Consider the following 144,179-nt stretch of genomic DNA (forward strand, 5'->3'; position numbering starts at 1 on the left):
AGGTTGGGGGGTCAGAGCATGAAAGGGGAGCATCTGGGATTGTGGTCCTTTCTGTTGTTGCTTAATGTCTCAAGTGGCCTTGGAGTAAGGGGCTGCACATGAGGGCACTAAAGGACATCTCTTTGTAATTGGGAGCAGGCTGGAGCTGTGTGGCCAATGCTACCCATGGAGCTGCTGCCTGCAAGCAGCTGGACTGCTGCTTTACTGCGAGGCAGGAGAGGCCCATTAGAAACATGGAGGGGTGGTTGAATTCTGCCACGAGATGTGTACAAATGTGTGCCTCCTATTGAAACCCATGCAACAGCTTCCAAAATTAATTAAAAGCTAATTTTCTAATGAGGTGGCAACACTGGCAACAACATGCTATCAGTATGAGAGCTGCAGCCAGCAACCAGTGAGGGAACAGGCAACCTCCCTCTTACAGGATGGAACATCCTACATGTACCCATTAATTAGCCTCCAGCAGTATTGCTTTAATACTAGACACCAGTATAGACTGTCATAAAATCATAAATTGCTTTGGCATTGCCAAGATATTGTTGATATTTATTTTACAGTAGGACTCCTTCCAGCAGTAAGGTCACAAGCAATGAAATCCATTCCTGGAAATATTAAATCCAGGGGTCAGTGCCACAAACACTTTATTATGTCACATGACATGGACATTTTAATCCTTTGGGCAATTGTTAATTGTAAACCAGACTTGAAATTAACTTTAACAAATAGAAAGTATCTTAAATTAACTGTACTTATGTTGGTTTTGCCTCACATTTTGATTTCAGACACATAGCCAAGCAGGATGACTTGTGGTCATTATCCTAATGATATGGGTCTCTTGGCCATAGTCAGAATGTGCCAGACACCTGTGGCCATTCCTTGGCATTCTTCACAAGGAGTGTATAATGACATCATGCAAATAGATGCTGAGAACAACCAAAGAAAGTTTCTATAGAAACTCCAGGATATTGGATATTTAAGGTGTAAATGTTGGTTAAATTCTATCAATAAATAATTTGAAGACATACTTAGGGTCTCTAAGATAATCTAATAAATTGAATAAAATTTATTATATATTCATTCAATGCTAAGCAGCAGGTACAAAAATCTACTTCAGATATATTGCTTCTACAGGAAGCTTCTTGCTGCCAACTCAACGGAGAGTAATTTTTTATTATTTGTTTATCCTCTTGGAAAATAGTATAGAGACAAGTCTTTTCAGTTAACTAGTCTTTATGTACACACTTCTTTTCCTTATTGCTGGACTCATTTTTTCTCTCTCATAGTCTCTCTTTTAGCTTCAGTCTCATTCTCTCATTAATTTCTTATTTTCTTTGTCTCTTATATTTCCATTGTTTCTCTTTCTCTTACATTCTTAGCAGATAGTATGTCCTTAGTAATGATTTTTTAATTTCAGAATTAAATCATCAGGCAAGTCAAATATTATATACTTTATTGATTCTTTCAATAAATATTCATTAAGCAACAACTATGTGCCCGGTGCTGTTCTGGACCAGTGCTGAGGAACCACAATTAACAAAACCAATGACATTTCTTCTGTTGGGGAGCTGACATCCCCATCTAATTCTCACCCATTAAAAAGCAAACAATCAATGAAATAAATCATAATCATATTTAGCACAGGGAAATACTGTAACAGAGATATTAAATACCTTGATTAATGTTATATACCAAAACCTTGTATTTTTCTATTATACACACTGCCTTAGTTGAATCAATAATACAAAATAGCTGTGGTGGAAAATGAAGGTGGTAAGCAAATCTTATGAAGACAGTCTTCAAAATATTCAGAGTAAAGACATGTATAAACCTGTGGTGTGAGACCCTAAAATAAATATTTTTATAATTAAATTATCTAAAAAGGACAAGTTACATCTGACACCACAGAAATACAAAGGACCATATGAGACTAATATGAACAGTTAAATACCAATAAAACAGACAACCTAGGAAAAATGACTGATTCCTAGATATGTACAATCTCCTAAGACTGAATCAGGAAGAAATAGAAAATATGAACAGACTGATTACCAGTAATGAAATTGAATCAATAATTTTTAAAACTCCCAACAAACAAAAGTCCAGGACCAGACAGTTTCACAGGTGAATTCTACCAAATATTTAGAGAAGAGTTAAAATCTATCCTTCTCAAACCATACCAAAAAATTGCAGAGGAAGGAACACTTCCTAATTCATTCTACAAGACCAGCATCACCCTGATACCCAAACCAGACAAAGATATTGCAAAAAAAGAAAAATTATAGGCCAATATCACTGATGAACATAGATGCAAAAATCCTCAAGAAAACATTAGCAGACCAAATTCAACAATACATTAAAAGGATCATACACCATAAACAAGTGGTATTTATCCCAGGGATGCAAGGATGGTTCAATATCTGCAAATCAATCAATGTGATACACCACATTAAAAAAGTGAAGAATAAAAATTATATGAGTATCTCAATAGATTTGGAAAAAGATTTTGACAAAATTCAACATCTATTTGTGATAAAAACTCTCAACTAAATGAATATAGAGGGAACATACATCAACATAATAAAGGCCATATATGACAGATCCACAGCTAACATCATACTCAATGGTAAAAAGGTGAAAGAATTTCCTCTAAGATCAGGAACAAGACAATGATGCCTACTCTTGCCACTTTTATTTAATATACTATTGGAAGTCCTAGCAACAACAAGCAGACAAAGAAAAGAAATAAAAGTGTCAACTACAAATTGACACTTGCCATCTACCATCTAAGGATCAAATCACAAGCTGCTGTGACCGCTGGCCTTCAACACACCCTGAAAGGAGTCCAGGGTGGAGATCAGGAATGAGGCACTCTGTGCTCTGAAAAAACTAGCAGAACAGGCCTTCAGTTAGTTAGATATTTTTAGGAGAAGATTTTATGAGCCCAATTCTTGTATATTCTCATATCTAGAAAAGAACTAAAAACTTTCATGATGACATCTGCTCCTTGTGACTAGCAGTAACCTTCACAAGACTAGCAGAAACCTTCTGCAAAAAATATGTGCCTGATTGCCTGTACTCCCCCTTCACCAAAATCACATATATACTGACCTTCCCGCCTCCCTCTTTGGAGCAGTTTCTCAGAGCTATCTGGAATGCTGTCTCCTGGGCTATAGTCCTCATTTTGCCTCAAATAAAATTTAACTCACAACTATTATCTTGTGCATTTTTTTCAGTCAAAAAAAGAAATCCAAATTGGAAAGGAAGAAGTAAAACTGTCATTGTTTGCAGGTGACATGATACTTTATATAGAAAATCCTAATGAAGCTGTCAAAAAACAGAACTCATCAATGAATTCAGAAAAGGTTGCAGGATACAAAATTTATATACATAAATCTGTTGCATTTCTATACACTGGCAACAAAAGGAAAGAGAAATTAAGAAAATAATTCTATTTACAACTGCATCAAAAAGTACACAGGAATAAATCTAACTGAGGAGGAGGAGAACTGTATTTGGAAAACTATTAAGACACTGATGAAAGATGTTGAAGATGACACAAACAAATAGAACAATATACCCTGCTCATGAATTGGAAGAATTAATATTGTTTAAATGACCATATTCCCCAAGGCAATCTACAGATTCAGTGTAATCTCTATCAAAATACCAAGGGCATTTTCCACAGGACCTGAACAAATAATTCTAAAATTTGTATGGAAACACAAAAGACCCTCAACAACCAAAACAATCTTTAGTAAGAAGGATAAAGCTGAATGTATCATGCTCCCTGATTTCAAACTATACTACAAAGCTACAGTAATCAAAACATTATGGTACTAGCACAAAAATAGACACATAGATCAATGGAACAGAATACAGAGCCCAGAAGAAAATCTAAAATTTTATGGTCAATTAACCTAAAACAAAGGATGCAAAAATATACAGTGGGGAGAAGACAGTCGCTTCAATAATGGTGCTGGGTAAACTGGACAGCTACATGCAAAAGATCAAACTGGATTACTTTTTCACACCATATACAAACATAAAATCAAAGTGGATGAAAAACTCAAATGTAAGTCCTGAAACCTTAAAACTCCTAGAAGAAAACACAGGCAGTATACTCTTTGACATTTCTTCAGCAATATTATTTTTGTATCTGTCTCCTCAGGCACGAGAAATAAAAGCAAAAATAAACAAATGAGACTACATCAAACTAAAAATATTCTGAAGAGCAAAGGAAACTACTGACAGAACCAAAAGGCCATCTACTGAATGGGGAAAGATATACGTAAATGATTTATCTGATAAAGGGTTAATATCCAGTTATACAAAGAATGTGTACAATTCAATATCAAACAAAAACCTGATTAAAAAATGGGCAGAGGGCCTGAATAGACATTTTTCCTGAAGGCATACAGATGACAACAGGCACAGGAAAAGATGCTCAACATCGCAAATCAAAACCACCATAAGATATCACCTCACACCTATCAGAAGGGCTATTATCAAAAAGATAAATAGCAAGTGTTGGTAAGGATGTGAAGAAAAGGGGACACTGGTGCACTCTTGGTGGGTATAAAAACTGGTGCAGCCACTATGGAAAACAGTATGGAGGTTCCTCAGAAAATTAAAAATAGACCTACCATATGATTCAGCAATGCTACTCCTGGGCATTGATCTGAAGAAAACAAAAAACATTAATTTGAAAAGATACATGCATCCCTATGTTTATAGCACTATTTACAATAGGCAAGATATGGAAGCAACCAAAGTGCCAACTGATAGATAAATGGATAAAGAAGATGTGGCATATGGATAAAGAAGATGTGTCATATATATATATATATATATATATATGTATGTATATTATGCACACATACATACACATGCACAGATATACAGACAGACACAATGGGATATTTCTCAGGCATAAAAAAATAATGAAATCTTGCTATTTGTGACAACATGCATGGACCTAGAGGATGTTATGCTAAGTAAAGTAAGTCAGACAGAGAAAGACAAATACTGAATAATTTCACTTGTATGTGGGATCTAAAAAATAAAACAAATGAACAAACCCCTGGATACAGAGAACAGGTGGTTGCCAGGTGGGGAGGGGCTGAAGGAGATGAGAGAAATAAGTGAGGGAGATTAAGAGGTACAAACTTCCAGTTACAAAATAAATAAGTCAGGGGTAGGAAATATACAGTGTGGGAAATATAGCCAATAATAAAGTAATATCTTTGTATGGTAACAGATGGTAACTAGACTTAACATGGTTATCATTTGTAATGTATAGAAATATTGAATCACTATGTTATGTACCAGGAACTAACATAGTGTTGTAGGCCAATTATATTTCAAAATCAAACAAACTCTTATAAAAAAAGATCAGATTTGGGGTAACTGGAGGTGGGGTGGGGGAAGGGGGAATTGGAATAAGATGGTCAAAAGGTACAAACTTCTAGTTATAAGATAAATAAGTACTAGAGGTGTAATGTACAACATGATTAATATAATTTACACTGCTGTATGTTATTTGTGAAAGTTGTTAAGAGAGAAAACCCTGGGTTCTCATCACTAGAAAAAAATTTTTTCTTTTTCTTTAATTTTGTATCTATCTGGGATGATAGGTGTTCACTAAACTTACTGTGATAATTATTTCATGATGTATGTAAGTTAAATCATTATGCTGTACACCTTAAACTTATACAGTGTTGTATGTCAATTAGAAGGAAAAACGTGAAAAAAGAAAAAAATTAAATTATTTATATTAAAATTTTAATTGCCTCAATACAACTGTGATAATACTAATGAAAGTAAGAATGAGAAAGTCTTTAATAATGGTGGCTCTAATCAGAATTTTTTCTATAAGGGTCCATAGATGAAAGCCATTGGTTTATAAATTCCCTGAACTTATAAGAAATTTGAATCTGTAGGTGCATTATTCAGGGGAGGGGTGCCCCGAGCTTTCATCAGATTCCCAAAGCTTGTTCAGTCAAATGGTCTAGAACCATCAACTTTAGAAGTTACATATACCCCTAAAGGGAGCTTTCTAATGGATTTCAATGTGTAAAAGGTGTATTAAAGAAGAACAAATACCAAAAATGTAGCAGAGATTTTAAAGAATTCCATCAGGAAGTCTTAGCCCCTAAATGAATTGAAGTGAGAGAAAATGATAAGGAAAAATACAAAAAAAGTTTCACTTACTTATATTCCAGATAAGAGCAGGGAAGTTCCAGGTTGCCTATTGCTCAGGTCTAACTGTACCGTACTGACAGATGACAAGTAGAGAACAGATCTGGTAAGGGCTGATGATTTTTCTGTCTTGGTTGTCAAAGGAGAGTGATCCTCAGATAGGAAAGCCAGGACAAATGCTGGTAAGAGGAAATCGAAGCCTGAAATCCATAAGAAGACTGGAAGAATTTCTGTCTCAACTACATTTGTCTCTTAGCTTTCAAACACCACTTATTTAGAACATTAAGGAAACAGTATCATTTCATCAATTTAATTGGATGTCCTAGGGAATCATGAAGATTTGAAATTTTGGAGGCTGGATTGGGCAAACTTAGCTCTGCTCTTCCAAAGCAGGTCAGAGAACTTGACTCTAGTCAACAGTCTAGAAAGGGTTGTTTAAAAATACATTTTGTGAGCACTTAAAATGAAGCCAACATTGTATAATAAGAACCTGTTTCAGGTTCATTTTCTTTTCAGTTAATGTTTCTCAAAAAATTATGGAAATGCAGTAACCATACCTCATACCATAATGTGTTTAACAAGTTCCCTATCTGGGAACATTTGGTTTTTCCTAGAGCAAAGTACAGCATGACCTTACAGATGTTGAACACGAAAACTGGCAAACTCAGTAGAAGTGGTATTGTTTATACAATTATATGTCTTACTGAGAGCAAAGAGATTTAGAAGGTAAATAAGCTTGGGTTAAAGACTGGCTCTTAAATCAGACACTTTTATTATGAAAACTTAGATCCATTACTTCCAGTTAATGACCTCGAAAGTCACTTCACTTTCCTAAGCTTCAGTTTCAATGTAAAATGGGGATAACAATACGGTTTCCCTCTGAGGTTCCGTCAGGATCAAAGAAAATGATGCACATAAAGTGCTTACCAGTAGGCCTACACTGGCACAGTGCTCAGTAAATGGTAGCTTTTGTTGCTATTATTATTACTAGCTAATAAATGTCATAGTTTTGGGGCTTCCCTGGTGGTGCAGTGGTTGAGAGTCCGCCTGTCAATGCAGGGAAAATGGATTTGTGCCCCGGTCCGGGAAGATACCACATGCCGTGGAGCGGCTGGGCCCGTGAGCCATGGCCGCTGAGCCTGCGCGTCCGGAGCCTGTGCTCCGCATGGGAGAGGCCACAATAGTAAGCGGCCCGCGTACCGCAAAAAAAAAAAAAAAAAATGTCATAGTTTTGGTAGTTGTAAGCCCAAGCAATGCTTAAGGAAAAGGGGCCAATATAATGACATGACAAATTTTAAAACTGTTAAAGAAATTATCATATGAGGAATATTAATAATAAGTTGTAATAAGCCCTAATCTTCGTACATGTTAATATAATGCCCCATTAAATTGTTATTAATAATCATTACTGTTAATTTTATTTCAGAGTGAGCTCTGCCAAGGTACTCAGAGAACTGTGAAGTCATACATAATAAATGTCTAAAACATTATAAAAACATGAAATAGCAGTATTGATGTACATATAAATGATTCACTGAAAGTAAATGAAGAAAAGATAACCACTGTAATTTGCATATTTGTAAATGTGTTTCTATATTTTAATGTCCAGTTATTCAGAACTATGAAAAAGTTATCTACTGCTCAGTGAATCTGTGCCAAACCCACCGCTCATTGAGATGCTTTGTCAAGCACAGTAATTTCAACAGGACAGGAATTAGTTTGCTCACTTCTTAATTCACAGTGTGCTAGGTAATTCAGGAAGTTGCTAACTAAATGGCCTTTTCCTGGATACCATTATCATGTCATTGTAATATCAGCCCATTTATTGAGTTTCAGCTGTCTAAGGCCAATGTAGGAAAGGATGAATTAGACATGTAGCCAGCCTGCAGGGGGATGATAGGATACATGAATAATGCTAATGCTTGTTGGGCTGTGGAAAGCGCCTTATTAAAGGTACAGCTGAGGTGCTCTGGGGAGGAAAGGACAAGGTTATTTCAGTTAAGTCGTGAAGGATCAGTACTACAGATCTGATAGTGGGTTGATGGTGAAAGTAGGAAGAAAAATCTAGGAAGTAGGGACAGTGTGACCAAAGAGCAGAGAAGAAAAACGTAGGTGAGCATTGGGGAATGAATGAATTTAGTTCAATTTAATTAGATTGGAACAAGGGACTCATGTAGATTAAAGGCAGAGGTGTGCTGAGAGGACCACAGATTGACTTCTGAGGAACACTGACATTTTAAGGCTAGAGAGAGAAAAGGGAGGCTGCAGAGGAGGCTGCAAAGAATCAGAAGTGAAAAAGTAGGATATAATGTAGTATGACAGAAGCCATGAGAAGAAAAGGTGTCAAGTGGAAGAAAGCTTCCAACAATGTCTAGTGCCACAAATAGGCAAAGTAAGAACTGAAAAAGTTCACTTAAGTGGATAGTTAGGTGGTTGTTAGTAATACCAGCTGAAGCAGATGTGACAGAGATGTGAGAACAGTACAGTTAAAGTACAGTAGGTGAGGAATGAAAGGGGGTGACAAGGGGAGTTAGTGAATGCAGATGAACCTTAAGAGAGACAGCTTTGATGACACTTGGTTATGAAGAGAAGACAGAAACTGTAGTGTTAAGGGCCTGAAAGAAGATGCCCTTAGTAAGGAAGGAGCAAACAGGATGCAGTGAGAGCAACAGAGGCAACATAGGCAGGATACAAAACCAACACAGCTGGTCCCTTGGCTGGAAGGGAGGGAAGAGGAATCATGTAGAACAGTGAAGCTTTTACAGAAAGATGTGCCACATATGGGAGAAGAAATCATTAGAGGAGGAAGGGAACTGAGAAAGCAGGTGATGAGCCTCATTTGAATAAGCTCAACCTTAGGTCCCTTGGAGTGTTATTTTGCAGATGAATGGATTTCTAAAGGGAAGCCTGTGCATCTTAAGAGATTCAGGATACTTGCTGTTCATTTACTGGGCCACCCTGCAGTTTATGTGCACGTATTGCCAGCAGCTAATTTTATAAAAACCAGAATATTTATAATACTTTGTAATGAAATTGAAGTGACAAAAAATTGTTTTTACTACTCAGAAATACAGAGCTTATCTTGCAGTGTAGTAGTTAAAAGAGTGGTAAAGATTAAGGTATATTGCATATATATCTTTTACAAAAAGACAAATATTCTAAATTTGTTGACGTTTTCTTTATTGAAGCATTTTCTTCCCTCATATGACAGGAGGCCAAGCACAAGTGGTTTTCCCCCTGCCTTACTACCCTCTTTTCTCAGCCTTCCTCCCTGGAGTGCCCCCATCTTGTTGATTCCTTAACATTTCTAAGGGCCTCTTCTCTATCGTTACTTATTCCCTAGGAGGTCTCATACAATGTTATGACTTAAAATGTCACCCTATATGACTCCCAAATTTGTATTTCTAGGCTGGATTTCTCTCCCCAGAATTGAGTCTTAGATATTCAACTGCTTATTCAACATCTCCACTTTAATCATCCAACAAATTTTTTTTTTTTTTGCAGTACGTGGGCCTCTTACTGGTGTGGCCTCTCCCGTTGCGGAGCACAGGCTCCGGACGCGCAGGCTCAGCGGCCATGGCTCACAGGCCCAGCCGCTCCGCGGCATGTGGGATCTTCCCGGACCGGGGCATGAACCCGTGTTCCCCCGCATCGGCAGGCGGACTCTCAACCACTGCGCCACCAGGGAAGCCCCAACAAATATTTTTTGAACATTTATTTTGTACCAGATGCTAGTTTCAGCACCTGGAATACATTAGTGATAGGCAAAAATCTCTACTCTTATGGACCTTCCATTCCAGTGGAGAGAGACTGAAAATAGACAATATGCTTAATAACTAAGTAAACTATGCAGAATGTTCATAAGTGATAAACCTTAGGTAGTGACAAAATACGATGATGGCTTAGGAGTGCTGGTGAGGGCAGATGGCATCAGGTTGCAATTTTAAGTAGACTAGTTAGGGTTGGCCTCATTGAGAATGTATCATTTGAGCAAAGATTAGAAAGAGATGAAAGAGTGAGTCCAATAGAAAAAACAGTCAGTGCAAAGGCCCTCAGGTCAAAGCATGTCTGGTCAAATCAAGAACAGTCTGGGACTTCCCTGGTGGCACAGTGGTTCAGAATCCACCTGCCAATGCAGGGGACACAGGTTCAAGCCCTGGTCCACGAAGATCCCACATGGCACGGAGCAACTAAGCCTGAGCGCCACAACTACTGAGCCCATGTGCCACAATTACTGAAGCCCAGGCACCTAGAGCCTGTGCTCTATAACAAGAGACCCATGCACCGCAACAAAGAGTGGCCCCCACTCACCACAATTAGAGAAAGTCCGTGCGCAGCAACGAAGACCCAACACAGCCATAAATAAATAAATTAATTAATTAATTTTAAAAAATAGTCTGAATTGTCTGGTAGAGCAAGTGGGGTGAAGAGACATTCATTTTACACCTCCCTTACCTTCTTTTTCTCCATAGCACTTCTCATCACCTGGCATATTATGTTTATATATTTGTATTTTTTCATTTGTTTATTTTATATCTCTGCTCAGCTATTCTTCCAGAATACGAGCTCTGTGTGGACAGATTTCATTATTTTTGGTTCACTGATATATTTCTAGTTGCTAAAAAGTGCCTTGCTTCTAGTGGAAATACAGTAAATATTTGTTGAGTGAATAAATAAATAAGAATATGACAATGTGGTAGGCCTATATATGCCTACATTTGTGCATTTTTTGATTAAAGACAGCAAAAATTTGGGTATTACAGTAGTCACAGGCTATTGAGGCCTGGGAACAAATAAATTGCATACTTTTATAATAACATGAAAGTATAAAGTCTAGAAGGCTGAAAGCAAAATAATTAATGTATAAACATTATTAGGGAATATTTCTGGATAATATGATTTTGGTTATTTTTAATTCATTTTTGTATTTATTCTATAATTTTTTTCCTCTCTCTCTCTATATATATATCCTAAAGCTGTGGTATTTGCTGAATTAACTTGAACTTTTGAAATAGAGAGAGGAGGTCTGTGTATATTAAAGCTTTGCTTTGGGATCTTATTATAATTTTTGGTTCAATGGACTATAATTGTAGTATACCTCCAAAAGCTACAGTTTAATGAAACTGGGGCTTCATTTCTAGGACCAAAGAGAATTGGGAAACCTGGAGCTCGATAATGCTGTTTTGTTTCATTAAATGTTCTCACTGTCTGTGTGGAAATAAATGTGACTCGTCCCTGACAGATGATAAAAGGCAGCAGACATCATTAGTGTCCATCATATGACTCCTGACACCTTCTGGAGAGAGGGCTTCTGTTCGTTCATGATCAGAGGTAAAATCTTTCTACAGATTGATTTGAAATTACTTCTTAACTTTGGTGTTCAGATCTAGCCATGAAGCCAAGAGTAGCTTCCTATTCCAACATTCGAAACCTTCTTCTGAGGTTTTAAATCATTTTAGCTCTGTATTTCAGGATGTTTCAAGGGGCAACCATGCTCACAAAGAATGAGGGCTCTGTGGAATGCTTTATTAGAATTTCAAAAAAGTGCCATCTCTTGAACTGCTCATTACTAGGAACAACCTGGTACCAAGCAATTTATGATTAAAACATATAATTTGCATTTAAATTAAATGAATTAATAAATAGCAGAGATTACAATAATGTATTATATTTTCTTATTGTTTGCTGATTTAATTTTTACACATGTTAAAATGAACAAAGTTTATGGGTTTCCATTTTTTTTTGCAGAGAAATTACTGAGAAAAATATGAATTGGAGAAACTACTTAGTCTATTATTTCCAGTTTTATCATGAGAACATGTTCTCATATTGGTGCTTCTCTTAAAATGTGGATTCTTTTTAAGAAACTGGACTACATTTTAATGGTTTTAGGAGATATTTCTCAATATTTATCTAAGTATGAAATCTTTTTAAAAAGATATATAAAGAACCCAAATATTTTGCTTACAATTTCTTACATAAAAAGTTTTAATAACTAAATAATTAATATGTATTGAGAAGCTATTCTGTGTATGTTAGTATACCAGGTACTATGGTGAATATCAAAATTACAAGATCTCTCCCATCAAAGTGTGGAGTCCATTTAGGGATATACAAGTTAAAGACAAAAAACATTTTAAAGTTCAAAATATAATAAGGTTTATAGAAGGCAAATCCAAAGCAGCTTTATACATTTAACCTAGAAAATAAGCAATTTCAAAATCTATTTTAAAATTGTGGGACTGGAGATAACGATATCCTCCTGAACTTGAATCTCTCAAGTCCTCCACCCAATGATAATATCAAAATAAGAATGCAAATATAATCACAAATGGCTCAAGTGTTTAGCCTCATTAGGAAGTAGAAAACACCAAAATCAAGTTACCTGTAAATAGAGATATAAACACCACATTCCAACAAACATCTTAAGCCTGTAGGTGCCAAAATTAGGAAAGGGGACACTTAAGACACACCATTAAAAAGTGGAACACATCAACAAGTCAAAGACCCCAGAAAAAGGAAGTACAATACTAAGTGGCAAAACTTGAGGTCTGGTATTTGGCACTTCACAGTACCAGCTATAGGAAAAATATTTGAAAATGATTAATACTGAGGAAGTCAGCAGCCTCAAAGAGCATTGCTTCTTAGTGAGAATCATAAAAGTAGAGAAAAGAGTATGCTCTTGAGAATGTAGCAGAAATGAGAAAGAAGGTAAGGGAAAAACTGAGGATCTTTCAGAAATGAAAGAGACAAGGCATGCAATCCTTTGTGTCTCCCCTACCACTGAAAGCATTCATTAAAGAAACTGGCTTCACTAAGCTTTTATAAGGGAGTAATCCTGAACTAGAGACTCAACCCCCAAAATGACTAGGAATAGAAAAAAAAAAAAAATCAAACCAACTACATACAAAGTTAATGGAAGAAGAAAACAGAAAATTCAAATCAAAATACTTCAGCTGATGAAATGGTCCGTACCAAAAAGCAACAACAAAAACAAACAAACAAAAAAACCAAAAACCACAAACCAGAAGAATATGCTTACACAATTTTTAACTGAATTAAAAATCCTCAAATGAGCATTTGAAAATTAGATATAGGTACATAGAGACACAGATATAGATACAGATATAAACTAGAAACAGAAATTTTAAAACTAAGGCCACAATGGGAAAAAAAAAAGGGGGAGTGATGGAGTAAAAGTTGATTGATCTCAGCAAAGAAACTGTTGAAAAAAACTAGCCCATCTCAGAAATAAAGAATAAATTGAGAGGTACCCAAGGTATAATAGATTCTAGTGAAATTTACTAAGGAACTTTGAAGGAAAGCATGATAAAAGGATAAAATGAGATAAAGTAGTAAGTAAAAGGGTCAAAGAGAAAATGGTTGAAATTGAAGACATGAAAAGAAAATTCAAAATACATATAATTGAAGTCTCTAAAGAAGGAAAACAAAATGTGCTATAACTGATATGTAAAAGTATAATCAAAGAAAACTTCAGAAGTAAGAAAAACCTTTTTTCACATATTCAAAGGGCCCACTGTGTGCCTAGAAAACTCAAAAATAATCAACTTAGAGACATGTTCTAGAAAAACAATTAGAATTCAGGGTATACTGGCAATAACATCAAGTTGCTTATGCAGAGAGGGGGTCTAGGAAAGACTGGCCATCAAGCTTTTCAAAGGCAACACAAAAACAAAAAAATTGCAGGCCAAGTATTCTGTAATCACCCAACTGTCCCTCAAGTGTCAAGGCAATAGAAAAATTATTTTAAAGGTTCATGAATCAAGGGAATAGTTTACACATGAGCTCTTCCTTGGTTGGATGACCTTCATTCAACTAGGAGATAACCTGGAAAATTTTGGCAAAATAAATGATGATAAGCATTTTATATATTTTTAATTTTTGAGTTTAATTTAAGTTTAATTTTTGAGAATTTTAAGAGTTAAATACCTAAAAGAAGGGTAGTGGCATGAGTAGAAGAATATACTCTAGAAAAGTAGAAAGAAAACAACTAGAAATGGAAGAAGGGAAAGACAAAGGAGAAAGCAGACTAAGATCATTGACTGTTTTATAGGTAATAGACGAAAGTCAAGGATATCATGTAAGACTGACAGTCTACTGAATAAAAGGTTATTTAAGAAAAGGTATATTAAGTGCACAAAAAAGGTATAAGTGAAATCTCTAAATAAAGATACCAATGTTCAAAAATACCAAAATAATTTTTTAGAAGCAAAGCCACATCAAATACAGAAACATAGTATATATAACTAAATATATTTGGTGACTGTAAAATAAAATTATAAAATTATATGCAGAGTTGATACCAATATATCAGCCACATTGGAAAATGTGAATAGGCTTAACTCATCTATTACAAAAAAAATCCAAATTGGCTCATAAAGCAAATCTGAACTCTGTGATTCTATGTAAGGGACACACCTAACATACAGTGTTTCAAAATGTTGAAATCATAGGTATGGGAAAGGACATATCAAAAAAGTGAAACTGGGCTTCCCTGGTGGCGCAGCAGTTGAGAGTCTGCCTGCCAATGCAAGGGACCCGGGTTCGTGCCTCGGACAGGAAAGATCTCACATGCCGCTTAGCGGCTGGGCCCGTGAGCCATGGTCACTGAGCCTGCGCATCCGGAGCCTGTGCTCCGCAACGGGAGAGGCCACAACAGTGAGAGCCCTGTGTACAGCCAAAAAAAAAAAAAGTGAAACTATAAGACAGCAGGAATTGTGATATTGATATAAAAAAGGTAGAATTCAGGCCTAAAAGCATCAAGGACACTCTATAATGCTAAAATCCAAAACTTATAATCAAGATATAATAACTATGAATATCAATACACCAAATAACAAGATACCAGATAACAAAGCAGCCATGTTCAAAATGCAAAAACCACAGAAGATATGAAAAAAAAAATACTAATAAAAGACTTTAACACACCAATCTCAGTAAAAGGCAAGTCAAATGAATGAAAAATTAGTAAGAGATGAGTAGATCTCTGCACCTGCTGTCAGAATCATAACATTTATATAGAGGCCTTAACAGTCACGTACACAGTCCAAATGATTTCCACAACACATTGCCTTCCAAAGGCTGTGTCCTTGAAAACGGTTCCCACTGTGGAAACAGTGGGCAGAATATACATCCCAGGGAAGGGGCAAGGAGCCTCCCATTGCCCTGGTCCAACTCATGGGTCAACCAGTTGTCACATCCTCTTGATGACCTCCTCCAACAATAACTGGGGCAGGAGGAGGTTCTACTGGCATCTAGTTGCATACTAGCATCTAAGTATGCTGCTAAGCATCCTCCAATGCACAGGACAGGGCCCCACAACAGAATTATCTAGCCCAAGGTGTCAATAGTGCCAATGTTGAGAAACCCTGTTCTAGGGAATGAGGTGTAATATTTATTCACGCAAAAACATTTACTGTGGCAAATGCCATGGGTCTAGAGGAGTGCTTGACATTTGAGTTACGGCAATGAAACCCAGAGTTCTTTCCTGAAGGACCTCAGAGTCCAGTTGAAGAATTATATAAATGAATAATTGTCATGGAATAAATTCTAGTCTTGGGTTGGAGGTGTTGGTGGCTGGAGTGGGGGAAGTCCAGGAAAATCTGAGAACAGATGGGTCTTAAAGGATAGATATGTAGGCATTTTCCAGATTAAATATAAGGAAATGGTTTTAGGCAAAGGAAAGAAAGGTGACAATAAGTACAAAGGGACATTAACAAACAACCTTCTCACTCCACTTTACCACATACACTCTGTGTTCCAGCCACTCTTGGCTGCAACAGGCCAAGCACTCAAGCACTAATATGTATTTGTACTCTTGTATTGGTTTTCTCTCACTTCAGAATACGCTTTTCATGCTTTTTTTCTGTTTGATGAAACCATCACCATCTCCATCTCTCAAGATCATATGTCATGAGAGCAAGGGTATTGTTTTTGTTTTTTAATGTTTATGGATATGTTGCAAGCACAAAAACAGTTCTGGCATGTAGTAAATGTTCAATTAAGTTATTTTTGAATGAACAAATGAATAAACCCAAATACTGTTACTGAGTCTAAGCTTATACCACTCGACATGTGACAGGCCAATAATTGAGCGATGAGTTGTTGGGACAAGGAATAATGATTTTATTTGGAAAGCTGGCAAACTAAAAAGATGGTGGGCATGCCCCAAAGAACCACATTGCCTGAGTTAGAATTCAGGCTTCTTTTATACTAAAAGGGGAGGGAGTAAAGTCAAACATTTTCTGATTCCCATCAGCCTCCAGAAGGGATGTGTTAATTTCTTCCTCCCTGCAGTCATTCACATGTGGGCCTGGTCAGGATGTTTCCTGTGAGCTGAACAAAGGTATTTTAGCTTAATGCTCATTACCTGGGAGTCAGGGTTCCCAGAGATGAGCCATTATGTATAATTTAAGCTCATAGGCAACATGCCTTGAGTTATTAGCTTGTAATAGGATACAAAAGTTCTTCCCTATTACAATATCAGTTCTTTTCTGAAGGATTCTTCAATTTCTCACTGTAAAACAAACAAAAAACCCAGAACTGCCTTTTCCCATACTTCTTACATTGAATATAGATGGGTAAATGTAAAAGATGACATTATAATACCTAATAGGTGCTTAATATTTATTAACTGAATGAAAAATGAAGAACATAATGGGAAAAAAAAAAACAAAACCCAAAACAGATAGATCTGCCAGGTGTCTGGACCCATGATGTAGCTCAGTAAAACATTTCCTTTCTAGTCTTTCCTGAAGAGCAGAGACTGAAGAATTCTCTCAATATAGAGAAGTAAAAATCACTTATAACTTAATATCCAAAGATAAATACTCTTTAATTCTTGCTAAATATTCTTCCAACACACTCATATAAACACACACATATACAACACATAGACATGTATATACATTCGAACAAAAGAGAACTGCATTACATGTAATCCTTTATGACTGATTTTTCACCTCTCTCCATGTCAGTTAAGTATAAATATGTTATTTTTATAAATACATCACATTTTACTTTATAGATGTAACATGACTCATTTAAAAAGACTCCTACATTGGGCATTTACATTGCTTTCATTTTGTTTGCTTGCTTGTTTGTTTTGATGTTACGAAGAATGCTGTGGTTAACTTTGTGTATTTACACACTATAGGCATTATTATCTTGAGATAAATTTCTAAAGTATATATGAAATTTAAGACTTTTATAGTACAGTGCAAAAGTCCCTTCCATAAAGTGTGTAAGATTACCATTCCCCCAAGCAGTATATGAAAGAGACTGTTTTCTCACATCTTTAATTAACACTGGGTACCGGGTTATGTGTTAGATTTTAATTTAATGTGTTATAAACCAACAGTATTTCCTTTATGGTTTCTGACTCATGAATCAATGCCTAGAAATAATTTCCCTACTACAATTTTCTTAAAATGTCTACAATTTCTTCTAATACTTTTTATGGTTTCATTTATTTTCATACAGAAATCAAATTCCATCAGAAATTAATCTTGTTTTCCGTCATGGTAGGCATCTTTTAATTTCAAAATGGACACTCAGTTGTTTCAATACATTTAATAAATAACCTATCTTTCCATCTTCATGACTTATAGGATACATTAAATGAATATCTACATTTGAATATATTTCTGGACATTGCACTTTTTCTATTTGTTTGTCTACTTTTCCTTGACAATGATATTATTTTCTGTATTATAACTTTATAATACACTTTAATATCTGATAAAGGTTCTATTTCCAGATTAGAAGAAAATTTATATTTGTACAATACTGAATCATCTCATTCAGGGAAATAGTTGGTCCCTTTTTATTAAAGTTTTATTACGTTCCTCTGTAAAGTTCTTTTTCCAATGAAGACTCTTCATATTTCTTGCTGATTTTTTCTAGATAATTCTATAGTTTTGATTGCAATTGTAAAAATATTTTTATGTTATGATATTTAGCTAATTATTGTATAGGTAGATAGATATTGATTTTCACAGATATTTTTCTAAAAGAGCATGTTATATAAAACTTACTCAGTATTTTCTTAGTTTTCTAGTCGATCATATAATATGAAAATATTATACATTTTCCCATATTTACTACTTATTTCTGTTGTTTTTAAAATCTGATAGGACTGGCTGTCACTTTCAGAATAACTTAAAATAGTGTAAAAGCATAAAATTTTCACAATTTTAATAATGTAAAGCATGATAATGGAATTCTCCTTTCAGTACTGAAAAGAACAAAGATTACAAAGGATTGAGCCACACCACATAGGTAAAATCTATGTCTTTATAATGATAATAAAAGAAACAACAGGAACAACAATGACACATCTTTATTGGCCACAGTTAGAGAGTGCTAAGCCATTACTCTGAAATTTGGATTTCAAGTATTTATGCTTCCTTCTTGTTATGAGCTGTGTAAGCTAACCAAATAGTTGATAAAATTGTTTTTAATAATTTCACTTAATATATGGTAAAGGAATGATGGAAAATCACGTTTGAAATGTCTAATGAGATAATGAACCGAGGACACAATTATGGATGGATGCTAAAAGCTTTAGGTAAAATGTTGATGTAAAACCTTATTTTGGAGGGAATCAGGTTACTAGCACATGAATCCACTATTAAATTTCAGCACCACCATAAGTGAGACAACCAGATATCATGTGTCTCACTATGAAATACTCTTGCCTTAAAAACAAACAAATGACAACAACAAAACTGTCTGGATCTAATCTAACTTAAAAGTTAACTCCTAGTTTACAGAAAATAGGAAAAATAGAGGAATAAAATGAATAACAAAATGAAAAAGCCAAATCTAGAATGTTGAACATCCAAAAGGACAAACAACTTGGTTTCTTCAACAATCAATGGCATGAAAGAAAAAGGTTTGTTGCAGAATACAGTTGACTCCTGAACAACATGGGTTTGAACTGCACGGGTCCACTCATACGCAGATATCTTTCGATAGTAAATACTACAGTACTACTACATGATCGTGGTTGGTTGCATCTGCGGATGTGGAGCAACCAGGGATATGGAGGGCTGACTGAGTTATAAGGAGATTAATTCCCACATTGTTCAAGGGTCAACTTTAAAAGAAATTTAAGAGACATACAACCAAATGCAGTACAGATCTTGATTCAAAACTTATCTTAGGGCTTCCCTGGTGGCGCAGTGGTTGAGAGTCCACCTGCCAATGCAGGGGACGCGGATTCGTGCCCCCGTCCGGGAAGATCCCACGTGCCGCGGAGCGGCTGGGCCCGTGAGCCATGGCCGCTGAGCCTGTGCGTCCGGAGTCTGTGCTCCGCGACGGGAGAGGCCACAACAGTGAGAGGCCCGCGTACCGCAAAAAAAAAAAAAAAAAAAAAAAAAAAAAAAAAAAAAAACTTATCTTAAATAGGTATCTTGGAGGCAGTTAAGGACATCTGAATATTGACTTGGTATTAAGTGATAACAAGAAATAATTAATTCTATTAGCTGTAATAGTAGCTTCCTAGTAACTCAAAAAATAATACCTAACAAATAACAAACAAACAAATATGAAAGTTCCTTCAGGGATGCATAATGAGATATTTACAGGTAAAATGTCAGCATATTTGAGTTTTGCTTTAAAATACCTCAGGTTACAGAAAATGCATGGAGTATATAAAGCAGTGGCAACATATTGGTAATTGTTGAAACTAGGTGGTGGGTAGATTGAGGTTCATTGCACTATTCTCTCTAGTTTTGCGTAATGCCTGTGGTTAGTGACAGATTAAAAAGAAAGCAGGTAAGAAGTAAGAGACAGTAGAAAAAATAGGTGAGGATCAATGATGATTCTAAGTAAAACAGTAGATAGAGGCAGTTAATATAGTAAGCACAAAGTTAAGTATTACAAAGTACAAGTGAGGTTCACACAAACAGAGAAGGAATGTTCGAGATTGCTGAGAATTTAGAATTGAGGCACGTGGGTGAAGAGCAGAAGTGAGCAAGAGAACTCAAATAAGATGCCTAGAAGGGCACTCAACATCTGCATCACAAATGTTTAGGAACTAGTGTAATAAATGAGTTTTTAATGTCTGGATTATTTCTCTTTGGTTCACCAACTTCTTCCACACGTTTGTTTTATGTAAAGCATACTGATAAGGGCTAAGACTATGACCTCCATCTCATGGTCATTATAGCAAGAGTTATATTTGGCCATGTTTATCTATAAAATCTTCTTTTAAAAAACTGCAATTAAAGAGACTTTTAAAAATGTTTTTAACCTCACTTTATAAATATGAGAACAACAACAAAAAAACCCTCTGAATTTTGTATTATCCTAGGATGTACAGAGAAGGCAATCCAATAAGACCTGCCTTGTCACATTCAATAGAGCAACTGCAGTAGCAATTTGTTACAAGCAGATGGATAGTTGAACACTGAAAAGGATGATAAACTAGAACAAAATTAGATATTGAAATCAATTTCTTTTAGGCTCACCATGAAACTTCAGATTTACACAAACAATTGTATTTGAAGAAGTCAGAAAAAAATGCCATACTAAGATGGGTGCCCGTGAAAACAGAACTTTACACATGCTATAGCCTTTATAGCCATCATTTACTTGGTTGGTCCAAATATTTATAGTTCATTGTTATGACTGCCAAAACTGGCAACCACAAGGATTGTTGTCTCAATTAGGACAGTAAACAGATTGTCTCTTTTTTTAATGAAAAAATCTAAAATGTAATACTTCACAGTTTAACATGTTTATTCATCTAAACGAGCTAAAAAATAATGGTGCGACATCTGTTCGAGAGGCATTGGTACCTCAAATTTTGGCTGCCTCCCCACCATTTTGGTTGTTGTTTTAAAAAATGAAGAATAGGAGGGGGTACTGTCATCAAAAAATCTTCTGGCATGTAAAGTATCTTATTTTTCTTGAAATAAGGATCTCATGTCTGTTGCTAGGGATAAAAAAAAAATTGTCTAACAAAGAGGCACAATGCTGAACACGACAGCAGTTCAATTGTTTTAAATACATTTACTGACCCACTATAGATATTTCCACACGGATATAGTTCTTGAAGCGACTCTCCCAGTTCCCTCTATACTTACCTGTATAGCTAAAACCTATACAGAATAGTAAAGGGTTTCTGTAGGCACTGAATTCATCTGCTACAATTTTTACTGTAGGTTACACTGATTTTAGATATGGTGTCAGTGGAACAAAATCTAGCAAACATTCTATCCAGGCTGCATTGGAGCAATTCTAATAAAAGAAGGCAGTGCTGCTAAGGGAAAAGTGGTGAGAATCTCCCCAGAGAAGCCTCAGGTAAGTGTCTTCACCTAATTGTTGGTAAGAAAAAAATAAAAGTTTATCTTAGATAGTCTCTGACACAATAACCTTATGTTATGGATGAAATACATTAAAATTTAAGTTTAATTTCTAGAAGTTTATTTCTGAAGCTTATCTAAAGCATAACTTGATCTACTGAATTATCAATGACTATATAATTTAGATTCTGGAAAATATAACACTTTAGTTTTCACATAAATATAGCATTATAATGAAAATTTAGTTTTATTAACAATGGGAGTGAAGATTTAGACTAAGTTAAATTTAAAACAATGAGTCTGATTTTTAACAATACTAAGGTGAAAATAGCATATTTGATTTCCTAGAAAAGAGCAACGTTTCTGTTGTGTAGCAAATTTAATGCTAGTTGTCTTGATCTTAAAGAGAACCAGGATTAAATATATATGTGTCCCAATACAACCAAAGACCATAAATGCTAAATGCTGAGTTGATCAATATTGTGATTTTTAAGTTTTATTTATTAAATGCAAATAATTTTTGATCATCTGTTACATGCAAGAACTGTGCCAGGCTCTGAGAGGACTGAAAGAGATTAACTTAAATTCTAACATGCATTTATTAAAAATGTGCAGACCACTACACTACTGCAATTACAGAAATGAATAAGAACATATTCTCAGGATTTTGTAATCCTTGGTTGGAGTGGGAGTATTTCACCTACATTTACAAAAAATTGAAAAAGATTGGAAAATCTTCAAGTATTTTGCCACCTTAAAACAACAACAAAACCTCATTCTGGTACTAAAATAGGATTTTAGCACATTTGTTTTAAAAGAAATTATAGATGAGGTTATATTTTTACAACATCGCCTCTCAAATGAATTTACATATTCTGTATTTTTCATGCAATATAAGAACCAGCAACCATTCAAGCTTCATTCAAAGTGTTCTATAGGCTGTACGTTAAGTCCAGCTGCATTAGTTGAAATTTCTTCTGCAGAAAAAGTATGTTAACAGATAGATTCTAACATTCTGAAAAGTCATTAATTTTTTTTTTTTTTTTTTTTTTTTTGTCTTCTGAATTACTCTGAGCAGTGAATTATTGGAGGGGAAAAACCCATGCCTAAAATTTGTATGGTGCCAGTCTCAGATTTATGCCAAATACCACTCACTATTTAAAAGTGTAGTCCCCTGAAACTGCAGACCGGATATCACCTCTCTGTCTTCAAAGATTCAAACCAGACTTCAACTTGGGATTTCTCTACAGAGGATTGGCTGCTTCCCAGTTAATGTGAGTTTGAAAAATGTGCATTTCACGAAAACATTATTTTGTAAACATACATTGTCTCAATTTACCTGCTATTTATTAAAATCAGAGTTTAGCCTTTGGGACTTACCATAAGTTAATCAGCTAAGTTAGTTATGCTGTGTCTAGGCTAATATTCATTACTATCAGAAACAACAGTTTTCCTCCAAAGAATACCTCAAGAGTAGAACAGGATAATAAAGTTGATTTTCTCCTTTTTTTCAGGGTAATGAATTTTCAAACATTTCTAAGAGTACAATCATCTATTTTAAATACTGTAAATTCTGTAATATCTCACTTGGATAGGTATCTAATAGACAATTATTACATATCCTTGCATTTAAATTACCACTGAAATTAGAAATAATCTTTATTTTATATGACTGTATTTAACACCAGATGGGAGGGGAAATAACTAAATGAAGATTGTTCACATAAATGTGATAGGAGTGGGGGAAAGCAGTATTTCTTGACATGTGGCATGTCACTCAGGAAAGTAAAAGACCCATCATATCCAAAATGCCAGCTTGGATATTCTCTTGCCACCCACTTCACAAACAGACATACCACATGGCATTAAATGCTGCAACCTTTCCTAAAAATGCCACTTGGATTTGTCCACTGTGGTGAATGTATAGGAACTCTTGGTCTGTCTCTTAAGTTTGTGATTTCAATGGGAAGAATCCAGGAAACAGCACTGGCTAAATTTTGCCCTCAGATGTTTGGCATAAATGATCTGTGAGGATACTGGAACTTTTGGCTGTTTTCACACTGATGAAATAAGTTATGCTACTTGAAAAAATTCTACAGAACATAATGCTACACAACCACATTCAACTATCTGCAAAAGTCTCAAAGACTATCTAGGATATTTACCAATACTTTCTTCTCTTGGAGAGTATGGAAACAATCTTAACATTTTATTTACTCTTTATAAATACAATGTATTTACTATGAAACACCTTATGCACATGTTGCAAGCTATTCATTTTCTATACATATTTATGTAAGGTAGTAACTAACAACTCTGCTGTGGACACATATTTTTCCATTTTCTAATCTTTATGTATTCATGTGTTATAAAATTATTTTAAAATTCCATTACCAGTAAAAAATACTGACTACATTAGTCATTATACTCCAACAAATGTAAAATACCTTGAAAAATCATATAAACAAAAAACTCCATATGTGAGTAATATAAGACATATATTTTCTTCTATTACTTTTCATGAAAGGGTTCTAATTGATTTAATTCCCAAGAGACAAAATACAATTTTGTAAAACAAGTTTGTATTGTTCAGATATAAGAGACAACCCAAGAAAATGACTCTGAGTAGGTAGGACTTCTGCTATTACCGTTGTGTGAAAAACACTGCACAATTAGGCAACAGGTTGCTACATATCTCCTTAACAAGAGGGGCAAACTGATACTGCAAGCAGCCAGGACAACATAATTAAAATAGAATTCCAAGTTTATATTAATAGAGTAATAAGTTAATTAAAATCAAGATCAACTGAACTTTCTATTTACACCAGTTCAGACAGCCCAAGAGGAAAGCAACTCTATTTTAGAGACATATGTGACTCTTTGAGCTTCTGTCATCCAGGTGCCATTTCTGATGGAGCACATGTGCACTGAACAGTTGGCAAAGAAGGAAAAAGATTACTGTAGATGTATGTGCAGATTGTCTCTCTAATGATATAAACTACGTCTGGAAAGAAAGCAGGGCTTCTCTGTAAAATGAAAAATTTCCCATGAGTTTTCATTCCTTCTTAGGCTCTGAATGTGACTAGAGAATGTTTCTGTAAATGAGGATATATACTTTTACTTAGAATGTATATGGAACAAAAATAGATTTAGTAATCTGTAAGTGATGGAGTTATACACATAAATTGCCTAAGACATCTGAAGAATTTAGGATCTGTTTTTCACTTTATCTAAATGCACCATGAATAGGTTGCCTGTCAAAGTAGAAAGATTTATAAAAGTATCTGGTAGCACACATACTACATTACTAGGTAAGGTTCTTTTCTTGATATCCTATGCAACATTTTAAAAGATATTTTTGCAAACTGAAAATACCAGCAGAAAAAATTCAAGATCTTGCTGTCTCAGTACTTCAGAAAGTATTGGTCCCTAGAGGTGCTTTTATAAAATTATATCCTTTTCATGCATTGATTGCTGCTCAACTAATCTTCATCTGGTTCCAGATCAGGGTCAACATCTGTGGACAGTCTGAGATAAAAGAAAGCATAGAAAGCCAGTAGGAGGGCCAATATAGCTGCAAGTAGAAGGCCAACTTCCTGAGGAAGGAAAAAAAAAGTAGATTTGAAATTCATGAAATGAGGTTGGTTAACGTTATCAGCTTCATGAGATAAAAAAAACACAGTCTAGAATTAATAATCACATTCTTTTTGTTTAACACTTTCTGTCATTAAGCAAAGAAACTTTTGTGCTTGACAATACCTAATATAATGGCAGGTACATCAGTGGGTATAATAATAGATGTGTATTATTATTTTTATTTAAATTTATGTTTTTCTAATAGTAAAATTAACATTTATAATTTTAATATATTTTCGTAGTTTGGATATCAAACTGTTGGATGTAAGCAATGTAGTTTGTGCCTACACAGTTTATCTTTCTCTATCTGAGAAAGAAATAACATTTGAGAAAGAAATAACATTATTTCTTGCTTCAATACGTTTATTATTAGCTATAGCATTTGGACACAGATTCTTTTTTAAATTATCATTCCTTTTCTAATAGGAAGAAACTATTATAACCAGTTTCTACATTATGTCTCTGTAAACATCCTTATTAAATATTATTTTTTAAAACTCATTTTTAAATTCTAAATTCTATAGTTTACAATGTGGCAGAACAAAACTAAGTACTCTTGGCTCATAAAGCATGATATGATATAATTAACACAACTATGAAGGATGGTCCTGGATACTTCATTTGGTGATTTGATATGGATTATATTAATCAATTATGCTGAAATAATAGCCAAAAAATTACCATATATACAATGGCAAAAATCATATTATTTTTCAAAAAGTCTATAAACTTATATATATATATATATATATATACACACACACACACACACACACACACACACACATACCATGAAGGAATTTTCTCAATATTAACATATCATTTGGCTAAACAGAAAGAAGAATAAATAGTGCTAGTACAGTATCCTAAGGGGCTTAAATATTCCCTTGTAATTCTCACTTGCATATCACACCCCTTCCTGACATTATTTTATGGAGAAGCAATTTATTTGCACTTACACAAATGTAGTTTACATTTCAAAAGAATGCAAAATTAATAATTCAACATATGCCACCTAATAAACTTTAAAAACATTAAAATAAATTTGGTTTATAATCAACATGTAATTTTTACCTGGATGTTGCAATTACAAATGGACATTTTATACAGATTTTTAGCTTTATTATTAGATTTTTTTAGATTTGCAAACTATAAAAATAAATATTAATAAAATACATGGGGTTGAAAGATTTAGTGTCAACTATTTTTGTAAGATTTGATTTCTCAATCTACTCTATCAATATAATGTCAAATTAAAGTGAATTTTTCTCTGCTGCAGTTGGAATACTTTGGCATCTCAAAAGGGCATGGCAGCATCAGACAGGTTTCATTTATTTTCTTGTATCCACAGCTGTGCTCCCAGACCCATCTGGTTACACAGCTACTAATTTTAAGAGGATGTAATAAACAAGTGACACACAACTGCAAACTCCATGTGTTCTGTACAGTGGACAAAAAACTGTTCAACAGCAGTCACCATTCCCATAAGTTTAACACAAGACTAAAGTTTTTACTCTTGATTAGAGTCTGTGATTCTCATCTCATTGATAATCACCTCTAATTGCTGTTTTTCAACTCCTTCTTATCCTTTCAAACAGCTCTGTAACATCTTCATTGTACATTTTCAGAATATCCAGAGGCATGAAAAAGGGGTTTAAGGGTAGGAAGCAGAGAACATTCATAGAATACAACTTCAGAAGATCCATTAATTCAATTAAGTCTATTCAACATACTATGGTGTAGGGGGTGAGGCTTCCGAAGTATTGGACGAGGAGGTACAGCAAATCATTTGTTTCAGAATGTCCCTATTCTGCTAAGGAGATAAGTATTGTGGGGACTGCATGCTTGGAGGGTTAAAACTATGGTAAAATTTGAAAATACTGCTTTCAGAATTCTGGTCACACTAACCATAACTTAGAGACCTACAGGCATTTATGACTCTCCCCACCCTTGGCCATTTTTAGTTTTAGATCAGGAATAACAAAGAGAACAAAAATAATGCTTCCAGCTGGCTCATCCCAAGGGGTTGTTAGCAGGATCTGGTTGCCATTTGAGTATTTTATTTATGTAACAGATAAATCAAATTTCTGATCCTTATTTTTTATTATAATTACTTGTTTCAAATAAACTACTTAATAAACAAATACAGATTATCTTTTTCCTTCTAAATACTAGGAAACACAGGTTATTTGCATTCTAAAAAAATTTTCCCTGATGTTGCAACTCTTGAAAAATAATCTTAAAATTGAACAGCAACCAAATAACAAATATTAGTTGTGCAAATAATTTTTAGGTGGTACTCATTACTGGGTCATAAATTATGACATTTGTTTATATTGGTAAAATACACAAACTAAAAATAGCTTCTCAATAGAAATAATTCCACATTTTGAAGAAGTGATATTCATATCTTATTCTGAATCATTACTGTTCCCTGAAATTTTCTATCACTAAACATACATTTATAAAAAAGCACTAGAAGCCCCTGAGGGTAAGTACCCTATTGTGTAATTTTTATATCTCTAATCCATGATTTCTCAATCATGTGATTTCTTGTAGAAATTCCTCCAAGATAATTGTGTCTTATTCATCTTTTTTTCCACAGGTTCTACAACATTGTAATGCTCATAACAATTTCTAAATAAATGAAGGATTAAGTCAGATTTATATAATTTATGTACAAGGTATATTAAAATTATGTAATGTTTTGAAAACTTTACAGCAATAATATCTATAATACTATCTTCACAGCAAAACTGAAAACATTTTGTAATATGTAGTATAGTAACACAAAGCAGACTTAGTTGAGTAGGGGATCTTTAGGCCAATGACAAACATCCAAGGACAGTCTTATTTATGCAAACCAGTAATAGCTAATTCAAAGAAATATTTATGTTAAGTGTATTATTTAACTCTTCTGACTATACTGTGAAGTAAATGGCATAAAATCCATTTTACAAATGTGCCAGTTTAGACTCAGCTAGATCATTTTAACAGTAAGAGGAGTCATGTGATTCTAGGCCTCTTTCGTGTTCAGTTTTATCATTGCTGTTATTTTTCTATTCCTTGCAGCTGTTCATATTTTCTGTAGATTTAAATTATTTTAAAAGCATAGCAATGATTCATTCTAAAAACTAAGTAGTAAAGTGATAAAATATTATAACATTATGGTCATCCTGTATTAACTAGATAAGAGTCAAACATGTTTGATGTTCATTAATCCTTAGTTGCTTCTCTGACATTATCAACATGGATAAAATCACTCACTGGGGAAATTAAATAGCATTAAATGGCAATTGCTGAAAGAAATTTCGTTATTTAAAATACTATGCTAAAATGACAAGGCAATCAAAGTTTGACAGGGCAAACTAATTAGTATGCCAGATTTGAAATGTAAAACACCTCCACGGTTCTGATTCTAAAAAGTTTCCTATTATTTTAATGGGCTCTTTACATAAATTTTCAAGCAAAGTAAACAGTGTTTAAAGATAAGGTTTTTGTTTTTCACAGGTTTACAAATCAAAATGATATGCTAGTTTATTAAAAAGGAGCTGTTTTTGATGTCAGAAACTTTTCTGTACATACTTTAAATCATAAATGAAACCTAAGAACAATTTTTTTCTCATAAAAGATAAACAAATTCTATATTGTTTTTAAAAAGACATTCGATTGCACTATAAGGTAGACTTATACTAGGAATATGGTTATTTCCTCAAGTTAAAACCATAGCAAAATGATAAGAGCAAATGAAATAGAGGATATATACAGGAAAGTGGTATATATCAATAAATGCATGGCTGCACTATTTTTCAAATTCTAATTTGCAGCTGCTCATTATACTGTGCCACAAGTGGATTGTGCTACCCCAATATTCTTCTAACAAGACAAAAACAAAGCCCTGTATTGTGAAAGATAAAAATAAGTGACATATTGCTTTCCTGGAAAATGACAGACAGTGCTCTCATTACAAGAGACAATCATCAGGTAACTAACTGCAAAATAAGAAACTAACCACTGGTTTTAGAAAGTTTGTGTCATGGAAATAATTTTAAAGATGAATGAAACTTCACATGAAATTAGAAGAAAACTTCAAAAGATTAATCATCTCTCTTTCAAACAAAAAGGCAATTCACTTTTTTTTTTTTTTCTTCCGTTAAAAACTGACACACAGCACTAACTGAGGAGATTGTGCTGTGAAAACATACTGCAGCACACAGCAATGCTTGATCAAAATCAGTATCAGGAGTAAAAAGAAGGCAGTGTTTCGTGATCATAATAGCAAATTCTGGAAGACAACCAAATATATCATCTGGCAGTTCAACAGCTGTTACAGCTTGGTAGTAATACCTTGGCATTTGCTATAAGTTATAACTTAGAAAAATTGATTTTTCATCTGCCAGATAAAACCCAAAATCTCCTTTTAACATTTTAATATTTAAATAAAATATAGTTACTAGTCACTTTACTTTTGCACATTTGACAGTAGAGCCGTCAAATTAATTTTTCTATTTATAGTTTAATTTTACTCTAAACACTTGGCAGAGTTGACATGGGTAATAATGTAAATGTAATTTTGTTGAACTTCATTGTGCTAGCACATTGGATTAGCATCTGTTAACATCATTCTCAGCTGCTTTTATCCCTCTTAAGCAGTTAAAACACTGGTTTTCTAAAAGAACAAGTTTGGGAACATCATTAGAATTTCATCATAGAGAGTACTGACAACAAAAATAATACACGTGTAAAATTACATATATTAACGATCTAAGTATATACATTTATAATTAAAAGTTAAACAACCATAAAATGAAACTTATTGCAAGTGAGAAAAGTTTTTGATCCAGGCCACGTATATCGCTGAAGTGTTTGAACAATAAATACAGTAGCTAGAGAAAAAGTAAATTGCAACTTTAAGTGTAACTGTCTCTCTTAAGTGACATTAGGTCTTATTCTAAGACCTAATAAAATCTTAGAATGGGAAGGATGTTTCTCATTAAGTAAATTCTCTTTAAAAGCCTTTAATCCTGGCATTTGACTTATATTTTGAAATGTCATAAAACATTTAGAATTCAACATTTATGAAATCCAGTTTTAGAAAATGAGATGGCATGCAATATATCAAATTTTAAAGTTATCAAATACAGGTACCTTTATGCCTATTGCTGTTTTCTTTGCTTCTGCTTTTAATTTGGTTGCTCGTAAAATAGGTTTGGTTTTTTTATAATCCTGTTTACCTAGAAAGAGATAATTTCAGACAATGAGCTATAATTTAAGTTTAACGGCCATCTGAAATGTCAGAGAACCTTTAAATAGAGTAAAACTGGGAGACAAAGTTGCAAAGTAATTCTCAGTTATGGAAACCATAAACTGGTCACCCTAAGGTCAATTTTTCCTTCTCTCTTACTTTTTCAGGAAGAAGATTTGACAGACATCTTTCATTTGGTGTGAGGTGAATATCAACAAAGATAAAAAATTCTTTTAGAGAATAAGATGTTTAAAGCAAAGAGAGTAAACTTTTAGAAGCATTTGGAGACAAATGCGGAAATAAATGAAATTACATAAGATCCCTTTAAACAAGTAAGGTTAACTCTGTCTTCATAATTGAAGAATAACAGTTCATTAGAAATTTATTTTATTATCGATATATTAAGTATTCAATAATCAATCTGAGAAGTATCTTCAAAGTAAGAAACTAAAGACTGATCTGTAAATATCTTTCAGTTGCTGAATTCTTTAGAAAAAAGTATTTAACTTTTGTTTGCTCTCTGTGGAGGACAGAATAAATATGGCTAGATAAATGATGAAGGATAGCTATATTTAGACATTAGTTTCAATGTTCTTTACCACATTTAACAACCAAAAATGAACAAAACTGAGCTAGTGTCACCAAATTTGTTTTTTTTGTGTGTGTATACCACCTGGTGACCCCACTAATGGGTAACAAAAGAGCTATTACACACTCTGTGAGGAAAACAGATTTAACAATAACAACAACAAAAGCACTGACTAGAATAATATACTCTTTTTGTTAACCAACCTGTTAGCTAAGAATTGGGTCCAATTAGTCTCAAATATAATCATATGTCATTCTGAGTGGGAGTTAACATTTGACCATATAATCTCTTCAACTATTTTATATTCTTCTATTTGGCCTTGTTGTTTCCATTTTATTCCCTTTCCTTTCAAAGATCAATTACTTTCCAAAACTTACCCCTGTAGTCTATCAAAATAATACAACTGCTAACTTTAATTTCCACATCTTCCTCACACTGAAATAAATCTGAAAGCAGTTTATCTAAAGTATACCATCAAAATTTAATGTGCAATATACTTTTTAATGTGTTTGCTAATGATTCAAAAGTACCTTTAAAATTCTATATAGATTTTTAGAATTAGAAATGCCAGGGAGAAGTGAGACAAATGAATGGGAGGATGAAGAAATGCTATATCTGTGTTCATTAGACACATAAAAGTATTTATTTGGCTGAAGATCTTTTTTTTTTTTAAGAAGTCTGTATGCTATTTCCTTAACTGCAATGGTATAGCAGTCATTCTGGATCTATGAGCATGCAGCAGCTTAATAAATATTATTTGATGATGGGGTTTAATGATCCAGAAATGAGCCAATTGTAAAAATGTATATCAAATGATCTAAATTTAAATTATGGAATGAACAAATACAGAAAAATATTACTCTGACCCATTTTAAATTAGCAACATTTAATTTTGCTGAAAAAATCTTGACAAGTGTTCACTCTGATTTCACATGTCAACAAACTATTCATGTCATTATTCCTGCTGAGATATAAACAGTTCAGAACAATGAAACTGGTGACACATCAAATGTTTCCACTCAGGGTTACAAAGCAAGTTTCTAATGAGAACCTAAAAAGAAATTTCAATATTATAGATTTGAAGCCAAGAAGTCATTTCTTATGTTATATATGCCCTATAATAAACTCTGGGCAACGGGGACAAAATAAACAAAAAAAAAAGATTATCTTAACCAATCTGCTTTTTGTAGACATATGCAGTATTCTGGATGATGTGTCTGTCATAAAGCAGATTCAAATATGCTTAAAAGAGTCAATGTTAAAGTGAGATTTTATCATTCTACTTCACTTGCCATTGGTTAAGTAATGTGTTCTATTTCAATTCAAGTCCTATAATCTCTTAAAAATAATACTTCGAAATTTATATTAAAGTTGATATGAACATTTGAAGCAGTATTTATAATAAATAGACAGTTTTAAAAATTATTACACACCTCATACTTCTCCAAAAAGTGCATCTGTCATTAATGTAGCATTCTCCTTGCTGACTGTGATATCCAAAAGTATATATTGCAAAACGTGGTTTCAGTCTACTAAGTGAAAACGTTTACAGGGGCGTTTGTTAAGTTCTTTATAACTAAAACCAGATCTCTCCATTATACCCAAAAAGATATTTAACATTTTAATTTTTTATGGCTTCATGAAAAATACCTATGCGCACATGATTGTAAAAAAAATATAAAATAAGAAGCTCCTGCCTTCTGAGTACTTACACCCAGGAAAAAACACATTTATGTAATCTAGATTTTATATGCAGACAGCTTTTAAAATACAATTGGATCTGATTTTGGTATATCAATAATACAATAACAAAAGTGGCAATTTAGCAATTGCTCATTACATTTTATATGAGAGAAATTCGAGCCTACAAAGCCAATATGGGACCTCAATCATCTCGTTTCTCTCTTCTCAATTACACCATTCATCACAGTTCTGTATTTTAATTTCCTATGACATAGTTTAAGTAACAAAAGCTTTCTCCCCCATCTCCACACTTTCTGATGGACTGATTTATGCTTCTTCCCTCCAATATGATCCTATTATATTATTTCATTATATTTTATTTTTTACTTATCATACAGTGAATATAACATTTTTTTTTCCTTTTGGTATACAGTTCTATGAATTTTAATGCCTATGTATATATCATGTAATTACTACTATAATCAGGATATAGAAAAGTTACATTATTTCAAAAAACTCCCTGGCACTAACTTTCTAAACTCATCCTCCTTCCTACCATAATTCCTGGCAACCACTGATATATTGTCCATTTCTATAGCTTTGTCTTTTCAATAATGCAGCAAAAATGTGACAAGGGCTCCTTTTATTCAGCTTAAGGCCTTTAAATTTCACCCAAGTTGTATGTATCAGCATTTTATTCTTCTCTATTGCTGGTTAGTATTCCATTATAGGAAGGTACCAGAACTTGTTTATCCATTCACTCATTGAAGTACATTTGGGTTATGTCCAGTGTTTGGCAAGTATGACAAGAGCTACTATAAACACAGGTATGCAGGTCTTTATGTGAACATAAGTTTTCATTTATCTAGGGTAAGATTGCTGAGTCATATGGTAAGTATATATTTAACTTTGTAAGAAATTGTCAAACCATTTGTCAGAGTGTTTGCATTCTCACCAGCAATGAATAAGAGTTCTGATAGCTTTGCATCATCACTAGCATTTGGTATTATTGTATCTAGATTATCTAATTTTTTAGTGTACAATTAATTATTCATAGTATTCTCTTATAATCCATGTTATATGTGTAAGGTTGATAGTAGTTACACTGTTTTGTTACTGGTATTAGTAATTTGTTCTTTTTTTTTCCTTAGTCTTAACTACAGGTTTTTTCAATTTCATTGATCTTTCTAAATAACAAATTTTGGGTTTTGTCGATTTTTTTCTACCATTTTTCTGTTTTGTATTTTATTTGTTTCCACTCTAATCTTTCTTATTTCCTTCCCTCAGATAGCTTTGAGTTTAGTTTCCACTTTTTTTTCTAATTTTTTAGATAGAAATTTAAGTTATTGATTTGAAACCTTTCTTCTTTATTAATATAGTCATTAACAAGTATAAATCTCCATGTAAGTACTGCTTTATCATCATTTCATAAGTCAGCAAGGAGAAGAAGAAAGTTGTACACAAAAACACTTGTAGATATATTTACCTATGCAGTTATTTTTACTCGTGTTAACTTATTTTTTCTGTTTGTGGATTCTAGTAACTGCCTTATGTACTTTCATTTTAGCCTGGAGGACTTCTTTTAGTGTTGCTTATAGGGCAGGTGTACTACTGACAAATTTTCTGGTTTTGTTTATCGAAGAACATCTTGATTTCTCACTTTTTTGAAGGACAGTTGTGCTAGATGTAGAATTTTTTGTTGACGCTCTTTTGCTTTCATCACATCATATATAATGAATTACTTTTTACTTTCTGCTTTCAAGATTTACTCTTTATGTTTGACTTTCAGCAGTTTGACTATGATGTGGCCAGGTGTGGATCTCTGAGTTTATCCTTCTCAAAATTTTGTGAGGTTCTTGGATATACAAATTAAAGTTTTTCATCATATTTCAAGAAGGTTTTTATCTTTTGAATATTCTTTTTGACACTCTCTCTTCCTCTTCCCATTCTGGAACTATTATTATGCATAGACTGGTATGCTAGATAGATTCCTATAGTATCTATGGCTGTGTTCATTTTTTGTCATATCTCATTCATTATTTTTTATTCATGTTCCTCAGACTGGATAATCTCAATTAACCTCTCTTCATGTTCCCTGTTTCTCCTATAAGTTCAAATCTACTGCGAAGCCCCTCTAGTGAAATTTTTATATTGGTTATTATATTTTTTCAAGTCCAGAATTTCTATCTTTTATATACATAATTTACATTTATATAATAATATTTTCTATTTGTTGGTACATCATTCTCATACTTTAATTCTTTAGACATGGTTTTCTTTATTTTTTGAACATATTTTAAATGGCTGATTTAAAGTCTTTGTCTAGTAAGTCCAAGGTCTGAACTTGTCTAGGGATGCTTTCTATTCTTTCTCTGTGTATGGACCGTAATTTGCTGATTTTTTTGTGTGTTTCATAATTTTTGTAGAGAACAGTTTTCTACAAAATAGTGTTATGTAGCAACAGTTAAATAACGTAATGTGACAACTCTGCCAATCAGATCTCCCCTAGGGTTTGTTGTTGCTGCTCTTTGTTCTTCTTTTGTTGGTGTTACTGTTTGTTTGTTTAGTGACTTTTATGGTCTAATTCTGTAGAGTCTGTATTCTTTGTTATATGGAGTCACTTAGCTTAATGTTCATCTAATAACTAGACAGGTATTTTCTTAAATGTCTTTAACCAAGAAATCTTCCAGGTTTGTTGAACAGGTGTTCCATACTTTGACAGGACTTTATAGTTCTGAATTAGCCTTCACTTCCTGCTAGCTTCCTCAAGGTCAGCAAAAAGTGAGAGCTTATGACCTTTCCAGGTCTTTACTGGACATGGCATAGTCCTGCACAGGTTCATGACTTTCTAGATTCCCAAGAATCTATGTCAGGGATTTAAAAAGACACTATGAACATCTCATTGCCCAGTTTTAAAAACAATTTTAGGTCAGCCTTATGCTAGCCCCAACTAGTAATGCTGCCTCAGGTAGTCGTGATGTTAAATGCTTGCCACTGATTGTTTTTGCCAAATGCCATCAGGAAAGGACTCTTCACACAGAATGAGCTCTAAGTCAGGTCAAATAAAGACAACTTCTGAGAATGGGGATTTTCAGTAAGCTCCCAGGCATGCCAAATAGTGATAGTTCTCAGAGGATGGGATTTGGGGTAGCTCCAAACACATTTGGCCTCTCCAGTGACTGCAGGCTGCTGTTTTTCATGACTACTATTGTTGCAAAGCTGAGGAGAGGAAGATGGGATTAAGGCAAGTTGAACAAAACAAAGCTTGATGTTCTTACTCAGAGTTAGCTGTTTTTCTCAAATAAACACTCTTTGCACTGTTTTAAATATTTGAAAATTTGTAGATTTCTGAAAAATTTGATTTTGACAATTTTTTGTCATTGTTCTTGATTTTATAGAAGAGCAGACTTTTGAGGTCCTTACTTTCCATTCAAGAAGTGCTTCTCTTCCATCCTTTTACCTTTAATCTCATTATATTTGAAGTGAATTTCTTATCTACAGCCTATATTTACATCAGTTTATAAAATTTCAACCTGAAAATCCTCTGTCCTTTCATTGGTATGTTTACACATATACATTTAATGAAACTATTAATGTATTTTTATTTAGGTCTACCATTTTATCTTTGTTTCTTTTGATTTGTTTCTGTTTCACTTTTCATGCCTTTTTAAGTTATTTGCAAATTTTTTAATATTTTGTTTAAATCATATATTGTATTTTGATATATTTCTTAGAATAATGTTTCAATAGTTTCCCAAGAGATTACAAAATATACATTTAACTTTTAAGAGTCTAATTCAAATCAATATTTTATTCAATTTCCTGTTTTTAAAGATATTCTACATTTTAAAAAAATTTAACATGCACAATACAATACATTTCACATTCTAATATAATGGAAACAAGCAGTACATTGCTTTGTAGTGCTAGTTTTACTAGTTGTTGTTTACCTCTTTTGACTTTGCTGTACTTATATTTGATCTTCTTGGACATGTGTCATAGGTTAGGAAAGTTGTTTCTATACAGTTGACTTTTAATAATTCAGGACTTTAAGTGTCCACAGACAAAGAATTATACAAGTGAATATACTATTGTAGCACAGATGCATTTTCCTTAAAAATGATAGACAAGACACTGGTGTTCCTATTTGATGCATGTTCTTATTATAGCTTAACTGTTTTGCAATAAAAAGTGAGAGGCACATGCATAGTTAGAAGGACTATTATACTTTGGTTACTGAAACTTTATATTCATGATAAAAACTGCAGGTTGTCCTTAGATAATACCTGTGTTTTAGTTCTGGAATAAAATTTCTAACTACTCATCTCTATTAGAGTTTTGTGTTCAGTTTAGTTGAAGAGTATCCTTAAATTGCTAGATCTGTACTATTAAAAAGTTACATTAATATTGTAACTATTTATTTGTATTAATAGAATTTTCTTGATACTGTAAAACCAAAACAAAGTACAGGAATAAAACAAAGTTCAGGTTGATAAATGATGACAAATGTCACTCTTAATCCTCAATCTCAATTATCTTCATCAAAACAGCCATAACATTCTGTTTCATTTTCTCTAAAATAACTACATATTATATCTTAAACTTATGAGACATATTTATAATAATGAAATGCCACCTTTTGTATGTTTAAAATAAAGTTGCAAAATTATTATTCTAGTAAAAATTCCATGATATGGAAAACTGTTTTTATGGCTTAGTAAGAATATGGATTCTATTATCCATTATGTATAGGACTTAACAATAAATATATATTTAGATGACTGCATTATTAATATTGCCAATACAAATAGAAAATTTCTCTGAAATCATGACATTGAAAGTTAAAATTCCTTCAATACAATCTGAGATTCTTAATAGAGAGTGTGTGTTTCTGTCAATATCTCATTATAAAGCTTCTCCCTTTGCATGTAAAATCCAAGATCATTTTGGGGAAGAAATATAAAAGGCCTTCCCCAAATATGCTAATGATACAGCTAAGTAATGCACTTGGAACAATAAAACATATTAACTTTCATGTTAATGCCTGGACTTACCATAACTTATATAAGGGAAAAATACACTTAGAATGTATGAGCTTTGCTATTTATTCTATAATAGAATTTAGTAATTTTTTTGTTCAAAATTAATCTGGACTTAATGCTGAAAACTGGGCATTTCAAAATAAGAAACATTAAAGCTTGCATTTTCACACAGGAAACCTGTACTATAAAATTGCTCTTTGAACAAATATTAGCAACTGATTATCAAACCTCTATGAGTATATACACATAGCTATTGAGTACATTGTGAAATGTACTCAATACATGTACTCAATATATCTCTGACATAAGGTTACTTTGGCTAGCAAGTATCAAAATATTGTTATCCATAAGGAAACAAAAAAGTTATACCTATGTGTTTATATATCTATATATGGATATATTATTACTACTATTATTATTATTATTTTCACCTGTATCCAAGCTCTTAATTGCATGAGACACTATTATTATTATTATTTTTTTAAACATCTTTATTGGGGTATAATTGCTTTACAATGGTGTGTTAGTTTCTGCTTTATAACAAAGTGAATCAGCTACACATATACATATGTTCCCATATGTCTTCCCTCTTGCATCTCCCTCCCTCCCACTCTCCCCATCCCACCCTTCCAGGCTGTCACAAAGCACCGAGCTAATATCCCTGTGCCTTGCGGCTGCTTCCCCCCAGCTATCTACCTTACTACGTTTGTTAGTGTGTATATGTCCATGACTCTCTCTCGCCCTGTCAAAACTCACCCTTCCCCCTCCCCATATCCTCAAGTCCGTTCTCCAGTAGGTCTGCGTCTTTATTCCTGTCTTACCCCTAGGTTCTTCATGACATTTTTTCCCCTTAAATTCCATATATATGTGTTAGCATACGGTATTTGTCTTTTTCTTTCTGACTTACTTCACTCTGTATGACAGACTCTAGGTCTAACCATCTCATTACAAATAGCTCAATTTCATTTCTTTTTAAGGCTGAGTAATATTCCATTGTGTATATGTGCCACATCTTCTTTATCCATTCATCTGATGATGGGCGCTTAGGTTGTTTCCATCTCCAGGCTATTGTAAATAGAGCTGCAATGAACATTTTGGTACATGACTCTTTTTGAATTTTGGTTTTCTCAGGGTATATGCCCAGTAGTGGGATTGCTGGGTCATATGGTAATTCTATTTGTAGTTTCTTAAGGAACCTCCATACTGTTCTCCATAGTGGCTGAACCAATTCACATGCCCACCAGCAGTGCAAGAGTGTCCCCTTTTCTCCACACCCTCTCCAGCATTTATTGTTTATAGATTTTTTGATGATGGCCATTCTGACTGGTGTGAGATGATATCTCATTGTAGTTTTGATTTGCATTTCTCTAATGATTAATGATGTTGAGCATTCTTTCATGTGTTTGTTGGCATTCTGTATATCTTCTTTGGAGAAATGTCTATTTAGGTCTTCTGCCCATTTTTGGATGGGGTTGTTTGTTTTTTTGTTATTGAGCTGCATGAGCTGCTTGTAAATTTTGGAGGTTAATCCTTTGTCAGTTGCTTCATTTGCAAATGTTTTCTCCCATTCTGAGGGTTGTCTTTTGGTCTTGGTTATGGTTTCCTTTGCTGTGCAAAAGCTTTGAAGTTTCATTAGGTCCCATTTGTTTATTTTTGTTTTTATTTCCATTACTCTAGGAGGTGGGTCAGAAAGGATCTTGCTGTGATTTATGTCATAGAGTGTTCTTCCTATGTTTTCCTCTAAGAGTTTGATAGTTTCTGGCCTTACATTTAGGTCTTTAATCCATTTTGAGCTTATTTTTGTGTATGGTGTTAGGGAGTGATCTAATCTCATACTTTTACATGTACCTGTCCAGTTTTCCCAGCACCATTTATTGAAGAGGCTGTCCTTTCTCCACTGTACATTCCTGCCTCCTTTATCAAAGATAAGGTGTCCATATGTGCGTGGGTTTATCTATGGGCTTTCTATCCTGTTCCACTGATCTATCTTTCTGTTTTTGTGCCAGTACCACACTGTCTTGATTACTGTTGCTTTGTAGTATAGTCTGAAGTCAGGGAGCCTGATTCCTCCAGCTCCTTTTTTCGTTCTCAAGATTGCTTTGGCTATTCGGGGTCTTTTGTGTTTCCATACAAATTGCGAAATTTTTTGTTCTAGTTCTGTGAAAAATGCCAGTGGTAGTTTGATAGGGATTGCATTGAATCTGTAGATTGCTTTGGGTAGTAGAGTCATTTTCACAATGTTGATTCTTCCCATCCAAGAACATGGTATATCTCTCCATCTATTTGTATCATCTTTAATTTCTTTCATCAGTGTCTTATAATTTTCTGCATACAGGTCTTTCATCTCCTTAGGTAGGTTTATTCCTAGATATTTTATTCTTTTGGTTGCAATGGTAAATGGGAGTGTTTTCTTGATTTCACTTTCAGATTTTTCATCATTAGTATATAGGAATGCCAGAGATTTCTGTGCATTAATTTTGTATCCTGCTACTTTACCAAATTCATTGATTAGCTCTAGACATTATTTTTTATGGTTAGCAGATAGAGTTGCTAGAATCTCTGAGAATAGTATTGCAAATAGTGTAACATCAGGACATATCACCAATTATAATTTTTCTTAGTTAACCTTGTACCTAAGCATAACTGAAAATGTTCACTTATGGTCATAAGAATTTTTATATCTTATTTTCTTAAGCAGTGCTTTCATTCATTCATTAAAAATTATTGAGCACTTACACTATATAGAAACAGTGTTCAAGGTACTGAAAATAAAATAGTTTGGCAAAACAGACCAAATGCCTATTATCCTGAACCTTGTAAAAAGATGGATAATAAGCAAACAAAAATAATGGTTCAATTTGCTAGGTAATGAAAAGCACTAAAAAGAAGAATACATTTGGCAAGCAGCAGAAAACAAAGGAGGGAGATGTATTGTTTCAGATAGAGTGGTTAGGGAAGGCCTTCTTGGTAATATCACTTGACATTATCATTTGATGTCACTTAACCAGATACTTGAATGATGTCAGGGAGGAAGTCATGTGGATAACTGGTGGAAGCAATTCCAAATACTAGGAACATATTAAGTATAAAGATTCAGAAAACACTAACTTCTGGAGGAGGCCAAAATGTCACTGAAGTCTCCCAAGTCAGAAAGAGAGCTTAATAGGTAATAAAAGTAAAAAGTTCAATTTCTGATGTCAGGCTCAGTGGTCCAGAACCAACTGTCAATATCTGAGTATATAGGCTCAAATGATAACCTTGGAAATAGGCAGGATATTCAGCTTGGTTCCCTGATATGTGATGTAAGAGCTTTTGAAAGTAAGAGTGAAGTAGAAATATTAATCCCCTTGCTTACTAAAATGGTAAATCAAAGGGAATGCAAATTCCTGGAGAAGCTTCAGAAACTGAGTATATCATCAAAAACAAAATATGTGGGCTTCCCTGGTGGCACAGTGGTTGAGAATCTGCCTGCTAATGCAGGGGACACAGGTTCGAGCCCTGGTCTGGGAAGATCCCACATGCCGCGGAGCAACTAGGCCCATGAGCCACAACTACTGAGCCTGTGCATCTGGAGCCTGTGCTCCACAAGAAGAGAGGCCACAATAGTGAAGCGACCTGCACACCGCAATGAAGAGTGGTCCCCACTTGCCACAACTAGAGAAAGCCCTCACACAGAAATGAAGACCTAACACAGCCAAAAATAAATATAAAAATAAATAAATAAAAGATTACTATAAAAAAACACAAAAAAAAACCCCAAAATATGCAGTTACACTGATTATTTTCACAGATCTATTTATTTCCTCACTGTGGCTAGTTGGTCTTGGAGACTGAGTACAACTAAATATTAACTTAATGTAGAATTTTTTTACTGTACTTACCGTAGCAGAATATAAATGTCCTTTGCACATGGTCACAACTAGCTAATTAATCTAGCCAATGCATTTTTCTAAATTCTGATCACAGATACCACAAGAGACTATCTGCCTTTACTGGAAGGGACAGCAGTATACTTACAAACCTGCTTTTAAACTATATCAACTCTCTATCTAATGCTATAATCTGATTCCAATAGACTAACTGCCTCACCAACCTGCAATATATCACAAGGACAATAAGACATAAGCCCTGGAGAAGATATGAAAACTGCCTGAGATGCCTCATTCATATCTATATCTATATCTATATCTATATCTATATCTATATCTATATCTATCTATATCTATCTATGTCTGTATCTGGGAGAAGAAGGAACATTGTGTCAAAAATACAGAGACTTATAAACTAAATCTGATTCATGGAAGTCCACTGATTTAGAGCATGTCAACATTATCTCCAAGAAGAAAAGGTCAACTTGCTGCGCTTTGTGCTCTATCTACCATTAAGAAGGGAACATAGGTACAACTTCTTAAGAAACTGGCATTACTTGATAATGTCACATATCCATACCTATAATCCTACATTTTTCTACTGGGTATATATTGTAGAGAAAAACTCTTGCACATGTGAACCAAAGAACAGACATATCTGAAAATATTTATAGAATCGTCATAATAGCATTCATAGGAAAAAAACTGAGAATCATGCAATTGTCAAAATGAGTAGGATAGAAAAATATTGGTATAGTCATATAATGGAATGCTATAATGCATAGAAAATGAATGAACTATATCAACATTCATCAATAAGAATAAAACAAAAATATGTTCAATAAGAGCAAGATACATAACAACATATACAGCATGATTTCATTTATATAAAATTCATAAACTAAAAAATATATTGCTTAACACATATCTAGGTAGAAAATTCATAAAACGGAATTAATACAAAATCAAGATAGTGGTTATCTCTCACAGGTATAGAGGCATAGAGGGTGTAGCAATTGGGAAGATGCATAAAGAGGCATCTAAGCTACTGGTATATGTCTAATATTTAACCTAGATGATGGATACATGGTTGCTCATGTTGTTAATTGTTTTAATCTACATGCATATTTTATATATGTAAAGAACCTGAAAAGCTGCTAAGACATGGTACAATAAAAGGTTCTCCAGTAGATTGCTGTACAAGCTCTTCTACTTCTTAGAACTTATGACATGGCATAGTCAATGGAGCCTGCAGCGCTTTAAGCTAACTGAGACACAGAAACAAGTCTTTAGCAGGTCCCAATTAAAAAGAAGTGGCAGTCTCTAGGGTTTTGGAACAACACCATACATCCTTCAACAGGTAACAGCTGCTAAGAAACAACTCCTGGATTGCTACCAAGCTCTGATGAAGATGGACTACCTGGTCATGAGACTCAGGGACCATCTGGCCTGAGCTAGCAGTCATGAATTGGGGGTTATCTAATTCAACAAATCATAAAATAGTGTGTACTGTTTTAGTAGTTAAAAAATAATGTATGTGGATGGTTCATTATAATATGCTGCACCAGCTGGAAGTACACTGCTATCTTTGGAGGTGGTCCTAAAACACAATTTATAAGGGAAATCCTCCCAGTGCCCAAAGTTTAAGTAGTACATTTTGTTGTGTACTTTACCTAGAAAGAGAGGTAACCTAAAAAAAATACACAATATTAGTTTTCCTGAATTGGAAGCTGAGTCTGCTACCCAGTCAGTTTGGATTATTCATGCCTACGAGTAAACAGTAAAATGGGGACTCACAGTGTTGGCTGGGATAATTGATGTTGGCTATCAAGGAGAAAATGGTTTGTTAATACACAGTGAGGGTCAAAAGGAATATGGAAAGATGTGAAGGAACTCCTTGGTTAATCCCATGTACTACCATGACCAATGGTAGAATTTAATGAAATTTATATACAGTCAACTGTAATCTAGAAATGATTTAAAGTATACAGGAAGATGTGTGTAGGTTATACACAAATACCCTTGAAAATGCAGGGGTTGGGGCACTGACCCTCTGCACAGTCAAAAATCTAGTACAACTTTATAGTCAGCCTGCTGTATCTCCAGTTCCACATCCATGGATTCAGCTAACCCAGGATCTTGTAGTACTCTAGTATATATTTATTGGGAAAAAAAAGTGTGTGTATAAGTGGGCCCGAGCAGTTCAAACTTATGTTGTTCAAGTGTCAACTGTATTTCACCATTTTACTTATATAAGGGACTTGAGAATCAGGATTTTGGTATCCATGGGGGTCCTGGAACCAATCTCCCATGGATATCAAGGGTCAACTGTGTGGTATGTAAATATACATCTAGAAGAAGCCCCATTGGAAGATGGCGGAAGAATAAGACATGGAGATCACCTTCCTACCCACAAATACATCAGAAATACATCTACATGTGGAACAACTCCTACAGAACACCTACTGAATGCCGGCAGAAGACCTCAGACTTCCCAAAAGGCAAGAAACTCCCCGTGTACCTGAGAAGGGCAAAAGAAAAAAAAAAAAACAGAGACAAAAGAATAGGGAAGGGACCTGCACCAGTGGGAGGGAGCTGTGAAGGAGGAAAGGTTTCCACACGCTAGGAAGCCCCTTCGTGGGCGGAGATTGCAGGTGGCGGAGGGGGGAAGCTTCGGAGCCGAGGAGGAGAGCACAGCAACAGGGGTGCAGAGGACAAAGCAGAGAGATTCCCGCACAGAGGATTGGTGCAGACCAGCACTCACCAGCCCGAGAGGCTTGTCTGCTCACTTGCCAGGACAGGTGGGGGCTGGGAGCTGAGGCTCCGGCTTCAGTTGGATCCCAGGGAGAGGACTGGGGTTGGCTGCATGAACACAGCCTGAAGGGGGCTAGTGTGCTACGGCTAGCTGGGAGGGAGTCCAGGAAAATGTCTGGAATGGCTGAAGAGGCGAGAGACTTTTTCTTGCCTCTTTGTTTCCTGGTGCACAAGTAGAGGGGATTAAGAGCGCTGCTTAAAAGAACTCCAGAGACGGGTGCGTGCCACGGCTATCAACGCGGACCCCAGAGATGGGCATGAGACGCTAAAGCTGCTGCTGCCGCCACCAAGAAGCCTGTGTGCAAGCACAGGTCACTATCCACACCTCCCCTACCGGGAGCCTGTGCAGCCCGCCACTGCCAGGGTCCCGTGATCCAAGAACAACTTCCCCAGGAGAACACACGGCACGCCTCAGGCTGGTGCAACGCCATGCTGGCCTCTGCCACCGCAGACTCACCCCGAACTCCGTACCACTGCCTCCCCCCCACCACTGGCCTCAGTGAGCCTGAGCCGCCAAAGCAGCTGCTCCTTTAACCCCTTCCTGTCTGAGTGAAGAACAGACGCCCTCAGGCGACCTACACACAGAGGCAGGGCCAAATCCAAAGCTGAATCCCAGGAGCTGTGCAAACAAAGTAGAGAAAGGGAAATCTCTCCCAGCAGCCTCATTAAATCCAAGCAGTGGATTAAATCACCACACCCAACTTGATGTGCCCTGCATCTGAGGAATACCTGAATACACAACGAATCATCCCAAATTGAGGAGGTGGACTTTGGGAGCAATGATATATATATACTTTTTTTCCCCATTTTCTCTTTTTGTGAATATGTAGGCGTATGCTTCCGTGTTTGATTTTCTCTGTATAGCTTTGCTTTTCCCATTTGTCCTGGATTTTGTCTGTTTATTTTTGTTTGTTGTTTCTTTTTTTGGTATAGTTTTCAGTGCTTGTTATCGTTGGTGGATTTGTTTTTTGGTTTGGTTGTTCTTTCTTTCTTTTTAATTACTTAAAAAATTTTTAATAATTAATTTTTGTTTTTATTTTCATAACATTTTTATTTATTCTACCTTATATTATTTTATTTTATTTATTTGATTTTATCTTTTTCTTTCTTTCTTTCTTTTTTTCTCCCTTTTATTCTGAGCCATGTGGAGGACAGGCTCTTGGTGCTCCAGCCAGGTGTCAGGGCTGTGCCTCTGAGGTGGGAGAGCCAAGTTCAGGACATTGGTCCACCAGAGACCTCTCAGCTCCACGTAATATCAAACAGTGGAAATCTCCCAGAGATGTCCATCTCAACGCCAAGACCCAGCTCCACTCTACGAACAGCAACCTACAGTGCTGGACACCCTATGCCAAACAACTAGTAAGACAGGAACACAAACCCACCTACTAGCAGAAAGGCTGCCTAAAATCATAATAAGGTCACAGACAGGCCAAAACACACCACCAGACGTGGACCTGCCCACCAGAAAGACGAGATCCAGCCTCATCCACCAGAACACAGGCACTAGTCCCCTCCACCAGGAAGCCTACACAACCCACTGAACCAACCTTAGCCACTGGGGGCAGACACCAAAAACAACAGGAACTACGAAACCTGCAGCCTGTGAAAAGGAGACCCCAAACACAGTAAGTGAAGCAAAATGAGAAGACAAAGAAACACACAGCAGATGAAGGAGCAAGGTAAAAACACATCAGGCCTAACAAATGAAGAGGAAATAGGCAGTCTACCTGAAAAAGAATTCAGAATAATGATAGCAAAGATGATCCAAAATCTTGGAAATAGAATGGGGAAAATATACAAAACGTTTAACAAGGACTTAGAAGAACTAAACAGCAAACAAACATTCATTAACAACACAATAAATGAAATTAAAAATTCTCTGGAAGGGATAAATAGCAGAATAACTGAGGCAGAAGAATGGATAAGTGACCTGAAAGATAAAATAGTGGAAATAACTACTGCAGAGCAGAATAAAGAAAAAAGAAGGAAAAGAATTGAGGATAGCCTCAGATACCTCTGGGACAATACTAAATGCACCAACATTCGAATTAGGGGTCCCAGAAGGAGAAGAGAAAAAGAAAGGGACTGAGAAATATTTGAAGAGATTATAGTTGAAAACTTTCCTAATGTGGATCAGGAAATAGTTAATCAAGTCCAGGAAGCACAGAGAGTCCAATACAGGTTAAATCCAAGGAGAAACACGACAAGACACATATTAATCAAACTATCAAAAATTAAATACAAAGAACAAATATTAAAAGCAGCAAGGGAAAAGCAACAAATAACAAACAAAGGAATCCCCATAAGTTTAACAGCTGATCTTTCAGCAGAAACTCTGCAAGCCAGAAGTGGGTGGCAGGACATATTTAAAGTGATGAACGGGAAAAACCTACAACCAAGGTTACTCTATCCAGCAAGGATCTCATTCAGATTTGATGGAGAAATTAAAAACTATACAGACAAGCAAAAGCTAAGAGAATTCAGCACAACCAAACCAGCATTACAACAAATGCTAAATGAACTTCAATAGGCAGGAAACACAAGAGAAGGAAAAGACCTACAATAACAAACCCAAAACAACATACAGATCAATAATTACCTTAAATGTAAATGGATTAAATGCTCCAACCAAAAGACATAGACTGGCTGAATGGATACAAAAACAAGACCCATATATATGTTGTCTACAAGAGACCCACTTCAGACCTAGGGACACATACAGACTGAAAGTGAGGGGATGCAAAAAGATACTCAATGCAAATGGAAATCAAAAGAAAGCTGGAGTAGCAATTCCCATATGAGACAAAATAGACTTTAAAATTGGGCTTCCCTGGTGGTGCAGTGGTTCAGCATCCGCCTGCTGATGCAGGGGACACGGGTTCGTGCCCTGGTCCGGGAAGATCCCACATGCTGCGGAGTGGCTGGGCCCGTGAGCCATGGATGCTGAGCCTGCACGTCCAGAGCCTGTTCTCTGCAATGGGAGAGGCCACAGCAGTGAGAGGCCTGCGTACCACAAAATAAATAAATAAATAAATAAAATAAAATAAAAATAAAGACTATTACAAGAGACAAAGAAGGACACTACATAACGATCAAGGGATCAATCCAAAAGAGGAAGAAGACTCAAATCAATATCATTAGAAATGAAAAAGGGGAAGTAACAACTGTCACTGCAGAAATATAAAGGATCATGAGAGATTACTACAAGCAAGTATAGGCCAATAAAATGGACAACCTGGAAGAAATGGACAAATTCTTAGAGAAGCACACGCTTCTGAGACGGAACCAGGAAGAAATAGAAAATATCAACAGACCAATCACAAGCAATGAAATTGAAAATGTGACTAAAAATCTTCCAACAAACAAAAGTCCAGGACCAGATGGCTTCACAGGTGAATTCTATCAAACATTTAGAGAAGCACTAACACCTATCCTTCTCAAACTCTCCCAAAATATAGCAGAGGGAGGAACACTCCCAAAATCATACTACATGGCCACTGTCACTCTGATACCAAAATCAGAAAAAGATGTCACAAAGAAAGAAAACTATAGGCCAATATCACTGATGAACATAAATGCAAAAATCCTCAACAGAATACTACCAAACAGATTCCAACAGCACATTAAAAGGATCATACACCATAATCAAGAGGGGTTTATCCTGGGATGCAACAATTCTTCAATATATGCAAATCAATCAATGATATACCATATTAACAAACTGAAGGAGAAAAAACATATGATCATCTCAATAGATGCAGAGTAAGTTTTCAACAAAATTCAACTCCCATTTATGATAAAAACCCTCCAGAAAGTAGGCATAGAGGGAACTTACCTCAACATAATAAAGGCCATATATGACAAACCCACAACCAACATCATCCTCAATGGTGAAAAACAAACTATTTCTACCAAGATCAGGAACAAGACAAGGTTGCCCACTCTCACCACTATTATTTAACATAGTTTTGGAAGTCTTAGCCACAGCAATCAGAGAAGAAAAAGAAATAAAAGGAATCCAAATCGGAAAAGAAGAAGTAAAGCTGTCACAGTTTGCAGATGACATGATACCCTAAATAGAGAATCCTAAAGATGCTACCAGAAAACTACTAGAGCTCATCAATGAATTTGGTAAAGTAGCAGGATACAAAATTAATTCAGAGAAATCTCTTTCATTCCTCTACACTAACAATGAAAAATCTGAAAGTAAAATTAAGAAAACACTCCCATTTACCATTGCAACAAAAAGAATAAAATACCTAGGAATTAACCAACCTAAGGAGACAAAAGACCTGTATGCAGAAAACTATAAGACACTGATGAAAGAAATTAAAGATGATACATATAGATGGAGAGATATACCATGTCCTTGGATTAGAAGAATCAACACTGTGAAAATTACTATACTACCTAAAGCAGTCTATAGATTCAATGCAATCCCTATCAAACTACCACTGGCATTTTTCACAGAACTAGAAAAAAAAATTTCACAATTTGTATGGAAACACAAAAGACCCTGAATAGCCAAAGCAATCTTGAGAAAGAAAAATAGAGCTGAAGGAATCAGGCTCCCAGACTTCAGACTATATTACAAAGCTACAGTAATCAAGACAGTGTGGTACTGGCACCAAAACAGAAATATAGATCAATGGAGCAGGATAGAAAGCCCAGAGATAAACGCATATGCATATGTTCACCTTATCTTTGATAAAGGAGGCAAGAATATGCAATGGAGAAAAGCAGCCTCTTCAATAAGTGGTTCTCAGAAAACCAGACATCTACATGTAAAAGAATGAAATTAGAACACTATCCAGCACCACACACAAAAATAATCTCAAAATGGATTAAAGACCTAAATGTAAGGCCAGACACTATCAAACTCTTAGAGGAAAACCTAGGCAGAACACTCTATGAGAGAGTTCCACCTCCTAGAGAAATGAAAATAAAAATAAACAAATGGGACCGAATGAAACTTAAAAGCTTTTGCACACAAATGGAAACCATAAGACGAAAAGACAACCCTCAGAATGTGAGAAAATATTTGCAAATGAGGCAACTGACAAAGGATTTATCTCCAAAGTATACAAGCAACTCATGCAGCTCAATATCAAGAAAACAAACAACCCAATCCAAAAATGGGCAGAAGACCTAAATAGACATTTCTCCAAAGAAGATATACAGATTGCCAACAAACACATGAAAGAACGTTCAACATCATTAATCATTAGAGAAATGCAAATCAAAACTACAATGTGATATTACCTCACACCAGTCAGAATGGCCATCATCAAAAAATCTACAAACAATAAATGTTGGAGAGGTTGGGGAGAAAAGGGAACCCTCATACACTGTTGGTGGGAATGTAAATTGATACAGTTACTATTGAGAACAGTATGGAGGTTCCATAAAATACTAAAAATAGAACTACCATAGGACCCAGCAATCCCACTACTGGGCATATACCTTGAGAAAACCATAATTCAAAAAGAGTCATGTATCACAGTGTTCACTGCAGCTCTATTTACAATAACCAGGACAGGGAAGCAACCTAAGTGTCCATCGACAGATGAATGGATAAAAAAGATGTGGCACATATATACAATGATATATTACTAGCCATAAAAATAAATGAAATTGAGTTATTTGTAGTGAGGTGGATGGACCTTGAGCCTGTCATACAGAGTGAAGTAAGTCAGAAAGAGGAAAACTGTATGCTAACACACATATATGGAATCTAAAAAAAAAAAAAAAAGGTCATGAAGAACCTAGGGGCAAGATGGGTATATAGATGCAGACCTACTAGACTTGAGGGCACGGGGATGGGGAAGGGTAAGCTGGGACAAAGTGAGAGAGTGGTAGTGTATATATGGACATATATACACTACCAGATGTAAAATAGATAGCTAGTGGGAAGCAGCCACATAGCACAGGGAGATCAGCTCGTTGCTTTGTGACCAGCTAGAAGGGTGGAACAGGGAGTTTGGGAGGGAGGGAGATGCAAGAGGGAAGAGATATGGGGATATATGTATATGTATAACTGATTCACTTTGTTGTAAAGCAGAAACTAACACACCATTGCAAAGTAATTAGACTCCAATAAAAATGTTAAAAATAAACAAATAAACACATATATCTATTTAAAATATTGGCCAACTGTGTGACTTTATAACAAGAATCACTTAGAAACTTCAGGAACGAAGATTTGTGTTACCCACTAATGGCAAAGGGCTCATCAAACTGATTCTTGCTAGAGATAAGATCTGGAATGAATACTGGAGAATGAAGGCCATAAATTATAACTACTATGACCAGCTAGAATACTGACCATGATAACCTGAACCTATAGTTCTTCGCTTTGTCCTAGAGTGTACTGTCCATCCTCTCTACACAACCAATTTCTCCTTTAAAGAACATTATAAAAATTTAAATATTTCTTTCTCATCTTTTAGGTTGGATCACAATAGAAAAAAGAAGAAAGAATAAAAAGACTAAATATTAATTTAGATCCTAGACTTGGAGAGTAACAGTCCCTGGCTTGGTTAGAAAATATCTGTGTAGTTGTTGAGGATCTTCTGAGATACTCCTCAGAATTGTTTTCATGATAAAGGACAGAAAGCCAACTTGAAATAACATGAAAATGAGAGAGAGAGGTTAATTGATTACTTCTTGATTCCAGGAGATAAGAGAAGAATAAGAGTTTATTTCTTGTTTCACTCTGGATTCACAGCTATTTCCAGCCCTGGCTCACACTTTATAAAACTAAGAGCAAAGTGGAATGTATACTTTTCTTTGGGATCATTTTAATCATCCTTATGCCCCAGAAGATTATCTCTCAAGTTACTTCTAATGACAGAAAACTAAGATTCACCTAATAATGTGTTTAGTTCCCAATTCAAGCAACTTTAACAAAACAAACTAGTCTGTCTCTGATTTCTCCTGTTAAATATAAATTGAAAACATATACTTGACAACTCATTGTACATAATCACCAGAATTTCCTGTTTCAAGTCTTAAAGAGGGATTATAAATATCAACTAAGAGCAAAATAATAACTAAAAAGAAAACATTGATGCAAAAGAATTTTTGAATTATGCCTGAATTTTTTGATAGCAAAGATACTACCTACATTCTCATAATTTTTATTTATATATACTTTGCAAACAATTGTGTAGTGTCTGCTTTTTTAAACAGAATACTTTAAAAAGCCATTTTCATTTATAATTTCTAATCAGTATGTTATATATGTTAAAAATTCCTTTCTTATTCAGTATAATTAAAATATATTTAACTTTAGCATTGGCACTGTTTCTATAAAGAATCATGGGTAGATATAAGAACATATGTTTAATAAAGATCATATTTTGTTACCTCAATATTATCATTTTCCATTCCTCATATTACATTAATTTAGGAAAGAATAGAGTAATTTATATGCTCTATTTAATTCAACATAAAAACCTACATTTATGCCATGAATTATTTTATATTTAAAGTAATAGTCTGTGTTAACTGTGCCACAGTTTTACTGACAGTTTCCTTAGTTTAATAAAAGAATAGATTACTTAACTGCTTTTGGCTTTTGGCTTTTTAATTCCTTAGCTTTGCCCAGAAACAAGACTGCATCTTTGCCTTTTGTTGATATTGTGGCCTAAGCTCATTATCATGTGAATATCTGGTTATTGTTTTATAAATGTTCATTTTTCAGAAGCTCACTTTTTTTTTTCTTTCTTAGAACAGTAGACTTTACAGTAGCCACACTCATTATCATCATGTGGCAGTACTGCTCTTCCTCTGCTTCTGCTGCTTTAAAAATTAATGCACTGTTATTTTCTGAATACTGCATAAGCTGCTTATGAGTACATTATGCTATCAAGCAACCACATGCAGAAAAGCTTCCTCAACTGTTATTCTTTCAATGAAAATACAGCTGGTTCTGCTTCAAAGGCACATCTTTTCACCTGCAAATGGACTTGCTCCTACACTTATTCCTCAATTCATTGTCTTTTATTTGTGTCTGGAAATCTTTAATTGCCTTTAATTAGAAAAAAGTAAATTCAGTGCTTTAATCTTGCAAACACATTCAATCATAATTCTGTCTGGGATGAATACCAAGTTCTATTCACTGTCTGATCTCTATAACAAAGATATATAATTTATTGTCCATTTATATAGACCACACCAATTAAGATACAATAGAAAAGTGAAGAGATAAGAGTCAAAATATTTGAAAAGAAAAATTTGCAATCTAAATTTAATTACTCAACTGAATTATTGGAAGATGAGTTATTTACAACATGCCAAAAATACTGACAAATAATAAAATTTGCTAATCAACAATAAAGACTTTTATATTTCCTACGTCTTTAGAATAATTTCTCAACTGCTTCAAATCCCTCCTCCATTCCTTAGAAAGCAAAATGCTATTTGAAATCTTACTTTTCTCATATTACCATAATTACATGTAAAAGAACAATATTATTTGGCATATAAAGTAATTTTCCAACTACTATATGAACACAATTTTTAGTTACTATATTACAAACTACAAATAACTATAGAAAACACTTTGCAAGAGCAAGGGTTCAATAGTCTTTCTTATGGAACTCTATAGCATGCTCCAGTAGCTATGCCAGTAAACAAAAAGTCTGCATTTTGATAGCTGCAAGATGAATAAAATCACAAATTGTGTGGTCACAGGCAAAATATAATTAAAATTTTAATCCATCAAGTTGATAAAAAGAAATTTATTACAAAACCAGAAACACAATAAAAAATACAGATCTAATGGATTCTCATCAGCATTGTACACTTTTATACTTAGTTAGTCATACAAGATGATGCCATATATTTACTTAGAAAAAGGAGGTATCTATAAAAGTAAATTTGAAAATAGTATTTTTCTTAAAATTATTGAGGGATATCTGGGCTATAGAGAGGAAGCTGGTAAATTAATTCTCAGAAACAAAAATCTCACACAAACTTTTTTTTTTTTCCTTTCTTTTTCTTTTTTATTGATATATAATTGACATATATTAATTTCAGGTGTACAATATGACGATTCAATATTTGTATATATTGTGAAATGATCACCACAGTAAGTCTAATTAACATCCATCATCATGCACAGTTACAATCTTTTTTCTTGTTATGAGAACCTGTAAGATCTACTCTCTTAGCGACTTTCAAATATACAATACAGTATTATTAACTACAGTCACCATGTTGTACATTACATCCCCAGGATTTATTTACTGTATGACTGGAAGTTTGTACCTTTTCCCCATCTTCACCCATTTCACCCACCCTCCACCCTCCACCTCTCTGGCAATCACCAATCTTTTTTCTGTATCTATGAGTCCAGGTTTTTTAAAGATATTAAATGTTACATACATATTAGTAAGATCATATGGTATTTGTCTTTCTCTAACTTATTTCACTTAAAATAAGGCCCTCAAGGTCCATCCATGTTGTTGTAAGTGGCAGGACTTCCTTCTTCTTTATTGCTGAATAATATCCTTGTAGAGTTGTTTTAAAGCCATCTTAGGACCTGATTTCTCACTTGGGAATTCCTGCTAACTGCGAAAAATCTTACCTATAAGCTGCTTTCAAATGTAATAAAATGTTTGTCCACACTAAACATAACAATAAAAGTGACATTATACTATGTTTTATAAATGTATAATTAAACATTTACCTATAGTTTAGGGTCAATATTTTATAGGTAGCAAATATTTTCAAAGATCTCAAAACAGTTTATAGATTGGGCACAATGACTATAGTGCCCAATGGATAAACATAGCCCTGATTCCCACCTCCAAAAACAAGTTTGCTCCTCTGCCCTTGATCCTGGAATTCCCTCCCACCTCTTCTTTTTTTTTTTAACATCTTTATTGGGGTATAATTGCTTTACAATAGTGTGTTAGTTTCTGATTTATAACAAAGTGAATCAGCTATACATATACATGTGCTCCCATGTGTCTTCCCTCTTGCGTCTCCCTCCCTCCCACTCTCCCCCTCCCACCCCTCCAGGCTGTCCCAAAGCCCCGAGCTAATATCCCTGTGCCTTGCGGCTGCTTCCCCCCAGCTATCTAACTTACTACGTTTGTTAGTGTGTATATGTCCATGACTCTTTCTCGCCCTGTCAAAACTCACCCTTCCCCCTCCCCATATCCTCAAGTCCGTTCTCCAGTAGGTCTGCGCCTCTATTCCTGTCTTATCCCTAGGTTCTTCATGACATTTTTTCCCCTTAAATTCCATATATATGTGTTAGCATACGGTATTTGTCTTTGTCTTTCTGACTTACTTCACTCTGTATGACAGACTCTAGGTCTATCCATCTCATTACAAATAACTCAATTTCATTTCTTTTTAAGGCTGAGTAATATTCCATTGTGTATATGTGCCACATCTTCTTTATCCATTCATCCGATGATGGGCGCTTAGGTTCTTTCCATCTCCGGGCTATTGTAAATAGAGCTGCAATGAACATTTTGGTACATGACTCTTTTTGAATTTTGGTTTTCTCAGGGTATATGCCCAGTAGTGGGATTGCTGGGTCATATGGTAATTCTATTTGTAGTTTTTTAAGGAACCTGTTCTCCATAGTGGCTGAACCAATTCACATTCCCACCAGCAGTGCAAGAGTGTCCCCTTTTCTCCACACCCTCTCCAGCATTTATTGTTTATAGATTTTTTGATGATGGCCATTCTGACTGGTGTGAGATGATATCTCATTGTAGTTTTGATTTGCATTTCTCTAATGATTAATGATGTTGAGCATTCTTTCATGTGTTTGTTGGCATTCTGTATATCTTCTTTGGAGAAATGTCTGTTTAGGTCTTCTGCTCATTTTTGGATGGGGTTGTTTGTTTTTTTGTTATTGAGCTGCATGAGCTGCTTGTAAATTTTGGAGATTAATCCTTTGTCAGTTGCTTCATTTGCAAATGTTTTCTCCCATTCTGAGGGTTGTCTTTTGGTCTTGGTTATGGTTTCCTTTGCTGTGCAAAAGCTTTGAAGTTTCATTAGGTCCCATTTGTTTATTTTTGTTTTTATTTCCATTACTCTAGGAGGTGGGTCAGAAAGGATCTTGCTGTGATTTATGTCATAGAGTGTTCTTCCTATGTTTTCCTCTAAGAGTTTGATAGTTTCTGGCCTTACATTTAGGTCTTTAATCCATTTTGAGCTTATTTTTGTGTATGGTGTTAGGGAGTGATCTAATCTCATACTTTTACATGTACCTGTCCAGTTTTCCCAGCACCATTTATTGAAGAGGCTGTCCTTTCTCCACTGTACATTCCTGCCTCCTTTATCAAAGATAAGGTGTCCATATGTGCGTGGGTTTATCTCTGGGCTTTCTATCCTGTTCCACTGATCTATCTTTCTGTTTTTGTGCCAGTACCATACTGTCTTGATTACTGTTGCTTTGTAGTATAGTCTGAAGTCAGGGAGCCTGATTCCTCCAGCTCCTTTTTTCGTTCTCAAGATTGCTTTGGCTATTCGGGGTCTTTTGTGTTTCCATACAAATTGCGAAATTTTTTGTTCTAGTTCTGTGAAAAATGCCAGTGGTAGTTTGATAGGGATTGCATTGAATCTGTAGATTGCTTTGGGTAGTAGAGTCATTTTCACAATGTTGATTCTTCCCATCCAAGAACATGGTATATCTCTCCATCTATTTGTATCATCTTTAATTTCTTTCATCAGTGTCTTATAATTTTCTGCATACAGGTCTTTCGTCTCCTTAGGTAGGTTTATTCCTAGATATTTTATTCTTTTGGTTGCAATGGTAAATGGGAGTGTTTTCTTGATTTCACTTTCAGATTTTTCATCATTAGTATATAGGAATGCCAGAGATTTCTGTGCATTAATTTTGTATCCTGCTACTTTACCTCACACAAACTTTTAAAATCATGTTATAGAGGCAACTCAAACAATGATAATTTTTCAGTGCTTGCACAGAACAACTTAACATTAATCACACATTGTAAAGGACACATCACCATTTAACAGCACATTAAGTCATTAAGTACTAAGAAACAAATACTTTACTTTGGGTTTCTACAAAGATAATGCAACAAGTTGCTTATGAGATATAAATTAACTTCCCAGAAAAATACATTAAAAAATGTTAACCAAGCAACAATTTAATATATGGAGAGCAACTTATACATGTAGGGGAGCAAAATTTGCCACCCCAAAATGTCTCTTTGGCATGCAGATTATTTTGAGCTTAAAACAATCAAGGCCCAAAAAGACTCAGGAAGAAACTTTGACCTTCTCCTGTTTAAAAAATTTAGGTAGCTTGTTCTAAAAATAGAGCTATCACCAGAGATATCTGCAAGAATAGGGGCTGGGTGTGGTGGGTGAAACTCATCAGTGCCTACAGATCACAGTGAACTCTGTGTTTAATTATCTCTGCAGGGCCCAGCAAACATTTGCTTACCAAAAGTTTGCTTTCCATCTGCATGTGAATTACCTTCTTTTCCTTTAAAATTCCAAACTACTACCCCCAAGTCCTCCTTTATTTTTAGCTGAAGATGGTATTTAAGGTGAGGGTTTCAGCCATTTTGGTGAGTTAATCAGTTTTTCCTGGGTCTCTCCTATGTATACATGTTATTTCAACTTTTGTTTGATTTTTCTCCTATTAATTTGTCTCATATCAAGTTAATTCTTAGACTAGCCAGAAGAACCTAGAAGGATAGAGGAAAGTTTCTTCCTCCCCAACAGAGGGAAATGTAGTTAAGTAAAAGGTATTATAAAGTATCTCAATCTTTAGTTTGTATTTAACCACCACTCCCCCACCCTCAAAAAAATCAACAAACATTTTTTTTAAGTAGCTGCTATGTGTAAAGTGGCCTTGGGGATACAGAGATAAAATTAAAGGAAAACAACAAAAAGTAGCACACAGAAGATAAAAAACAAACTCCAGAAAAATTACATAACAGTATATATCAATAAGTTTTCAAGTTAGTTAAAGATACTGCTTATTATTTCAAGAGAGATTACAAAATAATAAATAATATAAACAGTAGGTTAAACAAAGGGCATATAGAATTTTAATTACCTAAGAATTAGGGAGATTGTTTTATTGATTATTTTAACAAATAATTATTAAGTACCTTCTATCATGAGGGATGATCATTAAGGATGCAAAAATTAGATAGAGCTTCTGCCTGCAAAAATGTTTAAGTCCTAGTAGGTACAAATAAAAATATAAATACTTAAACAAGGTAGAAAGGAAGTGGTATGTGCAATCAGCAAAGTTAAATGTTAAAAGGACTTCCAGTTCTGAAAACATGGTAGAGTGGGCTGAGATGGACCCTTCTCTGATATAAGTACATAGAAACAGTAGGAAAAAACAAACAAACAGACAAACATTCTATAAAGCTCTTAATATTAGATGTACACATATTTACATACACACATACATACATATATTTATAATAAAATAAAGGAAATAGAGAAAATGATCAAATGCCAGAAACAAGGAAAAAACTCAAAGCAAGACAGCTAGTTCCAGCTGATGTCCTAGTGACCCTGGTTGCAGAAGTCGGGGTGGTCATATTAGTGCCTGTATTAGACGTCAAGAGGCTTGCATATTAGATTTTAAAGGCCCAGGTCTGTATAGTGCCACTGTGAGATATATGGATAAAGTTGAGGTTCTCAAAGGACTGACCAAAACATACAAAAAATAATTCTGTGCTTGTTTGGAGAAATAGCAAGGGATCTTTCTGCTTCCTATAAGCTCTGGGTGTGGAAGAGAGATGTGTCTCCTGTGAGAAATACAAATCTTAATACTGTTAGACCCAGAACAAGGTATGAGGTCCAAATTGCAGGAAACCTAGGCCAAGAAATAAGTCCAAAATAATAGTCCAAAATCTACAAAATCCCCATTGTCAATAAATAAATAGAACACTGTTCCATAAGAATATTTCATAATTCAGACTGCTGGGACTCTCACAGAGGGAGAAAACAGAAACAAAAACAAACCTCTGTTGAAGCTGAATACATACACAAAAACTCAGAACCATAAAGCACAGAGAGATCAAAAAAAAAAGAAAGAAAAAGAAGAAAACAGCATGACCTAGAATAAATAAGCCAATACAACAAATGGGGTAGTTGGTACCATAAGAAGAAGGAAAAATTTTAAAAACCTGAAAGAATATATAAAATTGCTATTTAAAATAATTAAAGAGGAAAAAATTAAGGAACAGAATAAAAACAGAATGAGTTTTTAAATGATTAAACAGACTTTTTACCCAGGACAAAAAAAAGGTCACTGAAATGATACATCTATGGGTGCAAGATAAACATAGTAATAAATAAATGAGAGAGAGAAAAAGAATTTGTGAATGCTAGTCAAAGGGAAGGTAGATCTGAGAAGTAACCCAGAATAGGACAGAGATATGAAATATAAAAGTGATTTTAAGAGATATGGATGCTATAATGTGAAGACTGAACTTATATATAATAGGAATTCCAGAAGGAGAGATTAGAGAGGAGGAGAGTCATTATCAAAAAAAATCAGAGATTGAAGTCCTTCTGAAACTTAAGAAAGACGAGAATCCACAGAATGAAGAATCACAGCAATTCTGAAGCTCATCCCCTTTTTTTCTTTTTACCAATAAAAATAAATATTTGCATTAAATTAAAGTTGAAAATATGTTAAAAAATTCTTAATGACAGGAAAAAAAATACACCAAAAAGAAATGACAATTAGACTAATGGATGAGTTCTCATCAGAAACACCTGAAACAATAATTCAAGTGTGAGTACAATGTAACAACAATATTGTCTTTTAAGCAGAGACAGAGGAATTTTTCCCTAATAGATATTTGCATTCAGGCAAAAGGAACAAGGAAACTTCACCAGGAGGAAGATGTAAAATATAAGAGGTAGTGGTTAGTAAAGAGAGCAAACATAAAGTTAGATCTAAGTAATTATTGGTGATTAAAAAGTTAAAAATAATAATTATTATCCTGTTGAAAACAAGAGAGAAAGTAATACACACAACAACAAGAACAACAGGAAAAAGTAATCAGATATAAAGAGTTAAAAATCTTTATATTGCTTAGGATAAATAAAAGTATTGATACACTTTAGTTTTCACTAGGTCAAATATACCAGATAACATTTGATGGAAGAAAAAATAAACAAAAAAGAAAATAGAGGAAGAAATGAAAAGTAAAACTAAAATTTGAAAGAAAAAAATACAATCCAATTTTTTTTGGAAAGAAGGTTAGGGTAGAGATTAGCAAGGAAAAACCGCCACAGATAAAAAATACAAAATAAAATTGTGGAAATATATTTAGATTTTTTTTCACAGTAAATAATATACGATTAAATTTGCTTGCCCCAAAACAAAGATTCTTAGGCTGTATCAAAATCATAAAATATAACATTAAAGTTTAAATGAAAGTAAAAGGGTAGGAACAAAAATGTCAATCAGAATACTAAACAAAAGAAAGGTCATTACCAATATTAATTTAAGACAAAAAAAGATTTTCTGAAGAAAAATAATAGCACTTTATAAAGGCCAGGATTTAATAGAAAAGGGGGAATAATTATCAGAAATATATACCAATTTAGAAATGCTATGCAACAAAAACATAACCTCAAAATATACACAGTAAAAAATGACAGAATTACAAAACTTGACAGCTTCATGGAATTAGTGAGAATATTTCAATTATTCTTTCTCACAGAATGACAGCTCATACATTCATATTAAGTACAAAAGACCACAATTAATATAAGCAGTACTGCATCCCAATATTAGAGCATACCTATCCCTTGTAAGCACAGAGAATGTTAACAAAATTGACCATATATATAGTAAGCAATAGAGAAGAGCTTAATATCAAAAACTAACATTATTCTAAAAACATTTTCTGAACAGAAAATAATAGGTTAAAAATCAATTTGAAATATATATATATATATATATATATATATATATATATATATATATATATAGTTGACCCTTGAACAACATGGGTTTGAACCATGCAGGTCCACTTTTAGAAAGATTTTTTTCCAGTAAATACAGACAGTACCACACAATTCAAGGTTGGTTGAATCCATAGATGCAGAGCCATTAATACAAAGGTCAACTATGGGACTTGAACATCCATGGATTTTGGTACCTTCAGAGGGTCCTGGAACCAATCCCTGGCAGATACTGAGGGATAACTGTATATAACTCAAGAAAGCTCTAAAATAATATAATAGAGCCAATAATGTAGTGAAGAAAATGGATCCATTAAATGAATACATTAGTAAAAAAAAATGTTTGTAAAGCAAATAGCAAAGAATTCAACTCAAATAATTATAAAAGAAAGAGACAAGTTAAAGAATTACAATGAAGGAAATCAGAGACAACACTAGAATTATGGAAAAGGAAATAATAAAATCTAGTAACAAAAGCTAATTCTTTAAGATGTCTAAAAAATTTAAACAAATCTCAAGTGATGAAAAAAGAGATAGAGTAAAATTAAATAACATCAATTAAAAATAGAAATTACAGTTATAATTTTAAAATATTAAAAGAATTTTATGCATAACTGTTTATGAATATATTCTATATTTTCCATTCAACTTCATCACTGAATATGTTACCCAAATTGGCTGAAAATATAGATCTATTAACTGATGGGAAAAAAAGGTAGTTAAAAGTCTACTCACCTAAAAAGCTTCAGACAGGGGTTTTGCTAGGGAGTTTTATAAACATTCCAGAAAGTCATATTTCCAAGTTTATATAACCTATCCTGGAGCATATAAAAAAGATATTTCTCCAATTCATTATAGAAATCTTATATGACTCTGAAACTAAAACTGAACAAAGACGGTAAGAGAATGGAAAGTTGGTGCCAATTTCATGCATGAAGAAGGATGTTAAAAAGATCTTAAATTATTAGTAAACTAAATTCAGCTGTGTATTAAAAAATATCAAGACAAAGTAGGATATATATCAGTATATATCAGTAATGCAAGGATAGTTTAACATTTGAAAATCTATAAATACAATTTGCCAAAATAACAAAAATATCCTTCCAACATATACAGAAAAACTTCAATAAAATTCAACATACTTTATTATTTTAAAAAAGAAAAACAAACTCTTAGCAAACTAAGAACAAAGGGGAATTTCCTTAGTCCAACAAGTATGTACCAAAATCCTAGAGCTGTATTACACATAATGGCAAAACGATTGAAGTGTTTTCTTAAAGTCAGTAATTTATATCCAATACTTGAAAAACACAACATAACAAGATATGAAAGATAAAATACAAAGGTTAAAAAAATTTTAATTATGCCTATTAGAAAATCAAGAGAAATTACAAATTATTATTACTCTAATAAAATGCAGTCAGGTTGCTTAGTACAAGATTAATAATTAAAATTCATTACCATGTTTATATAGCAGCAAGAACCAATTACAAAATATAATTTTATATTAGCAAAAAAATATGCAATAATAGCAAATAAATTATGTATCACTTCTGTTTAGCTCAAAAATACTCAATAACTTTATAAAGAAAATAATAAAAATTTATTGAATTTACCAGCCATATGATAATTTCAAAAGATAAAATTGATATGAATTTTCACATATAAAGACATAAATTCTCCACGAAGTAATCTACAAATCCCATGGAATTCAAATTTGACTACCAGTGGCCTTTTTCATGACTATTTAATTTTAAAATTCACATGAGCAGATAGAGGACCAAGAGTAGTTGAGACAAGTTTTAAAAACAACAAATAAGGGTGAGGATTTGTCCTACCATTTTAAAGACTATAAAAATAAAGTATAAAAGTAGAAAAGCTATAGTAACTAAACAAGTAAGGTATTTCCAAAGCAAGAAGCAAATTGGATAATGGAATAAAGTAACAGAGAATTATTATCAGTATAAATAAAGAAATGAAACAATGCAATGAGAGAAAAACAACTCAGTAGATTTCATTCAGCTTCATCCCAGGATGTTAAACAAATTGGTTCAAGAGAATATAGATCTATTAACAGATGAAAAAAAAAGAATGAAAGAAAAGAATAGTAGTTAAAAGTCTACTCACACACAAAAAAAGAAAAATAGCAGCAATAGATTTGTCAAAGAGAGAAATCAAAAGATCAACAAATATATTAAATGATTAATCTTAGTAAGTAATAAAATGAAAACTAAAATAAGAATGAATACAATTTCATGTGTATGAGATTGGCAAAATTTTAAGTCTAAAAAGTAATGAAGAATATGGAGAAATAGACAACATTTTACATTGTTTCTGTGACTGTAAAATAGTGAGTGCATCCACTTTAGAGAGTATAATTTACCAGCATTTAGTAAAGCTGAAAATGCACCTTTCTATTGTACAGCAATAGAATATCTGGTATTTGCCAAAAATGAGAGAAAAAAAATGAAACTGGGGTAATATTTTCAGGAAACAATGGATAAAAATTTTCAAGAACATATTTTAAAAAATGAATCTACAACAGGAAGCCCAGTAAACCCCAAATAGAATGAATGAAGTCAAACCTACACTTAGACTCATCTTAGTGAAACGGCAGAAATCCAAAGACATAGAAAATCTTAAAAGGAGGTTAAAAAAAAGATTGATTATTTTTAAAGAAGTAACATTTAGATTGAGTTCCTAGGAGTAAAAGTAATAGACAAAATGCAAAGGAGTGATATTTTCATATATTGAAAGAACACACAATGAAATAAAAACAAAACCTTACAAATTCAAATTCTATAGCTAGAGATAACATATTTCAGAAATAATGGTATATCAATATCATTTTTTAAAAAAAGAAACTGAGAAATTGCCACAAGCAGGCATATATTCTAGGAAATTCTAAAAAATGATGTCTACCAGGCACAAAAGAAAATGATTTTAGATAGAAGGTCTGGGACATAAAACAGAATTAGGAATAGAGGAAAAAGTAAATACGTATACCATTATATATGAATTTTTAGTGAATAAACTAGAATAATAACATTAGGATTTTTAAAAATATAGAGAGAATTAAGAAATACCAGAATTTATTTTGGACATTGTATCTCTAAATTATGAGCAGAGTTTCCTCAGACAGTCATAATAGCCATAGTGCTATTATACTGCCAATTCCATGAACTCAGATCTTATGACTTAATTATTTTTGCATCTGCCAGTACCTAATATAGTCTTTGGCCCCAGGGAAGCAGTATAGTGAAGGGATTCTGTGGTCAGTTTCTTGGAATGGAGTCCTGGCTCTACCTCTTACCAAATGTAGCACCTTGAGAAATTTCTTTAACCCATCTGTGCTGTATTTTCCTGATCTGTAAAAAATGAAGCTCCTATAGGACTACTATGAGGATGAAATAAGATGTGCGTGGCACAAGATGCCTATAATACCTCTGTTATATAAGAAAATAGGAATTTATAAGTAAATCAGTTATAATTTTTATATGATTTACCTAGCACATGTATTATTTGGCCTCATATATTTAATAATATCTATTTATAAAATATCTTAATTATGTTAGAAGTTTTAAAAATTCTATTATTTTCCAATTTTGAAATAATTTATCTCTAGAATAATACATGGAATATTAGCCAGTCTCACACTATCTATTTTTAAAACATTATTTCTGAAGAAATGTAAGGCCCAAACCAATTTATTTCCCTTTGCAGTCAGCAATATTTCAGAATATTCAGTTTTTCTTAGTATACTGCCTTAAAAGTGAGAAGGGTATTCCATCTCAGTTCTCTACACATTTCAAGATCATGATACAGTAATTAACGCAGTGTCCATTTAATGTGAAAATTCTCTATCTACGAGGCGTTTCCAGTCACAGTGTCAGCTCATTTGATTCTTACCTGAGCAAAGACTATTATAAGAAAGGCTTTTTGTGAAAGCCATTAATCACTGTCATTTACTACATAATTTAAAAGGCAAAACTTTTAGTGGAAGACAAATATTAAACAGTGATATTGAAACCATCATTCAAAAATGGCACTGGTTTTGCCATGTACAGTTACTGACTGACCATACAAAAATTACATAAATAAATGAGATTTAGTAACAAGTGAACACTGAACACATACAACGCCTCTATTCATTGTGAAACTTTATTAGCAATCTAAATTAGCTTACTAACAGCTTGAATACTAAAAGAAAAACACTGTGATACTCAGTTTATTTACTATTTGTACTTTGTTTTTTACCATCAATAGTGAAATATCTTCTTAAAATAATTCTAGTTGCTTTATTCCCTCCTCACATTTTGGATCATATCTGGGAAAATGTCTACATAGAACTCCATGTAAGGAAGACAGTGTCGGTGATAGACCATCTATCATCATTAGTATGAGTTGAGGCTTCTGGTACTTTCTAACTCTGACGCATTAAGTGAGAAAAGAAAATCCTTGAGAAAATTCTCGCATTAGTTAATATCCTAATTAATTAATTAATATTTTTTCTATTTCATTTTTTTCTCTGTCTTTACAAAATCTTACATATTATTATTATTACTTACATAATATTACTATATTATTCTATAGTATATACATGAAAATCTAAACACTGCAGTGCATTATCCTTAAAAAGAGTAAACAAAAGTATACCCTCGCTATTTTAATTTTAGTATATTTTGTTTGATCATGATTACTGTATTTGCAAAGTTTACCCAGGATAACTCATGTCCATGCAACACTCTACTTTATAAACTGCTCTAACACTTTTTATGGATCTCACAAGCATCCTGTGAGAAGGGTAGATCTTGTGCCTGCTTATATTTTCAAGAGGAAGTGAAACAGGAAAGAGAACTCTATACGGGAACATAATGCATAACACAGAATCCTCAGAACAATTTAGTATAAGAGGGCTGAGACTTTACAATTATATTACTTTCTCTGTCTTATTCTTTCTTGGCTCTTATATATATGAATGGAACTAAATCAAAGGAAAGATATGCAATGTTTATAGAACAAATACTTTAGATTTTTAGGGTGTCTATTCTCAAAAATTGATCATTAGATGTAATTCAATTTCAATAAAAATCTTAGCTGATGCTTTATTTTATTTTTCTGTCATCAGTGATGATAGAAATCAGAACAGTGGTTGCATATGGGGGGTGTGGGTAAGGACTGACTAGAACTATCTGAGAAGATGGAAATGTTCTATATTTTGATTGGCATATGTGGTTACATGGATATATACACTTGTCAAAATTCTAAGAATTGTTTATTTAAGAGTTGGATGTGGATTGATCCCCAATATGGTTATTCTTTATTTATGTGGTTTAGCACATCCCATCTGATCAAACTTCAATCTGGTAAGTCAGTCCTTCTGTTTAAACACATAAATAATATAACAACCCACACTATTTACTCATGCTGCATCCTATAAGTGAAGGAAGATATATACAAAAGAAATCAAATATCATAAACCTTCTCCTAAGAAATAATATAGTCAGAAATATTGTTTTTTAACTTGCATTATCCATCAATTAGGTGAGTTAAATCTTTCATAAGATTCTTTTGATTGCATTTTTTGTTGTAATAGTTGTTTGGTTTCGTTTGTGTAGTTTGAGTTCCTCTTTTATGAATTGCCTGCTCATATTTTTTGACCATTTTACTATTGGATTTCCAGATTATTTTACTTATAGTAGGGCTTTATTTTTCTACATGTAAATTTTTAATTGGTTACATATTTTAAATATTTTTCACTTTGCTTTCATCTCCTTTGTTTTGCAGAAACATCTTTTCCCTTATGGAGTGTACCTTATGTATCATATTTATAAAACAGGTATATACTCTATTATTATCAATTACTTCTACTTATTTTCTGACAAGTATTGTAACTTCTTTGTTTATCTGTCAGTTATTTAGAAGAGGTTTTATTATTAATATTATTATTATTTTAATTTCCAAAAGAATGGGAACGGGTGGCAAAAGGAAGGAACATGTAAGAAGAGAGGGTAGTGGGTGGGGAAGGGGAAGTTAACTTTTTGGCTTCCAATTGATCTCTAATTTACTACACTTTGTTCAAAGTTGTGGTTGCAGGATATTGATTCTTTAAAATTGAGGGGACTTGGTTTGTGACTTAGTATGGAGGTAATTTTTTGTAAATACTCCATGCATCCCTGAAAAGATTGGGTAGGAAATCCTGTACCTAGAGCATATCCATCACTATGGATTTGGTACCATATCCATCTAGGTACCAAATCCTGTACCTAGAGCATTTAAGAGTTGGATATGGATTGATCCCCAATATGGTTATTCTTTATTTTTGTGGTTTAGCACATCCCATCTGATCAAACTTCAATCTGGTAAGTCAGTCCTTCTGTTTAAACACATAAATAATATAACAACCCACACTATTTACTCATGCTGCATCCTATAAGTGACGCATTAAGTGACAAAGCTACATAAGGAAGCTTCCTGTTATCTTCCTTTGCTGTTTACTGGACTTCCCTCTAGTCCACCATTTTACTAAGTTAAAATTTTAATAGAGAATTTTGAGGTTATCACATTATTGCCACTAAGAGTCAAAATAATTGAAAGATTTTATAAGGATAAAAATAAATAATTAAACAGATGTTAATATTAAAAATACTGATTATACACAAGCACCTTGCCTTAAGAATAACAATAAAAGTATTTTTGCTTTACCAAATTAATAAAATCTAAAAGAGCTTTGAAAAATCATAAGTACAAAAAAGGTATTTCTTCAGAGGTAAACAGGGCTGCACTGATTTTTGTTCCTTAAAAATTCTGTGCAGTCCTTTGTTATTCATATTCTGTGCATCATATGTATTAGGGAAAAGTTATTTTCTTAATATCACACATAATTGCTTTTTATCTTCATCTGAATTCACAAGAATGTATCAAAAGGAATTCATTGCTTACCAATTTGCTTTCTGTACTGATCAACAGGAAGTTTTATAGTGGAGGCATCTTTTCTTCCCATCTTTGATCTCCAAAGTGACTGCTGCAAAGAAAGAAAATAATTATGATGAAGTCCTAAAATATCAAAAGAACTATCTACAAACTTCAGAAATAATTTATTTTACAAAATCCATTTTTAAAGCAACAGGTAAAAATGCATTTGACTTATTCCCATTAGATATTGGTAAAGAATATAAAATTCGAGAGATCTTCAAGATGGCAGAGGAGTAAGACGTGGAGATCACCTTCCTCCCAACAAATACATCAGAAATACATCTACATGTGGAACAACTCCTACAGAACACCTACTGAATGCCGGCAGAAGACCTCAGACTTCCCAAAAGGCAAGAAACTTCCCACGTACCTGAGTAGGGCAAAAGAAAAAAGTAAAAACAGAGACAAAAGGATAGGGATGGGACCTGCACCAGTGGGAGGGAGCTGTGAAGGAGGAAAGGTTTCCACACACTAGGAAGGCCCTTCATGGGTGGAGACTGCGGGTGGCAGAGGGGGGAAGCTTTGGAGCCATGGAGGACAGCACAGCAACATGGGTGCAGAGGACAAAGCAGAGAGATTCCCACACAGAGGATCATTCCCGACCAGCATTCACCAGCCCCAGAGACTTGTCTGCTCACCCACAGGGGCAGGTGGCGGCTGGGAGCTGACGCTCAGGCTTCAGAGGTCAGATCCCAGGGAGAGGACTGGGGTTGGCTGCATGAACACAGCCTGAAAGGGGCTAATGCACCACAGCTAGCCAGGAGGGAGTCCAGGAAAAAGTCTGGAACTGCCTAAGAGGCAAGAGACCAATGTTCTGGCATGAGCAAGGAGAGGGGAATCAGAGCACAGCCTAAATGAGATCCAGAGATGGGCACAAGCCGTGGCTATCAGCACAGACACCAGAGTCGGGCATGAGATGCTAAGGCTGCTGCTACAGCCACCAAGAAGTCTGTGTGCAAGCAGAGGTCACTATCCACCCCTCCCCTTCTGGTAGCCTGTGCAGCCCGCCACTGCCAGGGTCCCATGATCCAGGGACAACTTCCCTGGGAGAACACACAGTGAACCTCAGGCTGTTGCAATGTCACATTGGCCTCTGCCCCACATTACATACCCCTCCCTCTCCCTGGCCTGAATGAGCCAGATCCCCCAAATAAGCTGCTACTTTAACCCCGTCCTGTCTAAGGGAACAACAGATGCCCTCAGGCAACCTACACACAGAGGCAGGGCCAAATCCAAAGCTGAAGCCAGGAGCTGTGCGAACAAAGAAGAGAAAGGGAAATTTCTCCCAGCAGCCTCAGGAGCAGCTGATTAAAACTCCACAGTCAACTTGATGTACCCTGCATCTCTGGAATACCTGAATAGAGAACGAATCATCCCAAAATTGAGGCGGTAAACTTTGGGAGCAACTGTAGACTTGGGATTTGATTTCTGCATCTAATTTGTTTCTGATTTTATGTTTATCTTAGCTTAGCATTTTATGTTTATCTTAGTTTAGTATTTAGAGTTTATTGTCATTGGTAGATTTGTTTATTGATTTGGTTGCTTGCTTCCTATTTCTTTATATATATATATATTTTTCCCCCTTTTTCTCTTTTTTTCAGTGTGTATGTGTATGCTTCTTTGTGTGATTTTGTCTGTATAACTTGGCTTTTAACATTGTCCTAGGGCTCTGCCTGTCTGGATCTTTTTGATTGTTTTCTTTTTTTTTTTGTATAATGTTTGTAGTGCTTATTAACATTGGTGGATTTGTTTTTGGGTTTGGTTGCTCTCTTCTTTCTTTTTATTACTTTTAATTTTTATTTTACTTTTAATAATTTTTAAAATTTATTTTATTTTATTCAGTTTTCTTTATTTTTTACTCCCTTTTCTTCAGAGCTCTGTGGCTGACAAGGTCTTGGTGCTCTGGCTGGGTGTCAGGGCTGTGTCTCTGAGGTGGGAGTGCTGAGATCAGGACATTGGTCCACCAGAGACCTCCCAGCACATAAAATCAAATGGCAAAAGCTCTCCCTGAGATCTCCGTCTCAATGCTAAGATCCAGCTCCACTCAACAAACAGCAAGCTGGACATGCTATGCCAAACAATCAGCAAGACAGGAACAAAATCACACCCATTAGCAGAGAGGTTTAGTAAAATCATAAGGTCAAAGACACCTCTTAACACACCACTGGACATGGTACTGCCCACCAGAAAGACAAGATCCAGCCTCAACCACCAAACACAGGCACTAGCCCCCTCCACCAGGAAGCCTACACAACCCACTGAAACAACCTTAGCCACTGCAGGCAGACACTAAAAACAATGGAAACAACGAATGTGCACCTGTGAAAAGGAGACCCCAAACACAGTAAGTGAAGCAAAATGAGAAGACAGAGAAACACACAACAGATGAAGGAGCAAGTTAAAAACCCACCAGAGCAAACAAATGAAGAGGAAACAGGCAGTTTACCTGAAAAAGAATTCAGAGTAATGAAGTAAAGATGATCCAAAATTTTGGAAATAGAATGGAGAAACAAGAAACGTTTAACAAGTACCTAGAAGAACTAAAGAGCAAACAAATAAGATGAACAACACAATGAATGAAATAAAAAATTCTCTAGAAGGAAACAATAGCAGAATAACTGAGGCAGAAGAACGGATAAGTGACCTGAAAGATAAAATAGTGGAAATAACTACCACAGAGCAGAATAAAGAAAAAAGAATGAAAAGAATTGAGGTCAATCTCAGAGACCTCTGGGACAACATTAAACGTACCAACATTTGAATTATAGAGATCCCAGAAGAAGAAGAGAAAAAGAAAGGGACTGAGAAAATATTTGAAAAGATTATAGTTGAAAACTTTCCTAATATGGGAAAGGAAATAGTCAATAAGGTGCACTTCACACAGAGAGTCCCATACGGGATAAATCAAAGGAGAAAAGGGCCAAGACAAATATTAATCAAACTATCAAAAATTAAATACAAAGAAAAAATATTAAAACCAGCAAGGAAAAACAACAAATAGCATACAAGGGAATCCACATAAGATTAACAGCTGATATTTCAGCAGAAACTCTGCAAAGCAGAAGGATGTGGCAGGACATATTTAAAGTGATGAGAGGGAAAAAACCTACAACGAAGATTACTCTATCCAGCAAGGATCTCATTCAGATTTGAGGGGGAAATTAAAATATTTACAGAAAAGCAAAAACAAAGAGAATTCAGCATCACCAAACCAGGTTAACAACAAATGCTAAAGGAGCTTCTCTAGGCAGGAAACATAAGAGAAGGAAAAGACCTACAATAACAAACCCAGAACAATTAAGAAAATGGTAATGGCAACATACATATCGATAATTACCTTAAAAGTAAATGGATTAAATGCTCCAAACAAAAAACATAGACTGGCTGAATGGATACAAAAACAAATACGCATATATATGCTGTCTACAAGAGACCCACTTCACACCTAGGGACACATACAAACTGAAAGTGAGGGGATGGAAAAAGATATTCCATGCAAATGGAAATCAAAAGAATCTAGAGTAGCAATTCTCATATCAAACAAAATAGACTTTAAAATAAGGGCTATTACAAGATAAAAAGAAGGACACTACATAATGATCAAGGGATCAATCCAAGAAGATATAACAATTGTAAATATTTATGCACCCAACATAGGAGCACCTCAATACATAAGGCAAATGCTAACAGGCAAAAAAGGGGAAATTGACAGTAACACAATCATAGTAGGGGACTTTAACACCCCTCTTTCACCAATGGACAGATCATCCAAAATGAAAATAAATAAGGAAACACAAGCTTTAAATGATACATTAAACAAGATGGACTTAATTGATATTTATAGGACATTCCAACCAAAAACAACAGAATACAATTTCTTCTCAAGTGCTCATGGAACATTCTCCAGGATAGGTCATATCTTCGTTCACAAATCAAGCCTTGGTAAATTTAAGAAAACTGAAATCATATCAAGTATCTTTTCTGACCACAACACTGTGAGACTAGATATCAATTACGGAAAAAAAAACTGTAAAAAATACAAACACATGGAGGCTAAACAATACACCATTCAATAACCAAGAGATCACTGAAGAAAACAAACAGGAAATCAAAAAATACCTAGAAACAAATGACAATGAAAAGATGATGACCTAAATCCTATGGGATGCAGCAAAAGCAATTTTAAGAGGGAAGTTTATAGCAATATAATCTGACCTCAAAAAACAAGAAACATCTCAAATAAACAACCTAACCTTACGCCTAAAGCAATTAGAGAAAGAAGAAAAAAATAACTCCAAAGTTAGCAGAAAGGAAGAAATAATAAAGATCATACCAGAAATGAAAGAAGAAATGAAGGAAATCATAGCAAAGCTCAGTAAAACAAAAAGCTATTTTTTTGAGAAGATAAACAAAGTTGATAAGCCATTAGCCAGACTCATCAAGAAAAAAAGGGAGAAGACTCAAATCAATAGAATTAGAAATGAAAAAGGAGAAGTAACAATCGACACTGCAGAAATAAAAATGATCATGAGAGACTACTATAAGCAACTATATCACAATGAAATGGACAACCTGGAAGAAATGGAGAAATTCTTAGAAAAGTACAACATTCTGAGACTGTACCAGGAAAAAAATAGAAAATATGAACAGACCAATCACAAGCAATGAAATTGAGACTGTGATTAAAAATCTTTCAACAAACAAAAGCCCAGGATGAGATGACTTCACAGGCGAATTCTACCCATCATTTAGAGAAGAGGTAACACCTATCCTTCTCAAAGTTTTCCAAAGTATTGCAGAGGGAGGAACACTCCCAAACTCATTCTATGAGGCCACCATCACCCTGATACCAAAACCCGACAAAGCAGTCACAAAAAAAAAAATCTACAGGCCAATATCACTGATGAACATAGATGCAAAAATCCTCAACAAAATACTAGCAAACAGAATCCAACAGCACATTAAAAAGCTCATACACCAGGATCAAGTGGGGTTTATCCCAGGAATGCAAGGATTATTCAATACACACAAATCAATGTGATAAACCATATTAACAAATTGAAGGAGAAAAACCACATGATCATTTCTATAGATGCAGAAAAAGCTTTCGACAAAATTCAACACCCATTTATGATATAAACCCTCCAGAAAGTAAGCATAGAGGGAACCCACCTCAACATAATAAAGGCCACATATGACAAACCAACAGCCAACATCATTCTCAATGGTGAAAAACTGAAACCATTTCCTCTAAGATCTGGAACAAGACAAGGTTGTCCACTCTCACTACTATTATTCAACATAGTTTTGGAGGTTTTAGCCACAGCAATTAGAGAAGAAAAAGAAATAAAAGGAATCCAAATCAGAAAAGAAGAAGTAAAGCTGTCACTGTTTGCAGATGACATGATACTATGCATAGAGAATCCTAAAGATGCTCCCAGGAAACTATTAGAGCTAATCAATGAATTTGGTAAAGTATCAGGATACAAAATTAATGCACAAAAATTTCTTGCTTCCTATACACTAATGATGAAAAATCTGAATGAGAAATTAAGGAAACACTCCCATTTACCACTGCAACAAAGAGAATAAATTACCTAGGTGTAAACCCACCTAAGGAGACAAAAGACCTGTGTGCAGAAATTATAAGAGACTAATGAAAGAAATTAAAGATGATAAAAACAGATGGAGAGATATACCATGTTTTTTTGATTGGAGGAATCAACATTGTGAAAATGACTATACTATCCAAAGCAATCTACAGATTCAGTGCAATCCTTATCAAACTACCACTGGCATTTTTCACAGAACTAGAACAAAAAAATTCACAATTTGTATGGAAACACTGAAGACCCTGAAGAGCCAAAGCAATCTTGAGATAGAAATACAGAGCTGGAGGAATCAGGGTCCCTGACGTCAGACTATACTACAAAGCTACAGTAATCAAGACAGTATGGTACTGGCACAAAAACAGAAATATAGATCAATGGAACAGGATAGGAAGCCCAGAGATAAACCCACACACTGATGTTCAACTAATCTATGACAAAGGAGGCAAGGATAAACTATGGAGAAAGGCAGCCTCTTCAGTAAGTGGTGCTGGGAAAACTGAACAGCTACATGTAAAAGAATGAAATTAGAACATTCCCTAACACAAAAATAAACTCAAAATGGATTAAAGATCTAAATGTAAGGCCAGACACTATAAAACCCTCAGAGGAAAACATAGGCAGAACACTCTATGACATAAACCACAGCAAGATCCTTTTTGACCCACCTCCTAGAGAAAAGGAAATAAAAACAAAAATAAACAAATGGGACCTATTGAAAATTAAAACCTATTGCATAGCAAAGAAAACCATAAACAAGATGAAAAGACAACACTCAGAATGGGAGAAATTTTTTGCAAATGAAGCAACTGACAAAGGATTAATCTCCAAAACTTACAAGCAGCTCATGCTGCTCAATACCAAATAAACAGACAACCCAATTCAAAAATGAGCAGAAGACCTAAACAGACAATTCTCCAAAGAAGATATACAGATTGCCAACAAACACATGAAAGGATGCTCAACATCACTAATCATTGGAGAAATGCAAATCAAAACTACAATGAGGTATCACCTCACACCTGTCAGAATGGCCATCATCCAAAAATCGACCAACAGTAAATGCTGGAGAGGGTGTGGAGAAAGGAGAACCCTCTTGCACTCTTGGTGGGAATGTAAATTGATAGAGCCACTATGGAGAACAGTATGGAGGTTCCTTAAAAAACTAAAGATAGAGCTACCATATGACCCAGCAATCCCACTACTGGGCATATACCCTGAGAAAACCATAATTCAAAAAGAGTCATGTATTACAATGTTCACTGCAGCTCTATTTACAATAGCCAGGACATGGAAGCAACCTAAGTGTCCATCAACAGATGAATGTATAAAGAAGATATGACATATATATATATATATATATATATATATATATATATACACACACACACACACACACACACAATGGAATATTACTCAGACATAAAAAGAAATGAAATTGAGTTATTTGTAGTGAGGTAGATGGACCTAGAGTCTGTCATACAGAATGAAGTAAGTCAGAAAGAGAAAAACAAATACCATATGCCAGCACTTATATATGGAATCAAAAAAAAAAAAGTTCTGAAGAACCTAAGCGTATGACAGGAATAAAGATGCAGACATAATGGACATGAGGACAAGGAAAAGGGGTAGGGTAAGCTGGGACAAGGTGAGAGAGTGGCATGGACATATATACACTACCAAATGTAACATAGCTAGTGGGAAGCCGCCACATAGCACAGGGAGATCAGCTCAGTGCTTTGTGACCACCTAGAGGGGTGGGATAGGGACGGTGGGAGGGAGACACAAGAGGGAGGAGATATGGGGATATATGTATATGTATAGCTGATTCACTTTGTTAGAAAGCAGAAACTAACACACCATTGTAAAACAATTATACTCCAATAAAGATGTAAAGAAGAAGAAAATATAAAATTATTTCAAATAAATTATCAAGAATACAATTGTTGGTGCAAATAAATACAATTAAATACAATTAAATTTCCCAATTATTCATTCTTGGTAACATTCATGTTATCAAGTACTATTAATGCTCAATGAAACCACACTGTTACAGAGCTGGAGATCAGGGTATTTAAGGTGAGGGTTTCAGCCATTTTGATGAGTCACTGTTTTCCTGGGTCTCTCCCATGTATACATGTTATTAAAGTTCTGTTTGATTTTCTCCTGTTAATCTGTCTCATGTCAATTTAATTCTTAGACCAGCCAGAAGAACCTAGAAGGGTAGAAGAAAATTTCTTCCCCCCTGTACACTACATTATATGCACTGTTTGTTTTAATCCACAACATATCTTTCAAATCCTATTCTTTTTACTGAATTTAGATATTGTAGCAGAGACTGCAACCTACTAACCAAAATCCATGTTGTCCTTTTCTTGGCACTATTTTTCCTAGCCTGAAATCAAACATTTAATTGAATTCTTATCAACAGAATATGAATTGAAGTCATGTGTGCCACTTCCAGACCTGAACACTAAAAATCTCCAGTGTTGAATCCTGTGTTCTTTTTCCCCTTCCAATTGGCTAGAATGGAAATAATCTCCAGAGAAACCATAAGGGTATCTTTGTAAGAACACAGAATCTTGATCTTCCTGGGATGCAGGAGGGTATTCTGTAACTTATTTACTATTGTCGACTGAAAAACTGCACAACCTAAAAGTTGAGAGTTATGTTTTATTCAGCAAACATTCTTAGGACTTCAAGCCTGGGAGGAAGCATCTCAGATGACTCTGAGAGACTGCTCAAAGAGGCAAGGGGGGAAGCCAGGATATACAGGAGTTTCTGCAACAAAGACCAGGTAGTTGGAACATCAAAAGATTACTATTAATTAAAGAAAACCAGATAGCTCAGATTAAGGAATTTAGCTCTTTTCTATGTATGGGAAGATGCAAGAGTCTGGGCTCACTGAAATCATTCCTTTGATATGCCCTTCAGCTACCTGGGGCCAGTATCCTGTGTTTTCTCATCCTGAATTTCCTCTGGTGTACTATCACAGGTGGCTACAGTGGCTGACTGCTAGATGGGCTTGGCAGTGGGCAGCCTGTTTGTCTCCATCCTGAGTTCCCTCAGGGCTCACCATCCAGTGGCTGTAATGTGATGGCTTGATGGCTGCCACATCCTTTGTTTACTGACACGGCAGGCAATATTTTAGTTCAAACTATCATTGTACTCTACTGAAAAAGAAATGAAATTCTATTGTGATTGAATCATGTATGTTGGTGGGGACTATTACAGACTTAAGTGTTCCCCAGAGGGTGCCTGGAAGCATTCCTCAATGCTTCGAGGAAGGAGCTACAGGATAAAGATGAAGTCAGGCAAGAACTGGCCAGTTCACAAGCAAAACTATGAGGGAATAGAGAGCCCAGTAATTTGGGAACAAGATTGGAAATGCCAGCTTCTAAACACCAAAAAGCAGTAAATAAAAGTTAAAGAGAAGCATTAAATCTATAGATTGCTTTGGGTAGTATAGTCATTTTCACAATATTGATTTTTCCAGTCCAAGAACATGGTATATCTCTCCATCTGTTTGTTTTGTCTTTGATTTCTTTCATCAGTATCTTATAGTTTTCTGCATACAGGTCTTTTGCCTCCTTAGGTAGGTTTATTCCTAGATATTTTATTATTTTTGTTGCAGTAGTGAATGGGATTGTTTCCTTAATTTCTCTTTCTGATCTTTCATTGTTAGTGTATGGGAATGTAAGAGATTTCTGTGTATTAATTTTGTATCCTGCAACTTTACTAAATTCATTGATTAGCTCTTGTAGTTTTCTGGTAGCATCTTTAGGATTTTCTACATATAGTATCATGTCATCTGCAAACAGTGACAATTTTACTCTTCTTTGACAATTTGGATTCCTTTTATTTATTTTTCTTCTCTGATCACCATGGCTAGGACTTCCAAATCTTTGTTGAATAATAGTAGTGAGAGTGGGCACCCTTGCCTTGTTCCTGATTTTAGAGGAAATGGTTTCAGTTTTCCACCATTGAGAATAATGTTTGCTGTGGGTTTGTCATATATGGCCTTTTTTATGTTGAGGTAGGTTCCCTCCATGCCCACTTTCAATAAAAAATATAATTTAAAAAAATGCAATGCGGTACCACCTCACACCAGTCAGAATGGCCATCATTAAAAAGTCTACAAATACCAGATGCTGGAGAAGATGTGGAGAAAAAGGAAACCTCCTATATGTTGGTGGGAGTGTAAGTTGGTACACCCACTTTGCAAAACAGTATGGAGCTTCCTCAGAAAACTAAAGATAGAATTACCATATGATCCAGCAATCCTACTCCTGGGCATATACCCAGACAAAACTATAATTCAAAAAGATACGTGCACCCCTATGTTCATAGCAACACTATTCACAATAGTCAAGACATGTTAACAACCTAAATGTCCATCGATAGATGAATAGATAAAGAAGATGATGAGCTATCTAAATATCTATCAATCTATCTATCTATACACACACACAAAGTGGAACATTACCCACCCATAAGAAAAGAATGAAATAATACCATTTGCAGCAACATGGATGCAACTAGAGATAATCACATTAAGGGAAGTCAGAAAGAGAAAGACAAATACCATATGATATCACTTACATGTTGAATTTAGAATATGACACAAATGAACCTATCTACGAAACAGAAACAGACTCAGAGGGGGTTGGGGGAGGGATGGAGTGGGAGGTTGGGGTTAGCAGATGTAGACTATTATATATAGAATGGCTAAAACAACAAGGTCCTACTGTAGAGTACAGAGAACTATATTCGATATCCTATGATAAACCATAATGGAAAAATATTTTAAAAAATGAATGTATATATATGTATAAGAGAATCACTTTGCTGTACAGCAGAAATTAACACAGCATTGTAAATCAACTATACTTCAATAGAACTTTAAAAAAATTTTTGAAGACAGTTAAACAGATTTTGAAAAACAAGTGCTCATTAAGACCTCTCAGTTAAAAAAGAGAGAGAGGGGGGTGCAAAGAGCAGATCAAGGATGTTCCTTTCTCACCTGAACGTAATGTTCCAGATCACCTGGAGGCAGCCACTATAGAAAGAGAGGCGTGGGAGATCTGATGTTTATAAAGAAAGCAGGCTTGAGAACCATGTCTAAGAAAGAAATTGCAGTGTGATTACTGGCACATGGAACTAACTAGAAATGGTAAAAATGTTACTAAAATATGAGGGAACTATATTTACAGGGAAACCAGAAATTTTGTTTAAAAAGTTCTGTGAATGAAAACCAATCCTTGGGCCTCTAAACTTAAACCAGCAGAGGGCTGCCCCCAAAGAAGGCAAACTTTGTGGGTTTGTAACACTCACTTCATATGTGACCAGGAAGGAGAACCATCCAGAAGGCAGAGCCATGACAAGGGAATTTCTCTAAAAAAGACCATAACTAGGGTCTAAGCAAGAAACTTCTACTGTCAGTATAATGGGCCTTCTCAGCAGTATCCTGCACAGCATGGATCAATGATCCCTGTGTGTTTCCCATTCTTCCCTTTCTAAATGGGAGTGATTATTGGAGCTATGAAGCAGCTATCCTTTGCTTTGATGTTATTTATTAGGGGCCTGGTGAGGCTGGGAAACAGTAGGTAAACTTCATAATCTGTAAACCTCTAGGAACCAGACTGTGCATTGGATTGAGATCCTTGACTTTGTGCGGGATTCAGTAAGTGGGGAACTTTAGGATCTCCCTACTAGGGAGGCAGGAAAAAGGATGTGCATGGCTATATCATGACCAGAAAGGTGGAATGTAGGAAAAGCTGCTTCCTAAATTACATGCTCTCCTTTTTTTTTTCCTGGTCACACTCAATTACATGTTCCAGCCTCCTTTACTGTTAGTTGTGGGAATGTGACTGAGTTTCAATTAATGAAATATGAATAAATTAATGTCTGCTACTTCTATAACTAACCTATAAAAACTTTTCACATGTACTCATTCATCTGGCTGAAATGGAGATGACCTCCAGAATGACCCTGTTAATAATGTAATGAAGATGGCAGAGCCCATGACATCCTGGATCCTGAATGACTGCATGGAGGACAGCTATTCAACCAACTTATTTTCCCTTTCATACTGCTATGAGCACAAGAAATAAACTTGTAGCATTTGAGCCTCTATATGTTTTGCATCTATTTGTCACAGTAGGTAGTATCACCCTAACTAAAGCAAATAGATGTATAGATGTCTCCATATAAACTGATGCAATTATCTAACTGTAAATGAGCATTATTAACAATGCCAAATGCCAAACACATTTGAAATCTGTTCAGACCAAATTGTATTGTTTATTTATATTTATGGTCACTCAGATAGAGCAATGAAAACAATGACCCCACTTTATACAGTAAAAGGCATTTCCAAAGTAATAATGTCTACTTATATATAGGAAAATTATAAATTCAGCTAAAAATTTATTTTTATATTCATAATAATCTTCAGATTTAATATTATGGTAATATCTAGGAATGTACAAAGCAAGACAAAAAGTCAAATAAATTGTCTTAATCTCTCATAAACCATGTAGTTATTACATCTAAGATAACACATGCTTAAAAGTTCAGAATTGAAACCAAGACATCACCTAATCCTATATTCTCACTTGTTGTAATTCAGAATATCAAAAATAATTCTGATAAAGAAGTACCATAAATAATGTCAACAGATATATTATAATTTATTCATACAGCAATTCCATTTGCATACTGTTTTGCATTTGTTAATTGTAGAGAGGAGTCAAGTTATTTTAATCTTGATTGTGTGGGACTAGAGAAGATATCACTACATTTTAGGGGAGAAGTTAGTTTAAATGAATAAATACACAAGATATTATTCTCTCTTCAATTTAGTTTTGTTTTTTTTTGCCTTTATGGAATAGCTTAAATGTTTAAAAAGCAAGTTACGAAGGCAATCTACCAAAACAGTCACTAACTATGTTTCCCCCAATTCCTTCCTGGTCATTTAAACAAACATCCAAACAGAGATAACACTTTAGAGGCCAGTATTTTATTCATTCATTATCTGTAGTAAGTAAAAAAGTCAGGAACTCATAGAGTATCTTTTCACCAAAGTAAACTGGATTTTATTTACTTTAAAATGTATTTTAAATACACAAAATTATATCAAAAAAAAAAAGCTAAAGAACCTAAAGGTTTATAAGGGCCTACACTCTATAAATGACACATTTTATGTGTATAATAACCTGTGAATATAAAAACTTTAAGAGAATTTCAACCTGGGAGATACATTAAAGAGGAACTAGTTTTAAATGTTTGTTCCTAATTATTTTGGTGATTGATAACCCTTATGCAAAATTTCAAAAATTTAAACTTTATTCTTATTTTTGAAATTATTATATTCTATTTTTTAAGCAAGGTTACATTTGAACAAATGTTGAAACAAACAAAAAAATGCCTAGAGAGCACACACATGCACAAATGACTCACATTTTATTAGTTGCAACAAACACAAGAAGGTGGAAAATATTTTACTTTCCTAATAAACACATTGGGGCTATTTTAAATGATCTAAAGAGAAACCCATTCATGTGTATGGTGCAAACTGTCAATGCCTCAGACATCTAGAACCTCTAAAATGCTCTGTCTTTTCTTTGTTCTTCAAAGCCTTGTAGTAATCATCATTCATTTACTATTGCTTTGATGGTTAGATAGCAAACCCCCTAGAAATCCAGAGAGACATTAGCACATACAGCCACAATTTCTAATAAGACAGCTATTTGCATACAAGATCAGCCACAATTTAAAGTGTGTTGTGATAGATGCAAAAAGGGAATAACAGATTTATATTAGCATGTACAATACCAAGATTGTTTTCACAATTTAATTCCTTGGAGATTACATCTCATCACCTTCTTTTATAAAGGAGACTACGTTCCCTGAGGAACTAACTTGCTCTGAGACCCAGCTAAACTAAAATATGGATTAATAAGATATTTATTATTTATGAATTTTGCTGTAAGAATTATTTTAGATTAAATCATCAGAGAAGTTTTTAACATTCTTGAAACTTGATAACACATTTTTAAGGAAGAAAAAAAGTTAATTTTATTTAATACCTAAATTGCATATTAAAATAATTCATAATTAATTTTTACTCCATTAAAACTGTACACTCTTTAGGACTTTTAAAATTAAAGAGAATACTTTTGTTTTTAATATCCTTTCTTAATGTGAATTTTGCACAGCAATTTCCCATATATATTTTTAAGCATAATATGTGACCTTTAAAAAAAAACAAAGGTAGTGTTATATTTAATCACATTACAACCAACTTATTTTATTGCTCCTTTATACCTTTTTTATGAAATCCAGAAAGAACATGTAAAGAAATAAGAAACCTGAAGCCTTCACATATGTCTCTGCTTCCAGAAAAAGCATTCAATCCAGACTGTGACATTTAAATACAGATCGAAACAAAGGTTATTAAAAAAATTCAACCCATGACCACAAAAAATTAACCATCTCAGTTTTTAAGGCTACAAGATAGACCCTCACTTAAAAAAAAAAACAAAAAAAAACCCTCTAACCTAAGTATTAAGTTATAAACAGGCAAAAAAGATGTTTGGCTATGGCTTGATCAGAATTGAGAATCAATCATGAAATACAATCTTATGCTAGAAGCTGAATTGAAGAAAGTAGTAAATGAAGAAGATAAGGGTCCCTGATCTAATATTCCAGAGTAATGTTTTAAAATTTCAAAGCTGATCATGTAATTAACATACTTAAGTCATCCAAATTATGGCCTTTTTCCTATATAAAGCAAAAATCCTTGGTATAAAGAAGCATTAATGATCCAACTTTGTCATTTGTTCCCTACTCATGTTCCAGTGCACTATCAAATTCAGCTTTTAGGTCCATGATTTTGAAACTCTGCAATTTACTTTAAATGTCACTTCCGTACCCCTCCCCCACTCATGGAATCTATATTTTAATATTTCAAGCAAGGGTACATGATTCAGATCTCCTGAGATAATTCTCCACACTTGAGGAAGAGAAAAATAGGTAATTAAAAGACTATCAAAATGTGACACAGCATCCAAGTAGACAATGTATACCTTGACATAAGTGTAATAGTGAGATAAGTCTGTAATAGGAACAAATTCCTATGGTATAAAACTGGAGAGCTAAACAGTGGTCTTCCTTATATTTTCAAGGATCAAAGTGACCATTTCATCTTTACTTTGCCAAATTAATTTCCTTTGTAGCTGCAGAAAGAGTATGTAAAAACTCGAATGTGTGAAAATGTGCTTTCCAAAATCCTGATCACTTGCCAACATTGATATAAAAGTTCATTAGAAAAGTAACTACAAGACAGTAATCTGTATGACGCCAAAAAGTCATGTTCCAAAAGAGGAATCTTAGTGATTGGGACTACCCTTCATCTATACTTAGAACTAAAGTAATTACAGTATCAACAAATAGTGCTGGAACAACTCTATGTTCTTATGGGGGAAAAAAAAAAAAACAACAGACCCCTATCTCATACCACACACAAAACTCAATTGAGGATAGACCATAAACCTAAACAAAAGAGAAAAACAACAAAACAATGAAGCTGCTAGGAAAAAAGATTATTTTCATGACCTTGGGGTAGGCAAATAACACTTAGAGAGAACACAGATGGTATGCACCATAAAAGCAAAAAAAGAGGATGTACTGAACTTTATCAAGTAAGAAAATAAGTAGGTGAGTTATCTATAGGAAGTAAATATTCATAATACCCGTATCTGACAAAAAGAACTTGCATCCAGAATGTATAAAGAGCTACTCAATAATATAAGACATACAGCTCAACAAAAAATGGGTAAAAGAAAGACTTGAACAGAAACTTCACCAAAGAAGATATGCAAATAACAAACAAGCACATGAAAAAGTTCTCAACACCATTAGTAATCAGCAAAATGCATATTAAAATTAGAATTGAAATATCACTATACACCCACTAGAATGATTCAAATAAAGATTTACTCTACAAAATATTGGGAGGATGTGGAGCAACTGAAACTCTCATGTATATAAGTTGTAAAATCATACAACCACTTTGGAAAATTGTATAGCAATTTCTTACAAAATTAACTACCAACAATTCTACTCCTATGTATTTATCTAAGAGAGATAAATATATACGTCTACAAAAAAAGCTTTGTACAAGGATGTTCATAGCATTTTTATTCATAGTAGCCAAAAAGTGGAAACAGCTCCAATGCTGATCAATAGAAAAACTGATAAACTGCGGTTTATTCATATAATGAGATACTACCCAGCAAAAAACTACTGATAGTATTCAACAATGGAAATAAATCTCAAAAATACTATGCTGAGCAAAAGAAGCAATGGCTCCTTTGGTCCTAAACTGAATGGGCATTCATCAGTTTCATTATAAGTGGCCTTATAATATGATTTAACAATGGTTATCCCTGCTTCTTCCCTGACACATACACTGAAACACTTAATTCCTATGGTCTAAGGAATATGTACAAGGTGAGAAAGCAGAGATGGAAAGCCTAGACAAATCTATTACAAAATAAGTAAAAGGAAGGAGAGATATAAGATAGTAAGTAGAGAGGAACTGAGGTTGAGGGAGATTTTTTTGTTATGCTTTGCTTTGTTTTACTCTTGAGGGCATGTGTTTTTGAATACAGATGGAAATTTGAGCTGGTCTAAATAGTAAGTAGAAGTAACCAGCATAAAGTGAGGAGGTGAAGACACAGGAAAAAAAAAAAAAAAAACAAACAGAAAATGATTGAGGTTTCCAAGTAGATAGGAAGGGACAGAATTCAGTGTACACTTGAAGGAATAATCATAGCAGACTACCTATTTCACTTCAGCAGGAAAGAGGAAAAACGATGAGTAAAAATATATGTAAGTTTTGAGGCTTGGCTGCTGAAAGCAGAGGGAGCTCTAAGTGGTAGCTCTCCTTTCACCATGAATTAGGAAGCAAGGTTATTTCCTAAGAGTGAAACGGAAGGTGGGAAGTTTGGAAATTTGAGAGTGCAGAGGCTGGAATTTCTGTTTTGGAGAAATGGAAAGAGGTGTCTAGGGAAAACTGGATTAATGAGAAACACTAAGAGACCACATTAATTTGGTAACCATGAATCCACAGTAGCAGCAAGCTACATGATTGCAAATAATATATTTCTGAGTGTTCAAGCTGTGCATTGCTAGTCTAGGGAAGGGGTAGAGGCTGGATTAAGCAAAGTTTTTTTTTTTTTTTTTTTTTTTTTTTTCCCGGACAGGCATAACAGAAGGGCAGTAGGGCAAGAAGATTAGGGTACTATAAAAAGTGGGTGAAATGATGAACCATGGAGTTTAAAGATAGAGAAAGAAGTGGAGACAGTGAGGATTTAAGAGTTAAGCAGAAAATAGATTGATTTTTGGACTTAAGGATTTATATGAGGTCCAATAACCAAAGCCTTCTTTTACTCTAGAAGAACTAAAGGTTATTAATAGCAAGTGTGAGGTGATTGGTGTTATTATCGGGATGAAGCACGTTAGTCACCCATCACGGAGGGTGACTAAAATGACAGAAAAACAATATGGCAGATAAGGAAATGAGAGACCAGAATAATATATACTTCATACATATGAATAGTGAAGGTACTCAGGAGGGTGGAAGATTTGGGGTAGGATGGAAAGAAAACTCTAAGTTAGGGAGACTCTGTGACCTGAATGTCCACAGATAACAGCAAAGAAGAGAGGTAAAGGGCACTACAGTCTAATGGAATGAACCACAAAGGAGCTGTTTTTTTTTGTTTCATTTGTCATTCTATATGCATGGAAAAAGAAATGATCTGGAAGTGCTAATAAGGAAATGAAAAGATAACAACCAAAATCTTGATCCATGGGTATGTGGAGGGTTAAAGAAAGAACAGTTTCCACTGAAGAAAGCTTCAGGGAAATGGTGTCTCAGAGAAGAATAAGGTTTCAATTAATGCCAAGAGGTAAAAGTAATAATCAATTGCTTGAGAATGGATGGGGTTCAAGAGGGACATAAAGAAAAATGTAGGAACATAAGGGAACAGCAAAAGAGTGGTCCATGAAAAACAAAAACAAAAACAAAATGAGGAGCATAAGTGTTAAGGGGAGGAAAAATGGCCAAATAGGTCATCTTAAAAAGTGAATGAATATAACACGAAGTGTGTAATACCTCGAACCAGCTTAACTCATAACTGCATGGGGTCCTCAGGCCTCCCTCTCAGGAGGCAGCTGTGGCCTGGGTAAAATGGGGAGATCCCAGTCCCTGTGGAAAGGGTCAGCTGCCCAGAACTGAGCATCTCAGTTCCAGAGGAAAAGGCTCGGGTTTCCTGTTTTCAACAGGAAACCATAAAAGGGTATTGTGCAGTGAGGTAACCAAATCAGACACTTTCTAATGATATTAGAAAGACTGGAAGGTTTGAACATAATTAATAAGTTTTAAAAAAAATTTAGTTATGTTCAAAGGCAATCCACTAAGGAAGGAATGCAGCAAATAGAAAGGAAGTGATGTTTTGGTGTTTGACTTTTAGAATTTGGGAACATGCTGGATGGGGGTATGAGGCAAAGGAAGAGCTGAAGACGACTATGCTTTTAAACTGAGTCATAACTAAAATACAAAGTCCCAGGTCTTATTCTTCAGAGACACCCGGTCAGAAATGTCGGGGTGGGTCCAAGGAAGCTGCATTTTAAACAAGCACCAGCTCCCTGCCGCAGTTTTCAAACTCAGGTGGTTCATGGCCTATACTTGCAAAATACTGGGTTAGCGAGATGGTAATGTCATTAACAGAAATAGGTAATATAGCGGGAGAAGAAGGTATGGGCTAGGCGATGAGGATAGAGTAGTAGTATAAATCCACACCATAAAAGGTTTAAAATTGCGGTAAGAAAACAATGCACTTGTTTTTCCTAAAACCTAATAGAATTAGTTAATCCAAACATAATTGTATCACAAATTCCCAGGTCTTCAAAAAAAATACCTACAAATATTTTACTTACTTTTATTTTAATGCCTTTTTAATTCACAGATTGTTGTGGCATCTGGACACATGGCATACTTGAAAACAACACATTAAATTTATACTGCCCAGAATAGACAAAAAGCTGCCTGCATGTACCATCAGCAACGCTCATCATTTGGGGGTGGGGGAGTTACATTAGCTGGGTCCCATGGAATTATTTTTTAAAATTCTGAACCTCGCATAAATATCGAAGGAATAGGCACTTCAAATCTGACAGGGAGAGAATTTCTCTCTGGACCATGTTCCTAAGCAGAAAAATGATCATTATGATTTGCAGGGTTTAAATTTAGCAAAACAGGAAATGCACTTCAGTTAATTTCTCGTATTACATTTGCAAAAGATAATTAAGCTAGGATTGGCCTATGATATAACTTTTAATAGTTAGTTAAAAAGTCATAAACTACACTCTTTCAAATAAGGGTTTTTTTTTATTGTAAACTGCACTTTCAAAAAGTTTTTATAGGTTACAATAATATGGTACCAAATAAATAAAACTCCAGACCCTGTTTTTACTACTACAAAATGCTGATAAAAGAAGAGACACATATCCAACCATGTAAAAAGAGCAAAGACACCTACAGTTCTAGTATAAAATCAGTAAGTCAGGCAACGTGTACACTGCATGCTAAGAGCTACTAACAGTCAAGAGGAATGAGAGGAACCAAGGCTATGTTTGGCTTCAGGGACTCAAGCAGAGAAAAGGCAGTTTCATATCTTTGACCTTTGACCAACACAGCTTCAGACTATTTTTCTTGAAGAGACAAAGAGTAATTAAAAATAGGGTTCTAGCTCTAAAGCTCATAAGGTCAATACTTATAATCCCTTTAAATGAGGGGTTATTTTAAGGGAATTTTATGAAACCCAAGATTGTTTCAATTATCATATCAATAACAAAAAAACTGTATTCCAACCAGATGCTACCAAAAACTGGTAGCTAAAAGATGAGGGAAAACAATAAGCTCTAAATGCAAACATCTCAGATGGCAGCTATTCTTATCTCTGAAATTCCTAAGTAAACAGATGTATATCTATTTTATCATAATTCCTCAATATGAACTCCCTTACCTTGGTTCTGAAGTAACATTAGCAAATTCTTATTCAGAGCTTTCAGTAAGTTACCTGAGACAAAGGTTTACTAGCAAAAAGTACATTTTTTATGTTTAGCCCAAAATAATATATATTTGTGTAGATGAAGTATTCTGATTCACTCTTAATCTATCAAAATCACTATTTATAACCAAGCTTGGCTTATTTTAAAGTTAAAATTTTTATTTTTCTTAATTTACATGTATTTTACATTGAAGTAAACGTGAACCAAGTTCCCAAAATGTGGTAGTTTTAGGACAAGTTTTCTGCAAAGCTTTAATGAATCTCCACATGTGTCTTGTCAATCTCTGAGAGGACTTGAAACTATGTTTCCAATGTTACTTGTCCAACTTTTCAAATTTTGCACATTATCATCCCATAAAACCTCAGTTTCATGTAAAGTTTGTTGAATTAAAGGGATTATTGGAAAGCTGATTTAGAAGGATTATAAGGGAAGGGAATAAGCATCTGGTTAATGAATAAAAGATATCAAGAACTGGTTAAGAGACATGCTTATCAATCAGCTCCCCAGCTTCAGATGTGAAAGGAATATTCGAGGAAAAGAAAATCCTTAACAAGCTAGATCAGATATATAATAAGCTATTTTGAAAAATACAAATACACACTATAAGGACATTATGAGAGTGAAAAATCATAAGCCAATCACAATTATGAAGAGAAATATAAAAATCCTAAATATAATATTATAAACTAAATCCAGTATGTATAATCATAATAACAAAATCCACCATGAAGAAGCCGGACCAATAACAAAAATGGAAGGATAGTTTAATATTAGATAACACATTAATAATATTCTGCATGTAACTGTTTAAAGAAGAGAAAAAAATGAAAGTCCTCAATCAATAGATGCAAAAATAAAAGTTACATCTACTACCCATTGATTCTTAAAGAGGAGAGAGAAAGAAAATAAGGAAGAGTTGGGTGGGAGCAGGGGAGAAAGGGAGGGAGGAAACAGGAATAGAAAAGAACTTTCTCACTCTGCTTTATAAACAGGCAAACAGATAAAGATTATCCTTAATAGTGAAAATCATAAACAAGACAAATATAGTCATTGTACTGAGAAAACTAGGTAATATAGTGAGACAAGGGGAGAAAGGATGCAGGGATTGGAAAGAAAAAAAAAAAAACAAAATTTATTATTCACAAATAACATGACTGGGGAGACAGAAAGGAAACTACAGGCAAATTATTAGAATGTGTGCAACATTCTTTACAAGGGCTCAGCAAGGCTACTGTATATTAAAACTAGGTACAAAGATCATAATTACTATAACAGTAAAATCTATAAAATACCTATAAATACTATGAATACCTCTAAAATGCATGCAAGATCACTTACAGAACTTTTCAAAGAGAATATATTACTGTAATAAAATAAGAGCAGTAACTAATGAGTATTTTGGGGAGTGATGCAGCAATATCTAGTAAAATTTAAGATATGCATTCACCAGAATCATCAATTCCTCTGCTAGTTATATGAATTAGAAAAACAATTCTATATTTACATGCACAAAAACACTAGAAAGAATGTTCAGTGCAACATTTTTAATAACATCAAAAAAAAGAAAAAAGCCCTGCATGTACATCACAATTTATTCATCAATGAAATATTAGGCAGTAAAACATATGGACAAAATACATGTGTTAATACATTTATATAACATTTTAAAACATTCAAATCAATAGCTAATATTATTTAGGTAAAATATATACAATATTATATATATGTATATTCATGCTTCCTAATAATAAACACCAAAACACCAAATTCTTTAGTTATTTGGTGGGAACGAGGAAGAAAGATAAAAAATGAGATAGTTTGCACAGAGGTATTTAATTATATCTGTTGATAGCATATAGTTGCGGCTTGTCTTTTTACCCAGGCTGAAAATACCTGTTTCAAATGGAGTTTTAAGATAATTTTGTTTATTGGACTTATGATATATTTCTGTTTATATCTACTATCATGCAATTTGTTCTTTATTTGTTCCATCTGTTCTTTTCCTTGTTCTTCTTTACCTGCCTCTTTGGGATTAATTGAACATTTTTTTAATATTCTATCTTCACTTTTAATTTATTAGTTATTCCTCTTTGTTTTACATTTTCAGTGGTTACTCCAGAATTTATAACCCACATATATAACTAATCACAATCTATCTTCAAATAACATTCTACTACTTAACATAGTATAAGGCCTTGCAACAGTACACTCCGAGTCATAGTTAATATGTTTGCTTTAAACAAGCATCTTTTAAAAAATTTATGAAATGAGAAAAATACATTTTATACTTATCAGCATATTTACTATTTCCAGTTATCCTTATTCCTTGTATAGATTGAGGTTTCATTTTCATTTTTCCTAAAGAACTATCTTTAATATTGCTTGTAATGCAAGTGTTTGGGCAACAAATTCTCTAAGATTTTTTTAAAGTATTTTTTTGCGTTTCACTTTTGAAGAATATTTTTGCTGGGTATAGAATTCTAGGGTCACAATATTTTCTTTCAGTCTTCTGGCTGGCATAGTTTTGATGAACACTCTTCAAATTCACCATTTTTTCTTTGTTTCATATTCCTCCCCTGATCTAGCTAATTTAGAAGATTTCTTAAATCCTTGTTTTCAGCAATTTGATGTGTTTTGGTGTCTAATTTTTTTTTTTTATCCTTGTTAGGATTCCTTGAGTTCTTAGATCTGTGAGTTTAAAGTTTTCATCAAATTTTAAAATTTTTCTGCTATGATTTCTACAAATATTTTTCTGCCCCCCACTTTCTAGGTCTTAAGCTACATATATATTTGGCTACTTCATATTGTCTCATAAGTCACTGAGACTGTGGGTTTTTGGTTGTTTGTTTTAATTTTAAGCAATCATTTTCTCTCTATTTTCCATTTGGGGCTGATTTTCTTACAATACGTCCAAACTGATCTTGTCTTCTACAGTGTCTAATCTATTAATATCATACAGTAAAATTTTTAATTCATAAACTGTATTTTCTATCACTAGAACTTCCTTTGATTCTTTCTAATACCTTCCATTTTGTTCATGTTTTGTCTATGTTCTAATACCTTCCATTTTGTTCATGTTTTGTCTATTTTCATGTTTCCCACCAAAAATTTAAAAATATTCATAATAACTAATTAAATTCCTTGCTGGTAGGTCCACCAAATCTGTCATTTATGAGTCTCTTTCTATTGACTATTTTTTATCCTGGTTGTGGATCACATTTTCCTGCACTTTGACATGTCTAGTAATTTTTATTGGATGATGAACATTATAAATGTTACATTGTTGAGTGTCTGGATGTCATTTTCTTCCTTTGAAACATTTTGGTTTTTTTTTTTAGGGGGAGGGGAGGGTGGGAAAGCAGTTAAGTTACAAATCAGTTTGATCAGGGTTTTGTTTTTGTTTTTTTGTGGTATGCAGGCCTCTCTGTTGTGGCCTCTCCCGTGTGGACCACAGGCTCCAGACGCACAGGCTCAGCAGCCATGGCTCACAGGCCTAGCTGCCCCACGGCATGTGGGATCTTCCTGGACCGGGGCACAAACCTGTGTCCCCTGCATTGGCAGGCGGACTCTCAACGACTGCACCACCAGGGAAGCTCTGATCAGGTTTTATTTAAGTTTTTCTAGCCTGGGTCTGGACAGCCTTCACTCAGATCAGTCCTACTTCTAAGGCATTATAATCTCTAGGGTCCCACTAAATGCCCTACTTGACCATGAAGTCCCTCCATTCTGACTGGCCAAAGCTCTAATCTCCCCACTCTGTGTAGGCTCTCATAATTGTTCAATTTAACACACCCTTCCCATGCTATGCCCAGCCAAATAGAGTTACATACTACACATGTATGGCATAGCACACAATAAAGATGCAAGGGAACCCCTATGTAGATTTCTGAAATGCTCTGACTGCATAGCTCCCTCCAGAATTCTGCCCCACCATATATAGCCCACTCAGCTTCTCCAAACTCCAATCCATGTCAGCCAAATTCAGTGAGGTGGCTGGGTTCTGTTTGGGTTCCTCCTCTCTACACCCACAAGCAGGAAATTAATTCCAGGAAGAAATCCAGTGCTCACCATTTTCCTTCTCTTAGGAATCACAATTCTACTGTCTGTTGTCCAATGTTTAAAATTGTTGAAATATACCAGTTTGTTATTGATAGTTGTTTAAAGCAGGCAAAGTGTGGCCCATATTCCTCCACCATGGCCATAAGATGAAGCTTTCAATTTGTAATTTTATTTCTTACTCTTGGGGGTAAGACATAGATATTTATAACATTGTTATATAACATTTCATTTGATAATGAAATATTTCATTATAAAACAGATAATATGCTTTTCATGTACAATTGACAATGAAAATGTACTTGAATTATACAAACTTAGATTGGTTTGTTTGTTCACTCAATCAACCACAAAATTTAGAGAGCTATTATTTTCTTCATAGTTAGAATTTTCCAAAAGTCAATCAAAATATAGTCCCAGAGATTAATATTTGAGGTTAGTTTGAAAGAAAAAAAAATCTGGGACAAACATGGTAGTTAAAACCACAGAACTTAACTAAAAGACATATGAATATACCTCAATTTTTGAATGAGAATGGTAGTATTAAAGCCATGGAACTTACCTTAAATATATAAAAGGAAGGATCTGAGTATAAACAATAGTTTATTTAGTACAAGAGAATCAGAAGAAACCTCAGAGATTAAATACATCTATTTGTTCTTAACCTTTATACCTTGGACAGTCCAACAAGCCTTATCAGAGAACCTGGGTTCAATCCTACCCTAATCCTAATAATAATAACAAAAAATAAATAATAACAAAATCTTTGTATAAGAAGACCATGTAAATGTTAATCTGAATTCTGCTGTTACAGTAATGGTGTGAAAATTAGACAATTGGCTTTTGTAAAGAATATTGACCTGGTTGAATACTCATATTTGAAAGGTAACACATCCACAAGATCAATGCCTTTCGGTATAACTCTAGGACTCAATTAACAATGGATATCCAAAGGAATGATATCTATTGCTTCTCACATTAATTATGCTTGAGTATTTCACCATCTATTAACAAATAAACTATCTAAATTTTGAAAAGACTATCTGATGACCAAGGAGATGATGTTATCTAAAAATTAAACTTCATAAACATTTAGTGAGCTTTAACTGTGACATAGGTACTATTAAAGGCCCATTTACATATTATAAGGAATCTTTAAAGAAATTGACCAGATACAATCACTACATGTCATTCTATGTTAGACTCAATTTATGTACTTCCGCAGATTCACTGCCTCCTGGATCTTCAATCACTTACCCAATAGCACCAGCCATTAACCTCAACTAATCTTCAAATACCACTGGCTGACTTGGCTTCCTCTGGGGGTGAAGGTGAAGGTACAGCTTCCAACACTACCTCCACAGCTACAGCAATACCTACACCTAGACCCATAGGAAGCTTGGCTCCTCCTGCCACTTCCAAATCCCAAGCCCCATAGCACAACAACAATCTGAAAAGTACAGGGATAGTAACAAACCATGAGGTGAGCTTTGACCAATGAAAAATAAGAGATAGGCAGATGCTGGCAGATAAATTACTTTCTTCTGCTCAACCCAACTAATTGGTTCTATACAGCCAGCCTGGAGAAGTCCCACATGACCACACAAAAGTCTACATTTTCTCTTGCACCTATGGCCAGCTTAGTAAACACCTTGTATTTGTTTTTCCTCCTTATCTAAAGTTTTTCTTTCTTCCATTTTTCACTCACTCTTGTCCCCCTAGTATTGCACTCAAGGTTAAGCTGTGCCTCAGAATCTGTTGTCTGGGGAACGTGTGATAATATATATATAATTCATTACTCTATTTCTGCCCCATCAATTCCTAAATACATTACAGCTTTTTGCAATTAACTGTGTTTTCTCAAAACAGTTTTGAATGTCCAAAAGAGACCCAGAATAATTCTCCCTAGGAATTCATTAGCTGCTTTTTAAAAGTAGAAATCTCAATGTGTGGTCCTATGTCTCACCTGTTCTAAACACAGATAAGAAGAAAACTATGATAATGCAGTAGAGATGTAGGAAGTAAAATGTTAGATGTAAATACAAAAATTTTAAGTGAGCAGAGCAAGAAAGACCTGGTATTAGCTACAAAAATAATGAGGTAATCCTAGAGCACACCGTCGATTAAAAGTTATCCATACACTCATATTGACAAGTAATGACTACATCAAATGTGATTGGTAGAATTCTAAGATGACCTCCAATATGGTCTTCTTTGTAAATCTCTTCCCCTCCTTAAGTGTGGGTGGAATCTGTGAATATGATAAAATATAACTCCTGTGATTATGCTACATTAACAGCAAAGGGGTTTCACATATGAGCATTTTAAATCTTGGTCTAGAGGTCAAAGCCGGAGAAGTCAGAGAAATTCAAAGTCAAAGGAATTCTGTGTATAAGAAATTCTCCATTGATGGAGGGGGCTATGTGGCAAAAAATAAGGCTGACCTGAAATAGATCAGTTAGCTGAGAAGGAAATGAGGACTTCAGTCCTACAACCAGAAGAAACTAAATCCTGCCAAGAACATATAAGAGGTTAAAAGTGGATTCTTTCACAGAGCCTTGAACAGCCTGGTTGGCATTTGATTTCAGGTTTGTAAGACCCTGAGCAGAAAATCCATTCAGGCCATGTTGGACTTCTGACCCACAAAATTGTGAGCTAATAAATGGTTGTTGTTGCAAGACACTAAGTTTATGGTAATTTGTTATGCATCAATAGAAAACTAATACATACCTGGAAATTAATTATCTAATATCTAGTTTATTGAATCAGTTAAACATAGCCATGTTGATTATTATTAGTAATTATTTTATTTATTGTTTGTTTGTTTTTTGTTTTTATGGCTGTGCCACACAGCTTACAGGATCTTAGTTCCCCAACCAGTGGTCGAACCTGGTCCCCACAGTGAAAACGCCAAGTCCTAACCATTGGACCACCAGGGAATTCCCAGTAATTATTTTTAAAGATAAAAGAATGTGTAGGGCTTCCCTGGTGGTGCAGTGGTTGAGAGTCCGCCTGCCGATGCAGGGGACACGGGTTCGTGCCCTGGTTCGGGAAGATCCCACATGCCGCGGAGTGGCTGGGCCCGTGAGCCATGGCCGCTGAGCCTGCGCATCTGGAGCCTGTGCTCCGCAACGGGAGAGGCCACAACAGTGAGAGGCCCACATACCGCAAAAATAAATAAATAAATAATGTGTCACGTTTGTTAGATCCTTCCTAAACTACATTCTTATTAAGAAATTAAAGTGTCATTATATTTAGAATCAATTTTTATTCACTATAAAATGGCATTACTACTCTACAAGTTTTCTCTCTCTCCCACTGGTCAATTTTCAAGTGTTAATTAAATCCTCCTTCACATAAGCTAACATTTTACCTTGGAATCAGGTCCTCTAGAAGGATATTTCAAAAAAAGAGGGTGATTATTGTGAGCAGTTTGCTATTTTCCTCATAAACTAATAGAATAATGATCACTGATGTTCAAAATGAAAGGCTGCAAGCCTGGGAAACACATAAATACTTTCTGAATTAAAATTTCAATTATTTTAATATAGTTTATAAATATATTTTATTTCACTTTTTTTATACACTACTACTTCTATATGACTAAACACAACATCTCCTTCAGCCATATCATATAATCAAAGAATGTATTTTATTTCTGCCCTAGCTCTTTGTATTTGAACTTATGTGAGATTTAGATGTATAAGGTACTGATTGAAAGAACACCCTTTATTATTTTATTTATAAATAAATTATTTATTTTATTTATTTATTTTATTATTTTCAAAGAATTTGAGAAATATATACTTTGGATCTCCTGGCTAAAGAAATAGAAAATGAATATAGACAACCCCAGGTCACAGGATCCTTAAATGCTCACTCATACGGTATCCATTGGGAACATGCAGCAATAATAATAAAACCAGGAATAGTAAGGTGAAAGACTTTTGCTTGCAGTTTCATACCTTTTGTAGAATCACTTGCTTTGTTACATGGTGAGAGTACAGAATAATAGAATGCTGGCAGCTTTCACTAAGTGTTTCAAGTCAATTTGTTTATTTTGAGAATTCCATTTAAATTTTTACTAAACCCACATTAGGCAAACACTCATGCAAGGAAAAAATGGCATTTGTACAATGAACTAACATACTAGAGTGAAAAGCATTCCTTACAAAAAGATAGGGAGAGAGGTGACACACCAACAAAGAGTTCACATATTCTTCACTTAACATTTTTAACTGTGATTATCATTATAAAGAATAAAGGGAGGTGTGGAATAAACTGAACTGATAAAATCTATTAAAGTTACTCATGTTCTATGTGGTTAAAGAGAGAGATTGATTATTTTATGAATCAAAGATTGAAGTTTAAAGGGTTTATTCAGAAAACAGCCAGAAACTCTCTGGAAATAAACTGTTTACTACTAATAATGGTTGGGGTTTTGTAAATTTAAGCAATATGCTGGTTTTCATGATATTAAATTAAATAGTTTAATTGTGAGTGCTGATAAACACTAAAAACTTTTAAATAAAAGTTTCAGCTTTAATTATTAAAAACGAAAAATATATGTCTGACATAATCATAATTTGCATAATATTTCATATTCAAGAAGGTAATCTTTATGAAAATAGTGGGGCTTGCTTTAACTTGACAAGCAAGCTGTGTAAGTTATGTCCACTTAAATCAATAATCACATTTATTCACAATAAGTCAATATACCTATTGATAAAATATCCTTCTTTATGGAAAATTTTGTACATGTGGGTACATAATAAGAACACATATGAACAAAGATTATGTGTGTGTACAAGCTTAGATATTCATTCTATGTCAACACATGCCCAAAAAGATAGCTCTAAGTATTAAGTTTAGAGAATAAAATATAATTAATTTTCTATTAAATTATAAAAGAAAGTTTCTAAAACATGTTCAGAGAAAAACAGCAGCATTTATAATTGAAAATAGAAACAAAGAATAGAAAATAAGAAAGAAAAACATATCTTACAAAAAATAATATAACTATAAAAAAGAACAGAAAAAGTTGATTTCCTAGTAAAACATATACTCACTCTGGGCAGAAAGAAAATCACTAACATATCAAAATGGACAGTTAGAAAATAGTTTGTTTAATAATAAAGGCTAACTCAGTGAAAATCTACTATACTTCCTAGAATACTTTGATCATAGGAAAAAGATGAGTAAATTATTTCTCAAGTGTGATGTATCTAGGAAATAGATCAGTGAAACAAAAAGAGTAATATCATCACAGCATACAAACAGAAAATTCACATATAGAAGCAAAAAATCACAGTTTACATTGCATTCATGTTTAAAATCAAACATCACTTTTTCACATTCTGAAGATTACCCTCCCCCCCCAATATGGAAAGAAAAACAAGCCAGGGCTTTAATATAATATTTTTTTCAACCTGGAACAGCTGCAAAAAACAAATCTTGCTGGAGATAAGCTTGGTTATAAATATCAACATTCCCTTTAAATAAGGGAGTCCAGTTTTCATACCATCTGCCTCTTTCTAAAAGGGAAAAAGATATGAAAATCATAAACCAGGGCATTCTCTTTCAAATAAGGCATTTAGAAATGAATGTAGTGAAAAGGCTGTGAACTGTTCTGAGTCCCTGCCTTTAAACTTGCCTTGTTTAGTTCAGATCAGAAAATGGGATTTTATGAAAGTAAACAACTCTTAGTGCATGAATAATCTGATGAAGCAATTAAAAAAGAAAAATATAGTTTTCCAAATTTTTCACATTATTGGCCATAATCACAGTCTCTGGTTGGTCCAAAATTCTCCCTAATGAATCATATTCCTTACTGCTTATTTTTTAACTACATTTGTCACTTTTGTTACCTTTACTTTTTCCAAAACTTTTTTACAGCTTGTTCCAAAGACTTTCATGTTATCTCATTCAGTACAAAAGTCTAGTTCCTAACAGAACTGGACTTTTAATACAGATTATATCCTCTGCAAAAATCTTTCCTATGCCTCTCTCAACACAGTGGTCTTTTCATACTTGAGTTTCGATTTTATCTTAAAACCTTTATTCATCTTTTGCCCTTAATTATTTTTCATTCTTTGTTAATGACCTTGTGATTAAACATTTTAATTTTTCACTGTACCACATCATTACTACCTCAATAATGAAGCTCATAAACTATATCCATTTTTTAACTCCTTAAAGCATACACAAGAAAGAATAGATGTAAGATGGTCTACCAAGTAGTTACGGAGTGGTATACTAGAGACAGCTACATAAAAGAATATCCAGTATAGTAATACTGAGACCACTTGAGAGAAAATAGAAGAAACATAGAACAGAGAAAATGGCATCCTTTACTTTAACAATATATGTAAATGTTTAGTCAATTCCCTGAATTATAGAGGTAGAATTCTGAGAAGCTACTAAAACAAAAGCACCTAGGGAGCTTTGGCATTATTCATTCTCATTCTCATGTTTATTCTTTCCCTTCCTCTTTTTCTCATACACACATAAACATACCCCTATATATTGCAAACAAAAAGACGACGACTGAATCTTTAATCATGGCATCTGCAGTTATTTTGGTGCTAAAATGCACTTAAATGTGTTCTTCATAGGAAAAATATGTCCTAAGACTTTTCACTTTCATTCTGTTTAAGCCATGGAGCACTTAGTTCTGTAATTAAATAAAATAAAGTTATTTTACAAATGACATTTAATTGTTTTCTTGGAATGCTGCATCTTCAGTGTGTAAGGAGGGAGGAAAGGGAGAGATTTCTTCAAAGTAATGGTCAATAACATTTAAAATAAATAACCATATTATAGCAATCAATATTCAACTTTTTTATGAACAAGTATATGATCAGTGTTGCAAAAGTTATTTTTACCTTAGACCTATCAACTATTACTTTTAAAATGTTAAAAAGCTCTTTTCATATTAAATTTAGTTTATTGCTTATTTTCTGACTTCCCTCCACTAGAATGTAGTACCACAATTGTTTGTACACTAAATAATCTCAAACAATTAGAACACTGTGGACATAGTAGACACTCAGCATATTTTTGAGTAGATATATTTTTCAGAAGACTGTTACGTTAACTTAAAACATCCACATTTTATGCTTAATTATTATAAACTTAATTTAAAAATGCTTTAAGTTTTAAAATATTACTATAAGTTCTCTATCTTTTATAAGAATATGAGCCTGATAAAGTATGGGTTAACTCTTCCCTGCTTTAACACGTTTCCTTTCTGGTTCTGTTACTTTTTAGTTGTTTACGAAGCTAAGCTCATTTATCATTTTTTTTAAATCAGTACAGTAAGAATTCCTATCCCATGTGGCTGCTGTAAGCATTAAATTAAATAGCTAGTTCATTTAAAGTACTTGACATGGTGCTTCTCACATAGTAAGCGCTCAATAAATGTTGTTAGTATTATTACATCATTCTGGCTTAATCAGTTACTCATTGTTGAGGCACCATACAGTCCAAATAGGTTTTTTTAGACAAAAAAATAATAATAACCTGAACTTGATGACCTCACATTCATTTAAAAAGTCAATGGGATACAAAAAGAAAAGAATGGTCTCATAATATGTATCTTATGTGTAACTTAATTACATATAAATTGTACCCTAACCATCTTCTATAATCAGCTAAGTGGTTTCAGCAAAAGTATCTTTGGATAACTTTTAAAATGCCAAATTACATATGCTGTCTTCTTGTTAGTGTGTTGAAAACTTTGAATAAATAGATTATCACTTATATGTTTACAGTATATGTACATAATCAGTATGCAAAAATGCTTTCTAAAATGGAAGGCTTCTGAACAACAACAAAATTCTTAAACAATAGTCCCTATTTTTTAAACTAACAACTGAATCTCTTATCTTTGTCAGAAATCTCCAATTATTCTCCACTAAGAAAAGAATCTTCTCAGTTCAACACTTCCACGACTTCTTTGATATTCTCTTATCAGGAGTTCAGGAGTTGTAAACTCTTGATGTTATTTCTAAGTCGATATGTCACAATTTCTCTCATATATCCACCATGTGCATTGGGCAGGTCGGTATGGTTCTTTCTACTAGAGCAGTAGTCTGACATTAGATAAAACTGGTTCTGTCAATGACCAGACTTGAATTTGCAGTAATAAATTTAGCATCCCAAATATTTAAAATGACCATGGGTCTAACATACAATGGCAAACAAGAAATGCAATTTCAGAATATCTTTATAGTACATTCCAATGTCTTCCAAAACACTTTAAGAAAAATATAATAAGTATTCCAATCACTTCTCTATTTTCTTTTTGAAAATTAAACTTCACTATAACATTATAGTATTTTATTTCAGTCTATCATAAAAAATGATTTTATAAAAGCACTGGATAACTACCTCACTAATTTTAGAAAATTTTCCTCTATTATAAAATGATTGGGTCTTCATTATCACATTAACCAAAATTTGGGAGCAGGGGATAGGTTATATATCATGGGCCCCTCTAATGGAAATAGCATACACAAATTCATTTAAAATGTTTATTTTCAAATTATTGCTGAACTCCAAACAATTTAAAGAAAAACGCAACTGAACTTCCCAAAGCAATTTTTGCTGTAAAATGTGTAATCTGATATTTTACAAGTACAGAACACTACCCAGCAACTTCTCAGCCCCAAGGTGATCCCATCTCCCATTTGACTCAGTAGCCATTCCAGCTTGCAGGGCTCTCCTGAAACCCATCTTCGTTTCAGTTTGGGCACATGAGCTTGTTTACCAAATCACAAAGAAAACATAGATCTTTAGGTAATGCCAACTGACTTTGCAAGCTTACTCTCACTCTCTCACACACAGCAACATACACATTTACACACACACTAAACAAAAATCCACATACACATGCTCAGGCACAAACACTGCCAGTGTAAGAAGTATCCTACTTCCTCTGTGCCCTGGAGTCCGCCCCATAAACACTTTCCTGCCTTTTTACCTTTTGTTCCCCTCCTTTTCATCTCCTCTGTCATTGTCTTTATCCAGGGTCTCACCAGCATTACTGCATTAGTATCATAATTGGTCTTACTGTCTCCAGTTTTTCCTCCCCTCAAAGCCATCCCCCACACTGATTCCAGAATAATATCTCACATGAAAACTCTAATTCAAAAAGATACCTGCACCCCAATGTTCATAGCAGCACTATTTACAATAGCCAAGACATGGAAGCAACCTAAATGTCCATCGACACATGAATAAAGAAGATGTAGTATACATATACAATGGAATAATACTTAGCCATAAAAAGAATGAAATAATGTCATTTGTAGCAACATGGATGGACCTAGAGATTACCATACTAAGTGAAGCAAGTCAGACAGAGAAAGACAAATATCATATGATATCACTTACATGTGGAATCTAATAAAAAATGATACAAATATGGGATTAACATATACTATACTACCACATGTATATACTACTATATATAAAATAAACAACAAGGACCTACTATATAGCACAGGGAACTATATTAATATCTTGTTATAATCTTTAATGGAAAAAAAATCTGAAAAAGTATATATATATATACACACACATATATATGTATATATACATATATATAAAATCACTTTGCTGTACACCTGAAACTAACACAACATTGTAAATCAACTATACTTCAATAAAAACAAAAACAAAAACAGGAATAATCTCTCACAAATTAAATTTAATCAAGAAATTCCTCTGAGGTATATTATATCATTCAATGCTCCCTAAGTCCTTTAGGATAGAGCTCTAATTCCATAGTATGCTATAATCTAACCCCTGTTTTCCCACTAATCTCTTTATCTGTCTTTATCCCACGCATGCACTATACCCCTTTTAACTACGTGTAGTTTTCTGAAATGATCATAATATATAACAGTTTACTGGGTTTGCCCATGCCCTTCCTTTCTCTGAAAATGCTTTCAAATACTTCTTTACGTGGGTATCTTATACTCCTTTAAAATAGTAGAAAGGATGGTAGTCATTAATTCTGTTCACATATCTTCCAATTTTCCTATACTCCTTTAAAACAGTAGAAAGGCATGGTAGTCATTAATTCTGTTCACATATCTTCCAATTTTCCTTTCCCTTTGCGTAGAGGCCAGTATTGTACTTCACAGTCCCCCATTTGAAATAAAGCAATTTGCTTTGACCAGTGAAACTCTATATGCCAGTGCATAACTAGCCACTCTTTCTTCTCACTTCTGCAGTGATCATGGAAATACATTCAGATGAAGTCTTCAATGTCTTTGGTCACTGTGAGTCCCTACCAATCCAATCTGGACATGTAGTCTGGGTGAGAAATAAATATTTGTTGTGTTAAGATTGGGAGAATGGGATTGACTTGTACACTGCTATATTAAAAATAGATAACCAACAAGGACCTACTGTATAGTGGAAGGGAACTCTGCTCAGTATTCTGTAATAACCTAAATGGGAAAAGAATTTGAAAAAGAATAGATACATGTACATGTATAACTGAAGCACTTTGCTGTACACCTGAAACTAACACAACATTATTAATCAACTATGCTCCAATATAAAATAAAAATTTAAAAAAGAAAGATACTGAGCTTTGGGCTTCTTTGTTCCTACAGCATAACCTAGGCTATTTGAGTGATTCAAAGGGTTACATTTTTCAGGAAGACTTTCATGAGCCCAACACAGTCTGATTAAATGTTGCTTCCCCAAGTAATGATAATGTTCTGTTCATACTGCTGCAATTTCTACCTCCCTTCAAAGTGTACTTCTGAGGGCAGGAACTGTGTATTTCATTCCTTATCCTCACCAACTAGCACTGCTCATGGTAAGTCCTTAAAAAATATTTGCTAAATTAAGCATTCATTCATTCACTCATCAAAGGCCAGGGACTACTCTGGTGGCTAGAATAAAACCAGAGCAAACAAAACCCCTTGCCCTCATAGGAATAACTAATATTCTTGCAAATGATAATGACAGTAAGCAAGACAAATAAGTATAAAATACACAGTTTATTAGATAAGATAAATGCTAAGTAGAAAACACAGAGCAGGGATATTTTGGATGGTGACCACGTAAGACCTCATTTAGAAAGTGACCTTTTAATAACAACCCAAAAGAAAGTAAATAAATTGGTCATGCAGATATCAGGGAGAAAGCAATTCAGTAGAGAAAATAATGGAAAAACCCTGAGATGGGAACACGCCTGTCATGTTCAAATAACAACAAGGGAGACAGTATGGCTAAGCAAGTGAGTAGTTAGGGATGAGATTAGAGAGGTAACAAGGAGCCAGGTCTTGCAGAGACATACAGGCCAGTTTCAAAGCTTTAGCTTTTGTCTTGAGTGAAATGGGGAGCTATTGAAGAGTTCTAATTAGAATGAGGGGTGGAAGAAGAGAGTAGAAGATAGGGTCACAGATATAATCGGGGCCCATTTTCTTCCATTTATAACATATTTCCTCTCTCCACAAAACATGTGAGACATAGATATACCAATTAATCAAGAAAGATTTAAAATAATGTTGAATAATAGATATTTTATGATGATCTTAATTTGTTCATTACTTACTATGCAGGGACATTGATTTTAACCAATATATAATTATCAACATATAGTTATGTATCAAAGTATCATAGTGTATCAAACATCAAGAGAGATCAAATATTTAATGTGGCAACAAATTCTCATAGACAATTAATAATACTAAATGATTTAACAAATTAATCAGATAAAATTTTATAGTTTTATGGATCTTGCTTCATTTTCTTGGATTTACCCAAAATCATAAAATAAATCCAAGTAAAAACATTTCCCCATTGTAATCTTCCCTCCCATAAAAAAGAACTAATTCCAAACTCAAGTTCATTGCCAAAAACAAACAAACCAAAACAAGAAAAACAAAGTGAAAGAAAACAAACCACAAGTCAAAACACCTTTTGCCAAATGTTAAATCAAATAAACACACCTTGTGCTGTGTCCTTGAGGCTGCCAAGTCTTAACTCTGGAGAGATGTCAAGGGGTAAGATGTTTCCAAAGGCAAGATCTTTACTGAGGAAGCTGCGCTCGCATTCCTGGAAAATTCAACTCCAGATACCAATAATAATACTCTTGGTTGCTTTTTCTTACTGGAATCCAAAACAGAGTATATGGAAATATTAAATGGATGATCTCCAGTTCCTTAACGTCCACAAAATAAAATCACTGTGGTAGCATTTTCCAAGTTGTGGTTTGTGGTTTGCTAACTCTGTTATATGTTCATTCAAATTAAGTTTCTATGGCCATGTATACTTGAAAAACATTGCATACTATTCCCCCTTTACACAAGGTACACTTTCATAAAAAAGCTCTGAGAAGTCCTATAATAGAAAAGCCTATTTAAATTTACTTGACCCAATGTGTCCTAAATTTATTTAAGTAAAGACCCCCTTCCACTGTAATAAATAGTAACACTATTTCCGCAGATCACACTTGAAGAATGGTTCATTGTATAGTGATTATCTGAAAAGTACTAAGAGATGTTTCCACTATATTTTAGACTTAAATATGAATGTAGAGACTAATTTTAATTTATTTTCTGTTATTGCAATTTGTAGAGTTGACCTATAAATATATTTATTCAACCATAATTGTTAAGTACATGTTACTTTCTAAACCAAATGTCAATTAAAAAGCAACACGGAAAACATTCAAATAATGTATGGTTTATTCATTTTTGTTCAATGAATATTTATTAAATACTTATTATGTGCCAGGCACTGAACTTATCTCTAGCTTTATGCCACAATTGCTCTCACATAGATAAGAGTATCAAATTTAAGTGGTTCCAAACTGCTGTCTAACAATAATAATCAACATAAAATCTAACTCAAAGTATTTGAGAATACAAGTTTTACTAATTGTAATTATATCATTAAAAATAGCTTGCAGAGGTGGCCAAGATGGTGGAGTAGGAAGACCATGAACTCACCTGGAGTTCAACGGACACACCAAAATTACAACTACTTACAGAGCAATTCTCCATGAGAACAACATGAAGACTAGCATATAGGATTTTTCACAACTAAACATATAAAGAAGGGACCACAAGAAGATGAATAGGAGAGGCAGAGATGTGGTATAGTCAGCACACTTCCTCAGGTTGTCAAACGACAAATGAAAAAATATCAAAATCTTAGAGTTCCTCCCCAAGGAATAAGAGGCCTGAGCCCCACACTAAGCTCCCTAGCCTAGGGGTCCTGCACCAGGAAGACAAATCCTCAAATGTCTGGCTTTGAAAACCAGCAAGTCTTATGTTTGGGAGAGCCAGACAGCTATAGGAAACAAACTCTCTGCTCTGAAAGGGCATGTACAAAACTTCACATGTTCTGAATCCCAGCACAGAAGCAGTAGTCTAAGAGGAACCTGGGTCAAACCCACTTGCTGATCTTGGAGAGCCTCCCAGAGAGGCAGGAGGTAACTGGGACTCCCCATGGGGATGGAGAAGCTGGCAACAACCATTTCTGGGAGCTCATTCTACAGCAATACCACCAGCATTGTCAATCCCCATTTTGGAATCCTCCCTCAAGCCATCAGTGGGATACCAAGAGACCCATGCCTCCCTGGACTGTGTGGACAGCCGCCCAGAGACTTGGCCATGCTCTCTAGCAGGCCAGTGCCAGCTCAGTGCCCACCTGGACCAGGCAAACAACCATGCTAGTACTCAGCCCCACACATCAGCAGGCGAGCAGCAGTCCTATTTTCCCCAGGTTGTACAACCAACTGCATGGGGAGCTCATTCCATCCCCTAGCAGGCCTGCAGCTACCACACAACATGTGGCTTCTCAGCCAACTGGGTTGGGGCCAGCCTCACCTACCAGCATGACCATGGTAGTCAGCCCTGCCACAACAGAGGGCACATGCAGCCCATGTATGGGACACCCCTAAGACATATAGTTCTGGGGACCAGAGGGAAACATGCTGCTGGACTACACAGGATATCTCTTACATAAGGCCACTTCTCCGAGATGAAGAAACATAATTGACTGATCTAACATGTAGAAATAAACACAGAGAACTGGGAAAAATGAGGCAACAGAGAAATATGTCCCAAATGAAGGAACAAGTTGAATCTCAGAAAAAGACCTAAACAAAGGGGAGATAAGTAATCTACCCAATAAAGAGTTCAAGGTAATGATTATAAATATGCTCACCAAATGCAGGAGGAGAATGGATGAACACAATGAGAAGTTCAACAAAGAGCTAGAAAATATAAAGAAGAAACAGAGCAAAGATTACAATAACTGCAATAAAAAAAATTTACTAGAAGAAATCAATAGTAGATTAGATACAGAGGAACAGATCAGCAATCTGGAAGATAGACTACTAGAAATTACCCAAGCTGAACAGAAAAAAAAAAAAATTTTTTTAAATTAGGATAGTCTAACAGATCTCTTGGACAACATCAAGCAAACTGACATTCACATTATAGGAGTCACAGAATAAAGAGAAGAAAGAGCAGATAACTTATTTAAAGAAATAATAGCTGAAAAGTCCCTAACTTGGGGAAGGAAGCAGACATCCAAGTCCAGGAAGCACAGAGATTCCAAAACAAGATGAACACAAGAAGGTTCATGCCAAGACACTTTATAAATAAAATAGCAAAAATTAATGACAACAAAGGATATTAAAAGCAGCAAGTTAAAAGCAACAAGTTATATATAAGGGAACTCCCATAAGGTTATTAAAAGCAGCAAGTTATGTATAAGGGAACTCCCATAAGGCTATCAGCTGACTTTTAGCAGAAACTCTGAAGGCAAGAAGGTAGTGGCACAATATATTTTAAATGATGAAAGGGAAAAACCTACAACTAAAAATACTCTGGCATGGCTTTCATTCGGAATTCATAGAGAGATCAAAAGTTTTACAGACAAGCAAAAGCTAAAAGACTTCAGCACCACCAAACCAGTTCTAAAAGATATATTAAAGGGACTCCTTTAATCAGAAAAGGCCACAACTAGAAATATAAAACTTATGAAAGGAAAAAAAAATCTCACTGATAAAGGCAAACATACAGTAAATCAACCACTTATAAAGTAGGAAGATTAAAAGACAAAAGTAGTAAAATCATCAATATCCACAATAGTTAAGGGACACAAAAACAAAAATATAATATCAAAAACATTAAACATGGTGGTGGGGGAATAAAAATACAAGGCAGTTAGAATGCCTTCAAACTTAAGAGATCATCAACTTAAAATAATCACACACATACATACACAATACATATGTGTATATATATGTATATAGGTTGTTATATATGAACCACAGGGTAACCACAAATCAAAAACCTAAAATAGATACCAACACAAAAAAAGAGAAAGGAATCTAAACATAACACTAAGATAGCCATCAAATCAACAGGGAAGCAAAAGAAGAAAGGAGAAAAAAAAAACAAACTACAGAAACAACCCCAAAACAATTAATAAAATGGCAATAAGTACATGCATATCAAGAATTGCTTTAAATTTAAATGGACTTAATGCTCCAATCAAAAGACATAGAGTAACTGAATGGATTAAAAAATTAAGATTCATACATATGCTTTCTACTAGAGTCATTACAGTTCTAAAGACACACAGAGACTGAAAGTAAGGAAATGAAAAAAAAGTACTCTATGAAAATTGAAACAAAAAAGACTGAGGTAGCACTAATAGACAAAATAGATTTTAAAACAAAAACTGTAATAAGAAACAAAGTATGATATGACATAATGATAACGGGATCAACCCAACAGGAAGATATAACAATTGTAAATATAAATGTACCCAATATGGGAGCACCTAAATAAATAAAGCAAGTATTAACCACTATGAAGGGTGAAACTTACAGTAATACAATAGTAGAAGACTTTAACACCTCACTTATATTAAAGGACAGAGCATTCAGACAGAAAATCAGTAAAAAAAAACACTGGCCTTAAATGACACATTAGAGCAGATGAAATTAATAGATACATATAAAATATTCCATCCCCAAACGATGGAATACACATTTTTTTTCAAGTGCACATGGGTCATTCTCCATAATAGATCACATCCTAGGCCACAAAATAAGTCTTCATAAATTTAAGAAGACTAAAATCATATCAAGCATCTTTTTCCATCAAACACTATGAGACTAGAAATCAATTACAAGAAAAAAAAAACTACAGAAAACACAAGCATGGTGGAAGCTAAACAATATGTTACTTAAATAACCAATCAGTAATAGAGGAAATCAAATGAAGTAAAAAAATACTTGAAGACAAACAAAAATGGAAACACAGCAATCCAAAATCTGTGGGATGCAGAAAAAGTAGTTCTAAGATGGGAGTTGACAGTGATACAAGCCTACCTCAGGAAACAAAAAAATCTGAAAGAAACAATCTGGTCTTGCACCTAAAGTGATAGAAAATAAAGAACTAAGAAAATCCAAAGTTAGTAGAAGGAAAGAAATAACAAAGATCAGAGCAGACATAAATAAAACAGAGACTTAACAGAATAAAAAGAGGGAGAGAGAGAAAAGTTCAATAAAACTAAGGGTTGGTTTTTTGAAAAGATCAACGAAATGGATGAACCATTAGACAGACTCATCAAGGAAAACAGAGAGGGCCCAAATAAATTGAAAAATGAAAAAGGAGATGTTACAACTGACACCACAGAAATACAAAGGCTCATAAGAGATTACTACAACCAATTATGTGCCAACCTAGAAGAAATGAATAAATTTCTAGAAATGTACAATCTCCCAAGACTTATCAGGAAGAATTTAGAAAATATTGGGTTGGCCAAAAAGTTCGTTTGGGTTTTTCTGTAAGACATATGGGAAAACATACATCTTTTTCTGCAAGATGTAATGGAAAAAGCTGAATGAACTTTTTGGCCAATGGAATATGAAGACCCCAATTACAAGTAATGACATTCAGTCATTAATAAATAAATTAATATTTACTCAATCATTAATTAACAAATTCAATCAGTAATAAAAAAAAGTATTCTTAACAAAGTCCAGGCCCAGATGGCTTCATAGATGAATTCTACCAAATATTTAAAGAGTTAACATTGATCCTTCTCAAACTATTTGTAAAATTGAAGAGGAAGGAACACTTCCAAACTCATCTTACATGGCTAACATCACCCTGAATACCAAAACCAGCAAAAGAGACCACAAAAAAGAAAATTACAGGCCAACACCACTGATAAACATATATGCAAAAATCCTCAAAAAAATATTAACAAATCAAACAATACATTAAAAGAATCATACACCATGATCGAGTGGGATTTATCACAGTGACACAAGATGATTCAATACTCACAAATCAATCAATGTGATACATTACATTATCAAATTTTAAAAAAAAATGATCATCTCAATAGATGTAGAAAAAGCTTTTGACAAAATTCAACATCTGTTTGTGATAAAAACTCTCGACAAAAATGGGTATAGAGGGAACGTACCTCAACATAATAAAGGCCATGTATAACAAACCTATAGCCAACATTATACTCAATGGTGGAAAGCTGAAATCATTTACTCTGAGACCAGGAACAAGATAAAGATGCCCACTCTTGCCACTTTTATTCAACCTAGTATCAGAAGTCATAGCCACAGCAATGAGAAAAGAAAAAGAAATAAAAGAAATCCAAATTGGAAAGGAGGAAGTAAAACTGTCCCTGTTTACAGATGACATGAATATATATAAATATATATAAAATATGTATATACTATATAATTTATATACATATATAAATACATAGAATATCCTAAAGACACCACCGCAAAACTATTAGAACTCACCAATGAATTCAATAAAGTTAATATACAAAAACTGTTGCATAGCTATATACTACCAATGAACTATCAAAAAGAGAAATTAAGAAAACAATCCCATTTATAATTGCATTTAAAAGGATAACATACCTAGAAATAAATCTAACCAAGGTGGTAAAAGTCCTGTACTCAGAAAACTATAAGACATTGATGAAAGAAACTGAAGCCACACAAACAATTGAAAAATATACTGTGCTCATGGATTGAAATAGTTAATATTGTTGAAATGACCATACTACTCAAGGCAATCAACAGAGTCAATGCAATTCCTATCAAACCCCAAAGGATTCTTTACCAAACTAGAACAAGCAATTCTAAAATTTGTATGGAAAAACAAAAAGACCCAGAATAGTCAAAAGCAATCTTGAGAAAGAAGAACAAACCTTGAGGTATCACCCTCCCTGATTTCAAACTACACTACAAACTACAGTAATCAAAACAGTATGATACTGGCACAAAAAAAGACACACAGATCAATGGAATAGAACAGAGTCCAGAAAGAAATGCACACTTATACGATCAATAAATCTATGACAAAAGAGGTAAAAGAGGTAAGAATACATAATGGGGAAAAGACAGCCTCTTCAATAAATGGTGTTGGGGAAACTGGATAGCTATATGCAAAAGAATCAAGAGGGTATTATGCTAAGTTAAATAAATCAGGTGAAGAAAAAGACCAATACTGCATGATCTCACTTACCTGCAGAATCTAAGAAAACAAACAAACAAACAAAACAAAATGAAAAGAGACTCATAGATGCAAAGAACAAATGGGTGGTTACTAGAAGGGAGAGAGGTGGGGAGGTGGGTGAAATAGGTGAAGGGAATTAAGAGATACAAACTCCAGTTATACAATAAATAAGTTACAGCATAAGGAATACAGTCAATAATATTTTTGTATGGGGACAGATGGTTACTAGACTTATTGTGGTGATCATTTCATAATGTATTTCAATACATACTGTACTGTATGTATTCAATACATACTGTACATACATACGTACTGTATTTCAATTAAAAAATAGCTTGCAATTTTTAGACTATTTGAAAATAATGATGATAATTCAGGTCAAGCATCACAATATGAAAGCATAGTTTTTAAAAAAAAATGATGCTGCAAAAGAATAAAGTTGAACTCCTACTTCATACCATACACAAAAATTAAGTCAAACCAAGTCACAGACCTAAATGTAAAGGCTGAAATTATAAAATGCTTGGAAGAAAACACAGAAGTAAAACTTCATGACCTTGTGTTAGGCAATAGTTTCTTAGAAACAACATGAAAAGCACAAGCAACAAAATAAAAGATAGGTAAATCGGACGTCATCAGAATAAAACAACTTTTGTATTCCAAAAGACATGATCAAGAAAATGAAAGGACAACCCACAGAATGGGAGAAAATATTTTCAATTTGTATAACTGATAAGGGTCATATACAGAGAATATATGAAGAACGCTTACAAAAGTAAAAACACAAATAACAATTTTAAAATGTGCAAGGGATTTGAATAGATATTTCCTCAAAGAATAAATACAAATTGCCAATAAGCACATGAAAAGATACCCAGTATCATCAGTTATTAGGGAAATTCAAATCAAAATCACAATTCAAATCATACCCACTAGGATGGCTATACCAAAAGACAGATAATAAGAAGTGTTGCTGTGGATGTGGAGAAACTAGAACCTTCATACATTGTTTGTGGGAAAGCAAAATGGTGCAGCCATTTTGGAAAACAGTTTGGTTGTTCCTCAAAAAACTAAACGGAATGGCCATGTGACCCAGTAATTCCACTCCCAGATATATATGTGAAAGAAATGAAAATGTATGTTCCCATTAAAATGTGTACACAAATGTAAATAGCAGCATTATCCTTATAGCCAGAAAGTGAAAACAATCCATGATAAATAGATAAACAAAATGTGGTATAACCATGATTGAATATTATTTCAACATAAAAAGTAATGAAATATTGATACATGGTACAACATGGATGAACTTTGAAAACATTATGCTAAATGAAAGAAACCATTCACAAAAGTCCAATTAATTCATCATTCCTATTGTTCTCTTTATATTAAATGTTCATAATGAGAAAATCTATAGAGACAGAAAAAGTTTGATTAACGGTGAGGGTGAGAGCAGAACAGATGGGGAGTGACTGATAGTGGGTACTTTCTGAGGTGATGAAAATATTCTAAAATTAGATAGTAGTGATTGCACAACTCTGTGAATATGCTAAAACTCACTGAATTGTACACTTTAAAATGATAAATTTTATGATTGTGAATCATATCTCAATGAAGCTATTATTAAAATAAAAGAATCACAATAATATAGATTTGTAGTCCTTATCTAAAATGTTTGAGGGACTTCCCTGGTGATCCACTGGTTAAGACTTTGCCTTCCAATGCAGGGGGTGCGGGTTCGATCTCTGGTCAGGAAGCTAAGATCCCACATGCCTCGCAGCCAAAAGACCAAAACGTAAAACAGAAGTAATATTGTAACAAATTCAATAAAGACTTTAAGGATGGTCCAGATTTTTTAAAGTCTTTTTAAAAGACTTTAAATATTTTTTTTAATTTAAAAAAAATTTTTTTTAGAAATTCTAATAAATAAATAAATAATAAAATAAAAATAAAATAAAATGGGCGAGATGTGTTTTGGAGACTACAGAAAGGTAATATGTCCCATGTCTACCATAATTACATGACACTCTTAGAGGACTATAGGGGCAGCACATCAATACTTCACAGCAAAATCTTATCAATATTGACACTGACTAGAAAAATAAATACTATGTAAGCAGTACCTTGTCATTTCAAAGATGGTTTGCCTCCAATTAGTTTGTGAAAACTTAGAAAAAAATAATTTTTCAAAACTTTTGTGTTTTGAAAATGTGAATAATGGGTGTTGAAGCCTTATAATGATGATGATTAATATTAGTAATAATAATAATATCAGCAGTTTCCATTTACTGTGTTAAGCATAGCGCATGCATTATCAGAAATTCTCATAATATTCCTGTGGGATAAGTACAATTAACCCCAACTGGGAAAACTAGGTTTTCTAATGATTAGGTGACTTTTCCAAGCATGCAGTTAACAAGGTAAGGGTGGAGATTTGAAATCAAATCTGTCTAATCACAGAGCACACTCACTTTCCTCTACAAGGAAGAGTGTGTTCAGATCATTTATCTGAGATATAGACTTTACATCTGTAAAATGGAGAAAAGAAATTGGGGGATTGTTTATATATCCCCCTCAGAGGAAAAACTGTTATAAATATAACATAAATGGGTATATACCAAGGCAACTTTTGCTTCATGAAGTTATAAGTCATAACATTAAAGAATTTTAGGGAGTGCTGTACTTGAAAAATTTAAGAACCATTATTCTAAATACTAATCTGATCATGTTGCTCTACAGTTCAAAAATCTGAAATGGATCCTCATTGCCCACAAGATGAGAATTGCTTTGCACTGACATTTAATAGCCTTCTTGGCCTGGGCTAGCAGGTCTTATTGCCTCAACTCCAGCCACTTTTTTTTCCAAATTCTGTTCCAGCTACTGAATTTCTTACATTTCCCAATCACATTACCCTACTGACAGCTTAGTGGCTTTACAAATCTTATTCTCCATGTTACCTTAGCCCCAGACTTAACTACCTTAAATTTACAAATATCCTTCAAAACCTTGTTTCAATGTCACTACTTCTGAAATAATTCACCTATACTTGCCAAACAAATATTTGATTATTAAATGATTGACATACAACCTACTTATTAAATGTAGTACATGCTTATCTATCTCTATAAGCACATAGAATTTTGGCATACAATAGTAAAGTATTCATTTTTTCTTCTTACAGTATTGCAGTATTAACTGATTTTTGTCTTTGGAAGTGATATTCTAAAATCTTTACATGAATTTTCTAAAGCACAGAGGTGAAAAAGAGAAAATTTGGATTATTAAATATAAAGAACAGTAGATTCTTGGTTTTAACCCAAGTCCGTATAAGACCAAAGAGTTGCTAGGGTAAGTAGAACATTGAAGGGCAATAACAGTAAATCTGGGTACCGTGAATTGAAAAGAAAGTTTCAGTCTTATACACTAAAGTCCATATATACAGTTTAGGTTAGGAGTTGCAAAGTTTTTCTGTAAAGGGCCAGATCATAAATATTTTAGGCTCTGCAGGTCAAGAGACAAAATTAAGTTATAACTCAATTTTGTCACTGTGATTTGTAGTGCTCTGAGAAGCAATGCAAAGCTACTATGAGAGCACCACATTTACATCTCTGTTGCAATTACTCAACACTGCTGTTTTAACACAAAAGCAGCTATAGGCAATATGTAAACAAATGAGTGTAGCTGTGTTCCAATAAAACTTTAATTATAAACAATAAAGTTGGAATTTCATATAATTTTCACATTGCAAAATATCATTGTTTTGATTCTTTTCAACCATTTAAAAACATAAAAACTATTCTTGGTTCATGGGTCCTACAAAAACAAGCCAGATGTGGGTGGGCTCCAGGTCATAGTTTGCTGAGCTATGGTTTATTTTTTAATCTATTCATACTCTTGAATTACCACGTTTCAGCTCTGGCATAAATAAATCAAAAAATCACAATGTTTTATTTAAATTTACGTTGCTGTTGCTGAATTAATTTTTACATTATATATCTTCTCATGCAGTTTTTTTTGTTACATTTGAATTTTTAACTAGACTTAACTTAATTATTAAAGCCACCTCTATATTCTAGGGCTCTGAGATATATCATCAATTTTGTTTGTTTTTTAATATACCGTCACTTTTGTATTTATATTGTATCAGCTTCTTATAAATTATTGTCCTTTTCCTCCCCAAAGCAAAAAGTATGTAGTTTAGAGTTCTTTATATACTTAAGAGTGGTTTTCTGTCGCTGTGTGTGAACAAAACAGATTGCATGGAATTTTGTTTTAAACTCTAAAAATGTTGCTCTGTTGTCATCTCGTATTTAATACTACAGAAAAGAAGTCTGAGACCAGCTTAATTTTTGTTTCCTGATAATAATATACAATTTTTTCTCTCTTTCTATATATATGAAAATTTTTTTCCTTTATCATTATAATTTGAAAAAAATTTTGATATTGTGTCTCTGAGTTGTTACATCTCATATAAGAAATATCCTTTCTGCATACATTGGTCATTTTTTAGTTAATAAAACTTTTATTTCCTGTTATCCCTTTGTTTGTTACTTTTTTTCAAATGTTCTGTTCTCTTGTTTAGGAACAATTAGCTATTTTCTAGTCTCTCCTTCAGATATTCCAAATGTTCATATAATGGACTTCATCTTTCTCTCTTTTCATGCATTCAGTATTTCAGCTAGGACATTTTTTCAAGTCTATTCTCCACACATTAGATTTTCTACTGTAACATCAGTTCTGCTCTTTACTACCTCAAATATGAACTTTTAATATGTTATTGTGATAGGCAGAAATGTCCCTCCTCAAAGATGTCCAAGTTCTAATTCTTAGAACTTGTGAATATGTTACCTTACATTGCAAAAGGAACTTTGCAGATGTGATTAAATGAAGAACCTCCTGGATTATCCAGCTGAGTCTTTAAATGTTGTTAAGTTTTCCTAGTTGTGGTCATAATGTATTTGACTACAAAAGAATAGTCAGAGAGATGCAATGTTGCTGGCTTTGAAGATGGAGGACGGGAGCCATAAACCAAAGAATGTGGGTAGCCTCCAGAAGCTGGAAAAGGCAAGGAAACAGTCTCTCCCAGAGCCCCCAGAAAGGAATGCATCCCTGCCAATACCTTGATTTCAGCCCAGTAAAACCTATATCAGACTTTGAAATATAGAAATTATACAGCATGAATATAAAACTAATACAGTTCTCACATTTTTCAGTTTTTTTGTCCTCTTTTTATCTTATTCTCTTCCTAGTGTCACTTAATTGTTGCTCTTTTTATATGAAGTTCTCCTATCCATAGAGGCTATGCATTCTTGCATATGTTAGATATCAAAAAATTCCTTCAAATATTCTTCCTTAGCTTAAAATTCTTCTCAGATTTTCACAGGTATGCCTATGAGTATTCTGCCAATTTCCTTTTCCCTGGTTTTGTGGGAATTTTTTGTTCTACTTTATTCATTTCAAATGCTGAATTTATCCAGAAAGTCCTGGCATTGAAAGAGCCTGTATAGATCATTTCTACATAGCCCAGGGTTTTCCAAGTGTGTGCATGTGTGGAGGGTGAGGGAGATGTTGAGGGAAGGAGAAGAGACAGAGAATAGACCTCTATGAACAGACAAAATGAAATCAGGAACTGGGATATTCTTTTTAAAATTATACCTAAAAAATATCTAATACACTCCTGCCCAGAAAGATTCAGTGCTATAAACTGCTATAAGTGAATCACTGTGAATAATGAGAATTTTCACAATACTCAAGCATATTCTTCAGAAAAAACTGGTAGAAAACAATAAATCTTCAACTCTTTCTATTCACAAATAAGGAACTTGATGCCTGGAGACATTATAAAACCCAACAAATGATATATCTATTGCTGGAGCCAAGTCTAAAACTTTCAGTCCAGCGCACTTTCTAGCTGGTGTAGGTTATAAACTGTAATCTACAATTAGGATTTTGTCACAGGTATCCATATAATTTCTTATTCTATATCTTGCAATATTTGAATATTTTAAAATTCAAAGTATGTAAAAAATGCTTTTTGTATTAAACTATCTTCCCTTCATCTTCCCCAAAATTTTAAGTTGTTCAATCTAATTGGTCTGCTGTTTTTGCACTTTGTCCTACATAATACTACTATAGAAGAACTAAGCTACTTTATTCCTGCTTCATTCTCCATGTTTAATGGCTTGAAAACCATGAAATTGAAAAGATCCTCTCATTTACAGAACTGTCTCCACCTTCTGATTCAACACAACAGAGTTTGTTAAACCACTGAGTACAGAGTATTTATCTTTCTATTGTTAACATTTCAAAACTAAAAAGTAAGCTAAGAAGTCATCTTTTCTTTTTGATGAAAATATATACCTAATCACTATATTGTTGCAAAGATACTTAACACTTGTACCATATAAGAAAGAATTAAATGTATATAATAGGGATGAAAAAAATTTAGCTCTAGGAGCCTATGATTCTTATATGTTCAGTAAGGATATATTCAGTCTTAAGGATATTAAATACGATGAACTATGTATTGCTATTTTCCATTAATGTAATTTTAGTCATTCTGAGAGAATACCAAAAAATAACTACATTCTAAGCAGTGTTTTTATTAAGACCTTCACATTTAGAGTCAAATCTATTGATATCAAAAACATGGTAGATACTCAATAGATGAATGGATAAAGAAGATGTGGTGTGTATATATACAATGGAATATTACTCAGCCATAAAAAGAATGAAATCTTTCCATTTGTGACAACATGAATGGGCCTAGAGGGTATTATGCTTAGTGAAATAAGTCAGACAGAGAAAGACAAATACTGTAAATTACCACTTACATGTGGAGTCAAAAAAATAAAACAAACAAATGAATATAATGAAACAGAAACAGATTCACAGAGAACAAACTAGTGGTTACCAGTGGGGAGATTGGAAGAGGTAGGGGCATGATAGGGATAGAGGACTAAGTGGTATAAACTACTATGTATAAAATAAATATGACACAAGGATATATTGTACAACACAGGAAATATAGCTAATATTTTATAATAACATTAAGTGGAGTATAATCTATAAAAATTTTGAATCACTCTGTTGTAAACCTAAAACTAATATTGTAAATCAACTACACTTCAATTAAAAAAAATAAAAAGAAAGAAAAAACATGGCACATATGAACAAAGACTAGGGTGAAATTTGGCCTAGTTTCATGTTTCTATATGGAGGAACTTCCACTGGAATAGTCTGGAGATGATTTTGGCATTGGAGTAGGGGAAGGAAAGCTTTCATTGAGCTGGTGGACCTCTACATTATACAATATTCAGCATCCTTAAATGTCAGGGTCCTAAAAGTCAGTAGCTTTTAAAGATATCATAATAATTTAATAACACCTCCACATATTTCAAATGGCCCAGAGGTACACTCCAGGATGAAAAACCAGAGCACTAGATTAACAGTCCTGGCCTCAGATCCCACTCTGTATTCACAGCTTCCCAACAGGGGAGTTACATGATCCGTAGCTGAAATCCTTTGGCCCGTATTATTCCAATGGGTAGAGATAACCTGTTATAAACCTGTAAACACTAGGGGTTTATCTTCTTTTTTTTCCCTCTCTGCCCTGGATCATACAGACCAGCAATTCTGAGTAAGTGCATCTGTTCTTTAAACTGAAGTTTTCTCTCACTGGACTAAAGTCTAGGTTCTGAGAAAGGGAGTGGAGCTAAAAAGGGGAAGGAAGTTCTAGTACTCATTTTTGGTCTCCCACTGAAAGCACTATGTCCAATCAGCTCTGTAGTAAGGAAGCAGATCTTGCCAACTCCACCTGTCTGTTTACAAATTCGAGAGAAGAGCTATTATTTATTGAGGCCATAAAACTTTAATTCCATTAGAATTCTTGCTATAATCAGTTTGTCTTTATTCTAGTTTCTCCACTAGAAATGAAGTGAGTTGAGTAAACAAAGGAATAAATATTAAACAGTTCGAATAAAATTATAAGTGCTAAACAATCAGTGCTCCTAAATACTCTTATGTTTATTACAAAAGCTATATATTTTTCCTTTTCATTGTTTTCTCTGTCTAATGATAGTATCTACTACTGATGCCCACTTTTACCGATCAAGCTAGATAAAGGTACATTAACAAACAAAATATCTCTATTTCTAGCCTTCCATTTTAATACAGAAAACAGGAAAAGAGCCAAAGTGGAGTCAAACACAATATTTTTTAGACACGGGAAATTATAATGTTATAAAAGATCATTCGTTTAAATTAAATAATTCTAGTAGCATACACTAAAAGTAATCAGCTTTTCTTTGTCCAAAATGGACTTTCATAGAAGAGAGAATTACATAAATAAAATTTTATATTTTCCCAAAATATTTGACAATAATTTATCTTTTACTTGCTTAAATATAAAAATATTCTTTAAGAGGATGATCAAAGGGCATCTGGAATAAAATACAATTTACATGTTTTTGAAAGACAGCAACAGTTTATTGATCATTGGTAGCTCATGTTTGTTAAATACTAAATACAGAAAAGAAAAGAAAAGAAAAAGGATTCACTGAAGACCATGAACTAAGGTAAGCTACAGTGAGATGCACTGTGTAAGAAAGGAAAGAGACCCAATTCTGCTCCCAGCCAAGTAGTTTTGGATATAAATTACTCACTCTTTGGAGTGAGGTAAGGTGGGAGAGTAATTTCCTTAACCCTCAAGAAGTTGATCAAAAACAGATGTTCTTTATCCAAGGTCCACTTATGCTTGTAATTGTGTTTTTTTCTAAGGGGAGAGTCAATGGTATATGACACCAAAAAGCTCACTCATCGTTGAATTAGAAAGTACTCTTTACCAATTCTTTCAGGCTATGAATATACTTGAAAAAAATCTAGTGGTGTCAATGGAAAGAAATATATATCATGCAAGACATTTCAGGTACTAACAAGAACTAATACAGAATCAACAAAAGAGATCATAGAGACAAAAAGATAGATTAAAAGTGTAATCAATAACAGTTTACATTCGTGTAGATCATTACTTTAATAACACTTTCACAACCAATTATTCCTCCTTACTTTTTAGAAATAAAGGGCACATAAGTATCTCCACTTTCCAGATGAGAAAACAGTTATGAGGGTTACTGCCCAAGGGCAAATATTTCCAGACTCTGCTACATTCCTGACTTTTAGGCCAGTCTTCTTCCCAGTGGTAACAAGTAGTACAAGCTTCCTTCTTGGGGATTTATACAGTAAACCTAGCAGAAGGAAGTAAAAGCAGACTCTTAGCTCCTTTGTATTTTCTCTCTGGAATGTTTGTTCTGCTGTAATCATTAAATATGGGACAGTGACGCAAAAGAGGGCTTTATAGGGTTAGTACCACCCTTCTCCATAATAGGGTCCGAAAGGGAGATCATATATTAGGGCATGTCCAATAATGAACTGCCTCAACTTCCTGAGAAGCTCATTGAGCTCAAACAGCAGCACCAATTAAAAAGAATTCCAGGTGGAAGATATCAGATCTTCTATCTCCCTTTTCCTAGTCATCCACATGGACACCATGTGGGTTCAGGGATTCACCAAACACCAGGAAAAGACCCATCCCGCCCCACCATCCTGGCAATAAAGCCACCTAAGGCTGCCTGAAGCCCTTCTCTGCACATGTTTTGGTCTGCAGATACTTGTTCATTTTAGAAGGGGAGGTGAGAAAAAATGTTGAGAAGAGTAACATGAGAGAGGGAGGCCTGAGCGGGAACTATAGACGCAGAGATCAGGACAGTGAAATTAACAGACGCGAATTAACTGACAGCATACGGGAGCCAGCCCCTACCCTAGTGGAAGGCCTTGGGATGTGGGTGGGGCTACGGTTCTAGGGCCCAGCAGCCAGCGCCAGACACGCTGGCAGGGCGGGAACCGCGCGTTCCTTAGCAACCACGGCGGCCACGCCCACCCACCGCACTAATCCCGCGCCCGCCATCCCCACCCCCACCGCGATCTCCCTGCTCTCTGGGAAGGGTCCTTAAGTTATTACCGTACCTACTGGGTTTCCCGGGCTCTGGGTTCCTCCTCTTACAGAGCACCCCCTCCGCCCAGCCCGCCCAAGTGCCGCTCCCAGGGGCGGATCGAACGTCTCCTAAACGCATTGGGGGCCCACTAAGGAGGTGCGCCTGCTTTCAGTCCCCGACCCCGAGCTTCCCGGGCAGGGCCTCCCCAATCCCCTCGCCCTCGCGGGACACACACACCTTAGCTCAGCCAACGCAAGGGCCAACAAACTATGTGTCCGGCTGGAAATGTTGCTGTCCACGGTCCTGTCACTCAGAGGAGGGGGCGGGACGAGCCTGCTGCACACCCCTACCCCTAGAGGGCGGTACGGAAAAGAGGCGGGGCTCGACGGAAAGGGGCGGGAGTAGCCTAAACTTGCGCTCCGATTGGTCATTCTCTCTCCCGCCTCTGCGCGGGTCCTGGAAGGAAATGCACGGAACCTGTGGCATTTCCTTTTGACGCGATTCCCAGGCTCTGATACCTGTTTCGCAAAGTGACCGTGGAAACTGAAAATAAGGACTGCGACTTGTTTTTCAATATAAAGCACAGAAATACGTTCTTTTGATTCTTGAACTTTTCTCACGTAACACACATACACACATCCCCATCCACACTCTGGGGGGGGCATCCCTGGATGGAAGAATGAACTGTCTGAAAACGATGTTGTTTGCTGATTCAAGCTTTTAACAGATTAATCAGTTTAGGAAAGGTGATTCCTGAAATCTGACCAACAACTAAGATTTGGAGATATGTCCAGGTACCCAGTCTTCACACCTACAAAATTGGAATGAAATATTGTTATTAGTTATTATTTGCAAAGCATCTGACAATTGAATGATTTATATCTTATATAATCCTCAAAACACCCATTGCGAGATGTTATTATCCACAGCTTAAGAACGAAGAAACTGAGGCTGTGAGTGACGTTTATTCTTCAGTCGTTCAACACATGAAAAAGTGCCTGCAGTCATTATTTTTATACTGTGATAAATTGAACTCAAATTTCTTTAAAAAAAATTATGTGACTTCCAATATAATTTTTCTCTTGCTGAAATATAAGTCACTTTTCTCTAGGACAGCACATCAAATCTTTAAAAACAAACGAACAAACAAAAGAAAACCTTGAGAAAGGAAATAGCATGCAAAAGAACTGGACAAGTATAAACAGACTAACTGGAAGATCCTCTGAAATCTCCCAAGATATCAGGGCCAGGAATTGAGTCTAAAAAGGTACTTTTATTTTCTGTCCTTCTAAATCCTTTGTTGGTCTCCAGTTCCTCTTCCAGAAATAAAGGTAGAGTTAAATGAGACTAATACTCTTGACCAGATTTGCATGTGTGCAGCTTTAAAATAATAAAATCCTTTTTTGTTCTATATTGTACCAATACCCAGAAGTGTTTGTCTTGTCAGATAAGGTAGTAAGAAAGAAAATAAAAACAAACAAACAAAAACAATGCCTCTGGATAAGTGCTTTGAGATTCAATTAAAATGGCCACTATACTATGATAAAATTGTTAGAATAAAAGAAACACATTCCAATTGCAAATGCTTTTATTCTCCTCCTGCTGAATTTCCAAATTCTTCTGAAAGTTTGCTAGCTATGAATACCTCTGTACAAAAAATTTCTTCATTTGTATGACTCATGATCCCGATTGTTACTTCAATCTTTTAAAAATATTTGGTTTTACACTAAAAAGTGCTCTGATTGTATATTAATAAGTACCTTATACAAATAAATACTGTAAGATTTAAATGAAAATGGTGAATTATTTATTTGAATCCTTTTCCAATTGCATATTCAAATAAGTACAACAAATGTGTTTGAATATTCTCACATATATAAGAAATTATACATTTAAATAAATGTATTATATGCATGTAAATGTGTAATCATTGAAATAAACACAGCTGTATACTCCCCATATGTATAACTCCAGATGTTTGAAGCATATATTCAAATTTCTGGAACTCTACACCTTGGTATCTATTTAAACATCTCGTAGAAAATAGTGTGTTACACATACACAGGAATAAATTTTCAAACTGTATCCACAGTGAGGAAATAAGGTTAGAACAGTGAGTAATGAGTCTCTGCCAATGAATTTCTTACCTTGAACATATCCTTATGAGATAGCTTTTCCTTGCAAATTGTCTGCAAGTAGTTTACTGATCTATAAGGTGGGCACTAGCGAACTTACCTTCCATGAATATGGCTATTGCAAAGTAGTTTTGGAAGCATCTTTTAAAATAATTAAACTCCAAAAAATCATGTTTCAAATTAACTTTTAATACTTTACACTTTTGGTGTGGGAGAGTCTCATGTTATCCAGGCCTCAATTATTTATTTTTCAACTCATGCTTGTTCTCCAATACTTGGAACATGTATAATTTAAAATTCCCTCCTAGGCACAAATATATATTAGAAGAAATTCTGAGGAATACACTAACCAAATATCAAATAAAATATATCTAGGGACATTGAACAAGAAATAAATGGCTTTACATAAAATTAAACATCCAGATACATGTTATGAATATGCCTATTTCTTTATTATATAGTGGCAGATATGTCATTTAGTTAAATTTGTGGTAAGTTGAATTGTAAACTAGAATCTAATAATTATATGTGCCATCATCATTCGTCTAGATAAATGTGCATATAGATTGAAATTTGGGAGAATCATTTTGGATCAATTTGCAGAAATTATAATCCTGTCAAAATGTATGAAATTCATTGAATATATTAAAATAAGAAATAGCATATCAAATTACTTAATCTTGTTAAGCAGTCTTTTGCCTTAGATTTTAAAAGTTGAATTATCCAAATTTGCTTTCTCAGTAGCTGGAATCGGCTACTTACTAGGTCAAACACACATATTATTTCTGTGGGATTGTCCTAGAACAACATCAGGGAGGTGTTTAGGGTGAATTTTGTTTAAAAATTTAAACGAATGATTTCTCATGTAAGTTCATTTAAAAACTCTGTGATCCTCTAAGTCCGTACTTGAAAGTCTTGGTTTTAATCTATTGTACTATATTTAAATCACTTAACAAAACCTGGAAAATGGGTATGTTTTCTTAAAGAAAGCCTTCCTTTACAAAACTCAGAAAATTAATAAACTTAAAAAAAACATTTTTATTGATTTCTATATTTGAAATTACAGTTATATAGCACATATATAGAATGAACTCCATGAAGAGAACTGACATGTTATTAAACACATATTTCAGTGTTTGTTTGCTTTTTGAATAATTGAATGCAATATTGTCTCTGAAATCTAGAAGAAGATTACCTCAAAAAGTTCTTCAGATGATTAATAGTGAGAACATATATAGAGAATTATTTTATGTACACAGAAGAAATATGGACCATATATTACAAATATTTTGAGGATATAATTTCAAATGTAGAGTTGCCAGCTATTTCTTTAATCATCAAATGGCATACATAAAAAGCATAACTTGTAGTGAGCTGAAAATGTTCACATTTACTTCTTTTTTTCTGCTTATTGAGCATTTAACCCAAAATGTCAATGACATATTTCACAAACATTTCTCAAATCAGGATGCAGCTCATAAATAATTCCCTGATAGCATTTTCTCTTTCTTAGTGGTACACATAATATTGATAATATACTCCCCTTGTGTATTACTTCCTCAGTTTCTCCAACTCAAATTCAAGTGTCCCCTTACCATGCTTTACTGGTTCCTTTGTTAATAGTCATTCATCACTTTTTAGTATAATTTATACATAATTTACTTATATATTATGTAAATTGTTTATTATCTTTCTTCACCTCAGAATGTAAGTTGCTTGAGAGTAGAGATCTATTCTGTCAGTTTTATTAATTGATGTATCCCAGGTGCCTAACACCTAATAGGTACACAAGAAAAGTTTTAATTAAATTAATTGCTGTAATCGATTTGTTTTAATTCCTTATACTATTCTAACTCATGAATATGCCACAATTCCTATATCTATTGTCCTGTGATAGTGCTTTAGGGCTGTTTTTAGGTTTGTTCTATAACAGGGTGCTTATAAATATTTTTATATGATTTTCCTGGTGAAGATTCGCAAGAATTTCTCTTTGGCTTATAACCTGGAGTAAAATCACAGATTTCTAGAGCATGTGCACATTCTAAATGAAAATATAATACCAAAGTGTTTTTTCAAGGTGCTGTACTATTTTGCCCTCCTAACAGAAGTATTTCTGAGATTCAAATGTATTTATTTTCAGAAAGCCAAATTTTGTCTCTGTTAATTTTCTCTAATGTCTGTTTAATATTTCATTGATTTCTGCTCTTTGTTATTTCTTTTTTTCTATTTAATTTTCTTATTTGTCTATGTCTTTAAGGTGGAAACTAAAAAAAATTGATTTAAACTTTATTAATATCCCATAAATTTTAGTATGTTGCGTTTTAACTAGAAGTCATTTGAAATTATTTTTAAATTTCCCTTTCTGTGAGTTTTTCTTTTATCACTGTTATTTGTTTAGAATTCTGTTGTTTAGTTTTCAAGTATTTGGGTGTCTTATAAATATCTTATTGTTACTGACTTTTAATTTCATTACAATTTGTTAGACAACATACTGTATAAGATTTCAAACTTTTGAAAATTATTGAGACTCATTTTATAGCCCAGCATATGGTTTATCTCAATGATTGCTCTCAGTGTACTAGAAAAGAATGTGTATTCTGCAACTGTTAGATGTAGTGTTCTACAATTCTAGGATTAATAGTATGCATACTTAAATAATTGCTAAGATTCATCAATATTATATCCATTAATATTACATATTTAGGAGGGATCCCCCTATGCTCTTCTTTCATACTACCCTCAGTTTTCTCCCCAACTCCAGCATTCCAGAGCTGGAGTTCACAGTTTCACACACAGTGCTTCACACCTCCTGTTCATAAATGATACTTCACAAATGTACAAACCTTGTAAGAGTGTAATTCTATTTTTCACACTCCCACCCTATCTTTAGTATTATTGTTGTCATGTATGTTTCTTTTAAATGCATTGTAAAACCTCAACTTAAAATTTTTACTCTAATTTTACCATTTCTGGTGTTTCATTCTTTCCTACATCTCCAATGGAACCAATTCCCTTCATATTGCAGAATTAGCAACACCAAGTGTGTTGGTGATACTTTCTCTCAGCTTTAGTTATCTGAAAAGGGCTTTCTTCCCTCTCTTTTTTGATGGTTATTTAGAATTCTGGATCTTCTTGCCTCCATGTTTCTGATGTGAGGTTTGCCATTATTTACCTAATTAGTCCTCTGTTGCAATCTATCTTTTTTTTCCCACCTCACACTGCTTTCCACATGTTACCTTTGGTTTTCAGCAGTGTGACTATCATGTATCTAGGTGTGTAGGTATAATTCTCTTTGTATTTATCCTACTTTGATTGTGCTGAACTTCTTGGATTTATAAGCCAATACTTTATATCACTTGGAAAGCTTTGGATATATATTTTTTAATAAATTTTCTGGCCCATCATAAGTGATCTTTCACTCTGGGATTCCAGTTATATGGTGATAATTGTGTCACCCTAAATCCCTGAGGCTCTGTTAGTTTCCAAGCTCTTATCCTCTGTTCTTCAGATTGGATTCCCACTTCAACTGTCTTTATTCTGCCCTGAAGCTTATTCAGTAATTTTTAAAAGTCATTTACTGTAGAATCACTAAATTTCCATTTAAGTGTTATATTTCTATTTCACTACTGAGACTCCTTGACTCTTCACTCATTGTGACCATATTTCCCATTAAGCCCTTGAACATATTTATAATAGCTGTTTTAAACACTTCACCTTGAAATTAAACATTTCCGCCTTCTCAACAACTATTTCTATTGACTGTTATTTTTCTTTGTTGTTGGTCATATTTTCCTGTTTCTTTGCAGATATGGTAACTTTCATTGTGTACTGGATGCTGTGGGTGATATGCTGTAAGGACACTGAATTCTGTTATATTCCTCTGAAAAGTGTTGTCGTTTTTTTTTTTTCTTGCAGTCAGTTCAATATATCCAATCAACTTGCATTTATGTAGGCTTGGCTCTATACTCTGTTACAGTGGATCAGTGAAAATTCCAAAATGTTTTCCAAGACCCTCTACATTGGCTATCTTCAAATTCTCTCCTGTTCTTGTCCAGGCTTGATTTTGAGCTTTGTTAGTATAGGTCTCCAGTAAGCCTTAGTGGTCATTGCACCTAAGCTATGGCCTTTCTGGTGTCTCAGTTTTATCCCTGAGTGTTTCTGAGGTTTCCTCACTCTACCTGGATGGGAATTTCATTTCCCATTTCTGGCCAACCTCTAATATCTTTATTACTCTCTCAATCTCACAACAACTAGTCTTTAGTAAGCCTTGTAAAGGTTTTCATTGTATATGCACAGCCTAATCCTTGAGTAAGGACTTATAGGGAACCCCCAAAGAGACTTTTGGTTCCTGCCTTATGTGCATCTTTCTTCTTTCCTGCCTGCCCTGCAGATTCCAGCTAATCTGACAGCCCCAAATTCTGAAATCTGTCTCCACAGGCAAGTGGAACTGATGTGCTTTGCTTGTTTTCCAGCTTTGTAAGCTGTAATCAGGAAATTGACTTCAGACAGAGAGCTGCAGTGAGCATGGGACTTTATATCATGTTTTTTACTTCTCTCAGGGATGACAGCTATATGCTGACTTATGCCCAAGGCCTGAAATCTTGCCTCACATATCTTGTCCAGTTATTTAAGTAGAAAGGCTAGTCTGTTACTAACTACTCTGCCATGGTTTAAAGCAGAAGTCTACATTGACATTTGTATTTTAATTCTGTATCTTGCAATTCTGCTAAACTTCTTTTTAAATTATCTGCATTATATTTTTTCTACATAATTATGCCACCAGTAAATAATGACTATTTTATTTTTCTTTTTGAAATAATTTTTATGTCTTTTTCATGCTAAAATGTTGAATAGAAATGATGATGGAAGGCATTCTTACATATTCTGTATTCTCAAAGGGAAAGCTTTAAATATTTTATCACTGAATGTTTGCTGGCTGTAAATTTTTTAATATTCTTTATTAGGTTAAGGAAGTTCCCTTTTATATCTAGATTTCAAAGACTTTTTTTTTAACAAAATCACAAGTGGATGTTAGTTTTATCAAATCTTTTTCTGCGCATTTTGAAATGATCATAAAGATTTTCAAATTTTCCTATTGGCGTTATGGCTTAAATTAATACTTTTCAATGTTGAATTTAACCCCAGTGGCTCCCCCACCATCCTACCAGGTATAGCTGAATCCCGGACTGGTGGCCAAGGTGAACAGCTGCCAGTACACAGGGCTTCAGTGGGTCATTGGAAATCAGAAACTTTCTACATCTTTTGGCATCATGTTACATGGGACAACAAAACCAGGAGGGTGAAAACACTACCTCTGTACCTGGGCAAGTTATCAGGGAAGTGAACAGAAAAAGAGGCAATAAGGCCAATCCCACCAAGTGGAAGGCCAACCAGTGCTCAGCCCTTAACATAAACCAAGACTTTCACTCGATCTTTACTGAGTTCCTGGATGTATCGCTCAGGGCCAGATTTATGGCATGAGAACTGTGCAGGCACACAGAACCTGCAGAAGGGCCTCCTGTTTGGTTAATGCTGTCCTATTGCCTTCATGAAATTCTTAATAATAATTTTATCTTTGAACTTGTCCTTTGTTAAGGAAGTTGAATTGGATACAGGAGCATGTGCATGAGCAGAGGAGATAAGCACAGTATGTTTGGCACCATTCCTGGGCATCCCATATGCATACAGAGTTCTGGATGCCCCAGGAGCACAGAATTCTGTTGGATTCCAGATGTGTGGTAGTTCAGCAACACTAAAAATACAAGTAAGACAGACAGAAGGCACTGCTTCTTCCTACAGAAGCTGAGAGGGAAACAAAAAAGTCTTTGGTTTTGGGGTTCTATCCTCCTTTGAATCTACCTCTACTGGGCTATTACTAGCAAGCCTGACTCTTACAGACATCCACCCTCCATCGTATGTTCCGCTTCCCCAGTCAGCACCAGTGAGCATGAAAGGAACTCCCACAAAGAAGGATACCTGGTGTATAAGATGGTTTACCTGGGTGGCCTGCTCCTATGGCCACCTCAGTTTCTGCTGGTAAGAAATGAGTGATAGCATATCATTTACAGTAAAAGAGCCTTAAAACTGTGTACTTCCATTTATTCAGCCTTTGTGATACAGTTATCATGCATTTTATTTCTTCATTTGTTATGGCCTTGATAATACATGTTATTATTTGTCCCTTAACAATTTAATTTTCCTTCAGAAAGGTTTTAAAAATAAGCAGAGGTTTTTTTTATATTCACCCACATATTTATCATTTGCAGTGTTCTTTATTTCTTTGTGTAGATGCATGTTTCCATCTGGTATTATTTTCTTTCTCCTTGAAGGACTTCCCTGAACATAACTCATGGTGCTAATGATGAATTATTTTACCTTTTGTATGCCTGAATAAGTCTCTATTTTGCCTTCATTTTTGAAAGATATTGTTGCTGGGTATAGAATTCCAGGTTCTCATTTTTCATTTCAGTATTTTAAATGTTACTCCACATTCTTCTGCCTTGCATTGATTGCAAAAAGAAGTTTTCTATCTGCAATCATCTTATATCTGTTCTTCTTTAAGTAATGATTCTTTTTTCTTTGGCTGTTTTTTTAAAAATTTCCCTTTAGCAGTCACTTTAAGAAATTTGATTGTATGTCATGGTATAGACTTCTTCATGTTGCTTCTGTTTGAAGTGTGTTGAGCTTCTTGGATTCTTGGTTTTATAATTTTCATCAGATTTGTAAAATTGTCAGTCACTATTGCTCCAAATATTTTTTCTATTCCTTACTCTTCTGTCTCCTTCAAGTACGCCAGACACATACATTGGACTACTTGATCTGTTAGTATGTTTTAATATTTTTTTCTCTATATATATAATTTTGGATAGTTTTTATTGTTTTATGATAGTTTTATTGTTTATTGCTTTATATTTTAAGTTCATTTATATCTTCTGCTGTTAATCCCACCCAGTGTATATTTTTACTATCAGATATTTTATGGAACTAGAAATTCAATTTGATACTTTTTTGATATCATTCATTGCTTTTCTTAATATATTCATCTTTCCCTCTACCTTATTGCACATTTGGAAGATAATTATATTAACTGTTTTATTATCCTTGTCTACTAATTCTATCATCTGTCACTTCTGAGTCTGTTACTGTTGATTGAATATTTTTTTTCTTTATATGGGTGATTTCTTTGCACATCTGGCAATTTTTTAACTGAATGCCAGATATTTTGAACTTTACCTTGCTGGATGCTAGATATTTTTATGTTCCTAAAATATACCTGAGGATTTTTTTTTTGTGGAAAGCAGGTGTTACTAGACACAATTTAATCCTTTTCAGGGTTGTTTTAAGTTTTGTAGGAAGAAGAAGAGGAGAATTTGGTCTATTAATATTTCTCCACCACTGACCGAATACACTTTTGTTTATTCTAACCCTTTGAATTATAATGTTACTACTATTGAATTACTACTTTGGCTGGTAAGGACACAAACTTTTCCTGACCCTGTGTTAACCCTGCAGATATTTCTTTCTGTTTCTTCCAAATAGTACTTTTTAAAAATTCAGGTAGTTTCCTGACACTGATTCACTGATCAGTATTCAGTTGAAATTCAAGAAGTAATTCCTTTATCTATGCAGAGCTCTCACTCTATAGGACTCTCCTGTCTGCTATTTGACCCTGTGAACTGCAGCTGCCTTGACCTCACCAGTTCTCAACTTCATTATCTCAACTGAGCAACACCACCAGGCTCCACCTAGGTGTCTTTTCCCTGAACTATGGGCTGGAAGCACTATCCAGGGTGCAAGTAAGGCAGTCATAGCCCTCAGTTAATATTTTTTTTCTCCCTCAGAAATGACTGTCCTGCTGCATAATGCCCAGTGTTTAAAACCATTATTTGAAACCAGGAAGAAATAGAAAACATGAACAGACCAATCACAAGCACTGAAATAGAAATTGTGATTAAAAATCTTCCAACAAAAAAAAGCCCAGGACCAGATGGTTTCACAGGTGAATTCTATCAAACATTTAGAGAAGAGCTAACACCTATCTTTCTCAAACTCTTACAAAATATAGCAGAGGGAAGAACACTCCCAAACTCATTCTACAAGGCCACCATCAACCTGATACCAAAACCAGAAAAAGATGTCACAAAGAAAGAAAACTACAGGCCAATGTCACTGATGAACATAGATGCAAAAGTCCTCAACAAAATACCAGCAAACAGAATCCAAAAGCACATTAAAAGGATCATATACCATGATCAAGTGGGGTTTATTCCAGGAATGCAAGGATTTCTCAATATATGCAAATCAATCAATGTGATACACCATATTAACAAATTGAAGGAGAAAAACCATATGATCATCTCAAGAGAGACAGAGAAATCTTTCAACAAAATTCAACACTAATTTATGATAAAAACCCTGCAGAAAGTAGGCATAGAGGGAACTTTCCTCAACATAATAAAGGCCATATATGACAAACCCACAGACAACATTGTCCTCAATGGTGAAAAACTGAAACCATTTCCACTAAGATCAGGAACAAGACAAGGTTGCCCACTCTCACCACTCTTATTCAACATAGTTTAGGAAGTTTAGGCCACAGCAATCAGAGAAGAAAAATAAATAAAAGGAATCCAAATCGGAAAAGAAAAGTAAAGCTGTCACTGTTTGCAGATGACATGATACTATACATAGAGAATCCTAAAGATGCTACCAGAAAACTACTATAGCTAATCCATGAATTTGGTAAAGTAGCAGGATACAAAATTAATGCACAGAAATCTCTTGCATTCCTATACATTAATGATGAAAAATCTGAAAGTGAAATTAGGAAAATACTCCCATTTACCATTGCAACAAAAAGAATAAAATATCTAGGAATAAACCTACATAAGGAGACAAAAGACGTCTATGCAGAAAATTATAAAACACTGATGAAAGAAATTAAAGATGATTCAAATAGATGGAGAGATATACCATGTTCTTGGATTGGAAGAATCAACATTGTGAAAATGACTCTACTACCCAAAACCATCTACAGATTCAATGCAATCCCTATCAAACTACCACTGGTATTTTTCACAGAACTAGAACAAAAAAATTTCACAATTTGTATGGAAACACAAAAGACCTCGAATAGCCAAAGCAACCTTGAGAACGAAAAATGGAGCTGGAGGAAGCAGGCTCCCTGACTTCAGTCTATACTACAAAGCTACAGTAATCAAGACAGTATGGCACTGGCACAAAAACAGAAATATAGATCAACAGAACAGGATAGAAAGCCCAGAGATAAACGCATGTGCATATGGTCACCTTATCTTTGATAAAGGATGCAAGAATATACAGTGGAGAAAAGACAGCCTCTTCAATAAGTGGTGCTGAGTAAACTGGACAGGTACATGTAAAAGTATGAAATTAGAGCACTCCCTAACACCATACACAAAAATAAACTCAAAATGGATTAAAGACCTAAATGTAAGGCCAGACACTATCAAACTCTTAGAGGAAAACGTAGGCAGAACACTCTATGACATAAATCACAGCAAGATCCTTTTTGACCCACCTCCTAGAGAAATGGAAATAGAAACAAAAATTTTAAAATGGGACCTAATGAAACTTAAAACCTTTTTCACAGCAAAGGAAACCATAAACAAGACCAGAAGACAACCCTCGGAATGGGAGAAAATATTTGCAAATGAAACAACTGACAAAGGATTAATCTCCAAAATTTACAAGCAGCACATGCAGCTTAATAACAAAAAAACAAACAACCCAATCCAAACATGGGCAGAAGACCTAAATAGACATTATTCCAAAGAAGATATACAGACTGCCAACAAACACATGAAAGAATACTCAACATTATTAATCATTAGAGAAATGCAAATCAAAACTACGATGAGATATCATCTTACACTGGTCAGAATGGCCACCATCAAAAAATCTAGAAGCAATAAATGCTGGAGAGGGTGTGGAGAAAAGGGAACACTCTTGCACTGTTGGTGGGAATGTAAATTGATACAGCCACTATGAAGAACAGTATGGAGTTTCCTTAAAAAACTACAAATAGAACTACCATATGACCCAGCAATCCCACTACTGGGCATATACCCTGAGAGAACCATAATTCAAAAAGAGTCATGTACCAAAATGTTCATTGCAGCTCTATTTACAATAGCCAGAACATGGAAGCAACCTATGTGTCCATTATAGGGTGAATGGATAAAGAAGGTGTGGCACATATATACAATGGAATATTACTCAGCCATAAAAAGAAATGAAATTGAGTTATTTGTAGTGAGGTGGATGGGCCCAGATCTGTCATACAGAGTGAAGTAAGTCAAAAAGAGAAAAACAAATACCGTATGCTAACACATATATATGGAATCTAAGAAAAAAAAAAAAGTCATGAAGAACCTAGGGGTAAGACGGGAATAAAGACACAGACCTACTAGAGAATGGACTTGAAGATATGGGGAGGGGGAAGGGTAACCTGTGACAAAGTGAGAGAGTGGCATGCACATATATACACTGCTAAACGTAAAATAGATAGCTAATGGGAAGCAGCTGCATAGCACAGGGAGATCAGCTCGGTGGTTTGTGACCACCTAGAGGGGAGGGATAGGGAGGATGGGAGGCAGGGAGATGCAAGAGAGAAGAGATATGGGAACATATGTATATGTATAATTGATTCACTTTGTTATAAAGCAGAAATTAACACACCATTGTAAAGCAATTATACTCCAGTAAAGATGTTAAAAAATAACAAACATTATTTGAGATGACCAATATTTGGTGAGAAAAAGGCCACCTCCAGGAGGGCTCACACCAATGAGTACTCCCCAAAACTACCACCACCAGTGTCTTTGTTCTCACAATGAGGCACAGCTGGCCCCGCCTCCACTGGAGACCCTCCAATACTAGCAGGTAGGTCTGACCCAGGATCTTATGAGGTCACCGCTTTTTCCCCTGGGTCCTGGTGTGCCTGAGACTTTGTATGCACCCTCCAAGAGTGGAGTCTCTGTTTCCCCCAGTCCTGTGGAATTCCTGCTATCAAACCCCACTGGCCTTCAAAGCCAGATGGTCTGGGGACTCCTTCTCCCAATGCCAGACCCCCAGGCTGGGGATTCTGACCTGGGGCTCAGAACTTTCACTCCTGTAAGAGAACCTCTGTGATATTGTTATTTTCCAGTTTGTTGGTCACCCACCTGGCAGGTATAGGATTTGATTTTATCATGATTGCACCCCTCCTACCATCTCGTTGTGGCTTCTTCTTTGTCTTTGGATGTAGGATATCTTTTCTGGTAGGTTCCAGCATTTTTTTGTTGATGGTTATTCAGCAGTTTGCTGTGATTTTGGTGTTTTTGTGAGGGGGGGTAAGCTCAAGAGTTTCTACTCCACCAACTTTGTAGTTGTTTTAGGTAAAGGTTAGATCTGATCTTTATTACTTAATCATAGCTGGGAACAGAAGTTTTGTGCTACTCCATTTTATTTGAAAATTAATTATCAGAATTTTTGGGTGTAGGAGGAAGGAGTATTGTTCCAGAGAGGATTTGTATTACCACTGTAAGCACTTTAGGGCAGTAAGGATGTAGAATAATTTAAAACTTAATTGAAGCATAAGAGTCTCAACTTTTGACTGCAAATATATTCAAAGTCCACCTTGTGGGTACAACTTCCCAGGGATTTTTTTCTTTTTCCTTTCTCTGCTCAGAGTCGGGACAACCATAGTCCTTTGAGGATAGAGGCATGCGTATATTTACTTTTGCTTCCTCCTTGCATCGACGTTCCCAACTCAGGGTTTGAGAGTTTCTTATTAGATTTCCTACCTTGGGTGCTCCCTGACTCATGACGGCTGTGAAAACCACTGAAGTTTCCAGCTTCTGCATACACATTCAGGGCAAAAGCAGTTTCTGTATTCCTGCCACTTGCTGAAATACAGCTGTTTCAATTAACTGTTATTAGAAAACACACCACCAAATATCTAGTGATATAAAACAATAGTAATTTTATTAGGATCAAAAATCCTATGGGTCAGGAATTTGGACAGGACTCAACAGGAAGTTCTTGTCTGTTCTACAATGTCTGTGGTCTCAGCAGGGAAACCTAAACTCCTGGGGAATGACTCAAATGGCTGGCTATTGGAATCAATCATCTTTAAGTTCCTCTACACAAATGTCTGCTACTTGGGTTAGGATGTTTTGAAAGCTGGATTGCACTTAGCTGGGACTATTGACAAGAGGACCTGTACACAGCATTTCAGTGGCTTGGAATTCTCACAGCAGGTTAAGGTCACCTTGCAGATCTGTGAGATGGATAATATTATTTTGTCCATCTTTGGAAAATACAACTGTCCATACCCTCTATTATATTCGTGATTGAAAAATGTTTTTGTTTCATTAGGTCTTTGGAGATATGTCTATATCTATCTATATCTATGTCTATATCTATATCTATATCTAGTCTTCAGCATTTTTATTTGTCTTCAGCATGAAGAATTCCAGAGGTCAATCGGGATATTTAGGTTCAATAAAATATCACTAGATAAGGAACTCTCAACTTTCATATATATTTGAGAATCATTTTTTCAAGTTCCACAAAAATATTATCCATTTTTTGATGGGTATTTCAGTGATATTCATTACAGGCATATTTTGGATATACTGTGGGTTTGGTTGCAGAATGCCACAATGTAGTGAGTATCACAGTAAAGTGAGTCACACAAATCTTTGGTTTCTCAGTGGATAAAAATGTTATGTTTACACTACAGTTTCTTAAGTGTACAATAGCATTATGTCTAGAAAAACAATATGCATACCTTAATTTAAAAATACTTTATTGTTAAAAAATGCTAACCATCATGTGAGCCTTCAGTGAGTCATATTGTTTTTGTTGATGGAGGGTCTGTCTTGATGTTGATGGCTGCTGACTGATCAAGATGGTGGTTGGTGAAGACTGGTGTGGCTCTAGCAATTTTTTTAAACAAGACAATAATAAAGTTTGCTGCACTGATTGACTCTTCCTTTCATGGATGCTTTCCCTGTAATATGCAATGCTTTTTGATAGCATTTTACCCACAGAAGAACCTCTTTCAAAACTGGAGTCTTAACCTCTTGAATCCTGCCCCTGCTTATCAATTAAGTTTATGTAATGTTCTAAATACTTTGTTGTCATTTCAACAGTGTTCACATCTTCACCAAGGATAGATTTCATCCTAAGAAACCACTTTCTTTGCTCATCCACAAGAAGCAACTCCTCGTTCATTAAAGTTTTATCATGAGATTGCAGCATTTCAGTCACATCTTCAGGCTCCTCTTCTAATTCTGCTTCTCTTGCTATTTCCACCACATCTGCAGTTACATTAGTAACATCAAAGATCACTGATCACAGATCATCATAACAAATATAATAATAATAAAGTTTGAAATATTGCAAGAATTACCAATGTGACTCAGGGACATGAGATGAGCAAATGCTGTTGGAAAAATGGTGCCAGTAGACTTGTTCAATGCAGGGTTGCCACAAACCTTAAATTTGTAAAAACACAGTATCTGCAAAGTGCAGTAAAGTGAAGTGCAATAAAATGAGGTATGCCTCTATTGATTTTTAGATACCTTTATAATATTGAGTGTTCTTACTCTTGAACATACATAGTATGTCTTTTTTTTAGATCTCATTAACTGAAGTTGCATAATTTTTTCCATTCAGGTCATGCATATTTATTTTTAGAGTTTTTTTGGAATATTGTATTTTTTGTGGTTTTATGAATTGCATTTACTACATGCACTATATTTTCTAAATGCTTACTACTGGTTTGTGGGAAAGCTATTGATTTTTGCAAACTGATCATGTATACAGCCATTCAACTTGGTTTAATTTTTTAGCTGCTACAAGTTTGTTGATTCTCTTGAAATTTAGAATATGTACAAATAATGATAAACTGTCTTGGAATTTGGAATCATGTATGACTGATAAGAGTTTTTTCTCCTTTCCAATATATATACCATGTTATTTTTATTATTCCCTTAGCTAGGACTTCCAATATGATGTTGAAGAATAGCAACAATAAAGAGAATCTTCATCCTGGGTATCAATTCTAATTTGAAATATTTCTAATGTTTCAGCATTGTGACATGGCGTTCACTTAAATCTCTGGTACTTTATTAAGTATGTTCTAATCTAGGTTTGTTTTGTTAAATATTTTTATTAGGAATGAATATTTGTTTCTATTTAATGTTTATTATTACCCATTGAAATAAACAACAGCATTTTACAGTTATTACATCAGTAGATATTCTAATGTGAGAATATATTTTATCATGGAGAAACACTACTGAGCCATGCTCTTTTTTCTTTTTATCATGCTGCCTAATTTGGTTGGTTAATACTTTATATGTTTTTTTGTACCTATTTAGGAAGTGTAACTGGCATATTGTGGAGCATGTATGTGTGTGTGGGTGTGTTTGCTATCATTTCCCAGTATTGGTAACTGTTGAATATATTAGGTTAATAAAATGAGGTAGGTGGCTTCACCTTATTTTCTTTGCTCTGGGAATCTTTTGCAGAAGTTAGAAAATTGTTTATTTAGTAGAGTCTTACCAGAACTCGCTATCTAGGGAAAAATCTTCTGGTCTTGATACTGCTTCAGTTTACTCTGGGGTTAAAGGTTTAATTCAATTGTTCTACTTTCTCTTGAACACACTTAAAAATTCATTTTCCCAAAAGCATATACATGTTATGTAGGCTTAAAAATTTATGGCCTAGAATTCTACATTCTCTTACAATATCTTAAATAACTTGTAAAGTTATTTCAATAACTTTGTCAGTTTGAGTTTCTAATATGTTCTCCCCTTTTTCATGACCATACTTTCCAGTTTTTTTTTCATTGGAGTATAATTGTTTTACAATGTTGAGTTAGTTTCTGCTGTACAGAAACTAACAGAAAGTGAATCAGCTATATGTATACATATATCCCCATATCCCCTCCCTTTTGAGCCTCCCTCCCAACTCCCTATCCCACCCTTCTAAGTCTAAGTCGTCACAAAGCATCAAGCTGATCTCCCTGTGCTATGCAGCAGCTTCCCACTAGCCATCCATTTTACATTTCGTAGTGTATATATGTCAATGCTACTCTCTCACTTCGTCCCAGCTTCCCCTTCTCCCACTGTGTCTTCAAGTCCTTTCTCTACAACTGCGTCTTTAATCCTGCCCTGTCAATATGTTCATCAGTACCGATTATCTAGATTCCATGATGTGCGTTAGCATATGGTATTTGTTTTTCTCTTTCTGACTTACTTCACTCTGTATGACAGACTCTAGGTCAGTCCAACTCATTACAAATAACTCAATTCCGTTCCTTTTTATGGCTAAATAATATTACATTGTATATATGTGCCATATCTTCTTTATCCATTTGTCTGTCGATGGACGTTTAGGTTGCTTCCATGTCCTGGTTATTGTAAATAGAGCTGCAATGAACATTGTGCTACACGTATCTTTTTGAATTATGATTTTCTCAGGGTATATGCCAAGTAGTGGGACAGCTGGGTCATATGGTAGTTCTATTTTTAGATTTTTGTTGTTGCTGTTGTTGCAATATCTTCTATTTTTTATTTTATTTATTTATTTTTAAACACTTTTATTGGAGTATAATTACTTTACAATGTTGTGTTAGCTTCTGCTGTATTACAAGTGAATCAGTCATATGTATACATATATCCCCATATGCACTCCCTCTTGCGTCTCCCTGCCACCCTCGCTATCCCACCCCTGTAGGTGGTCAAAAAACATGGAGCTGATCTCCCTGTGATATGGAGCTCCTTCCCACTAGTTGTCTACTTTACATTTGGTAGTGTATATATGTCAATGTTACTCTTTCACTTCGTCCCAGCTTACCCTTCTCCCGCCCAGTGTTCTCAGGTCCATTTTCTACCTCTGCGTCTTTATTCCTGTCCTACCCCTAGATTCATCAGAGCCATTTTTTTTTTTAGATTCCATATATATATATATTAGCCTATGGTATTTGTTTTTCTCTTTGTGACATACTTCACTCTGTATGACAGATTCTATGTCCATCCACCTCACTACAAATAAGTCAATTTTGTTTCTTTTTATGGCCAAGCAATATTCCATTGTATATATGTACCACATCCTCTTTACCCATTCTTCTGTTGATGGATACTTAGGTTGCATCCATGTCCTGGCTATTGTACATAGTGCTGCAATGAACATGGTGGTACCTGTCTCTATTGAATTATGGTTTTCTCAGTGTATATGCCCAGTGGTGGGATTGCTGGGTCATATGGTAGTTCTATTTTTAGTTTTTGAAGGAACCTCCATACTGTTCTCCATAGTGGCTGTATCAATATACATTCTCACCAACAGTGCAGGGGACTTCCCTTTTCTCCACACCTTCTCCAGCATTTATTGTTTGTAGATGTTTTGATGATGGCCATTCTGACCAGTGTGAGGTGTTACCTCATTGTAGTTTTGATTTTCATTTCTCTAATGATTGGTGATGTTCAGCATCTTTTCTTGTGTATAATGGCAGTCTGTATGTCTACTTTGGAGAAATGTGTTCTTAGGTCTTCCACCCATTTTTGGATTTGGTTGTTTTTTTTTTGATATTGAGCTGCATAAGCTACTTGTTTATTTTGGAGATTAATCCTTTTTCCATTGCTTCGTTTGCAAATATTTCTCCCATTCTGGGGGTTATCTTTTCATCTTGTTTATGGTTTCCTTTGCTGTGCAAAAACTTGAACTTTCATTAGGTCACATTTGTTTTTATCTTTCATTTCCATTAATCTACAAGGTGGGTCAAAAAGGAGCTTGCTGTGATTTAAAAAAAATATATTTAATTTATTTATTTATTTTTATTTTTGGCTTCATTGGGTCTTTGTTGCTTCACGCAGGCTTTTCTCTAGTTGTGGCGAGCAGAAGCTACTCTTCATTGCAGTGTGCAGGCTTTTCTCATTGGGTGGCTTCTCTTGTTGCAGAGCACAGGCTCTAGGCACACAGGCTTCAGTAGTTGTGACACTCGGACTCAGGAGTTGTGGCTCACAGGATCTAGAGCACAAGCTCAGTAGTTGTGACTCATGGGCTTAGTTGATCTGCAGCATGTGTGATCTTCCCAGACCAGGGCTTGAACCCATGTCCTTAACATTGGCAGGCAGATTCTTAACCACTGTGCCACCAGGGAAACCCATTGCTGTGATTTTCATCATAGAGTGTTCTGCCTATGATTTCCTCTAAGAGTTTTATAATGTCTGGCCTTACATTTAGGTTTTTAATCCATTTTGAGTTTATTTTTGGGTATGATGTTAGGAAGTGTTCTGATTTCATTCTTTTACATGTAACTGTCCAGCTTTCTGAGCACCACTTATTGAAGAGGCTGTCTTTTCTCCTTTGTATATTTTTGCCTCCTTTGTCAAAGATAAGGTGACCATATGTGTGTGGATTTACCTCTGGGCTTTATATCCTGTTCCACTGATCTATATTTCTGTTTTTGTGCCAGTACCATACTCTTTTGATTACTGTAGCTTTGTAGTATAGTCTGAAATTGGGGATTTTGATTCCTCCAGCTCTGTTTTACTTTCTCAAGATTGCTTTGGCTATTCTGGATCTTTTGTGTTTCCATACAAATTGTAAATTTTTTTGTTCTAGTTCTGTGAAAAATGCCATTGGTAATTTGATATGGATTGCATTGAATCTGTAGATTACTTTAGGTAGTGTAGTCATTTTCACAATGTTGATTCTTCCAATCTAAGAACAAGGTATATCTTCCCATCTGTTTGTATTATCATTAGTTTTATTTCATTAATGTCTTATAGTTTTCTGCATACAAGTCTTTTGCCTCCTTAGGTGGGTTTATTCCTAGGTATTTTATTCTTTTTGTGGCAATAGTAAATGGGAGTGTTTCCTTGATTTCTCTTTCTGATTTTTCATCATTAGTGTATAGGAATGCAACAGATTTCTGTGCATTAATTTTGTATCCTGCTACTTTACCAAATTCATTGATTAGCTCTAGTAGTTTTCTGGTGGTATCTTTAGGATTTTCTATGTATAGTATCATGTCATCTTCAAACAGTGACAGTTTTAGTTCTTTTCCAATTTGGATTCTTTTTATTTCTTTTTCTTTGATTGTCATGGCTAAAACTTCCACAACTATGTTGAATAATAGTAGTGAGAGTGGGCACCCTTGTCTTGTTCCTGATCTTAAAGGAAATACTTTCAGTGTTCTACCATTGAGAATGATGTTGGCTGTGTGTTTGCCATATTCGGCTTTTATTATGTTGAGGTAGGTTCTCTCTATGCCCACTTTCTGGAGAATTTTTATCATAAATTGATGTTGAATTTTATTGAAAGCTTTTTCTGCATCTATTGAGATGATTATACATATTTTTTCCTTCAGTTTGTTGATATGGTGTATCACATTGATTGATTTGCACATATTATAGAATCTTTGCATTCCTGCAATAAACCCCACTTGATCATGTGCATGATCCTTTTAATGTGCTGTTTGATTGTGTTTACTTGTATTTTGTTGAGGATTTTCTCATCTATATTCATCAGTGATATTGGTCTGTAATTTTCTGTTTTTGGACATCTTTGTCTGGATTTGGCATCAGGGTGATGATGGTGGACTCGCAGAATGAGTTTGGGAGTGTTCCTTCCTCTGCTGTGTTTTGGAAGAGTTTGAGGAAGACAGGTGTTAGCTTTTCTCTAAATGTTTGATAGAATTCACCTGCGAAGCCATCTGACACTGGGCTTTTGTTTGTTGGAAGATTTTTAATCACAGTTTCAATTTCAGTGCTTGTGATTTGTTTGTTTATGTTTTCTATTTCTTCTTGGTTCAAACTTGGAAGGTTGCACTTTTCTAATAATTTGTCCATTTCTTCCAGGTTGTCCATTTTATTGGCATATAGTTGATTGTAGTAGGCTCTCATGATCCTTTGTATTTCTGTGGTGTCAGTTGTTACTTCTTTTTCATTTCTAATTCTGTTGATTTGAGTCTTCCCTTATCTTCCTGATGAGTCTGTCTAATGGTTTATCATTATTTTTTATCTTCTCAAAGAACCACCTTTTAGTTTTATTGATCTTTGCTATTGTTTCCTTAATTGATATTTATAAGATATTCCATCCAAAACCAACATGTCCACTTTCTTCTCAAGTGCACATGGAACATTCTCCAGGATAGATCACATCTTGGATCACAAATCAAGCCTCAGTAAATTTCAGAAAATTGAAGTCATACCAAGTATCTTTTTTGACCACAATGCTACGAGACTAGATATCAATTACAGGAAAAAACTATAAAAAATACAAACATATGGAAGGTAAACAATACACTAGTAAACAACCAGTAGATCACTGAATAAATCAAAGAGTAAATAAAAAAATACCTAGAAACAAAAGGCAATGAAAATACGATCACCCAAAACCATGGAATTCAGCAAAAGCTATTCTAACAAGGAAGTTTATAGCAATACCATTCTACCTCAAGAAACAAGAAAACTCTCAAACAACCTAAACTTACACCTAAAGTAATTAGAGGTAGAAGAACAAAAAGAAACAGCAACAACTGCAAAAAACAAAACAAAACAAAAAATTAGTAGAAGGAAAGAAATCATAACAATCAGATCAGAAATAAATTTTTAAAAATGTAGTTTTTTAATATGAATCTCTCCAAAATCTTGCTTTTATTTTCTGTTGGTCAGCTTTAGAAATTATTTTTTAATTTTATTAATATATATTTAATTTTATTGACTTTTTTTTCTGTTTGCTGTTTTTATTTATTTTTAGTCTATTGTTTTCTAATAGTGCATTTGGGTCTATAAATTTTTACCTGTGTTCTATCATGGACATAGAGTATACACTTTCATAAATAGTGCCTTTTACCCTTTAAAAGTTTATCATTAGTATTTCTTAGAGTTATTTAGAAACATTTTCTTTAATCAATAGGTTTGCATATTTGGAGGGAGCCTGAAGAAGTGTTATGATTTTGTGATTGATTTCTTATTTTCTTGCAACATTCTCAGTAAATATGGCCTCTATGATAACATTTTTTGGTAGCTTTTTTAGATCCCTTTTGTGATTATTACAGTCACTTGATTTCTGTTTTCCTTTGGTGTTCCATTTGTGTCTATATCCTTTGCTGAGTACAATCTACATATATCTACTACATCATTAGTTAATTGTGTTACACATATATTTTATATCCTAACTTATTTTCACACTGCCAGTTCAACAAATCAAAAATTTCTAAAGTTTGTCACTATGATTATGGATTTATTACTTTTTTGTGTGTATTTATCAGTTTCATTATATATATTTTGTAGCTATGTTCCTTGATACATAAAGAACAATTACTACTATATACTGCTAAAATTCCTACATTATATTTAATCAGTATGAACTATCCCTTTCACCTCCTTTAATGCTGCTTACCTTAAATTGTATTTTGTCTAATATTAATGTTGCTATTCATTTTTTTCTTAACAAGTTTCTTGCTTATCTGTTTTTCTTTATTTTTTTATTCCAATATTTCTGTGTCATTTTGTTCCAGGTGAGGTTTCCTACTTCCATTGAATTCAATCTTCTTTGAATATTTTAAATTTCCAATAGTTTCTAGACCAAAATGGGATATCCTTTTTGTTTTCCAGTGCAATAATGAATATTTTAAATATATTTTTAATACCAAATCCAATAAATTGAAACGGAGGGAGAGGATGTAGCATTTAACTAGTGTGCTATTTTGATCTTAGTGCATTATAGTATTTTTAAGTTCTGCAGCATTTCATGACATCTTAAGAGCATTATTTTTCCTTATGAAAATATAATTTTCATTGTACATTTCAGAACATACAATAAAGCTTCATTTTCACGCTGTACAGAAAAAAAGTAAATAAGACTTTCTATTTTTGTAAGAATCTTAGAAAAAGAAATTAATAGAGACAAAACAGAAATGCTTAAATTAGCAATCACTAGTAAAAGACATTATGTTCTGGAAATTTGGCTACTCTTTGGTCACCTTTTATTTGAAATCTGCCAAATTAGCAATATCATAATTTGCAGTACTACATTATTTTAATTTTTTTATGGGAAACATAATTTTGAGTTTCAATTAGACTTAATGAAGGAAAACATAGTTGACCCCAAGTTAATTTCGGTCATGTACATTCCCTGTATGTTAATGGAAATAAAGATTTTATGTATGATATATGTGTTATGGATAATTAAAACCTAGCATAGATTTAGCACTGTTCCACACAAAACATTGAAGGACCCAAATATGTAGCAAATTCCATGACAGTTTTAAAGTTGAGCTGCTATGGTAAAAACTGGACATTCTTGATACTTCAACATGGAATATGTTCACAAGGAAAGGAAATAACTTTGCACTTTATAAGCAGTGTGTTGTAAGTGGAAAATTCAATGTCTTAAATAAAACTGTATTTTAAATAGATAAATAAATAATGTTTTTTTTTTGTCAGTCATCCAAATGCATAGATACTGGACAAAAAAAAAAAAAAAAAAAGAATCCTTTAGCAACCTGACGTTCACTGAATTAACCATATATTCTTTACTGGTGGGGAATATCCAGGATGAGGGATAGATCATGACTGACTGCTTTCTAGGCAATTTTCTCATGCTGTAATGTCTGCCAGAACTGATGCAAAAATCAGAGTTAGGGCTTCCCTGGTGGCGCAGTGGTTGAGAGTCTGCCTGCCGATGCAGGGGGCACGGGTTCATGCCCCAGTCCGGGAAGATCCCACATGCTGTGGGGCGGCTGGGCCCATGAACCATGGCCACTGAGCCTGTGTGTCTGGAGCCTGTGCTCCACAACGGGAGAGGCCACAGCAGTGAGAGCCCTGTGTACAGCAAAAAAAAAAAAAAAAAATCAGAGATAAATAATTGTTTTTATTTTTCAAATAGTTGAGTAGATTAAAGATATGTTGGTCTCTTAAGTGTTCCTGTAGAATCAGATGTCCCAATATCAGTGGGAACTATTATATTCTCTTTTTCATGTAGCCAGCTGTCTTCTGTTATGCTTCCTGAAGAGGGTCACATTATAAGCCCAGAAGTAGGATGAAGTTGTGATGTGATATTGAGGTTCTTCTTCCTCCTCCTAGGTAGGGGTTGTGGTGCTTAATACTAAAAGACATTTTAAGAGAAAATTGGACCCTGCTGCAATCCATTTTGAAGAGTTTTGGGGCCTTTCAGAATTGAATTTAAATGCTAGGTCTATCTAATCTATATGTGACAGATTGCAAAAGTTATTTAATGTCTCTGTGCCTTAGAGTTCTCATCCATAAAATTAGTCTAATAATATCCAGTTCATAGTGCTGCTGTAAAAATTATTATAAAATAGTGT

At 34.3% G+C, this 144,179-nt stretch overlaps 1 protein-coding gene across 5 annotated transcripts; it reads right to left on the bottom strand.

Moving 5' to 3' along the window:
• Positions 1 to 21,995: 21,995 nt before the first annotated feature.
• On the bottom strand, positions 21,996 to 119,999 carry TRIQK (triple QxxK/R motif containing). 5 transcript variants are annotated; one of them, XM_032610461.1, is made up of 6 exons: positions 119,913 to 119,999; positions 118,750 to 118,928; positions 103,108 to 103,267; positions 67,296 to 67,377; positions 30,315 to 30,400; positions 21,996 to 25,126 (listed from the first exon to the last, which is right to left on the bottom strand). In XM_032610461.1, exons 4-6 carry the CDS (start codon positions 67,354 to 67,356, stop codon positions 25,013 to 25,015), a joined length of 261 nt encoding a protein of 86 aa, XP_032466352.1. In that variant the 5' UTR covers positions 67,357 to 67,377; positions 103,108 to 103,267; positions 118,750 to 118,928; positions 119,913 to 119,999; the 3' UTR covers positions 21,996 to 25,012. The 5 variants fall into 5 exon arrangements, with proteins under 5 accessions (XP_032466352.1, XP_032466353.1, XP_032466354.1 ...); XM_032610462.1 differs by lacking the exon at positions 118,750 to 118,928; XM_032610463.1 differs by lacking the exons at positions 118,750 to 118,928; positions 119,913 to 119,999 and adding an exon at positions 119,707 to 119,766.
• Positions 120,000 to 144,179: the final 24,180 nt, after the last annotated feature.

The sequence above is a fragment of the Phocoena sinus genome, chromosome 17 (assembly GCF_008692025.1).
Source record: "Phocoena sinus isolate mPhoSin1 chromosome 17, mPhoSin1.pri, whole genome shotgun sequence".
NCBI classification, from domain to species: Eukaryota; Metazoa; Chordata; class Mammalia; order Artiodactyla; family Phocoenidae; genus Phocoena; species Phocoena sinus.

Bases quoted from the DNA above. Each gene is read 5' to 3' on its own strand.
- TRIQK (XM_032610464.1), bottom strand. From the start codon at position 67,356: ATGGGAAGAAAAGATGCCTCCACTATAAAACTTCCTGTTGATCAGTAC. The intron at 30,401-67,295 runs GTAAGCAATGAA...ATCTCTTTCTAG, and splicing joins TCAGTACAGAAAGCAAATTG to GTAAACAGGATTATAAAAAA. The intron at 25,127-30,314 runs GTACCTGTATTT...TTCCTTCCTCAG, and splicing joins AAACAGCAATAGGCATAAAG to GAAGTTGGCCTTCTACTTGC.